Below are 140246 nucleotides of genomic sequence, written 5' to 3'. Positions count from 1 at the left end.
CGTCCCAGCATCACGTAGTGCAGGTAATCCTCTCTCCATAAATGGATGCATTACATTTATTCTGGTTATTTTATGTGTGGCACATACTAGGTAGCTGCATTTAACTCATTAAGCACTTGAAAAGCTTTTCTGTTACCTTTCAATTCCAAATTAATAAAAACTCAGTGTGAATTTATAAGTAGAGACAGATACATAGTGCAGGGCAGTGATGTTTCTCTTACAAGTATGAAGCTTGGGAATCTGAAAAAAAAAAAAAAGCTAAGTTAAGTAATTGCCTACTTAACCATCTAAAAAAGGTGTAAAAAATATAATTGCACATCTTGCACTCCTAAGTTTTTAATTTTCCACTTTGTCATTACTTCGGTTGCTCTTTTAGTTTCTATGTACTTTCAGTGCTAGTTATGTCATTCTAGATAGTCTAATCAGCCTCGTGAGTTGATTCCTGAAAACCCAACTTGGTGCTGAGTGAGCCCAGTGCAGAATAAAGATGATGTAAGACTGCAGTAATTTAATATTTAATCAGTCTGTACCCAAAAAGTGAGCAGTGTAAGCAAGAGAGAGAGGAATGCAATTTTCTCCAGGGCTGGCAGGGTCAGTTTTAGGTCCGTCTTGCATCCCAGGTGGGATGCTGTGTCTGTAACACACCTGGTACCTAGACTGAGGGAGACAGCTGCCTTCTGTAAGGAAGGGGAGGCACAAAATGGTGGGGTATGCCTCCTGTGAGGGAGGGGAGGCACAAAATGGCAGGGTGCACCTCCTGTGAGGGAGGGAAGACACAAAATGGCGGGGTGCACCTCCTGTGAGGGAGGGGAGACAAAATGGTGGCATATGTGTCTTGTGAGGGAGGGGAGGCACCAAATGGCGGGGTGCACCTCATTTGAGGAAGGGGAGGCACAAAATGGCGGGGTGCACCTCATTTGAGGAAGGGGAGGCACAAAATGGCGGGGTGCACCTCCTGTGAGGGAGGGGAGACACAAAATGGTGGCATATGTGTCTTGTGAGGGAGGGGAGGCACCAAATGGCGGGGTGCACCTCATTTGAGGAAGGGGAGGCACAAAATGGCGGGGTGCACCTCATTTGAGGAAGGGGAGGCACAAAATGGCGGGGTGCACCTCCTGTGAGGGAGGGGAGACACAAAATGGCGGTCCTGGGCTGGCTGTGAGGTATGATGTGCCAGGCAAGCTGCTGGAATGAGGCCTGTAAGCCTGGCTTAAGGCAGTGTGAGCATGTGAATTCACGTGAAAGTAGTATGTGTGTGCAGGTTTATTTTCCATGGGTGCGGAGCTCAACACTGCCTTGGGTGTGACCTCTCGTGCCTGTGCTCATGGTGTTTAACCCAAACCTCTTAAGAGCCAAGAAGCTCATGGTGTTGCGTGAACTGCAGTGGTTGGAGGGACACCATACTGTGCTTCTAGTCACTGTCAGCCAGGTCTTTAACAGCTGTAGGAAGTGTTTCCAAAGCTGCCAAGAGATTCTGATCTGTAACTTAACTTCATTTTTTTCAGAGAGACTGTAGGTTAAAGTGACTTCTGCCCCTGGCCAGCACAAAAAGCAGGAAAAGGAAGGTGCTGGTGCCATGAGGCCTACAGGGTTGCCCTGAGTTCATGTTGAGTAAGTATCAGGCCATCTGCCTCAGGATTAGGCATCTAAAAATGGTAATTCTAGCTTCCTACCCTACAGCTGTGAGCTAAATTGCAGTGCTTTGCTCAGATGTTGGAGTTATGGCCTGTCAGTTTAAAGGTTGTTGCACAGGTGAGACAATTTCTGGGAACATGCAGTCAGTGCTGAATATATCAGTTAAAAAAAGCAAAGGTTCCCCCCTGTTCATGGTGGTGGTGATTAGGATGGCAGGCCAGAAAAGTTAAATTTCTTTGTATCGCTCACTTTAAGCAAAACATGGAAAACCTTGAAATTGGTGGTGTAAATAACAGGTTTATTTATTTATTACCAAAGAAACTATAAAACCATAGTGACTGGATTTTGGTTTGGGTTGGGATAATCTTTTAGATGTGTGTTTGTTCAGGATTTAACTAAGATCCTGGTCTATGACTAGGATGCCTGTTTACTGGTGTAATACAAATACTGTTGCAAGGGATGAACTGTGGAGGCATATGGTTGGACAGTGGATACTTACTGTGACTGGTGATTGATAAGGAAGGAATTTCCGTGCCAAACTCCCTTTAGAAAGGGCATTAACATATGTGTAGTGATTGCTAAAATACAGTTCTGCTCAATGGAATCTCACATGTAATTTTATATCGTTCTTGGTGGAAGTATTTATGAGAATCTACAAAGAGGAAGTGATAATAGATTCAATTAATTTAAATTATTACATCTCTGATATACAAATTAACAGGGTGGGAAGAAACTTCAATTGTGGTTCCAATTTCATCCCATCTTCTTAATTGTATGTGCAGTAACACCACACCTTGGCATTTGCAAAGTGGCATCAGATCTCCCTGAGTTTGAAATGTGATTCCTAGCCCATGATTACGTAAAATTAAACTGCTGCATAAGTACTTTTGGAAATTTGACAGGACAACCCCAGCATCAAGAGACAAATAATTAAGAACTTTATTAGTGCTTTCCAATTTATATTAAAAAACAAAAACAAAAAACAACACACCAACAACAAACAAGTTGGAATAAGGAATAGTAATATCTTCAGCATCGTACAGTCATACTTTTTGGTTTGCTGAGCCTGTTTCTAGGTACTATTTTGAGCATTTCCATCAGCTGCATAGTAACAGACTTAACAAAAAGGTATGCTATCAATCACTCCGGGTGTTGGAGCTGACAGCTGTAAGTAAATACAGCTGACAGCTCAAATAGCTGTTCCATTGACAGTATGTGGTCAAAATGTGTTAACAAATGTGTGGACTCAGCAGTTTGGGATTAGTTTCACAAATAAATTACAAAATAGTGCTGTGATCCAGCAAAAAGCACAATGGCTGTGTATCCCTACTCTGCACGCTTTGTTAATTCTGTACCAAGCCTTTGTAGCTCTGTGTGAAAATGTAACACTCCAGCGAGACGCAAGGGTCCTGCCCCTGCTCTGAAGAGCGTTGTTCATCTCCCCCAGATTTGCTCTTACTGTGGTGTCAAGGAATGCGAGAAGCTATTTGAGTGTCACGGTGAGTAGAGATGGTTTAATAACAGTTGTGTACGCTTTGCAGAATCCAAGATTCCATAGTGGAAGGTAGTAAATTTATACTAGTTTTGGTTATGGTTAAGCATGCAGAGTCACTGAATAGCATAAATAAAAAAATAAAATAAAAATCCTACTTTCATGAAAAACTGGAGATATTTAAATGTTTTGATTTGTTTAATGTACTAGGAAAGCCTAGGCATTGTCAGTAGACTGAATCTGTAGTACCCATGAAAGAAGAGCTGGGAAGAGTGGATGAGGAAGGGGCTAGGCAGGTAAAAGGATTTCAGCACTGAAGACGATTAACAGTAATATGTTAGCTGTTTCCCTGCTGATCACAGCAAGGCTTAAAAGAGAGAGAATTACATGAGGAATTATGTCATAGGTTGATGCATTTAAAGCATGGTATTGTGTTTTTTTTTTCCATGCTGAGATGTTGAATAGGCCACTGTTTATTCTTTTACATTTTATATTTAATTTTAACTGTTCACAGACAGGATATTTTTAGCGTATTGTGGTGTAAATAATGTAAACATGCAAAGGAACTAAAGAGACTTGTATTCTTGCTGGAATCATAGGTATTCTGGTATTTCCAAGTATGTTCTAAAAATGTATTTTTATAGTTGTACTTAGTAAAAAGTTTTAGAATATAATTTACAAGTGGCAGTTCTGGTAACTAGCTGCAAATTTTATTGCAGTCTGTAAACATGATTGTTAGTTGTAGCTGATTTCTGAATGCTGTCTCTGGGCAAATCTTTGTACTGAGTATGCTTGATAAAGGCAGCCCTTATTTCCATTTCATTTATTACAACAATTGTAGAAATTAGCTGCTCATGTTCTTCGGTGTGTACCAATAGTGTGATAAATAATGCAACTTACTGTGTCCTTACAATATGGTAAGATATTTTTCCTTCTTTGTCAGTCAGTAGGCCCCTGTGCGGGAGCTTTCTAAGTTACAACTCCCTCCCTGCTTGAAAGCAATCAGAATTCAATGTACCATGTCTGTAGAATGAGGCTTAGCCATGACACTTTGTTTTAGGCCATGGAGCAGAATGGTATCTCTGTCAGTGAGAAAATCCAATTTGAGATATCACTTTCATGTGTTTTACAGACAAGGCCAACAGCATTTGAAAGTATGATTTAGCACCTGAGGGATCCCAGGGAAGTGATAAGTTGATTTTACTTTAAAAGTTTCTTGTATTTCAGAAATCCCACGTCAGAGAATTTCCCTTTAATTAAAATGCAAATTCCCACAGAAACCAGTAATCTGCTGCAGTAGCTGCTGTACTTTGGTACTTTTTTTTTTCAAGGTACTTTTTATGTGTGTGTGATGGAAATGTGTGGAAGGATTCCTTTAACTGCGGTACTTGGGGTGCTAGATATATTTCAAAATAGCTCAGAGTAAGTGACTTGCATCTTTCTTGTTTGGTACTGACTTGTATTGAATAATAAGCTATATACAAAGAACTGAGGCATGTTTCAAGCTAGTAATGATGCACAAGTTTCTAATAAAGACTTTACATATAAATTGGGTAAAAGAAGATACATATCAGGCTAGTGGCTAAAAGATGCTTCCCTAGTCTTTTTGTTGGCATCTTGATTGGTCTTAAGTTTTGTAGCTCAGATGTTTTACAGGAACTTCTAATGCAGACGACTGTAATATATTCCGTTTTCTGGAAAATGAAGAAAGTTCTAATTTCACTGAAAAACTTGTTTTGGGTCAGGGCAGTGCATAAATCTTCTGTCCACCTCCTGTCCAGCGACTGGCTCCAGCAGCGTGTTGCATCTTAGTGGAGAATAACAGAATTTGTACTTTGCCTCTGGGTTTCTTTGTGTAGGAACATGGTGAGGAGGCTGAGATGTTGAGAGGAGATACAGAGTGCAATGGCTTTTTTGTTTTTACATGCATTTTCCTGCTTAATGTAATATGGTTAGTCAAGGTCAGGAAAGTTAATTGTCAGTGAAATGGAGAATGCTTTGTAACTTACATGTGATCTAGTCCAAGACCCTTCTGTCATCAGGCTGGTTTTGTTGCCAAGAAGAAATTTTATTTCTTGTGAATATCCTGTGATCTTATGCTATGAGAATCTCTCCATGGGTCTGATCCTTACCTCACGTAAATCTGAGTAGCTTTGTTTAAGTCCTTGATGCTCCAGGGAATTTTGGCAGGTGAGAACATTTCTTCATGTTGAGAAAGATTATTTAAATTCAGTGTTATTTTTTTTTATCAGTTTGTTGTTATTATTTTGCACAATAAAAGGAAAAATCTCACAATCATTTTAAATTCTCACATATCCTGAGTATCCCAGTGTATGAATAACTAAACTAAGGTGATTTAAAACATTTTGAAATGGGACAAAAATTCTATTTTTAACCATCAGCTGTTAAGAGGTGTAGGGTAATGTACACATGTTTAAAGCAGTAAATTTTTCTGGCTGGTTCTTCAGTGCTTGGCTCCCAGAAGATTCATTGGCTGTAGAGAAGGCATTAGAGGTGAGTACTCAAGGATGAATCATGATTGCGTTTGTGCTGCTGTCTAGTGAGAAAAATTTAGTGTATTTAAATGTTTTTGCTTCAGTGATGAACGTGTTTGAGGCTAAGAGGAATTTCTCAATTACTATTATGTTAGGCGACATAGCCCAGAAATACCAGCTGGAATACGTTGGAGCTTTCTCAACATGCATTTCTACAAGTCTTTCCTCCACACTTTTAGTCCTCCCTTTGAGAAAGCTTAAAAAAAAAAAAAATACCACAAAGAAGGACATCTTTTGCTTCCCCTCTATTTTTTAAAGCCTTACAGTTTATATGAAGCCTCAAGTCCACAGAGGCTTTTTTCCTTTTTTTAAATTCTTTCCGCATGAAAACATACAATTTTTAACTTCTCTTGGTTGGTTGATGTAAAAAAATACAGCTTGAAACTGCAACACTCTCATGTAGAAACCATTTCCTAGGCAAAAAAAATAAAATACAATAAAAAAACTGCTTTTCATTTTGAAGTCAACAAGAGATGACTCTTCACCTACCTCCTAGTTATATCTGAGCCCCTAGTCTTGGCCTAAGAACTGAGGGTTTTGAGGACTTCAAGCTTAATACAGAAAGTCTATTGTAGAGAGAACTCCCACAGAGTTCAATCAGATCTATATATGAGGCTCTGATAAGATTAAGATCTTTGAGAGATTAACACTTTCTGTTTAAGAATTCATATGTTTCCATTTATTGTTCAAAAAAAAGCAGACAAGTTGCAGTAAGTAAGTATTTTTATTGGATATTTTTAAGGGAAGTGTCTGGTAGAGTTTAGAACACGGTAAATGGTCCACACAATGAAAAAAAAAATCATGAATTAGTGTTTCATTATATTATTAAGTCAGTGAACAAATAACAGACACTGTCAAGATAAATACATAAGGGACTGCTGATTTTCAAGGTTTCGGAGTTTTTCTTGCAGGTTCATCCCGATTCTATCCTGTTTGGTCTTTTTGAACCTCTAAGATTGCACCATTTCCTGGAATTCTGTGAAAAATAAGACAATATTTACAGTAGAAATAGTAAAATAAAAGGATTAGGAGGAAAAGATTAATGGCTTATCAAGAGATTTAGAATCGAAATAGACAGAAAGCAATTACCTGATAAATGATCAGAATGGAAGAAACTTGCATGCAAGAGAGACATTGCCTAAATTTCCTGTTTAGGCAGACAAATTTAATTAATCAAACAACAGATGGAAAGGCAGTGATTTGCTGACATTTATAAGGAATAATAAGTGCCCAGGGTAGTTGTAGCCTTCTCTGCCTAATAGTTATTTTTGGCAAATTTAATGGAATGGCCAATGTAGAATCAGAATAAACAGACCTTAGGCAGGATTAAACATGAATCCTTGTGTCTTACTAGCTGTTTGTAGTGCTTCAGCAGTTGAGAACTGTTGATTTAGATGAGAGGATAAAGCTAAAAATGTGTGAAGCTTCATGTGGTATTGTGGTGTTCAACAAGATACCAGCATTAGAAAGGTTTTTTTAAGTTGTCTTCTGTGAGTTAAGAGCATCTGATCAATCCTGTCCCAGAAAGACTCTATTAAATATATAGATGGCTTCATAAATCATGTGTGGTTGTTCTGGCATGTTTCCTAAGGAACTGGATTTAATTCCTTCCAAAGAAGGAACAGAAGAGTCCTGTGCCCCTGGCGCAGTGAGCTGGGCAATCTGCACGGCAGCACATTCCCTGCGTGCCCTTCCCTAAACTCCTTTCACGCCTGCTGGGCAGCTTGCTTCTCGCGTGGGACAAGCTGCCGTTGGCTCCAAGCCTTTTTTGTGAGCATGTGCTTCCTATCCAAAATGAGACCCAGAAGGACAGTGTTAGGAGATGGTGAGGTTTTTGTGCTGAGCAGCCATTAAACCACAGCAGTGTTTCCAGGGGGTGGATGCAATCTGCTGCTTCCTAAAACAGCCGCTCCTTATCTGATGCGTAGCCCGGCACCGGAGGTAAATAACCTCCATCTGCACGCACAGCCTTCTGTGGTATCTCGTGTCGGGGCGGTGACACTCGATCATGCTGTTCTCCTTATTATGCAAAACTAATAGTCAACTGCATGCTGCTAGCTCCTGCACATTACGAGTGATTTCACTGAAACTAGTAGAATTCCTTTAGGGAGATACTGCTGTACATGAGCCTTTGTACGTGCTGGTGATTCTGCTCTGCAGGGCTGGCTCTTTTGTCCTCGTTTCACATGCGTGTAGCACGAGTGAACTGGTGATGCTTTACATCAGAGTAGGTAGGAGGAGAAAAAGGGAGCTGTTCCTTGCAAAGCAACTGGAAATCTATCAGTGGCGGTGAGGAAGCTGGGTAGGGTTTTTTTCTTTTCTTTTTGACTTACTCATGCATGAGGAGTTGAGATGAAGCTGTAAGGTCAGGTACCAGTTCTGCACTCACACAGGTCAGTACTGAGAGGGTTTCAGCAAATTAACTGGAGGTACATTAACGTGCCATCAATATAAAAGAGAATCACGCATCACTTACAACACACCTTGAGGATCTTAGTTATATATGGAAATAAATACCTTCGGCCCCGATTTTACCATCCCCATCGTGGTCTGCAGCTGCCAAGAAAGTCTTGGTTTCTGAGGCAGTTAACACTCGGGCTCCACACTCAAACCTCTGAAGGAAATACCTAGGTGGGAAGCACCTTTGATTATGATTTTTCAGGGCATACAATTTTTTGTTGGCTGTATCATCACACTGATAGCTATCTGTAAATAGATTATCTACTACAAACACTGGAGGGTAAATTTTCTTCATGTACAGTTTTGCTTTGTAAGTCCAGCCCAGATACATTGAATTCTGCCCGCTACCAAAATCCAGCCCCAAGGAGGTGTTGTTTTTTTTCTATACTACGCAGTAATGGCAGGTATTTACTAATCTATCTTTGACTGTCAGGATTGTCTGCTCAAATGCACCATCCACAATCTGGTGAAGGGTTTATCAATATTAAGCATAACCTGAGGCACCCCTTTATGGAACAGTTCTGGAAAGAAAAAAGTGGTAATTTGTGGATAGGCTCTTACTAGGCAAAGTAACCCAGAAAATCCTTACTTGAGCTCATCTTCCTCGATAAAGCCACTTTGGTCATTGTCAAGAATCCGGAAGATCTCCTTGAGCTGGCTGCTGGTCTTTTTAGACATCCCACTGATCTGAAAGAATTTTTTGGGACTAAAGGAATCTGGAGCTGAAAATAAATTAATAAATAAATTAACCCCAGACCACTATGTTTACTGCTCCTAAATGGTCTGAGGATGCAGCTTTGTTACTTTTTAATTGTTCTAAACATGAACAGTAGGTGAAGGCTGACAAAGAATACATTTTGCTATACTGCATAATGCCCAGGTAAACATCAAGAAATCAGGGCGATAGGTTACAAACAATCTCAAACCACCCACAAATTGAAATCTCATGAACAAATGCACTGTGACAGCTGCTACGGAAAGAGACTACAGAAGTCTGTTGAGTATGTGCTTGTTCAGTATGCATTTGGGACTGAATTAGACTTGCCATGTGTTACAGAAAATAATAGATTTTTAGAGTTTTAATTGTTTTCTCACCTTGGCAGTCCCGCAGAGCAGCAGCAATGTCAGAAGGGCTTAGAATGTCTGTGAGGCTCATGTTAAACCTGTTCAAAATAATATATTGCAAACAGATTTATGAAATGCAACTGCATCTTACAACAAATTGTTTTTTCTATGTTTTGAGGAATACTGGCTAATGATTTTTAAAGTTAGATGAACCTATTTGATCAGACTGAAATTGCTGCTGTTCCTAAGTAAATTAGAAGATCTAGTACGCTACTTCTGTAAAAATAGTACTGCTGAAATAATACTTCTAAATGAGATGGATCGCGTAAACAGTATTGTGAGTTGATCTACAATTTTAAAATCTTTTTTAAGCTATTACCTGCATCCTGGTTAAGTACATCATATTAAACTCAATATTGCCATCAATCTATCAATGACTCTTACTGAAGTACATGGCAGTTGGCAATACAAATAACAGTATAGACAGTGGGAAAAAATAAAGTCAAGAATGTTTGCTTCTGTTTTCTCCCCCAACAGTTCTGAAGAATAAAAAGAAAACATACTTATCTACAGATGGTCCATCCACATGTAATTCCAGCAATCAAAATTTTAGAGCAATGGGTATTGTACTTACTACTGGTGCAGCTCTACACAGTAACATCATTTAACCAATCTCAAGTCAGCTGCTCACCTTTATAGTTTGCTCAGCTAGGTAAAGGAAATAGAGCTGAGGAGATACCAGGCAAAATAGTATTGTTGGCTCTGGCTTGCCACTCTGACTTATAAAGGATTCAAAAGGTGACAATAACCGCTACTTAGGTTACTGTTTCATGGATCAAATGTTAGATTTGAGACCTAGCTCAAATTTCTTCCTTAACTAATTAAACTTTTCTTTCTATTTATATCCTAAGATAATATGGACAAGAAGTGCAATGTTTTTAATAAATCCACTTGGGATTAATTAAGTATGACTCTGCAATCAAAATATAGCCTTTCCAACTCCAAGTGTGCTAAAGATTTTCAGTTAACCTCTGGACCTTCCAGTTGCTTGCTGGAAGTTGACTCCAGCAGTCAAAACCTTATGAAATGGAACTAGGTTGGTTTCCTGAAGTCAGTCTGTCCTTTGGAGCACATAAAGGAAGTTGGAGATGAAAGATTTGAGGTGACAGTTCATCCTGACAAAGATAACTTGTCACTGGGGTGGAGGGAAGTGTGGCATAATTTAGGGGAATCTTTCTACAGTAGGCTTCATTTCATGTGTCCTGACTGTTTTCTAAATTACAGAGCTGTCCCTAGTCAGGGCTAGAACGGAAACCAGTGCATTCCTTGATGGCACAACCAAGTAACTAAGCAAAGATGAATAAACTAATGTTCTTAATCTTAATCTGTATCCTTGGAAGATTATGTATAATCAGTTGTTCTTAATAATTTCAATTATTTTAAATTATACAAAATCAATAATAGATTTACTTGAAATCATAGGAATCAGACTTTGCTATTGTGGTGCTTTATGGAATGTGGTGCTTTTACTCATGTATTTAATGTCAGTGAGAGAAGTCAGGCATAGCATCTGTTTATGTGAAGTTGGATAGAGAAATATAAATCACAAATAACATGAGAAAGCAAATATCAGTTAATTACAGTTTTACCGTTTTTTGATATCTCTTTTGTACAAAAAAAAAAAAAAAAGAGGTATAAATCACAAATAATCAGACATAATGATAAAACATCCCAAATACCAGCTGCATAGAAGAATGCTTTCTTCTATTTCTTTCAGTATGAAAACTGTTTATAGTGACCTGGAAGGACTCCTTCCTATTAGATATAAGAGGCTGAAGCCAATTAGAATTGTCTGAAGAAAACCAATTGAACAATGCTAATTTGTATATATTGAAGATCTGATCTCAGGTCTCTTAATGTTCTTTCCATTTAATGTTCTTTCTTTAATGTTTCCATTTAATGTTCTTTCCTCTTTGCTTAGTACAGTATGTTCATATTGCTTCCTACCTAAGATTTGCATGCTGTTATAATCTGCAGTAGGAATGAAGTGCATACCTGCTTTCTGCAGAACTACTTGGAAATAATTCCCATCCTTCTATGTACATTTTTACACTCCATTGTGAATTTTCTCCTTTATGTCCATCTCATGTTAATAAGAGATTTCACAAGTCTTCATACTGCTTCCCTTTGACGTATTTTATAACCAAAATGTTTTTACAGGAAATGATGTTTTGCCCTCTGTAATAATGCTATTGATTCTACTGAGAACAGAATTTCACTGCTGGACTTTATAGTAGCCTTCCTTTATTTTTACTTGCTCCTACACGCTGCTTGCTGAGCTGCTAACTTTGTATAAATCTTTGACTTGTCATACTTCACTAATTATTAAAAGCCAATGTTATAGAGGAAAATGAGATTAAGGTGAGTAAATAATACTCAAGTTCAAAATATGTCTGCAACTTATTCAGGCATTGTATTAAAGTGTAAGCAGCAAATGCTCAAAGAATGGCCTTGGGTTAGCTTATATTCTGTGTTGTGGCACATAGGGTTCTGAATTGTTTTTACATGTGGCATAGAGTATTCAACAACAGTAAAGTAATCAGAATGAGTGTTGTATTAAAATATGATGTCAGATAGAAGTGAGCTAATTGCTACAACAGGGTCATTATTATTGCTTATTCTGGGATATTGTAACGTTTGAAATTCAATGCTGAGAATGGAAGCAATGCTAATCCTGCCTGAAAGATGATTTACAAAAGCCTAAAACAGCTGAATTTCAGAATCAAGTTGATGTCACTGAATATTGATACAGGTGAGAATCTAGGGTTACTGGTATTTATTTATTCATTAATGAGACTGCATCTGAAGTACAGGTTTCCCTCTACTACAATTAGAATGAAATAATCAGGGATGACTATATTATATAAAGGGATATCTTAACTAGATAATCTGTAGTACAGCAAAACTATCTGCCTGCTTTCCTTACTTCTGGGATATGTGTTAAATTAGTTGATTGTAATCACTGTAGAGGCTCAAAAACTAAGAACTGTAAACAAAAATTTATATAAGATAATATGCAGGAAATGTAATGCTATAGAAAAAAATACTTATTCCACAAGAAGAGCAGTTGCTAGGTAATGAGCAGTTTACAGTAGTGCAAAATCTGATACAGAATCTGAGTATTGCAGTTTCCAGGAATGGTTGCACTTGTTCCTGCAAAGTACAAGAAAAAATATTTATTTTGTTTTGTTTGTTTGTTTGTTTTTGCTCTACTAGGGAGTTTTGGAAGTGCTGTTGAGTTTTTCTTCCTAAGATTTATGTACTTCCATAACTTACTTCTGTTGTTTTCCTCCTGAGATGTCTCTGCATGCATTATGCATTACAGGAATATTAGTGCCTTTTTTTTTTTTGTTCGTTTCAAACCTCTAGAACTGAACTTGAAGATGTAGTTCTGAAAAATACGGAAAGTTCATATTGTTAAGTTATTGGTAGGAATCTTCTACTTTTCACCTTGAAATAAATTCATTTTCAATGAAATCTGACAAAAACAAACAAACAAAAAAAAATCAAGTACCATTAACTAATTCACAGAGGAAAGTTGTATTTCAGTAAATAATTAACAGATTGTGGACTAGTTTTGTACTCTTTCTGTTCTGTTTGGTATAAAGTACAGTTAATTGGTAAATCAACCCAAGACATGACTTGAAGCAGATGCAAAGTAATGTCAGGAGTTGTCTCAGATGAGATCAGAGGAGAGGTGTTAACCTGAGACCTGCTACGGTAGTGTAAAGAGATGCTGTAGCAGCTGTTCTAAACCCCAAACAATTCCATCTTTCAGCCCTGGTAGCGTTAGGGCTAGAACAGTTGTATCATGATCCTGGATAACAGAGTCTGCCTTTGTAATGAGCTTGGAAGTAACTAAAACAGATACTTGTCGACCTATGTGGTTGGTCATGAATGCTGATGTCTCAGTGGTGATGGCAGAGAATCTCAGTGTGAATATAGCTGCTCTCACTGGAAAGGGTCTCTGCAATGACATGTGTTACATCTTGCTGCTTCAAGATGTCTCTCAAAGTACATGCTTTAATTGTGTAGAAAAAAAAAACACAGAATCTTATCTGAGTGGTCTGCTGGGTCATAGCTTTTACCACATTTAGCAAAGAGGTTTAAGAACATGGTTTATTATCTGAGTTTTATTCTATACTTCACATTATTACAATGAACGATGTAATCCAGGCCTCAGAAGCCTCAGTGACAAAGCTTTTTTTTTCCCTTTGCAGCAAGCAGAGGATATTACCCTGAAGGCTGAGCAGAGATCTGGACTGTTGAATCCAAGACACAGGACACATCCCACAGCACTGTGGGTCTGGAGCTAAACAGAGACAGGTATTCCTTGTTTGTTAAGAGCAGTATTGTGTGCACTTTCCCCAGTTCAAGTTATGTCCTTATCATTGTATGTAAATGAGAAAATTTCAGAATGATAACATGCTAATATTAATAACATAGCTAGTTCATAGAGAAGGTTCTGAACATAATACTTTTCCACTTAAAAAGCTGTCGTGGAAGATCTCTGCTAGCATTATATATGCTATGTGCTTGTCTTCAAATGCACTTGCAAGTGCTTCTGTGACTCAATAACACTATTTTCTCATTGTGACCCTAAACATAATCATCTAAGATGTTTTTGACTGCTGTCAGCATTATAGGTAGTATGAGATGGACTGATCTTTGAAAATCTAAGTTGTTCAGATTTTCTGTGTGTTTTAAAAGTAACTGTGCCCTAAGGTTAAAGACTGTCAAAGAATCTGGATGCTGCCTTTTGTGGCCTGTAACAGATCTGTACAGCAGTACTATACTGTTACCAAAGGCTTTTTACACATGGATGTATTTCACTATGACCCACGGAATACAAAGCCACAGTAAAATAAAGCAAATAACACTGAAGTGTTTCCAACTATTTCTGTGTTTCCTGCCTCTCCACATTGGTAACAGTGGGATTTCTACAACTGACTTCAGCAGTAGTCAATGATACATGGATGTTGTATGTGAGGATGTACCCTTAATAATGTATAAAGTAAAAACTACCCTATAAATCAGTTAACCTTATCATAAGCAATCACTGAATGTCATTTGTGGAACAGAAATGCCCTTCTAAGTAGAGGGGAAGCAGAAAAAATTCCATTGACAAAAGTCGACTGCATATTTAGACTGGTGGAAAAAGTTGCATAGAAATACCTGCTGAATATGGGTCCATAGTCCAGACCTAAGAATTTATCACTCCACTTCACTTAAGGGAGCTGACTGGGAATGCATGTTTGTAGTCACGCAGTGTTCTTTCCAGTTGTGGCCTTATAGGTGCAATTTGAAGAACTTTCTTAAAGCACAAGATAAACAGATAAAGGCTTTCCACAGTACCTGACAGCCTGTGTGAGTGAGAGACAGGGAGTGAAAGAAAGAAATTAAAAGAAAAAGTGAGTATTCTGGTAGACAGAAACAGCATTTTCTCTGCTGATCTGTTTCGTGGTAATGCTGAAAGCAGGGAAGTTCTAAAACCCTAACATTCTGGAGCAATCACTGAAGCTGTTATCAGATCTACCTCATCATTATTTTTTTTAGTGTCCCTAATGGAATGGTGAGTGGTGAAGTTATTGTAGATTTGTATAGACCTGGCAGAATAGTCAGCATGGAAGTAAGCGTGCTTAAATAAAGGAGGTGCCTGAGCTGTCTGCATTTCTATTAGCAGTTAAATTGGTACAATGCTTGAAGAAACTCAGGTGACCCGTGTTACATGCTGAAAACATAAAACATAGTATTAGATGAGATGCATAGCATTTTCTGACAATGACAACTTCTAGCCTTGCAATCAGATTGCAGTTACTAATTCCTCAGAATTTCATTAGTTTATTACTCTCCTGAGATGCCACTAAAATAATAAATGTGAATTTGTTGGATGGGTAATTCTTTTTTCACTGTTCAGGAAATTTCTATAAAATTAGGGCCTTGATTAAATTCATTAAAGTTAATGGAGAGATATCTGTTGGCTAATCAATAAGGCATGAACAAATTACTGAGTATTCATTAAAGTCATGTAGCATGCTTTAATTTTTGGTACTGTTGTAATTTCCCCAGCATTGTATTGATCCCCAACATCGTATTAATATTTTCCTGCTTCTCTGTAATGTCTTGCCATAAGCAGGTTATGCATCAGTACCATTATAGCATTAGCACATAATTTTGAAATTATGATTTTGGTCCACAAGTACTAAAACAACTTCTTAAATAGCTCCAAGAAATGCCATCTGAGACAGTCAGACAGGTTTTGGCAAGATTAATGCCCAAAGAAGGACCTTTCAAAGAGTTCCAAATCTTTTCCTTTCCAAATGGTAAAAGACAGGTTTATTTTGTCTGTTTGTGTGTTTGTGTGTTTTTTAGAGGGGTGTTTGTATTCAAATTATTTTTATCATATACGTAAGTCTAAAAAGAACATAAAGACTGTAATGCCTAGGTAAGTACTGATAGCAATTAGATAACTTCTGTAACCTAATTTGACAGCTGTGTGTATATTATGGCAAAATTGTGATAACATCATCACACTCCTACATTTTAACCGGAACCCTAATGTAGACAGTGCTCAAACTGGATGAAGTTCAGTTAATGTGAACTGACTGGAATTTTGCATTTTTCTCATTCCTTATTTACTTCTTGCTATTTCAATCTGTCTGTAAAGAAAAAAAAATCTTAATTTCATAGTAAGCTTTTTCTATGGTGCCCTTCATTTTACGACACCTTTTTCACAAATATTTATGCATTTACTTATCTTATGAGGTGTGGACATTGTGTTATGCTCAGTTATGAGATGGAGAAAAGCATTGATTACTCTGGGACAACATGCCCCAATGTGTCAATATGGAGGCTGGGACTTGAGTTTTCAAAGTGCTTTTTAGCTACTGTATCCAAAATGCAGCTCCCTTTGCCTGCAGTTACACTTCTGAGGGCTGGAAAACACTTCTCCTTCAAGAAGATTTCTGGGGAAAAATTAGCAATTTAGAATCGTGGTAGCAATTAATACTCTTTACCTTGATCATACAAGAACTGATTGTGGTATAAATTCTGTTGATATGATTAAAAGATGCAGAATCTCTGTTCTGGCTGTCTGTGTGCAGACTTTTGAGTCTCATGCTGAAAGAGAGAGGAACTCTGGGCTCCTGGCTCTGTGCAGGCGGACCCAGGCCATGGTCTTTTGTTTCTTGGTGCAATGATGTGTCTTCAAAAGACGTTTAGATGTAGAGCTTAGGGATATGGTTTAGTGGGGACTGCTAGCATTAGGTCAGAGGTTGGACTCGATGATCTTGAGGTCTCTTCCAACCTAGAAATTCTGTGATTCTGTGAAGTACAGCTGGTATGCTTCATATGTGATCTGCTGACTAACTTGTCTAGCACAGGGGATAAGAAAGGGCCTTGCACATAGGATTTGCCACAAAAGGGGATTCAGTGTCCTCAGTGGACCCACCAAAAAATATTCTCCTGATGCAAACCAGCACCACAGACCTTACTTCTGACTTTCATCCAGGTCCCAGATTCTGAGGGACAGGGTCCACTCCTTTGTAAAACAAAAATTTTATCGTTCTGTGTTCAGAGATAATTTAATCTGGCAAAACTGAGTCATAAACATAAGCGGACAGACGGGATACTAGTAATGTTCTGGCTTGAATTAATTCGAACAGAATACTGATTTAACTTCTTTCAAGTGGAGCAATAGTGCCATCAGGTGGACGTGAAGATGAGTTATTCCTGGCAGAACTGTAAATGTATTTCTGCTTCAGTAATCTGGATTCATCTTGATCCACTTGATCTTTTATTAAAATTAACAGCTTAATTAACACTAAGTCCTGTCATTTAATTAGTTTATGAAGCATAATCAGTTGCATAAAGAATGACGTAAAAACATATGGTTTATAAATACATCTCTTGAATATGCAAGTATAATATCACCAGTTAGCATAATCAATTTTTATACCCAGAAATTTTATTAATTCAAGTTTTTTACAGCATATGCTAGCTATTATGCAAATGTTGAAAATTAAATGGCCCACAGGGATGCTTTTGATTTCTCCTGCTCTTAACATTTTTACTAGGGTCTGTAAAGACCAAAATTCAGATGAACAGAGTGGACTCCCATTCAGTCTCCCAGTGGTATAACGAGCTTCTGCTTAAAACATTGGGGAACATTGTTTAAGTAGTACTTACGCTCTTATGCTACTTCATATGTTTTTTAGCAATACGCAGTCACGCGCTAATAATTGCTCGTGACCTTTCAAGGTACAAAATGTATAAATAAATAATGTGCTTCCAATGGGAAAGATTGTTCTTGGCACAGATATTAGTCTTTTTTTTTTGAGTGTATGTTAAGATTTGATGAGGGCTTGAAACTCTGAAAAAGAAAGAAAAGAACAGTAAAATGACACCATATGTTATAACTGCATCTTCAGAAAAGTATTTTCTGTATCTCTTATCTGATAATCATTCCTTAAATGTACCATATTGTGTACTCATAATAGATATTTAAAACATAAAAAATGTTGCATTTAAGTGTCATATCAATAGTTCAATAACAAAGCAATGAAATTATATACTAAGTTTTTATAAATATAAGCTTGTATTCCAGTTCTGAAATCTCTGCAGGTGAAAAAAGGGACTGACTACGTAGAGCTGTGGGCAAAATACAAACACAGTCCTGTGTTAAATCCTTTTTACGATGGAGCAGAGCTGAGCACCTCAGAATCAGATCTGTAACAGCCAGCGTAGGGAGCATGGCAGCTGCCTAGAGCTAGTCACTAGGAAGTCTCAACAGCAGGTATTACTCCATTCCATAAAGGGAGTCTTACCATCCTCTCCGATTTTACCATCTCCATCCCTGTCACCTGCTGCCAGGAATGCCGTGGGCTCAGCATCAGTCAAAGCTCTGGCACTGACTGAGAAGTTCTGCAGGAAAAGTCTTAAAGATGAGAGGAAAAAGATGTGAGACATACTTCAGTCATGAAAGCGTTTGGAGTTAGTTGTTGGTAATAGCTGTAAAAATTTAAGCCTGATTCAATCCTTCCAACTATTTCAGAATTTCTTTATGAAATCCTTTTGAACTCAGTGGAAAATCTTCCTTCTTTGGTGAGACTAAGGGTAGGAAAAGAAGAGGGTCTTGAATCATAACACATAAAGACGAATTTGATATATAAACCGGAAAAAAATAAAATTAAAAGTAAAAGTTTACCTTGGCAACTCTGTAGGCCAGCAGCAATTTCAGCTTCTGTCAGCAAGAGCCATGCTACTGTAAAATGATAAATAACATTAGGTAGAGTTCACAATTATCTTGTTCACATTGATCTTGCTCTATCAGCCTTTGACGCTGCCTCATGGGCAGCCAGGTTTGATTAGTGGGACACTTGGAATGTAGGTCCCAGCGCAAGCCAAGGGAGCTGCCCTGCAGGAGCAGGCTATTCCATCCGCAGTGCATCTGCTTTGGTGTTATCTCTAGTTATGGCTTCAGGTGCACAAGCTGAGGATGAAACCAAATGTATTTATAGAACCGCATGACATTGTGGAATCTTTGGTTATTTCCATGCTTTTTTTGCATGGATTGTTGGGATGACTTGAAAAGCTCCCAGAGGAAAGATTCAGTTCACCTTGCTGCTTAGTTTTTCGCACACCAAGAACAGAAAAATCTTTAAGGTCTGCAGAGTCCTCTTGACTTGATTATTTTTCAGATGACAGAGATAATGACTTATACAGATCTCAGTTAAGCTCTCTTGACCTTTTACAGAAGTCCTGGAGCCACGTGATGGCTCACATACCCTAGGGGATAAGTTACTGTGGCTAACAAGACCTGCTAGCTAATCAGATTGATATTTATATCCCAAAGGAATGTGCATGGTGTTTTACACAATATATGAGGTGGTGACATCAAAGTAAATCGTCTCACTTGCACTTATTTATAGTCTAGTGAGTGATTTTTGAGCTGTGAATGAACTTTTTTTTCTACTGAAATGATAGCTGCAAATGGACATCTTCATTGTAGATCTTGACTTCCAAGCGTCCAATCCTGACACTAATTGCCCATGAAGCATTACTCCTGTAATTGCCTTAATAATCTTCAAATAATGCTACGATGATACAAATGTAGTAAGAATAACTGACATGCAAGTAGAATCTCATGTAGATAAAACTTGTCATTGTAAATCAGCCCGAGGTATTTTTAATAAGCTCATACATAAAGGTTGGTTACCCAATTACTGCAATATGTACGTCAGACTATAAAAGTTTAATACTGAAGACGTTTTGCTCAGTATTAATTCACTACATGGTACACATTTTAAATCATAATAGTAAATGTGTCCATTTATAGTATGATGGTTGTCAGTCATTCAGCAGCACAAAGCACTACGCACCAGTTAAAGGTAAGAAGTGAAGATGTGAGCAATGGAATCAGTAATATTTGGTTCTTCTTTTCTGTATTGAGAAGATATATTTTCATAAGGATTTGACCACTGGCCAAGCACAAGCTGTAACTTTTTTCTTGCTGGGTCCTCCATTTGGCAATCTAATGAAATCTGTTCGAACTCAGTGGCCTTGAGAAAAGGCTGAAATTAAAATGGTGTAAAAAGCTGTGGGTGAACATTATACACCCACATATTTATAGATATGCATAGAGTACTGTTGTAGGTTTAGATAGTCTTTGAGTAATGCCATTACATATAACATAAATCCTAACACCTGGTCAATGTAACATAAAGCTGCTGTCTTTTCTCTCAGCAGTCATATACGTGGAAATACAGACAAAGCTTCATCTTGCACTTCTTAGTTTTTCTTGGATTGTTTCTTCAAAAGATGAAGTCAGGCAAGGAGTGTTATTCTAAACCTATGCTATATGGTAAATTTAACATTGTGAAAGCAAAGCTTTCTGGACTGTATAAAAGTAACTGAGCAAGTTATTTTTAAAGACTTTTTATCCTGAACTGGAGAATATATAAATTTAATGATCCAGTCTTTCTGTCTGGGAATCTAGTTTTGCCTTTGGGTCAAATTCCTAGGAAATAATTGAGAATATGGCATGGGATCAGAGATTCCATATAATTCTCTAATAATTGTGCTGGAATTTCTGAGCATTCAAGAAGCAGTTCTTGTCAGAAGACCATGCTGAGATTACAAAGCATTTATTGATACAACTTTTTGAGTGTTTATGTAGTTGATTAGAGTTTGCCTGTAGATGGCACCAAAGACAGTTGTGTGCAGCCATGAAATCTCCAGGATTATTTTGGATGAGAGGGAACCAAAAAACAATGAGAATGGGTTCACAGGTGGGCATTCATAGGGAAGGAATAGAAGGGGAAAGAACTGATATTTAAAATAAAAAAATCTAATTTACCAAACCACAACTGAAAGACTGCAAAATATAAATCTATATAGTTACCAATGTGGTAATTTGATTTTCTTTTCTGCAGCTTGATACACAGAAGCTCTGATTTTCTTGTTTTCATGAGTATAAGACCTGTTGATAAGCAAATCAAAAGTTATTGAGCAACCATATCCCATCTCTTCGACAGTGTGCTCCTTAGGCCTTCTGTGCAGAAAGTTTTCCTGAAAGTCCATACCAGCCTAATGTTTTCTGTGTGTGCTTGCAAGCAAAAGTAACGTGGAAATTCAGTTTCATAAAATACGAACACTGAATAAGTTCAGATTCCACTGCACCCACTTATTATAATGTTGTAAAAATACAAGCAACTAAGCATAAAAATGTTATGTACGTGTCTGTTCAGGGATTTAATCAAGATGTATCTATTTCGGTAACCCATTCCAGGAAATGAATCCAGCCTTGGCCCCCTCTGCCCACACTGGGTGAAGGGCTCCAGGCGCCTCTGATGATGCTGCATCAAAGATTTTCCACATGGGCTGGCTGCTAATTCAAAGAAGAAACTTTACCAGTCTGTGCATGTAACAAATGTTCTGACATCCCCTTGCCCTTTCTGTGCTCTCTCATTCCTCTTGTTAGAAAATGAACGCCAGATTTTGAACAGTTGGAGAACTGAAACTGAATCTGTAGTTTACAAATGGCCCTAGGTCGTGATTTCCAAATGAATAGTGTGGTGGTAAAATTACTTGGAGTATTCCCTAGCAACATAAGAGTTACTAGGCAGCCAGCTTCCATATATCAGGAGATTTTATCTTTGCAAGCATGGTTCTGCTCCTTTATCCCTTCTTTATCAGGACAAACCAAATTTTAGTTTGAGAGATGGTACATTCAGTGTCTGGAGCAATAGCCTGGGTTTTGAGAATAGGTTTCCAAACCCTGACCCGCCACATCCTTCTTGTAAGAGCTTGTGTAGGATGATCAAAATTCTTTGATTCAAAATGTATTGATTTCCCACTTTAAGAGAGCATAGTAAGTCTTTATTTCGCAAGAGGTATTGGGAGGATTAGAGATTAAACTGTTCCTAATGGTAACGAGGGGACTATGTATGCAGCTGAGGTGTGTTTGAAAACTCAGTCATTGGGCTCAGTGGGACCCAGATCTGCTGCTTGTGTTTTGGGTCAATAATGAATTGTCTTAAGTGGAGGTAAAACATATAAACAAAATTTCCTTCATGCTGGGAATTAAGAAGCAGTATTACACTGAGTAGGATGGAATTACTCTAGAAACCGAGAACAGATTATCGGTGTGTTATGCGGGGTGTTGTTAGATCCTTTCTGATTTGATGTAGCATAAACAATGTATAATAGAATATGGGTTTTAACTGTGTGCTCATCAGTGTTTTATTTGTGTACTTTATTCATAAAAGCTTGATGCAGAGGATTTAATCCTTACTTAGCAGGTTGATCAGAGAGGTTATAGAGCCTCCATGTTTGAAGATACTCAAACTCATCTTAGCGCAGTATGATCTAAGTTGGCCCTGTGGTCAGGGGATTGCACTAGTGACCACCAGAACTCTCTTGTGGCATAGGTTACTCTGTGATCCTGTGCCTTGGTTGTGGTAACATTGTGAAATCACCATTCGTCTCTTTGCTACTTAAGATGGCATCCATATAGACATCCTGCAAACAAAGGTTTTCTCTAGCACTATGGCAGTGTGAAGTCCAGAGACCACTCCTTGCTATTCCCTAAAAAAAAAATTGAAGGCCGCCACCGGCTGAACTTAAACTAATTTAAATGAACCTTCCGAGAAAATTTTACTTTACAGATGTTTTTATAAATTTCTGTAGTTTGGTGAATGAATGATGTGATCTTTCCTTTTACATCTGCTGTTTGGTTTATTCTGTGACAATATGCTACAAAGCAACGGGCATTAAGTGACAATTGGTACGTTCCTTGGGTGCATCATCTGGGATATAGAATAAAGGTTAAGGATGATTTTTCAGTTTTCTGTGTAGTCGATTGCTGTTGGCACTTACATGTCTGTGTAGTGCCATACTTGGTAAAAGTATGTCTTTAAATGGAAGATGAGCGGTATTGTTTTCATTTGTTAATGTCTGTCACACAAAAGAAGTTGTTTCCTCTTTTTGGAATTTATTCTCTTCTAATTTAGTTCAGCTCTAAAAATGTGCTTCCTAGGGCCAGCAGAAGATTTAACAGGGACCCAAGCATTGTTTTTGATGAACAGGCTATGAGCTTTTTTAAAAATTGAGGACTTAGAGTTTTACTGTAATTTCTTAATGAAATGGCTGGATGGCTTCAGTAAAATTTAAAACTCATCTTGTTACTGGGAGTTACTGTTTTAAGAAGGATGGATTTTCTGATGAAGAAAGTTCTCTAAGTTTTACTTAAAGTTGCAATATGTGTGAAAATTGCCTAATTCATAGAAGTACTTAATTCCCCTCTTGTGGCAACAGAAGGGACTGATGTACAGTTGTTTAACATCTCTGAAATGCAGGATAGTCTTGCATTTCTTGCATTCCACGTGAGACTTTCAGGTGTGCAACGAATAAAATGTCAGGCTTGTCACTTAGTGTATTGTGTGTGCCATCTGCTTGTGAATTAATGACATGATATTTTAATGATTAGCAGTGTGAAGAGCTAATGTGTGTGTTATATCTGTATGCTGCTGCAGGTCTGGATTGCTCTGGCTTGTTTCTTCAGCAGATAGGAAAATGAATAAGGTAAAAGGAACCACTAGTCTCATCATTATGCAAAATATTTCAGTGCTCTATTTAACAGCAGCTATAATTTAAGCCCAGATTTAACATCAAAGGCACTGGGGATAGAATTAAGATTTATATTCATTATAATTCTGCCAAGGCTTCAGTGAATCTGATTGCTAGAATTCCTCTTTTGCATTAACAGTCTTAAATCTGCCGAAGAGCTCTCTTACATGCCTGGGTATGAGTGAGCTGCACTTGCCTCACATAATCATCTCGCAATTCATAGAAATGCCAGCACTGAATGTTACATAAAAGTTCCAGCAGGCTTTGTTTCTGCTCTTCTTCAAAACAGCTGCCAAATTATGTTATAATTATCACCCAGTTTCAGCAGGGAGGATTAAAATGACAGTCTACTTCTGAGCTGGAACCAAGTCATGGTAGATGGGAGAGGTCTCAACTAAATGTTGATGGGGAAATTTCCAACCCACTCATCCAGAAATGCACAGCATCTACTCAGTCTACTGAACTCTGCATTTAGCCATGAATAATATTTACTTTGTTCGTTAATGAAAACAATGCTCTAACTAGCTCTAAACCATGTAAGACACTTACCAAAGGAAAGACTAGTTCTTTGTAATTTTCATACTTACGTAAATTGCTAATATAATGGGTTATATAGATGATTATTCATTATAATAAACGAAATAATTGAGTAATGGCTGTTACTTAGCTGCATAAGACAGATAGTATTTGTACTCTGCTTCACTTTAAGATAATCAAATAGCAAGGCTGGCTGTTTTTCATCTGTAGTGAACACAGACATTCACAAATGTGACAAAGTATTATTGTTCAGTAGGTATGAAGAGGTAACAAGCAACATGCTCATGATTAACAAAAAAAACCTCCAGGCCTGGCCCATGTCATCAAGGCAGTGTGACTTGTGACAGTGTCAGATGTGGGATTAGAACCTTCTCCTCTGTCTCACAGCTGCCTTAGGTTTCATGAAAGATAAATCTTCTTGAGGGAGAGTTACGTTTTAGGTTATAAACACTTTCTGACGATGTATGCTGTAGCCTAGTACTTCATTTTGTAAAATTACCCACAAATTTATTCCATGCTTTGAGCTATGTGTCAGCTCCTCTTAAATTTTTTCTCAGAGTCTCAGGTCTGGAACTGAATATAAATTATTTTTGGCTATCTTGTTAGCATTGCTTTTCCTAAAGGATCAGAGAACTAAGTAGAAATAAAACTCAACAAAATCAGGACAATTAAGCTTTCAAAGATGTCATATTGTTTAAGAACATCAAAACTGTGTCTGGCAAGTCAGCATGGTAAAGTACAGAGATGGAAAACCTAAACAAAACCAAAATAAATTAAAAAAAAAAAAAAAAAAAAAGCTTTTCCCCAGATTTTTTAAATGTTTCTTTTTGTCCCATCTTCCAGCCATGATTTCAACACTAGGAGTAGTTGAAAATGACAAAGTGCCTTCTTTACAATGGAAACGTAACAATGCCGTGTCACCAAAACATCTGTACGTTGCAAGATTTCTCAGCAATCCTGTGTGTGAACTTGGTGTACGGGGAATTGCTAATGCCTGAAACAATATAAAAATGTACAAACACATGCTGAGTGCGAAGTGCTTGTTGGACGAGGTAATTGGAAGAGTCAGTCCAAGGCTGCCTTTGGTCTAATGCTGCTTATGCCTGCACCAGAGATTGGAATTCTGTCAGGAAAAAAAAAAAAAGAGAAAGGCAGGGAATAAAACTAGATGAAAGTGCTTATTAACATCCTTAAAAAAGGTAGATAAAAATGTCCTAAACTCCTAGCCATGGAGGGCTCCCAAAGTTATTATAACACTGCACAAGCTACTGCTAAACTGGGATTCTGGGGGCGTGACAGATTTTTCACTCCTTAAAAAGAATATGTGCAGAGAGGAGTGTAAATTCATATTTGTAGGAAATCCTGAGTTAAAAGTAAACTATCTTTAACCCATTTACAAAATCTGATAATAGCTAAGGCTGCAGAGAATGAATTAATTAGGTCAAGCCTGTAGCTTTCAATGTGAGGGTTTTTTTTTTTTTTTTATTGTATTACTCAAAAGAAAAAATATTAGTAGTGACGTAACTTCAGAATGGGAAATTTGATGGTTAATATCTAAGCGTAATATAATGCTCTATTTGGGACTCATAAACAGAAGCAGCAAAAGCTGCTGCTGAAGCAAATTCCTCCAACAGTGTCTCTCTCTCCTCCCAAACTCTGGCTAAGATTAGCACGTGTGTCTGTTGGAGTTATTGCCACCTGTCCTAGTTCAGCTAAGACAGCCCTGTTTTCAGTGACTTCATCTCTAATACATGATGTCTAATGCCCTATTTTCCTCTGCTGCAATTTCTAAAAGAAATATCCTGGCTGGTTCACATCATCTCTGTGAGGTTTCGTGAGGAATTTGATTTGGTTTCTCACAGGACTGCCCAGTGAAATTTGCAAATATCAGATAGTTCTCCAGCAGAAAATTATGTGCCACCTTGTAGCAGTTCTAGATTAAAAAAAATAATAATAAAAAAATACCAGTGTTACTTTACTGAATTATCCACTTGGTAACACTGGCCAGCCTTGGAAAGTGGTAGATGAATAAATTTATGTAGTTGGAAGTTGTTTAAAAGTGAACGTGGCATATGACCAGAAGTGCAAAGCATCCACTGCTGAAATGAAAATGCAGAGAATGAACAGATGTTCAGAATGTTTTAAAAATCCCTCACAATGAGTCTATGGATCAGATGCACTGTAGAAATTAACCCCAAAACTGTTGTTATGGGTTGAAAGAACAGGTTCTACAATGGGCTTAAATGTGCTTTTACTGCAATAGAGACCAAACAGAAATAAGGCTATGAAAACAAAGGATTATTTGCTAGTATAAAAATTGTGTCAGAAAGTAGCAGGCCAAATTGCTGTAATGCATTCTTCATTCTACCATTTAAACACAGCTAAATGCATGCATTTTAAAACATCAATTCAACGAAATTGCCAAAAGTCTGACCTTCTACTCCAATTTTGCCATCGCCATCAATGTCACCTGCAGCCAGAAAAGCCTTGGTCTCTGAAGCAGTGAGGACTCTGGCACTTGAAGAGAACATCTTCAGAAACAGCCTGGAATTGAACAGGGTAGAGTGCTGTGCTTGAGTTTTGTTCTATTAAATGACCTTGGCATGTTGGTATTTCTGATTTTCTAACTTAAATTCATGCCAAAAACAAACAAACAAACAAAAACGTAATGCTTGCTCTTAATTTCTGATGAAGTCCACCCAGATTCAAGGAAAGGCGAAGTACTGCATTTTGTTTTAAAAATAACAGCAAGGTTCTTCTAGGGCACCTAGAATGTTCAAAGGTTTACACTGTTCAAAGAAATATATCAGCTGAGCAGTACTTACTGAAGCTCTTCTTCCTCAATGAAACCACTATTGTCTTGATCAAGGATTCCAAAAACCTTCTTTATCTGATCAGGGGTTTTGCTGGATAAACCAACCGTGGAGAAGAATGACTTGTAATTGAAGGAATCCGCAGCTGGAAGAAACAAAAACCTCTTAAACGCTTTCCCCTGAAGTTGCTCCCACTGGATGTATTCCTGGGGAATATGTATGTCTTTTCTTAAAAATCAGCCTGCTCCTGTTCCTCTTGTTCCCCAGTGTAGCAAGGAAGATGATGTAGTGAATAGTTTCCCTTTTTAATCACTCTGTGCCTGTGGCCACATATCCTTTCAACTAGTTTGACATTTTCTGCTACAATGCACATCCTGCTAAATCAGGATCTTTGCGATCTGTGTCATGCAATTAATAATAAATATTTAGAGGGTGCTGCTGTGGCTTGCAGACCAACTCCTAACATTGCATGTTCACTTTTGCTTTGGTGAAGAATTTGATAGAAAGTTAAGTAAGCTGCCGTCTCGAACTAGCTCGCTGAGCATTTGGAAATTAGGCTTGATCCTGCCAGGGAAGAACTCTAAGAGAACTGAGACTAGTCATTGATTCACAGCTGGTGATTGGATTCTGCAAGCTGTGGCTTTTTCTTTACATTTTGAAGGACGAGGATAGCCAGTTACATCTTCGACAGGTTTAGAAATTGAGAGGCAGCTTGGTACTAACTGAAGCTGTGGCCCTTTAATTGCTTCTCTGTGTTTCGGGGAATGTTACCCACCAAATGTGCACTTGTAAGACTTTCTGAATTCAAGGGGCTATACTTTAATGTAGCCACAATGAGATCTCACAGGGAAGGAATCTAAGGGGAAAATGACAGGCATGCCATCTTAAGACATAAAAATGATATGCATCTTCTGGCTGAAGAGAGACCATTCCTTACCCTGGCAGCTGGAGAGAGCAGATTCAATATCTTTAGTAGAAAGAATGTCAGTGATGGCCATTGTTGAACTGTAAAATAAATTAAATGTGAGCTACTTAGTCATTAAAATGACTTCTCTACCACTTTCATGGCTCTATTTGAAGTTGCTGCTGTGACAGTATGTGATAGGGGAGACATTATTCATCTAATTGTAAGGGGAGCGTTCTGTAACAGATGTCTGCAGCAGGTGCTTCCACTTAAGGCTGGGAAATGAGGGAGGAATTCTGCATGCGGGAGTGGGGGGCTTCTGGAAGATCTGATGCCTCTATTGCACTGGGAGAGCAAATCAAAGGTGGCTAGCACCACAAAACTTCATGAATTCTTTGTGGGTTTTCTTGGAGCTGGATTATTACTCAATTAAATTCAGCATATATTTACAGTATAAGTAAAAGATAGGGCCAAGTATGTCCCCTAGAACTACATCTGGAATAAATTTAATTGAAATTAAAAACATAAATCTGACATTATTGTCTATAAATGCAGTGATCTTTACAAGAATAAAAATAATAGTGTAGAATGAACAATAATCAATTCTTTTCAAGGAAATCTAAAATCAGAGGGTAATCTTCTGTTCAGCTGCACGCAATAAATATATTGACATTCTAAATTTGGTCTGCTGGGCTGCTGCATCATTAAAAGACTACATTTCATAATAGCTTTTAAAAAAGAGTCTTAATTATGTTTTGTTGTTTGTTTGTTTTGGTGTAGATGGTAATAAACCAGATTTTTATCCACACTTTGGCATTTCAGTATATTGAACAGTTACTGAGAGTTAAATATGAATCGTAATAGAATGGTGGAGGCATTTTCTTATGATACAGCAGCATTTGACAGAACATACTCTTTGTTTCAGTCAACCACCAACAGCTGCAACAGTCTGTTTGCCAAAGTAGTAGAAAATGCTACAAGGCCTGAATTTCTCAGTTATTGTAGTGTGAGTACAGCATCAATGCGTCTGCAGTTTTGTAGCATACTCCAGTGCAGACTGGGTGCAACTTAAAACTTGCAATGTTACTGTGAGGTAGCTTCATGTTAAGTAAGGAAGAGGGACTGAGACATAGAAAAGTTATTTCTGCAAACCACAAGAGAACAGAAATCTCTTATCCTGAATTCCTAACTGATCTTCAACAGCATCATCCATCCTGTCTAAGTTTGGAAAGCAGTATTGGTTAGAAGGAAATCAATGCTGGTAACTATTTATAGTCTGTACGTTGATTTGAGATCTACACATTGGTTGAAACTTTGCCCAGAATATTAAAGAGATGCCTCCGTACCTGTTTGATTGCAGCAGAAGAAATTGTCAGTCTTTGCAGTTTCTTTCTGAATGTCTCAGGAGATCTAAGGAGACAATGGGACAAATCCGTGTTGATGGCAAGGAGCACTTCTCCAGCTAAGGCAGATAAGTTACTTCTGTTTTGCTAGCAATTATTTGGTCCCAGTGGCTTCTTGTGCAAAGTATTTCCCCCTCTCAGTTCTAGGCAAGGTAATCTGGAGCTCTGCCATTCACCTAATTCTCACTGCTGACAGGATAAAAAATGGGGAAGCGTTGAAGGAAAAACTAAAAACTGCAGCATGGTCTCAGCTTTTGTGAAGGGCACCGGTCTGTCTTTTTGCGTCCTGCAGTCTGAATGCTGATTCTGTTCTATGATACCTTGTAAAGTTATGGCACACTGGAAGCTGGTATAAGAACGCATATTTCAATTGCATAGGTGCTTTCCATTTAGGGAGCATTTTGCTTCTGCGTTTCTGAAAGCAGAGGGTCTAATCAGCTTACCTTTGTGGTCGTCTTGATGGGATAAGGAAGCCGTCTGGTTGGGAGGAAAGTACTTGCTGTGTGGCTCTCCCAGAGCTGAGCTTGCATATATATACTTTAAGTTGTATACCATATACAGATTTTAGATTTCAGCGTCACGAAGGGGGAATGGTGTCAAATGAACTTGCCTAACTAATCATCTTGCACTATTTTTGTCTCAAGAGAATACATACGATATTTGCAAACGAAACAAGATAAGCGGCTACATACACGAAACAGACTGAGTCATATTAAATTTCTTCTGATTTAAGCAGAAAATACCAACTTCTCCACATGATGTAGGGCAAAGAGGAAAAAAACACCCTATCTGATATGCTTGATCTGAGGAGTCAGATCAAATGAAGCGGTACTAGCTTCTGAAGATATGCCTTTAATGTTTAAATGTAATGACTTGCTATCTTATCTGTAGACGCTGCATGTCATAGCGTTTAATCATTAGAGAACTAAACAGAAAAAAATTAAAAATATCCTGTTCAAATACTGTTTGTGTAGCAAGCCATTTAGGGAAAATAGTAGTCAGATTGTCTCAGAATGTCTGGTTTGCTGTCATTAAAAAAAAAAAAAAAAAAAAAGAAAAAACCAACAGTGAATATGTTGCTACAGGAGGTAAAATAATATTATGTCAATCCATGGGAACAGTTGGTTGGGGGAGGGTATTTAGTCTGGTATGTTTCCAGAGAAAATCTTAAAATTCTGTAAGGTTCTGACATCCTGTTTAGTCGCGTATGTATGAAGCAAAGGGGTTGTGATCCACCCAGCTGTCTCAGACAAAAGCTCCTGAGCCCTACATGAAAGATCTTTGCTTTTAGAATAGAGAGAAAAATTTTGATAGCAGCATCACTGCAGGGAACAATGTGTGAGGAGTGTCTGTGCAATTTGGTAACCTACCTTCTGATCTCTTTTAAGTAACTCATTTTTAGGATTTTTTTTTTTCTGTTGTGCTGTTTACAAGTGTTCCCTTGTGCTTTTAATATTTTTTTAAATAGTGGAAACAACTTGGTATCTCAGTTTTCTTTCATGAACTGTGTAGCCTAACTGGGTGAGGACCCAGTCAGCTTGGATCTCATTTGTGGTTTCAGGCAGCAAAATACTAGAAAACAAGTCGTGGATGAGAGTACAAGATGGCATTATGGCCAGGGGTGAGGGATGGCAAGGGATGACAGTGCAGTTGGCATCACAGCCTGAGGTGGTGGCACAGTGAGATGTGACAGTGCAGAGACTGTCGTAATGTCGGAGGGAGTATCAAAGCCTCTTCTGTTTCAGAAACATTTCCCTCTAAGATGAAGGGCAATCCTAACCAAGCACTGAGGACAAACACTGACAAATTGCTGTGTTATGCAGGAAAAGGGGCAAATGGGGTGTCTGTGAGACCTTAGTCCATCTGACATTGACAGCAGCTGATGAAAAATAGACAAAAGACTATTGTAAAAGTATGTAAGGAGGGGACATTGCTTCGCTTACTGCATATAAACACTCAAATGTATTGCTACAAGATTTTTTCCTGTTTAGTTTTCTTTTAACAGATTCTGTATGTTTGTCCTCCATCAAAAAGTTTCAGAGTCAGAGATAATTGTCATTAGGTGAGGAACTGTTGGTTAAGAATGGCTGTGGAAGATAGCCAGTTTTCCCAGTTTTTGAATGGGTTGCTGACCAACTGGTGCTTAAAAATTTCAGGAAGAATTTGATAGATAGATATTTAATCCTGGCTCTTGTTGCCACTAGTGACATCTGGCAGAAGGGATACAAATATCACTATCCCCCCTCAAACCGTTCTAAGAAATGACTTATTCTACATAGGAAAAAATTCCTCACCCTTGTGCACACACCACCCTTTTCTCCCCCTCCAATTCAGAAAATTGCCTACATAGTGCCAACAACTGATGCGAAGTAAGTAGGGCATCCAACATAAAAATCGATGGCATGATATGACCTAATGAAGCTAAGTTAAGAGGAAGGCCAAATTCTGCTGAAACTCTTGGACTGCAGGAGTCTACATGGGAATTTGGGCTCTGGTGTCTATTTCAGAGAATGTATTTGATTTTAGATGCAATGGCTTCTCATTTTGCCTAGAGCTAATTCCACATATGTTAACCCCTCGCCCCCACTCTTCCCTTTAAAAATAGCATTGATTGCTGTTATTTCCCTTAATGCCTGTGGACTCCTGCCATTAATTTGAACTTTTGTACGTGCATCACATAAGGATGCAATCTTTAAAAGTGTGCTTTGTTTTCTAAGAGGCTGTAAGAACGTGATTCCTTTTGCTCTCTGAAATTTTAAAGATAAATCATGAACATCAAATGATTTATGGCTCTAGTATGCTTAGCTGCACTCAGACTCCAACGAATTTTGGAGTCTCTTCTGCAGTGAGATTGGGGGCACTAGAGATCCAGAACATGTGCGCTGGCTGGCGGGCTGAAATGCACAAGGATCATGTAACTCTATTTACAACCAGCCTCCAACAAACATTTTAGTTGCAAGCCCTACATTAGAGATTGCAAAAACATCTGTCTGGTCATTTTTGCCTTCTTACATCAAATACAGCTACCATCCAATTTGGCAGGGAGAGGAACTAGGGAAGTATTAAAGAATAAGGAGAAGATACCCCTTCAGGTGGTCAGGTCACCACTAAAGGCAATTTTAAACCCTGTGACTTGGGCATTTCATTCTCCTCAAGTCTTATTGACTTCTGGAGGATTCTGTAATGGAATGCTCTTCTCCTTTTATTTTTCCCATTTTTTATCTTAACCTCTCTGGCACCTGTTCCCAGGTTGAGCAGCTGTATTTTAGGTCTTCTCTAATTGTTCTGTAATATTCCTGTCATTATTCTTTGAGTGCTGATGTGAGTCGTGTGCAGCAGAATAACAAAAATACACTAAACAGTTGTGAATGCCCATTTTGATTCAAATAAATCTGATTTAGTGCCTCTGTATATGCTTGTGATCATTTTCCCTGGCTGCCTATGATATGGATATCCATAGTTACCAGTCAAGGAATAGAAATCACCTCATATAATGTGTATAACCTATTGCATGTGAAGAATGACATTGCATAGTGCAAGGGAGATATCCAGTCAGCTTGTCATTTGCTTTAGGAATATGTGAGATGAAAGAAATTGTATGAATGTAATTTAGTGTAATTGCATTAATGCATCATGCTGCTGTCATTCTAGGAACTTGAACATTCTAGCTCTTGGAGAGATTTGGAAATAGTTGTAAATGACTTTAGGTATGTATTACTTAAACTAACATCTATGGACAACTTCTGACTACTTTTCAGTAAAATGCTGAAAAAGAAGAATGCCAAAACTGCTGCTATGGGGTAGGGAGGCTGTACCTGGGTAACATACCAAATAACATTTGTTGTATTTTTACACAGTTAAATGAATTACAAAAAAGTAGTTTCCATTTCTGTTTCTTTCTGAAAATGCCCATGTGGTGATGCAAAAACAATTTTATTTTTTTTTCTGAAGAAGGAAGTCACATAGAATGACTCCTGAACTGCTAGATTCCTGGATCTATTAAACCTGATGGAATCATTCATAAATGGAAAGAGTACTTGAACCATCAGATGATTCTTTCAATAGTTTAAAATTACATGCAGCAACATCAGAAAGCATGTAAAATAAGTAATTTTTCTATGTAAGTTCTAAAGCAAAAAGGTTACCTATTTTTGGAATTATCCTCATAAAATCGCCAATAAAAATGTATGTGTAGGGTAATCATGCTTTTTGAGTAGAAAGTAAAATCAGTTCTGTCAAAGCAATCTTTTCTAGCTAAGTTGGAAGAGAAGATATATGCAAAAAACAGAAGTTGTGTTCAATATTTCGTCTGCTGTATTGTTTTCTTGTGCAATGTTCTGCAACTGTCAACCATGAACAACCCTAGAGAGGTGTTTGTTACAGGAGTTATCACTGGGCTGTGTTTTTACACTGTGTAGCCTGGTGCAGTTGTGCTTAACTACGGTTTATATGCACTATAAATAATCATCAGTTGCAGCAGGCTTTCAGATGTTTGAAATTAACTCAGATGTTTTGGAGCCTGTCTGTATATTCTTGTTTATTCCTTCTCACGCAGTGTAAACAGCGTATACCACTGGAAAGAGAAACAGCCCCTTGCAGTTACGTAATTACAGGAGTACGAAATAAGAATTGGGTCATTATTCACGCATATACTAATCTAGTACGGATGTTGCTGAACAATGCAGTGCCTTTGATTTTTCTGGCAGAGTTGCTTGCCAAGGATATATATATATATTTCAAGGATATATAGGTTTCAAAAAACTTAAGTGCTAACTGACATAAAATTGACTCTCAGAGATGTTTTTCCTGTGTGCAAAGCCCATACCCAGTCTGATTTATAGGTGCCTGGTGAGGAGTGATAACCTGTGCTCCTTTGTTTGCAGAGATCAAGAACTGCTCACAGCTTGCCACTGCTCCAGGCCAGGCTGTGTGCTCAGGCTTCTGTTCTATGGAAACTAGAGCATGATAAAGGGGCTGATGTGTGTTTGGGTATTGTCCAAATGCAGAGTTCGTGTCTCCAGGCCATGCACTCAGACTCAGGAGCTCAGAAGGATCCCTTCTTCCCTTGTTAGACAGTGGACGTTGCCAACAGCAAAGCACTGGCAATAATGAGAACTGTAGAAAAGTAAGCTGAATTAATACGGTAGTTGGTACTAGAGACGTAATGGCATCAGATATGAAAGCATTAGGTCTTTACAAACAAGAATTCATTTACGTTTGAGAGGTAAGCCTGGCTTAATCAAGTGGTGCATCAATAAAGCCATCCCACTGTTCAAATATTTAGGGGATCGGTGGGATGAAAAGATGGAAAAGGGCATCGTTCTTCCTATGCAGGGCTGCATTTGTCCTGTAGTTCCTGAGTAATACCAGTGTCCAGATATTCCAGCAATTTCAAGCTTTATTGTATCCTACAGAATAACACAAACAGAAATTGTGAGTTCTTATTATTCATTTTTTACAAACTACAGTATATTCACTATGGATCCTATTAACAAATTGCTGTAGTCAGTAGGTGTAAATTTAATCACTTCAAATCTGTTGCTCTGAACAGAGAATACATTTATTGTATTCCAGCAATAAATGCACATAACATTTTTTCTTAGAATTTAATGTCCTCCAGCTGAGCTGGATTATAGCACCAATTGCACTTTACTAAAAGCATACATTTAGAAAGGAATTGTACTAACCTGGAAACTTAGGAGCAAAATGCTAAGTAAAGCTCTAGAGCAGGAGACCTGTCTCCTAAGCAGAAACTCAGGGATGGCTGTAAGTGAGTAGCTCTTACAGCAGAAAACGTCCTTGAAATGTGCAGAAACTGATCATGAGCTCACAGAGGACACCGCCTGCCCGCTGCAGGTGGGGAGATGCCTGTCTGCATCTATTATTCTCTGAGACAACTCGCAGAGTGGTATTGTAATGCATAGACAACAAATAGATGAACAAGACTCTTGAGATTCTTTTATGAATCTTACGATTTTTGAAGGATTTTGGCACATTAGTTTTTAACTTCTGTGTTTGGATATACTGAATAGTAACCTCCAGATTTGAAAATCCAGAAGGTGAGAACAGAAGGCATTTTGCTGATTCTTGAATTCTCCATGTTGGCTTGTCCTTCTCCAAGTAGAGGTGGATGGAAGCAGGTGCTAAGTAGAATGCGTGCTTAAATGCTGTGTTGAATTTGAGAAGTAATACCAAATTTTTGCAAATGTATTGTGTGTCGCATGCAATGCTGAGGTGGGCTATACAAACTGTAGTTCTCGGCAAAATTCAGCACCTAAATTTTTTTGCTAGAATGTCAAATATTCCTGTGCAAAATGTGATGTTCCTAAAGTTTGATTATCATAAGAAATGTGAAGCCCTTACTAAGCTGTGTTTCAAAGCTGATATCCTAGAATACCATGATAAGGTAATTTCAGATTGCCAAATCCTTACTGTTTCCCAGAAGATACAACTATATAAAACTTTACTTAACAGTGATGTTAAAAAATGTGTGCTAATCAGTGCAGAAGATTTTCCCCATCGTGTAACTTTATAATTGATGGTGTCATCAACAGCAGAGACAGTCATTTAAATTATGAATGCTTCTGGTTATAAATGATGGAATTTTTTTGGCATAGGAATTAAAGTGTATGCATTATTAGAACTAGTAGAAGAACTCAAGTCATGCTTTGGAGAAAAGTACAAAATTAAACATGGTTTTAAAGTTCATGAATATTTGGGTAACCAAGCGTATTTTTCTCTTAAATATGTAGCTATTACAAAACAGATGAGCATCCACTGAATAATGTTTGAAAGTTTTTCTAAGCCTTGTTGAAGTTGGTATATAAACCAACCTTAAATTATAATACCTACAAGCAATTATGTGAGTGCCTTTATGGAAGCAGGCAGCTGAGATGATCAGCTTAATCTTTGTCAGCCAGTTCTGTTTTGATGGAGATGCTCTAGAGAGCTTTCTGATGAGCAGTGTCTCTGACGGGTCTGAGGGGGAGTAACTTCCCTGTAGAGGTGACCAGCCAAGCATTGCCTGAACATTTTCTGTAATTGCATTTATTTGCAGAATACACTTCTATTTAGATCTTAGGTTTATGGACAGCATTTAGCTAAGTGATATAAATGGATCAAAGAAAAACATGGGAGCTCATCTTCTGCTGACATGGCCAGCGGGTTGCCTTCTGAAAGGAGGATTTCTTTTGGTGAGTGGGATTGGATTTCACCCAGTTTTAAAACTACAAGTATGGAAATCATGGTCTGATAATCAGGCATCGCTTTCATTGTATCTTGGTATCCTAATTCTGCCAGTTCTTCAGCAACCCCCTAGAGTTTTCCAAAGAAAGCTGTGTAAACAACGTCAATTGCAAAATATCAAGACAGCTATTAGAGAAAGAAAACCAGACAGTAAAATGCAAAATACAAATCCCATCTTTAGAAGTAGAAAAGTTTTAACTCCCTTTCCACATTTGCTTTTATTGGGGGTAATATCCATAAACTTCCTGAAGACAGCACCCTGGAGTGTCGCCTGTGCTGACTCTGGGATGAGGCTGCAGCACTTTGGAAATCCTTTGGGGTCTCAGCGACGACAGTAACCCCAGTCAGAGGCCACGGCAGCTTGCGGAGGTGGCAGCTGGCTCTGTGCAGCTCGGGAGCCAACATCACACAGCCACGTTCAGCTGCGCAGGGTGCCTCCGGAAAGAAATGTATACCCAAAATTCAGCTTGCTCAAAAGAGCAGTCTCTTTTGAGATATTGTCTCATGACATATAACTGAAGAGAGTTTGAGTATTTTCTTGTTTCTATAAAAGAATCTGCGTAAGACCCATCAAAATAGAGCAGCAGTTAGTTTCCCCAAAGCGAGCTCCCCTTGCCTACTTCCCAGTGTGGGCAGTGGGCTGTAGGTCGGTTGCTACAACAATTTTGCAGTTCCGCTCTATGCAGTAGGATTAAGACTAAATACCCCAATGTACTTGCCTGTAATGACATGTGCTTGGTGTCAGAAATTCGGAACTGAGCAAAGTTAGTTATTAAACTGTCTGTGTCCTTGAAATGCTGAACACATGTGGAGCAGATGCAAGAGATTAGAAAAACACAGAATTATAGATGAGAAATGTTCACAATTACAGTGGCAAATGTGCAGTTTGTACATATGTATGTATGTCTCTTTCCTGACTATTTTGAAAAGCGTTATGGTGAAAAAGGCTGAACATGAAAATTTTTGTTAACTCCATTTGGAATTGAATTAATTCTGATTCAAACCATGTTTTCAAAATGGTCTTTCTTTCCCTGTATTCCAGCTTAGTAAAAGCAAATCAATATGTTTAACTCCACCACGTAATTTCGGACCATTTTAAGTTGTCTGATGAATTTGATAATTCAGCTTGTCCTCTACTGTTTCAGCTACGAAGGAAATTCCAGTTAGGACCTGCAGGATCAGATATCCTGTGTCTCAGCTGACCCAAAATCCCCATGGTGGTTTTAGCACCATTCTTAAGAGAACCATGCAGACTTGGTGACTAACAACAGACTTGTTTACCTGATCATGGAAGAGGATTTAATTGAAAAGATAGTGGCATCAGTATTAGAAACCTCAGGATTAAGTGACAGTGTCTTGAATGTTCTTACTTTTTGCTGTTACTTGAAGTAATTCATTATTAGTATGCAATTCGGTAGAAAATAAAAGAAGCTTAACAGATCCCTTTTGCTTTGGGGAAATCCTCCAAAACAAAATTGTAAGTGAAAATGTGAAATTTTTCTAGGACTCTTTAAGTGGCTTTTTCAAAACTCAAGTCTCTGAGGATCATGTGCCTTACGCCCACTATGCCTATACAGAGTAAAGCTGGATAAGCTGTAGTAAAGAACTCCCCTTGCTTGTGCTGCTGCTCACAACGCACGCAGCACTGTCTTGATGCAGTAAAATGTGCAAAACTTTAAAAAGACCAGCACTATTACTCCAGCCCCAGGGTTTTCTAAAAGGGCAGACTCTGGAGGAAGCTAAACAGACCTAGTTCATGTTAAGACTGTTTTTACAGATCCCTGACAGGGTGTAAAATTACAGTGGTCAATGCAGATAAAGCTGACGCACACTTGCAAGCATAGCAAGAGTTTTGGGCTATATTTAACAAAAACACTAGTTCTGTGTTTGGGTAATACACTCTGCCTCCATACCCCAAAGTATCATGGGAATGCCAGGTCTCTCCAGCTTCTCCTGTTAATTATGTCCCACGTACTGGTTTCCAATTTTATCATTTGTGCTTGTTGGTGGAAAGAGGTATGGTTTTGAGGTAAAGAAACCAAAGATACTTTCTTAAAATGCATCCAGTTTTTAAGTCTCCAAGACCTGGTCTCTTTTCTGCATTGGTAGGCAAGAATGCAGCGTTGGATTTTCTTTCTCTTCGTACAGGTGAAAATGTGCGAGTTTGGCAAGCTGAGAAGAGGTGACATTTTCTGATGGTGACTAGAGCACATCTTTGCTATATGCGTTGCATGGGCAACATGGCCAAAACAGCTGTTTTTGCCTTTATCTTAGAGCTGTTAATAAGAGACTCCTGGAGTTAAGTTTGCAAAAGAGCTGCGTATTGAATGCTGCTTTAAAAATCTGTCTGTAAATACCATTGTAGAAGCTGCTGCTACACTGGCAGTCCCAGAAAAAGTGACTCTTCTGAACACCGAAAATCAGGTCCACTCCCCAAGCTAATGTGAGGCATTGTCTGTATTTAGCCTGCTTGTAAATGCATGCAATTAATAGTCTAAAGGCCGTTTCTTTGAATCATATGTGACAGGAATTTTTCCCCGGTGGTAGCAGCTATTTCTGTTCAGAGGAACACTGACCACTTTCTAGATCTTTCTGAGACGTTTTGCATCATCTGACATTTCTGCGGGCAATGTTTGCTCAGTGGTGAATTTGATTGTAAATTCTGCAGCTGTGAAGTTAAAAGAAACAGGAGTCTTGGCAAATTTCTAAACTGATCTCTGGTAAGGAGTGGGAATTTAATGAATAAGAATTGTGGAATCAGTCTCTTAATTTGTTCTGATAAGGGTAAAGTGCCTGATAGTATTTTTTGTATTGATTTAGTAAGCATGGCAACGCTGAAATTTATTATCTGCACCTATTCGGAGTTTTTTTCTTCTCATGTTAATGAATCTTTTGAGTTTCTTGACATTGGGAATGTGGCCTTTTAAGTTGGCATCTGAATGTGAATCCTCCCATCTGAGCAACATAAAATAAATATCTTTTAATTCAGTAACACTTGGAAAGGATTTTCTCCTGTTCATGCGAAGACAGGCAGGTTTGTGGTAGCTGTGTCACACCTTTATAACTGTATAGAAGGGGATGCTCAGAGAATTACACTTTATAGCAACTGATAGTAGTCAGGTATTTTTAACCTACATCAATGAATCCCTTTTATCTTGAATAATTGTTGTGGACAAATGAATCTAGTTAAAGTCTCAGTGCATCCCTCCCAGGGTATTTCCATAGTCTGTCAGAGAGTGGCAATATCCCTGTGTGCAGCCTCAGTGACAGACACTTTGGCTGATGAGAGCTGGGCATAGCTCTTGCAAAGGATGCCACTATCATTTCTGTATTGGCTAGAGAACAGATGAGATTGCAGAATGAAATTATCTTTCTCTTACGGGAAATACAATACAAAGCTTACACGCTATTCCTAGGTCTAAGACAAGGAAATCCCATTGCTTTTTAAAGGGACTGGAGTAAGATTCAGTCTTCCAAGCAGAGCAATCATTTATAAATTATAGGGACAAACATATGATATCTATAACTGCTTACTATACGGAGACTTCCTGTTTCCATTAAAGTCAATGGCAGAGTTCCCGTTGACTTCAGTGCCAACAGAATCCGGACTGCAGGCCTTAAAACAAATGTTTCCCATTAAAATTGTGATATAATTAGCATCAGGAAGCTGCTTAATGAGCTGGATCTGATAGCTATAGAAGCTGTGGATTGTTTATATGAACTTAATCTTTCTTTGTTTCTCTTCTTGATTTTAAAATTAAGTAGTGTTCTTGTTTTTACCAAACTCTATAAATATTTAGTCCTGTACCACATTGTGGTTAAAGCCATCATATTATTATTACTAGTGGAAACTACTTTGTGGGCTATGTCAAGACAAATGGATGCTTCTGTTAAGGCAATGTGGTTATTATCAGCCACGTTCTTCAGAATATCAGCTGTATTCTTAAGTTTGCTTTTCATTCAAAAGAGGAACATTCCAACATAAGGTCAAAAAAGAGCGATTTTTGGTGTAAGGAGGAAACAGATGCTCTTGAGAAAGTAACGGTTGCAGGCTCTCCAGGAATGGCAGCAGGTTAGTGTTTGAGTAATTCATGTGAGCTCACTTCAGGGGTAAGGATCTGCTCTGTTAGGGACCAGCAACAAATCCAGGACTACAGCAGATTCTGCCACCAGGTAACTTCTGTGTATGTAAATCATTTATGCTTCTCAGAGAGACATGCACACAACTCAGGATGGGGCACCTGAGTTCTAATTCTGATTTGGATGTTGAGTCTCCGTGGCCCTGGACAGTTACTATTTGTTGTGTGCCTTATGTCACTGCTTCCCAGCATGGTCTGCCACACATGCATTTAAGTGACGGGTTTTGTCCCAGGGAGGTTAAAGCCAACAGGGCAAGTTGTTGATAGGGCTTCAATGGATGTTGAGTAGATTCTTGTGCTATGAACTGCTTTGTTACCGTAGAGGTGAATCTAAGAATGAGATTTTACTCAGTGTAAGTGTACCACAAATTTCTTCATATATGTCATTTAAGATGACATACTGATGACAGATGACAGATTTTATAAGTATGGCTTATCTCTTTAACGACTTAAAGAGGTTTTGTATGAGTTTGCTAATCATTAATCAATTCTGGGGATAAAAAAATGAACTTAAGTACCAGCCAGTTCATTTATTTTCATTTTTTTTCTGTAAGTTCTTCATGCTGGTAAGTGCAGAATTTGGCTCACATTAGTTCTGAATCCTTCCTTATCCCTATATTGACAAAGTCTCTACTGGAAGCCAGTTGAACTTTTGCCTGAATTAGGGCTGATTTATGATAGATTTGGTCCACGGATTAATTTTCCCAGTGATGAGGATGATAGGTGTTTTATTTTAAGCTGAAATAGTCCCATCTGATCTGATAAGCAAGACAATAACAAAATGCAAAAATAGTCAATTTAGAAAAATAAAATTATTGGTATATTTTTCTAAACTTCCTTTTGTGCTGTACAGGTTCATCTTGGGTTGGGGAGTGAAATAAATATTGTTATGGAGACAAAAGAAACTGTGCAAATATATTTATGCATTTCTAATTTTGTCTTTGGGTGTTGAGTTGCCCTGGGTTAAGTTGCATAATGATAAGTAAAGCAACTGGACACAATCCAGTGCAAAGTGATGCATGAAACCAGCACTTTTCCCCCCCAGTGTGTGAAAATTTGTATCAGCAAGAAACAGATAGTCTAACTTGTATGTAGTTGGAGATCTGCCTGCATTTTGATACCTACATTCTTTTAAACTGAATCATTCTTCAGTACAGACACAAGATCCCTGGCTTAGGGAAGCTAAGAAGTGACATGCTGACACTGGGCTACGTTAACCCTCCATCTTCACCAGCTTCTGTGTACTCATGCGACCCTTAGAAGTGGTGAGCAGAGAGGAGCTGTGGTCAAGGCTGTGGTTAAAGCTGTAGTTAAAGGAGTTGTTGTGTGGTGTGACAGCACAGTTCTGTACTTTGTAAAGCCGTACTGGAGCCAGGGCTAGACTTGAAACATGCTAGCATCTTGTCACAGACCAGTATGCTCAGCTCATCAATGGTGCTTGAGCGTGTGGTTGCATGGACTGGCCTGGCTGCAACACTCACCGTCCTGTTCAGCCACTTTTTGTCCAGAAGATGGGGCAAGGTGCTTCATTTTAAGGAAAGGGCCTCTCATTGCTTTTCACCTGGTTGTTAGCTAAGTCAGTCATTACAGGCTCAACATCGATCATAAATGTAAATGCTTATGATAATGGTTTTGCTCTTTAAGCACCTTTCACTCTGAAAACCTAGTGTGACTTTCTATCAACTACATACCAGGGATCCCTCATGTATTAAAAAAAATGTCTCTGGTATTAAAAGGAAATTACAGTTTTTAATAAATAACTTATTGCTTAAAATGACCCCCCAGCATCAGGTACAGAGTAATCAGAGAATAGTTTCTCTGTTTTTCTTTTATTTCTAAAGGAAAAAAAAATAAGGCTTTCAATTTTTAGGTAGCTGCCAACCAACAGCTTTTATAAAGCATAGGGTAACCATATATGTGTGTGAAAGAAAGGAAGGTTCACTTCTACAGCAAAGCTCCTGTTTGGATCTGTTCTTTTCAAAAGTGACACTCGCTGGGAGGTAGCCATTCTTCTGGGATTTGAAGCAGAGCAAGAATAAATATGTAAATAAGTCAGATCACTTTCAGGACTAGAGAACGTTTTAAGTGATATTAAAGATTAAGCCAATGTAAACACGTGGCTAAAATTGTGCAGATTTTGACTGCTGCTCAATCAGAATTTGCATTTGCTTTTATTCTCAGTGTGTCTCCTTTAAAATAAGGCACAAATGTATAAATAAATTGCAGCTGATCTATCTTACTCTGGTATGTGAAGATTTGGTGTCTAATTGTAATTTAAACTGTTTATGGCTAGCTTATAGACCTCCCCAAAGTGAAACTAGCAATAGGAAAGCAAGCACATCTTTCTCTACTGTGATAGATCTTGCTGTCCATTGAATTCACAGCAAGCCTTTATGAAACTGCTGAGATTTGTTAATCACTTTGGTTTATTTAATTGACAGTGGAACAACTGACCAAGTGGCAAATTATCATGAGTATGGAAATGCACCTCTGAGCTCTCTGAATGCCATTTAAAGATTCAGGACTTGTTCCCAATTGACTGAAGCATCGAGTGAGGTCTGCCAGCGTTCAGTACTTCTCTTTTGGGTGGGTTACAATTTAAAGTATGCTGTTGGAGCAGTGAACTGTAGAGTATTCTGCTTTTCAAGTGCTCCAAGGAATGCTGTACGTTAGATAATGATTGCTGTAGCAGGAGAGGGTTCGAGCTGGGCAATTAACTGGTCTGACTAAAACTGACGAGAAAAGATAAATGGTTTCCTCTAGCTTAGCTGAAGCATTCAGCAATGGCTCAAAGCTGTCTCACCAGGGCCAATGGGCACGGTGCCAGCGGAGGTTTTTTAGTGGCTTTGATGTTGCTGTGATGCTCCTGGAGGGTGCTGTGGAGCAATGGCAGTGGATTTTTATATTATCCCAAGCATGCACCTTGCACTCACTTACACTTCCTAGGTATGTAAACAGCGTACGCCCATGGAACTAGGCTTTGCAAGGGATGTGGCCACCACGTGCGGACTCATTAAATTCTACACCCACTTGGCAGTCAATCTTTGCAGATTAGATTATTTTTGGAGTCCTCTGTGATCATGGAGTGGGCAGGATTTGCCCTAAGAGAAAATGTCATAAGAACAGGATGAAAAAGAAGAGTGAATTCTGTTGCTTAAAGGCTGGTCCTAGAAGAATATAAAGGGTAATGAACAAATCAAATTCTGACAAGGTATTAATGAGAAAAGAAGGGAGTTTTTTTTTTTTTTTTTTTTTTTTTGAGCTGTCTGCACTAAAGCTGGATGCATGAAATATAAAGCAGTTCTTATGCATAAACACACTTATGATTTAGTTGGCATTACCCGGGCATAAGTCATACAACATAGCAGACATTTACATCCGTGCGTGCAAAAATGGCCCCACACATGGTGGTGATGCCAAGAAACCAGGGAGACCACCTGTTCTGAGATAGGGTGCAATATAAACAAACACAAAGACCTAATCTTGCCCAGCTAGTGTTAACACAAGTAGCACACCTTACGTGTGATGTACATTGACATGCTTATACGAATGAAACATATGGCTTGACCTGCTTTTGCAGGAGAAATATACGCAACAAAGTGTGTGATTGTAATCGAGAACTGTTTAGGGAGAGCTCTTCATTGTGATCGGTGAGGTCTAGTTGTCTTTCCTTTGCTGTGATATTTATATCAATGTCAGTTCTTCAAACAGAAGATGCCTTTCAGATTAAAGTGGAAGGCCGATAATCCATCTCTGAATTGTACACTGCAGTACGGCTCTGCTGCAGCCACGGTGACAGCGATGGGGAGATCAAAGCTTTGTTCCTGCCCACGTGGGGGGGGGTGGCTTGCTGAATCCTCTTCCATTATATTTTCTAATAGGCTACACAGTAAAAGCAGAGAATGGGAGAAACTGGAGATTGAACAGTCAGGTGGAAGGGTATGGCCAAGCGACCAGAAAAAAACAAGACTGAGAATTTGAACAAGATCTTGTCTGTCATGCAGTACCTATCTTGGGCTGTTTTGCCTTTCTCCTTTATGCTGCCATTGGCTGAGTCTGGCAGGAAGAATAGGACAAGGGTGGTAAGCCTGCAAATAGTGAGCTATAAACTGGTAGGATTGACATCAGTATTTTAGGATATCTCTTGGCTTCCCCTGTTTTCTTTCCTTGTATCTTGCCTTTATATGATTTTTACACTTCATAAGACCTCTCAAAATGTCTTAAAACATTTAAATGTAGAGAATTTGTAAACACTGGTGTAGAAAACACTTGTTCAACGGATGGCCAAGTGTGTGAAGTATTCATCCAGCCTGTCTCCCAGCCACTACATTGACTCTAGCCCAGCTCAGCGTCTCGCCGTCTGAAATATCCAGCCTCAGTGCATCCACAGAGGTTAAGGAGCACCACCTTGTGGCTACTTGGCTGCGGACAAATCCTCTGGGGCTGCTGGGAAAGGATGATGCGTGGTTCTTGGAGGCAGCAGGATCAGGTTGTGAGTTAAGTGCATTCCTGCAGAGCACAACGGCCTAATGGGACGCTGTTGGGTTCTACAGCGTGCAGGCAAGCTCTACAGGCAATTCAAGGACTTGAATACATAAAATTTCAAGCCTCTAAAAACACTTGTAATCACATTGTATGAAAACGGCTCTTCTTACACCCGTCTTACACTGCTGAGCTAGCTGGGAGGATGAATACGAGGATTTATTGATAGGTCATTAAATGCTGCCCTGCAAGACAAAAATCCGTGCAGCAGTGAAGTCGAGGAAGCTTCCAGTTCTGCCCCTTCCAGCTGCTCCATTGCCTTGTGTGCCTGCTGTTTGAGTCCTGTTTCCCACAGGTGAGCACTGACCTGCTCTGAGATGACCCAAGCCCCTTCCATCCTGCTGGTGTATCTTGTATATGAGCCTTCATCCCAGCGCCTTCCTTGCCCGTGCTCTTCCCCACAGTAGAGGATCAGTTCTCCAGAAAAAGACCTTTCCCTATATCTCAATTGTCTCATCAAGCTATGAATAGCTCCCATTGGCATCGCTACCCGAATCATATCCACCCCTGCTAAACCTTATGTAGATCTCTTCGGCTATGTAGAAACCTCAGAAAGTGGATCCTTGAATGAATAAAGGACCCAATTTTGAACAAAGCAGTCCTTTGGGATTTGAAATATCCTGCAGTGCAACACCTACTGGGACACAGGAGAGTCTGAGTGCTCAACTGGAACCTGCTGGAATTCTGCTTATTGCCAGAGAATAAACCAGCTTATTCTGACAGGCTAGAAGTTACAGAGGGCTTAGTGATTAAATCCAAATTATTTGTATAAATTTCACATATTCAAAAATCCAGAAAAATATCAAAAGATTCCATGTGGTGGGCAACCTGAGTAGGCTTTGTGAGAGCTTGTACAGACAGATTATGATACATTCTTTTTAAGCTCTTTCCTGATGGTAACAGAACGGGTTCAAACCATGGTAAACATGCTGTTGTTGTTGCTGTTATTAATACTATTCCCACCAAGTGTTTGAGATGTCCTATGTACTTCTCAGACATAAAAGAGAGGATTATATTTGACCAAGCAGTTTACAGTAGGGTAAGAGCTTTCTTTTCCAGTTTGATATGGAAACAAAACAAACAATTACTTGCTTCCTGTTAAGAACCTGTTATGTATCTCTTCTGGCTTTCTTTCCTCTTAAAATGGAGAGAGAAAAAAAATGTAAATACATTAATCTGTCCTGCAGGAGTTCAGAGAATCACTTTTGGCAGGTACAGAAGTTGTGTCCTTGAACTTAGCGTCACAGCAAAAGTTCTTTATCACATACCGTTCCTTGATAAAACAAGAATCAATAAAGCTTAGATTGCAGACTGAAGATCTGATGCTAAATGGAATTCTTAGAGGGCGAAACGTATTTAATAAGCAATCCAAGTTCACCAAGTCTTCTGTTACAACCTATGTCTAATTTTAATTACCAAGGGAGGCCTACAGGAGGGCTATGCCTGACTTACACTAAGTGAGAAAAGGAAAAACAATCACAGGAGGAATGAGGAAGCCTGAAATTCAGTTGCAAGGTTGCAGAAGATAAAATATCAACCCATAAGATGTGAAAGTGAACAGTTGGCAAAGCTCCAGTGTTTCAGAGGAAGGTGAAAAAACCTCAGAACGTAACTTGTTCAGCAGTGGGGATGTGTTGGGAGAAACCCACTGGTTCTCTGTTGGTGGAATCTTTTTGCAATCAGAAAACACAATGAGGCATGGGATCTGTACAAAATAAATACAGAACAAGAGAGATCTAGTCTTGCTTCAAACCTCTTTAGGTATGCACCAAACATTTATTGGCCACAGACTCATTTTCTCACTAAGGTATGTAACTCTTATGTGGGTATATCAAGTTCCTTTTTAAGCCTATTTAGGTTCCTTGCCCTTACTGCTCTCTTTGAAGGATAATGCCAAAACATGAACTCCTTGAATAGTTAGAAAATTTTGCCTTGGTTTTCGGTCTAAACATACATGTAATGCTGATCAGATTGGAGCAATTTGAACTCATGGTAGTGTAAACCGTTAATTCCATTCTTTTGTCTTGCTGTTTATCTCAAAATCTATTTATAAAGGACTGGCATATTGTTTCTCTGCTGTCACGCTGAACAAACCATGCTCTTTTATCTCTCCCTAAGACTGATGTTCCATTTCTGTACTTGTTCTCATAGCCAGTCTGCACTGATTCCATTTCAAATTAATCTTTTTTCAACACTGTTGACTGGAATTGTATAAATATTTCACACAAAATCTTACCAGTGCTTTATGTAAAAGTACAAATATTTCCATCTCTACTAAAAATCTAACCTAACCCATCTTAGCATTATATTATCTGTTTCCAACATTGTGTTATATTGGCAGCTCTGGTACACTGACAGTCTATCAGTGCACTCAGATCTTTTTCCTTCTCTGTTGCTTCCAGCTGATGAATCCCAGGAACACGACTTTGCAGTTCACATTATTGAATTTCTATTACTACAGACAAGAAGGTCATCTAATTCCAATGTGGTGATCAGGTCCTCCTCGGTACTGGCAGTATCTTTCAGCTTTGCATCATGTGCTTGCTTTTTGATGCTGGGCCTGGTCATTATTCCTAGGTGACAGCCATGCACATTAAATAGCATTGCTCCACAGACTAATCCCTGAGGAATGCCATCAGGAAATTTGCTCTGTTCTTGTAACTACTTTTTTATTATAACTTGTTGCTCCTTGTTCACATTGCTTTTTTATTAATCCCTATAAATTCCACTTTCAGTAATGATTTTTTGTGGAACGCTGTATCAAGTGAACTGTTTCAAACTCAATAGACCAACTTTAGTGCATCATTCACTTCTAAAAAGACAATTGTCTTACTCAAAATACACCAGCTGAGTCTGACATTCTCTGCTTTGGTAAACTATGTATTTTTTCTCACATTCTGTTTGCCTCACTACAGTTAATCATGCTTTGTTTCAGCATTTGCTCTAAGACATAGCATTATACTGAATTTTAAAAATAGTTTCTGGAATACATATACATTATATTTGCTCTACTTGAGCCTTAGGTAAATTTTCATTCAAATTTATTTAAAACCTGCTGCTTTACTTATAATTTCATATACCAATTCTTTTGGTATACTAGGGAAGCAATTACATGGATCCCTTGATATTTTTCACATTAAGAAATAGCTTTGTTTCTCCTAAGATGCTGTTATTTCTGTTATCCTGCTGCTGTTTCCTTTGTGTATCGTTCTCATCTGTCATCAGCCTTAAGCAAATCAAAGCAAAGGTCTTCTTTGCTCACTCTGAAATAACACCAGCTCCCCTTAGTTAATTGATTATTAAAGAAATTCCTTGTTTACCGTGCTTATGTCTTTGATGGAGCTCTGCCATCAATAGTGGCATTTATTTTCTGCTTTATGCCCAGGAAGCTAAAGTCTTCCATAAATGTGAAATTGCATTTATTATTTTCCTATATTTTTACATCCTTTGTGCTTTATATCAGCTGGTAGCTGACTTTTCACAAGCAAGATGGTCTGTAATGGACATTTGATACTTTAGCTGCTTGTGTACACACCAAGACTTCATTGGTCCTTAGGCCCTGACAATCCACTTGGGGTTATCAGAGAGAAGTATTAACATGAAGTTAAAGAACAGAAACACTGTTTTCCATGCTTATTGAACTGGCAGGGTTTATGTTTGTTTGTATGTTTGTCCTGGCATCCAGAGCTGATGAGAATAGTCAGGGCACTTCCTACAGAGAGAACTATTTGAGCTAACAAGCCATCTCCAAGAGTTATTTGTTCTTTGATACTTCAGAGAAATGATTTTAGCCACATCATGAAGGCATTCACTGAGATTAAAAAAATCAGCATGGGCAGGAGAGAAGTGTGCTCCCATACACTTGATCCTCTGAATCCACACAAGATTTGCTTCTTGGCAGGGAGCGCAACATTGAACACAACCCAGAGGACTTGCTGGGAAATGGCATTGCTGAACTTCTTGTCACCCCAGTCACTGGTGGCTGCACACACCCAGCTGCTGCTGCTGGGAGCGGCTCCAGACACAGAGCTGGGCGATGCAAAGCATTTTTCAGATGTTTACACCCTGAAGAACTCCCATCACAGGGTCAAGAACAACTGTTTTCACAAAGTAAATACTGTGCATTTCTGAATTCGATAATAGCTAAGGGCAGCAAGCACTGTAGCTGGAGCCTGAAATGAAACTATGGTGGTGAGTGGAAAGAGACATTCTTGTCTCCTGAATTAGGATGAGGCTTCTGTGCAGTCCAAGCAATGCTTCCCCTTTCAACGGCTACTACTGGCTGTGATGCATCATGTTAAATTTTTCAGAGATGTAAAATTAAATTAGAAAGGGGGAGAGCAGCAAAAAGTTTAGTGAATTGAAGAAAGAGTAATAATTTTGTATCTGACTCATCTTCAAACTATTCTATCAGATCAAAAATAGCTCACCCCCTCTACAAAGATGTTTGCCAACAACAGCAGCCCAGCAGTTTCACAATGTCTACAGTTTAGGAGCTCTGGTCAGGAATTTTACATTTCTTAATGTAGCAAGACTTTTCTTTAGCTGCAATGTTATTCATTCAGACACAGTGACTCTCCTTCCTGTTAGCTGATAACACTTTCTGTGTTTCACTACTACTGTTCTTCTACCTTTTCCTTGTAGTATGTTACAGAAGGATTGGCACTTGTTTAGCAAACTGTACCTGAAAAGATTTTCTTAACTAGTAGGTCTCAGAGCATATTAGACGTTCATTTCTCAATAGAAGGGTTAGAAAGAGCAAGTTTAGTTTTGAAGTGTCTCACTGATATTTTTGTGGGCTCTGTTTGATGCTTGGAATATTTTTGGAGCAGATGTTTGGTCAATCATCTTTTGAGGAGCTTGGGAACTGACTACTGCAAAAGGACAATATGGTCTGAAACCATGTCAGAAGTGCACTGGCATTTCGAAGATGATATAATTGTTTGTAAAGAACTTACGGCCTGCTGGAAACAGATTTCATGTGCCTTCCTCCTTCTAGTTGAAAGGCAGGAAACTTATCTACATTTTTTTGCCTTCTTGGCAAAGTACCATGTAATCTGCATGAGGCTCTAAGAATTAAAGCATCTAGAACAGGAGAACAGGAAACACAGGCACAAGGGCATGGACTGAGCTGAGGCGAGCTGAACACAGAGCTCACTTGGTAGTACTTGGTTACATTGCACAGTGTTATCTTCAGATTGCTTCTTCCTGAAAGGGACAGCCAAAGGGGAATTTATACTTCCATTGAATGAGATTGGAGATGATGTAGATATGAAAGGTTAACTTGAAGAAGTGAAGGATCACATCCAGCATGAAACAAAACCAGCAATCATCCTGATCCCTTAGAAGTATCTTCACTGCTAACAGAGTTACAGTACCAGTCCTTGTTCTACCTGGATAACTAACTTCACTTGGAACAGAAACATTTTTTGCCTGTTGCAACTCCATTGAAGTCAACAGATTTGCATGTAAGAGTTTGGAGCCGAGGCTGGTATGCTGCCTGTTGTCAGTTCTTTTTGGATGGCTTCTACTGATAGGTGGGTGAGACAGGAGGTTGTTTCACGTGGGGGAAGAATTACAGATGGGAAGTGGCAGCTGAAATAAACACTTGATCTTGTGCCTACAGTTTTAGGATGGAAAGTGAACATGACTCTTACCTAAGGTTGGTGAGCCAGCTCCAGTTTGCGTGATTCATATGAATACTTCCATGCTACTTGGGTTGTAAGCTCCATTGGCTAGATATGATTTTGTCCATGACTTCTGTTCTTAGGCACTGTGCCACTGCAAATAGTACCATAATTAAATGCTGACAAAGAAAATTGGGCAAATATATGCTCTGTTTCTGAATATTATCTTTCAGCTGCAACCCAGCTGCAGTTTCGTACATGCAGCAGTTTATGTGATTGCTTAACAGAGAAGACAAAACAAATCTGAAACATTTTTTTATGCTATGGGTACAAGTCCATGTCATGTATCATGTTTCTTAGTGATACTGGTACAAGTATGTGACAGTATTAATGGCATTATTGTTAATATGATCTGTATTTTAATAGTACATAATCCCCAGCATAAGCCCAAGGCCCAATTAGGGATGAATGAATGGTTTGGAGAAACAAGTAGTTTTGGTACCTTCACAGTCACAGCTATTATCAGTACAGCTGTTTTTAGTCTACAGCATCAGTCCAGTTCTTTCCAAAGCATTATATTCACATTATGTTTTTGACAAAAAGATTTGTAATTGGAACTTTCATCCTGATTTTAACTTTTTCAGGTAAAATTGCCAAATCAGAAATGTGATCCTGTAAGATGTGCACGAGTCACCACGGTTGTAGTTCTTTTGACTGCAGAATCAAAGCACAAAGACTCCCAATTGACCTCAAAGATAGGGAAACCTTGTTCGATATCTCTTGTCTTGATCTGTAATATGAAGATAAACAAAGTTTATAGGGGATTTTTGCTTGGGGGTTGAGCAGAAGGAAAGATCTCAGGATCCAAACCTGTCATTTTGTTTCACCATAGATTCATTAGCAGTTAGAAAATAATGTTTTCTAAGTGATTGCATATTTGTTTGCTCAAAATTGTATTGTAATGTGAATCATATGCCAATGAAAATACAGAATAATGTTTCTTGGTTTCAGAACCAAAGCTGCATAGTCTAGACCTCAATTTCCCCAAAGTACTCAGATTTTGGTATTTTTTTATTTAACATGTCAGTTTTGATGTAAATCCAATTCTCATTACTGAAAGCTACATAAAGTTATGTCTTGCAGCAATTTTCTTTTTAAGATCTTCAATGTATGTGTATGTAAAACTAAGAATTCCAGCCTCTTTCTACATAAAATATACCATATTTTCAAGGAGAGTCATTGTATCTACATAAAGATATGCACAAGATATTTCAGGCAGGGAAAAAAAACAAAAAACTGGTCCATATATATTTCTTATTAACTGCTTTAAGTTGACTTATCTTGTTTTACAAGTACTATTGTCAAGGGAATTCATTGCACCAGAGTCAATGGAGAGAAAAATCAAGGAGTATTCTACTCACAACAAATTAAGCTTTAATACTGCAGAGTTGTCATTTTCTGTATCAAAGGCTGCTGAGAGTCATGTTGCTGACATTAACTAGGGGGCTTGTTAATGTAGTCATGATGATCTTTCTGACAGAAACGCAACTTTTGCAAATTCAGTATGAACTTTTCCTTAGGTTCTTGTTTCATTCCCACGTTATCCTTTTTTTTCTTCATAGTGTGCTTCTTGTTTAATTTCTTAGTTAGGAACTCATTTTTCAGCATCTACAAAACTATATAATGAATGAAGAACAAGTCCGAAAGAAGTCTTAAGTGAATGCAAGTTACATGTTCTTTTCCCATTCTTCATCTGAATAGTTTTGGGAATGTAGGTCTCCTCAACTAATTCGAGTCAAGGCCTTTGCATAAATAGGGTCATACTGTGCATTTAGACTTAGCTATGAGACAGATTCCTAATTTGTACCTTGTTATAGGTCCATTTTAGAAGACGCTATTTTTTTCCTAGCATGACCTTTTGTAGGAGAGTAAGCCCTACATGGGTGTAGTTCTTCCTGTCTAGTAATCTCTGTAATATCTTATCAGTCCCTTAGGGGCTCACCCTGCATTCTGTGAATGGCCGGAACTGCTACTGAAGTCAGTGGTGGTTAAAGAAACTGCAGAATCAAAGAGGTATGCTGCTGGCAGCTTAAAGGCTTTACAGAATTCAAAGTACTAGACATTGTTTCTTCAGGATTTTATACCCATTCTTAGGTATGCCTACCACATGCAAACCTATCTGTGGAATTTCTTTTCTGCCCTTGCTCGGTTTTTGTTTTTTGGTCTGTTTTTTTTTTTTTTTTTTTTTTTAAGGCTGGGCAGGAGTCTGAGTTCTTCTGCCACGTGTAGTAAATCTTCTTGTGACAGAAGAAGCAAAAAGCGAAGGGATATCACTAATAATGCAGTGGGCATCATAGGACAGCTGAATGCCTGAACTACTTCAAATCCATTTGACTGTGTTTTATTTGCTGACTGCTACACGCTGATCAGGCAGTAAACAATTACACCCAGTGTAAGAGTCTATTTCATTTCCAGACTGCTGTAAATAAACGTGACTATAAATGATAGCTGTTCCCAGTATTTCCCGGGCCAGATGATGTATTGGGCTCAAAATTACATACACAACATGCTTGAGCAATTGCATATGTCAACTTGTAATATTCACAAGTGCATTGTTGTGCAGTAGCAGTAAGTTCAAAAAAGTTTCCTTTTTTTTTTCTTCTCTTTTTTGTCCATGCATTTGCTTTGTGCAACAACTAATTTATTGGTCCCTCTGAACTTAATGAATATTCTCTCTCTATGTGAATGATGGCTCTCTCTATTAAATGCAACCTCCATTTTTGTCTTAGTTTTTAGGCTCTTTGAAGACAGGCTCTTTTAGGCTCTTTCGTCTTAGTTTTTAGGCTGAGCATTTTTGCAGCACCAAGCATGCTTTCTCTGATTCTCTGTGATGGCTTGCAATTCTGTGCAGCAGTCCAAATCTCTGCTTAAAGAAAGCAAATAAATATCCAGATCCGTCTGGAGATGTACGTAAATTTCTCAGTGGTGGACAAAATGGTATTTCAGACAAGGACCAGAATGACAGAGCATTCGTGGGCTCTGCCTTTGGCTGGTCCTGTTCATATCTCCGTGGGAATCACTGGCCAGTGATGGTAGCGTACAGGCGAGATCTCCTGCCTTTCAGTGTTCGTCTTGATGTTGTAGGGACCTTCCTTCTCCACTTTCACTACTACTAGCACTTCTTTTACACATTAGGGCTCCCAGTAGATGAGACCAGGGATCCTCCTGGGGATATTTCCTCTCCAGTGGGTCTGCACAGGCTGGGAATGTAGGTCAGCGTGGAGAACGGTAATGGACTGTTGCCAGGTCTGCATTTGCCAGCTGGAGCAAAGCACATTGCAGCAAGGGCATGTGTACAAACCCATTCTCAGTGCTGGGACTAGCTAATTCTTTAACACTGCCAGTGAGGAGGGAAGCTCTTGGAACTATTCTGATCTCCAACAACTGTAATCAAATTCAGGCAGAGGGAAAATCGGACCTGTTTCACCTTATGTACAAAAAGCAGTGGAATATGTTGATATAAGAAAGGAGAATTTGCAATGTGTAGGAATGTAATGAGTTGCGTTAATGTGTTTGATAAAAATAACATTTTCCGTTACCTACGTTGAGTGATTCTGCATTTTTGAGACAAGTCTTTAACTAAAATAAATGTGTCTAGAGATTTGTGTGGGATAAAGATCATATTTGGGTCAAATTAAAGAGTGGTCCATGCTGCACTGGATGGGTAAGCTGTAAAATGTAACCAATGAAAGGGTCTAAGTGGTAATCCTGCTTCTAAAATGCCAGCTCAGCGGTAAACAGAGCAGGTGCAAGCCATGTTTAATCCATGACCCCTGGGAAATGGTAATGTTAATTTCTGTTGTCTTCCTGTGCCAGATGCCAGGCTCTTTGAATTTCTAATTGAGAGCACTAGCTAAAAAGACTGAGAAGGCACAACTGAACACCTGGGTTGCATCAAAATGAGCATAGCTTTGTTATCTGCTGCTTATTGTAATATCCCACTGTAGGCAACACCTGTGGTATGACTTTATAAATAGATAACCTGAGCTGTGATCACACAAGGTTAATTCAGAAGTTGTCAGCTTGTTGGGCAGCTTTCCAGCCATGTGCTGATGATACATGCTCATAACATGGGATCAAATCATGTTTTGTATGCTTATGTGTTTCATGGTGACAGAAAGATTTTTTTTCTTAGGTAGAAAATTCCTGGTTTGCTCTTGTGTTAAGAGGAAGCTCCAAATAGATGTGATTTACATTCTCTGATATCTTAGAGCAAGTACTTCATCTGCCGTGTATAAAAACATTTAGATGATCAGAATTACTTAGATCTGGTAGTGTGTGCTCGTAGAGGGATGAAAATTTTGGCAAAGGTGCTGTTAACAGTTTTCTCATATAGTTTAATCTCTTAAATGCATTTCCGCAGTTGACAGTGATAGTCAGTGTACCCCAGGGAGTTTACACACTGGAACAGCACATCCTCTTGGTTAAAAGAAAAAAAACAACAACTCCCCTTGCTGAATATCCAAACAGCCCTTAAATGTTGGTTGTCTTTGCACCTTTACATTGAATTTACTTCATGTTCAAGTAATTTATATTTGAGAATTATGTAGAAAAAAATGCAACTTGTCAGCCATGAGTTGTTCCTAATTATTCAGTGTATATAGAGTTTGATTCACAAGATTCATAAATAGCTAGCAATTTATCATCAAGCCCCTTCATACTGCTCAGAAGTCATTTGGATTCTGTGATGTTGGATATATCACCAACATCCTGCTCAGGATATTTACTGGATGTTAGGTTGCTTTAACAGCAAAAGAAAGCACCAGTTCTCTGGATGGATTAATGCATTTTTGATTTGGATATTTTTTTCCTTTCCTGGATTGGAGGGGCAATTGGTAACTGCTAACATTTATTGAAGAATATTAGACCTTTCCAGTTTAGTCAAAGCTTTGTAAAGTAGCAGAAGGGTGAGCATTTTGAAAACTGCTGTATTTCCTGCTTGAGTAGCTGTGCTTGTACAATATGGGATTATTCTCTGGATTTTCCTGGAGTTCGTTAGTTAAAAAATCATGCAAATTCCTGCATATACTGGCAGATATGAGTAATATCAATCACATGAGCAGCCCCACTGCACATGCTCACCTATGGCCAGAACAACATAGTGCAGAATTTAAGGTACATGTAATACTGCTGTGATGCTGTAATGGGGAGGAAAAAGAATGCCCCCTTACTGAATGACTTGAGTTCATTCAATTGTTAATATTGGAGATGAAAAAACAGTCATGCAAATATTATCCTCACTTACATTTTTGCTCTCTTTTTATCTGTATTTCATAATTCTACTGCCAAAGCAACTCCTGCTGTAAGACTTTGAACTTTTAAATAATTTTATAATAAATCCAAATTAAGTAATTTGGATTAGTCTTATTAAACAGATGAGGAAGAGATTGTGGAAGACAGGAGTCCTTGGTTCTTGGATGATCTTTAGACTTTCAGACTGCAGTAGTAAGGGAAATAAACTACAGATTTCAGGTCTGTTTGTTTTTTTTTTTTTGTAAGTAACCAGTTAAAATTAATGAGTAAACTTCTAAAATAAGAAGTCCTTTAATAGTGCCAAAGTTTTCTCTTAAAATGTGCCTGCAATTTGTTTTTAGTGAGTTGTTTCTTTTGTTTCTTGTCTGGGGCATTAAGCTTTTTTTTTTTTCTTTTTCTCACTGGTTTTGATTGGCTTCTCTGTAACAAATTTTCATTGAAGGGTTTTATACACTTTCTGTTTTGATTAGCAAATGCTACAGAAACTTACATCTAATTCTTACCTTCACTAAGCCATTCTTATTCCAAACTCTGTCTTTTGAACCCGTAACTATTAAAAAAACAAGAAGGTATCAAAAGTTATGTTTCCAGTATACATGTACTGGATATATTGCTTGCTCAGCTGGCAGGATTCATCCTGATCCTGCTTGATTTGTCTTGATTCATCTCGATTCTTCTCTGCGTAATGCTTCCAGCTAGTAGGTCATGTTGAATGTCAGAGCTCTGGGAGGCAATGTTCATTAACACAGGAATAAATAAGATCGCAAAGCATCCGCATTCCAGTACAAGGTAGATCCTTTCTTCCCCTACATGGCTTCAACAAACTGCACCTTCTGTTAAATCTTGAATCCTTATCGATTTCCTTCCAAATGTGAATTTTATCTGAAAGCATCAAGAACACCAGATGTCTGTATATTAGAGCGTACTTATTCCATTTTATTTATCCCTTTTTGGATGTGGCCTCTAGGTTCAAATACTCCTTTTTAAAATTCATTCCGACAGTATTGACAATTATTTCCAAATTGGGATGAGTTTTCCCCCAGTACATATACTGACCCTTAGCAGGAAGACTTTGCTTGTGCTTTCACTAGAACTAAGTCTGAAAGCCAACTGCAGTCCACTGAAGAGCAATGCAAGTGGTCTAAGACCAATTTCTGGTTTAACTGTGGACCAGTTATTTAGGATCAGGTTATTAAAGATACTTAAAATGAGAGATGTGTACCTACATATGTAAAAAAACCTGTCCTTTCATCTTCTCTGAGATTCAGCTTGCTCAATTTTAATGAGAAATAGTACTTGTATGAGTTGTTTTTTTTTTTTTTTTAAATATTTTTATGAAGTCAAGTATAAGGTATCTTGGAAGTGGAAAGTTTTACTTTAATAGGCAGGTTGACCAAGTACACCCAGTTTGATAGGATTCCAAACACAACTCTGAAAAACTCATTTGGTTTTTCTCTTTCAACAGGTGACACATTTAAGTGGCAATGTATAATATTTTCAAAATTTAGTATTAGCATTACTTTTAATGGAGACATGCAAATCGTGTTGTATCTATTTTATTTTTATTTTATTTTATTTTATTTTATTTTATTTTATTTTATTTTATTTTATTTTATTTTATTTTATTTTATTTTATTTTATTTTATTTTTAATGCTTATTTTCCTTTATTGAAAGGATTTGTGATGGAGAAGTTCCTTCTGATTTAGACATCAAGAAACAAACACTGCTTTTTGGGCAAGCTTTTGTGAATAGAGTATACACCAGCAAGATACTAATTACAGGACCATTCATTGCAGCCTGTGGGTAATGAATTAGTTTGTTTTCAGAAGCAGTGGTTCTACAGTTTGTAGGTTTTTTACTAAACCCATGCCCTTTGGCTAACGCATTGCCAAATTATTTCATTGCAGGAGTGCTGTTCTTGTCATATGACACCTACAGTGTAAAAACACATGAAACCTTAAGCAGCAGTGCTTGCTTATTTCAGTCATCTCAGATAGGGCAAGTTTTTGAGAGCTACCGAACAGCTTCCACAACTATTACTGTAATGAAGTACCACGTGAGGAAAGACTGAATTTGCGACTTTATTATTTGATCTGTTGCAGTTGCATCTTACCTGGTCTATTTATGAGAATATTCTTTCTGCCTTGCTTTTTTACTTTGACACATATAATGTATATTTAGATCAGTACTGCATTAGACACTGCTTTGACTAAATAGTTTCTCATTCTATTTAGTATTGCTTTCCTGCATCTGGAACAAAATTTAATAGAGCACACAGCTCAGCATTTGCTAAAAATAAATAGGGAAGAATAACATGTAGGAGAGGGTCGCAAGGAGTATCTAATACAGCTATGGAAGGTCATCTTTTGTATTTCCTGTCTTATTAATGGAAATTACTTAGCTAAATCTCCTTGTTTTCTCTGAAACGGTGCAGAGTTCTAGAGAAAGCCTTAAAACACAGATGTGACTTAGTTCAGCACTAGACATCTAAATAAAGAAAAGAGCATCTTCATAAAGCAAAGAGTTCCAAAATCAGCAGAATTGGTATTTTGGCTGGCAGCATCAGCAGAGAGCAATACCTGGGTAAAGAAATTTGCCCACTCGTGACTATTTCTTTTAAGTCAGGATGAAATCCTGTTGATAAGAAATTTATACTGATAAAAAGGCACTTCTTATGCCTTCTTGAGGGAGTACTTAAACACTCTTTTACAAAAAATCACTCATTAGATTAATTTGAGTCCTTAGGATGGTTTAGTGGACAAAAGGGAAATTGATTTAATAAAAAACATAAATTGAATAAGGTATATTTAAAATTATGATCCACCTTCATGTCTTCATGTTAAGACCTCGTCAAAGCCCACCTGTCTGAAGCCAAAGTAGGTAATGCCATTCCAGATCAGGGCCATCAAAATACAACTGGTATTCCTGAGACGACAAATATGAAATTTTTACTAAGTTTGCAAGGACATCAGTGGCAAATGCAAATCTAATTCCGAAATATTTCCCAAGAAGAATGTAGTTCCTCTGTGGTGATGACAAGAGCTGCTGGTCCATCGTTTAACACATTTTTAAATTCATATAAACGGAACTTTCTGCCAGCAGTTCACAATATGCCCTGCCATGTTTTTCAGGAGTTTGTCTCTCCATGTGCAAGCTTAAGCATTTGTGGGAAGAAATCGGGGAGTTCTGTTCTAAACTCATTTTAGAGTGACAGATTCAGAATGAGGGGAAAACATTTGACTTAAATAAGCAAATTACTCATTGTTTTAAACCCGCTTTTCTTTTGCCAATTTTCCTTGGGAGCTATATAAAATCCTTTTGTAGGCTGTAGTATTGGAACAGCAGTGAACTGAGAAAGATATCTCTAGTTATATAAAAACACTATTTGGTCACTATGACTGAAAGTGGAGGTTAAAATTTGTTCCTATTTATCAGGTAGAGGAGCAAATTACTGCTTAATATAAAAAGGGAATAGTGACAGTGAAGGAAAACATTATGCATAAAGGGATGAGACATTTTTCTTTTTGGGAGCGGAGGTGTTGGGCATGTGCCTCAACATTCATATATACAGAAACTAATCTTTATTCTTAAAACAGTGGCCTGGAATAAAGACCTGGGTTCTGTTTTCAGTTGCATTCCTGATGCTCAGCGGTACTGTTTTGTAGTAAGCAAATTGTGAGTATTTTGGGGCGTTATTCACAGTTACACTGAGGACCTTTAACACCCCTCTGGCAACTCGCTCAGTCTGCTAGACAATATTCCTTCCGCACCAATAATGTTATCAAAAATATTTAAGAAAATCAACTGAAAATAAAACTATCAACATCCTTTGGTTGATCCAATTATCCCTCTCTAAAAAAAGGTTTTAACACCTCCCACACGGAACAGCAGCTTCAGTAATTTGGCAGTGATAGCAGCGCATAATCAAGAAACATGAGGCTGCGATGTGGTAATACATCCCATTTTGTGTACAGGAAGATTTTTGTTTTATTTAAGTAAATATATTTTCTGTATAAGTACCTTTTGGATTTCTTGGCATTAGGTTGCTCATCCCATTACTCTCATACAGTTGCTACAAATGTTCAGCTGCAGAAACGGGAAATGAGTGAATTGTAGCATTCCTGGTGATGGCAGATACGAGATTAGGATTTGTGTCTCTGTTTTTGGTATGCTTGTGGTATATTTGTAGATAGGGAGTAACTGTGACTAACACATAGAACAAAGGATAGGAAGGGTTGGTTTTGTAGCTTCAACTTCATATTCTACCAATGACTAATTCACAGCTAACCTTAAGTGTACTGTCATTATAGAATAGTGCTCTGACAAGTCCTTTTAATGATAGGTTACCATCACTTCCCAGATAATATTACAACATGATGCTTTATCAGCAAATAACATCAAAGGTCTAGCATTCAATTAGGATGGAGTGGGCTGTGAAGTGAAGCAGTCTGCTGTGGTTAAAATGCACTGAATTGTTTTTACTGTTTAAGTGAGAACACCCTTACATTGTAAACCTGCTGCTAGGCTACAAGAGAAGTTTTAAACTTAAGGTCTGTAGCTGCTATGAACCTCAAAACTATTTGCTTATGAAATTTGCAGGAAGCCAGTGACAGATGTCAGAAATACCACAGACCCTAGATACCAGAGTGATAGGTAGGAATCAGATTTGCCCATGTAGTTATACCATAATAGCACAGTGCGGTTTGAATAACCATCATTAAATGGATAAAGTGTCAACTAGAAGGAAAACACATCCAGAGGCCCCAGCCCTGATGTCCATATTCAGAAGGGAGATTTGGTAGAGTGAAGAATCAAGGAATATTTTTGAAGCTTCCAGTCGATATTATATATGTGTAGACAAAGACCAGACTAGAGGCTTGTCACCAGCACCAGTTTTTAATCCATACAGAACTATTTAAATTAACATAGTAGTTGTTTGTACATGAAAAAAATAATGTTGTGTAACCTACTGCTTATTGCATATCAGTGATTTTAAAGGGAAGAAGCCCTATTTTGCCTTCCCAGTACTAAAATCTATGGACAGCCAGGCAAGGAATAATTTGGAATAATCTCTTGCTTTAAAACATTCACAAGAAGCAGCATAATGCATTAACAATAGTTTACTAAAATGACAAAAGATTGTCTGCCGCATTGCTGTTCAAGTACAATACTTCCTGTGGAAGAAAAAGTAATTAGGGCATTTCAAAAAATATGGGACATTTGGTAATGCAATTAATGTCTTCGAGCCAGAGAGAACTTATCAGGGGGTAGACACAGATTGGTAGCAGGAGGGTAGTTAGACTTTCAGTAGACGTCTATGGCAGGAGCAAAATTACGCTAGAAAAAATTGCTAGACATACGGATTTTGGTTTCTGTTTGTGTCTGCCTGAACATAGTGTCCTCGGTGCTGCTTGGGGCACGAAGCTTTCCTTTCCTGAGCTCCCAGGGGCGTGCTCGTAGGACATTGCTTGGGACAAGTTGTGCTCCCAGATCCATTATATAACCCTGACATAATTAGCCCATTCTGCTAAATTATTGGGAAAATGGAAATGGAGCGAGCCGTACGGTCTTTCTCCATTTCCTCACTCTATGCAGCGTCTGGTTGCTTGGGATTACCGCTGGTGTTTACGTTGCTTAATGCCGTCACCTCGTCTCCGTGCTCTGTAAAACCTGAATATTTACAAACGGGACCGAGGTGGGACCGCGTGTGTGCGCCGTGCCCAAGCCCCGCTGTAACAACAAGGCCCCCGCCCGCCGCCCCTCAGCCCTTCCTGCAGGGGGCAGCGCTCTGAGGGGCTCCCCCCGCCCTGCGCGGGCTCGGCCGGGCTGCTCCTCCCGCCCCCGGGCTCCGCGCTGCCCGCCGATTGGCGGAGGGAGCCTTCAATGCCGAAGAAGCCCCGCCCCCCTCCGCGGCCCGTACTGCGGGCCGATCGCCGAGCGCGTCCCGCCCTCCTCCAGCCGCAGCCTTCGCTCGGCCCAGCCCGCAGCGATTGGCTGACGCGGCTGCCGATCACCGCTCGGCCCTGTGCCGCCCAGCGCTCCCGCCTCACTATAGCGAGACGCGGGCTGATTGGCCCGCCGGGCTGCCAGTCAGCAGCGCGCCCCTCCCTCCCCGTCAGGTAGCCCGGAAGATGGCGGCGGCGGCGGCCGGCGGGGCTCCGTGAGGGGAGCGGGGCTGCGGGGCCGATGCCGCGGGCGGCGGCGCCGCCGAGGCGGGGGGCAGCGACCGCCGGGGGGGCCGCGGGGAGCCGCTGAGAGCCTCTGGGATCCGCCGGGAACCGCTGGGAACCGAGAGCCCCGGCTCGGGCGCCGGGCGGCAGCGCGGGGAGGGGATGCGGCAGCGCGGCGGGGCCGGGCGGCGGGAGGCCGGTCCGCCGCCCCTCAGCCCGCAGCCCCTCGGGCCCGGCCTGCCCGCCGCCCTCCTGCTCCCGCTGCTCCTGGGCGCCGCCGGGGCGGCTCCGCTTCCGTCAGCAGCGGCAGGTGAGGCGGGGGGGGGCCGCGAGGGGGTCGCGCATCGCTGCGGGGTGTCCGGCCACACGCGGCCGTTCTGCGGCGGGCGCCGTTCAGGGCTCCGCGGGATTCCCCTGCTCCGTGGGGACCGCCCGGCCCGGCTCCCGGTGCGGGGTGGAGGCTCCGAGGGCAGACGGCGCTTCCCTCGTTTCCGGCCCGGATAGCCGGGTCCCCCCCGCGCCCTCGTCTCCCTGAGCAGGCACGGAGTCCGTGCTTGTTTGTCATGCATTAGGTAACGTTGCCTGCCTCCGCTTCCCTGCCTCGTTTTCCTGTTTATCCTAGAGACATAGAATGAAAAATGTGCTCTCTCAACGTTAGGAATTACTGCTGGGAGGTTTATTAGTACGCATAGGTAACAACCACTTTTTTTGTGCGTATGTGTTTTATCGCAGCTTGCAAGCATAAAATTGTATTAGGACAGAATTTGGTTAGGCTTGGCTTGAATGCACGCTGAGATTCAGTCCCCAAGAGTTTAGCAGCTGAAATAGACTCCACATTTGGAGTGGAGAAGCAGCAGCAGTGGGGAGGGAGACAGATCTGAAGCACAGAGATTAGGTAATTTGGCTGCTGGTCCACGGAAAGTATCAAAACTGGCAGTGGAACACATGCTGCCTTTAGCAGGATCCATGCATTTTTTTCCCACTTATTTTCTTCCCAAGAAAAATTAAGAATTGTTCATGAATTACTCCTTCTGTCAGCCTTCCTTGAGGTCAGTCTTCCTATAAAAGTAAGCCTCCAAAAAAAACAAGAACTGTCAGTCACATTTGTATTTCCTTTGAGACTAAATGATAATTTTCTCACTTATGAAATGCTTGAAGATTTTGCAAATAACGTTGGCTTGTCATCAGGCCCCAAGGTAAGACAGTGTAGTCAGGTCTGTGTGGCGGTTTTTTCCTTTTCTGTCTGTCTTTTCCTGACATGTTATTAGTTTTTCTATTTAAAGCTAGGTGTCAATGTCTGCATTAAGTATTCTCGAAGTAGCCTAGTTTTTTTTTTTATTTTAATAAAAATTGCTCTGCTATCAGGACTATCACGTATCTTACAAAGCTTGGAGCTGAAGATGTAATTTCTACGACACTGGCAAAAAGCTTAGCTGTCAGAATGAAAAGTTGATTGGACCTATTGCAGGAAATTTCATTACAGTTACCTTTTTTAAAAAGAGGCTAAATTAGATATGTTAAGTATAGTACAGCTAGGGGAAGTACTCGCAATGCTGTAATGTTGCACTAATACAAAGTGAATGTCATACCCGAACTTCATAGGGTGTCTTCGGTTATAATCTTAGCCCAAGGTACATGTATGTGGGGTATTACCTGAAATTCAGCAAACTGCCACATCCTGCATGGGAAACCCAGTGGACTTGGGGGAAATGGAACTCCTGGTTTCTCCTGTATCTTTGCCCATATAGTAAGAAGCAGTGTATTTGGATTATTTGATTGAAAGATATTTAGTATTTAGACCCTTAAAGCCTCAAGAGGAACCTTTTCCAGTTTCGGTGACATCACTTTTGCTGAGAAGACTTTCAACGAACTTCTTTTCTGAATGAGATAATGTGTACAAATGGTTTTGTGTGCAGCAGGTTCTGCAGCACATCCCATATCATCAGGACAGCAGTAAGCAGCTGGAAAGCTACAAGGACCTCTTTTCCCTTCCCTTGAATAGCTCACCCATGGTTGACAGACAGTTTTGTCTTGAACCCTCTCTGTCATACTAAGCACATTTTATAAACTGTCCAGAAAACAAGCCTGTAACTTTTATTCTGCTGGGGTAGGAGGCATGAATTGTGTTTGAGAACAGCTTCAGCCATATTATGACTTTCTCATGTATCCTGTGATAAGCTGCTTTGATTTCCTTTATTGAGACTGGTGTTCATTGATGATTTTGGAAATTATGGTCTCTGTTGTAGGCCTTAACAGTTCTTGCAGTTGACCATAATGCGCAATCTGATATTAAAGAGTTGTGAACTTGTGAAGAATTTAATGGGCTTTTCATAAAATAATTAGTAAGGCATTTCAGAGTTACTTCAAGATCCCACAATTCTGCACCTAGCAAGAAGGGCTACTTCTCTGACAGGGGAGAAACATTTTGATGTGTGTTGTCCCAAGCACTTTACTGGAAGGATGGCAATCCACAGAAAAGGAGAAAAGGATCTGTGTTATCTGAAGTAGTTGTAGTGAACTTTGTGGAATAGTTCATGGAATATACCCATAATAAATAGATTTCCCTTTCAGGAAGGAAGGAAGAAAGCAAGAAGTGAGAATGGGCAGGTTCTAGCAGGAAAAGATTGGAGTCCGTGTTCAAAAATGTTCCATTTTGTGGAAATAGTGTGGAAGTATCCCAGACCACAGCTGGGGAATTGTCAGGTTCCTGGGGTCTTGATCAAGGTGAATGATGCAGCTCGTTCCTTAAGTCTGGCTTCACAGTGTTTGCAGGTGAAGGTGTGCATTGATGTGTTCTGTGTTTGTCTCCTGTTTTTGAGGTTGTATTTCTGAACTTGTTGGGAAAAAAAAAAAAGGACGTGGTAAAGGAAACTTTGCTTTAACTGTTCCCCTAGTATGCTTCATAGCAATTATTGTAACAGATAGGAAAAGCAAGATGTCAAAGATGTTACTAGCTAGAAATACTTAGACCAACTTAAATTTAATTTATTCTGTGAATGGAAAAGAAGGATACTGATATGTACGGTGATAGTTCTGAATTAATGGTTTCACCTTATCCTGGAGGTAAGAGCTCGGGACAGGTCCAGTTGATACCAGCTTTTGAAGAATGTATTACCTAATCTGTTAAAAGTAGAAGAGTTCAAAAAATGAAATACTGCAGTTTTTCTGAGGCTGTGGAGCATCAGTGATTTTACCTGAATGCATCAAGCTAGGACAATTTTCATCTTTAGTGCTGTGTGACTAAAGTAAGGGTATTTGGAAAATTGGGAGCAGCACTGTTTTGCAGACAAGCATACTGAATTATAATCTGACACTTCTGCTTTACTGTGCTAAAGCTTTCTATTTAAATTCATGCTTGCTTTGTTTTCGACTGGGATTTTCATACATGGCCTTAATTCAGCTGCCTCCCCAGAAAGCTTGGAATGTGAATCAAGGGTATGTACGTTAATGTCAGACAAAGCATTTCTATCATCTCTCTGCTTTATGAAGTCCTTGCAAGTGCAAAGGAACAGGGACTCAAAAGAACTCTTATTTTCTTGCAAAACTTGAATAGGTGGTAGCGTTTTAACGAGTGTGTTTGGTCTTACATCTGTGCTGAATTACATGGTCTGCTCAGTTGAACTGAGGCTGCTGCACTGGCACCTACACGAGTCCTTGGTTTTTGCCAGGACCTTCCTTGTGGACTGCCCTCCTGGACCAGCTGCATGGCATGGCCGTGGAGCCTTGTTGAAGAGCCTGGTAATGCACAGCTCCAGAAAAGAGACAGAAATTTGTGTCTAGTGGCCAGAGATAGCTAAATGTTGTTTGTGCAGCTCTACCTAGTATAGTCAGCTGGCCACAGGTGACAGTGTGAGATTTTCTTCTCTTTTTATTTGCTAAGATGAGTTCTGTAGTTCACGTGTACTCTTGGGAAAGCTGTTGGTTTTGAGTTGCTTTGGCTTGATATTTTGCTTGGTGTTGTGTCGGCCAGGGGCCTGCTTGTGGTTGTAGCCTGTGGTTTGGATCTCTGTACAGTATATCTGACAGTTGCACATTATGAGAAAAGCAATTTTCTAAGCAAATGCAAGGTAGAGACCCAGATCATTTGAAGTTAAGAAAAATCTCCCTTGTAAAGGGGTTTTAATCAATGGTATAGTTTTCTTGGGAGTGGTCTGTTCACCTAACCTTTCTTCTCTCTTTCAAGCACTACATTTGTTTACTTCTCCCTGTATTTCTTTTTCTAACTTCTGACCCAGATGCCTAATAATTGTAGAGCTAGAGCTGCTGGGTTGTCTTTCATCTTTTGTTTCTCTCTGTGACTTTGTGACTTTGAGGTAAGAAGGCAACCCCAGCTCTTGGCCTGCAGGAATGTTCCCTGCAAGGCTTTGTTCACAGGCTTGGTCTGCTTTCTCTGCCTCTGGCTGTAAGGTGTCTAGAGTTTGCTAGAACCGAAGCAGTCCTTAGAGGAGGCAGCGCCTTTCTGAGGTGTTTTCTCACATCTTGAATGCTGTGGTATGTTTAATAATTCCTCAGGTATTGTAGCATGTTAAGATAGCACTGATCAGAGGCAGTCTCAAAGCTGTGGTTGTGGCATTAGACCTGGGTTTGAAAGGAAAGCCCCATTGGTGAGTGCTGGTTTTACCACGGGTCCTGGATGAAAAAGGAGTTTGTGTTATATAGTCAGAGCCAACATTTGGAAAGCACAAAAGGCCAGGTTATATTCTGGGGGGGGGCTACTGACCAACTGTCAGGCAAATCTGAATAGAAGTCATTTGCTGAATGTTTGCTGTAGTCTGGTTTCAGTCCCTGTACGTGTAGTTTGCCTGTGCAGGACATGGGGATCCTCAGCATAATGCCAGAGGCTGGTTCTCTGTCCTGCTCCTTATGTGCTATTTCAGCAGCAGAAGTACAATGCACGGAGTACTGGATTTCTTTAAACTTCGTTTTGGGCCTGCCATTCCGTTGAGTGTATCTAGTACATGGAGCCTGGTGGAGTTCTGCAATAGCTTTGGCACTTTGATTGCTCTGTATAAACTGTTCTCATTGTACTACTTGAAAGGCCTTGAACAACTTCAGTGGTACTAGAAACGTCTCATAGACGTAATTGGAGATGTTCAAAGTGTGTCAGTTGTTTAAGACTGAGAGGTTCATTAAGCATAACTTGGAGCAGGAAGGTGTTGTGCCAGATGCAGCTTAGGCAGGGTGATGGAGTGAAGCAAGCTGTGTCAGGGAATTGTCTGCTGAGGGGATTCAGTATGAAAAGCTGGTCTGAAGTACCACTAAGTGTCATCCAGTGCTACACGGAGAGTTTCCTTAATGGAAACGTCACTTCAGTGATTCAACAGGGATGTGAATTGTTCTAGAGCTACCTTTGTACCCTGAGATTTCTCTGTTACGAAAGAGGTGTGGGGAAGTTGGGCAGTACTCAGACAGGCTTCTGAGTACTGCCTTTAAGTTTTCAGCTTGTAGGCTAGATCCAGTTCTCTGAAATCAGGCATGTGGCCCGTTCTCTCTCATAGAGATTCTTCATCTGTGGATGGGGATGAGAAATAAAGGTGAACAAGCTCTTCTGGCAAAATGATTGCATTGTTTTCCATGTACCTTATCGCAGTCTTACATGGAAATTGGAAATGTTTTGGTAACATCAGGATTCTAGAAAATACCATCAGTGAATGTTGCAAGTGTGGATTCCTTTTGCATGAACCAGAAGTAATTTGTCTCTTCAAAACAATCTCTCTTCACAAGGGCTGTGGAGGGCAGATACTGAGCACTGCTCTCTGGGGACAGCGACAGGACCTGGGGGAACGGCATGGAGCTGGGACAGGGGAGGGTCAGGCTGGGTATCAGGGAGAGGTTTTTCACCAGGAGGGTGGTCGGGCACTGGGACAGGCTGCCCAGGGCAGTGGTCATGGCATTGAGCCTGCTGGTGTTCCCGAAGCATTTGGACAATGCTCTCAGATGCATGGACTTTCAGGTGGTGGGAGGAAGAGGTATGGAAATTGTGGTTTCCATGCTGCAGATAACTCTGATGGTTTGAGATACCACGATATGTAATCTTCTCATACTTTAGATGACTGTGGTCTACCCTGTTTTTTTGTTTTGTTTTAAAAAACCTACCAGCTCATGTGCCTCACAATTGGAGAGATATTAAAGTGCATGGAATCATACTGTCCTTGGGTAGGAATATATTGTTAAAACTAACATCTAGCAGCATGTTACAAAGTGTGCTCTGCAGAATTCTTTTTTTTTTTTTTTTTTTAAAGTGTGTATATAGTGTGTGTGTGTACACACACACACTCAAGAATCAGCTGCAGCCTTTGCAAGATTTTAATTAACCTAGATTCTCCAGAAACATTACCATGAAAGCATAGGAAATATTATTATTGAAGACTTACATTTTTTTCCTTAAGATCTTGCTTTGTGCAAATACAACATTTTAACACTTCAACTTCAAACAGACCTTGCTCTATAAACACTGGAAGTGCTAGCCTATACTTATTCCTTATTAAAATTGAGCCCTATGCTGTTTTACGAGCTATTCTTTGACATCACTTTGAAGTTTTGTGGAGTAACAGAATAAGGACAAATACAGAACTAACCCCAACTCATAGTTGTGCTACTTGCTAATTGTTGTGCCAACACTGAGGTGGGCCAGGATAAGTGTTCAGAAGAAAATGCGGATTGGAGCAGGGTTGTTTTGGGATGCTGTATGGCTTGGGGATCCAACGTTGTCACAGCTATTCGTGACCCAGGATACGTAACCTCTGCCAGCCTCGAGTACAAAGTGGATTTCAGCAGCTGCAGAAGCTCACTTGAAGCACACTGTAGAAGTATTTGGGGGGGAGCATGGGATAAAACAGTTTGAAAAAGCATTGGATGACAGGAGAGGTTTGTATTCTTTTTAAGGACAAATGGGAAGACTGAGCCGATTTGCCAAGAATTGCTGACACAGTTACTCATCTGGTTGTGATATGAAGGAGCTACTATTTCTTCTTCAATGTGTTGTTTGTTGCATGGGACAGTAATGATTTCAGGGTCATGTCCACAAAACACCTTTAATTATGAATTTGACTTTTCTTTGAGTAGAACTGTGTTGAGCACAAGGGGGGCAAAGGTGCTTTTTTACGGCTTCATGGGAGAAGTTCAGTAGGAAATTGCCACTTGCTGTCTTCACTACCCTTATTTCTGATGATTAGCTGTTAGGAAGAAGAAGAAAAGCTGGTGTTTTTTCAAAAGAAATGTCTGTGCACCTGTTTTAGTCTTTTATCCTGTCCACATCTCACCACGAAGGACTTTAATAATAATCTAGGATAAAGCAAGGATGGTAAAGGCCAAGTTGAGTAGAGAGGGGTAAAATGTTTCAATTTCTGTCTAGAATAATACAGTAAGCGAGTAACTTGCTTGTGATTTCTTTTCCACTACTATTGAAAACGTTTTCTTAAGCGTAATATTTTGATTTAGGCTGTGTAAGGGAATTCAGATTTAGGCAGTCAATTTCTTATTGATAAAATGTTAATTGCTGCCTCTTGTATTCAGAAAGACTAAGTACAAGTGTGCCCAAGTAACTCAGCTGTTAAGTTCTTAGAGCTCTTTTTCTTGAGAGTGTAGCTATTGTTTTTTTTGGATAGTTGTAAGGAAGAAGAGAAAATAAGATGTGTCATCCATATCAAAGGTTATTTGTGTTAGGTATGCAAACATTGCCTGATCCAGTACAAGGGTAGTAATAACATAATGAGAGGGAAGGCTTTTGAAATAACTCTTCAGTTAATAAACTTTTCAGTAGTTTGTTCCAGATGATTTTTATTGCTTTAAAATGTTTGGGTTTTTCTTTGAATGGCAACAAGTATTAAAAATGTGAAAGCTGAAGAGTTCAGACATAAGCTGGGAACCTGATTAAAGTCCCTTGAGGGATATTATGTATGACTGCTCTTAGGGACTTGCTTGTTGAAGGAACCACTTGACATAACTTGGGCATTTGGAAGCAGTTTGAGATTTCATTAAGATGCTGGCATTATGCTGAGGACATCAAGTCAATGAAAGTCATCTGAGATCTTGGGAGCATTTCCTCTTGCTGTATTGGTAATGGTCATTCAAATCAAATGGCCGATTGGCATATGGAGTTCTGTTACGTGCCTCTTGTGCTAAAGCTCTCCTCATTTCCTTTGGAAAGAATGGCTGAAGTGTAAATAACACTCCTTCCAAACTTACGCTAGGTTCGTCTGCTTGTGCTGTGTCTTAATTGAAGGTTAACAGTGACTTGATGCAATTCTAATATAATATTGTAAAACCTATTGTAACGTAACATTGTGCTGCATGATGGTGCTGCACAAATACCAGCTGAAGCTTACTCTCGAAGATGATGCTGGTTTTTGGTTCCGCTGTTAAATGGAGCATAGGAAAAAAAAAAAAAAAAAAAAAGAGATGATAGGAATGCAGTAACTAACAGAATTGGCTCATGAGATTTTTTTATGAAACAAAGGAATTGCAAGGCACATTGTGCTTTGCCTTGCCATACTAATCAAGCATTACACAAAAGATACATATAAGGTTGTTTTAAAGAGTCTTTTGTGTTAGTATTCTGCCTGTTACCTCTAGGCCTTCTTACACAGATAGCACCGAGTCTTGGTTTTGTCTGTATTAGCAGCAAGGCTCTGAAGATTTCATGGAGTAAACAAATGCAGGAGAAACCCTTTGTGAGAACAGATAGCGATGTAAATCTGACATGTGAAGAACTAGGTAGGAGTTGAGAACAAGTTAATTTTCAAGTTAATTGCTAGCACAGAAGAAAATGACAGCATTACTTAGGAAAGTCAGAGTAGCTTTTAAATGCGTATTTATGAAAAACAGTATAAATTAGCATTATTACATATTTAATCTGGTTACGTTAATATCTATGAATAGCACAGTAAGTAAACTGGTCAGGTTTATGACAGATATCATGGATGTAGCTGGAGAGAAACATCGGATTTGGCCATTCAATAGTATTTGAAATGATGCTGTGTTCTGACTTGATGTCATAAGGTAACATCTCAGTTCCTGATCGTATAATTTCAGGGTGTTCAAAAGGCAGTTTAAGTGACTGCTGTCATGCTAGATTTCTGCTGGAATAGTTATAGCTATTAGTGTGGAGCTGCCATTTAGATAGCTGCTCTTGAAAGAAAAGAGGCACTTTCTTATGCCGTGGGACTGTTGTCGCATAGCAACTACTGTGCTGAAAGCTTAAAATCAGATGCTCCCTTGAAGTTCCCTGTGCTGCTCTAATAATGCTTACTTTATCTGGGCCTTGCACTGTCTTTATCACAGCAGTGTCTTTTGTTAGCGTACTAAGTCATGTCTGTCATGTACATTGATTTTTTTTCCTGAGCTTAGAAATGTGCAGTGTTGTGCTGCTTTATTTTTTTTTTTTAGCCTAATTTCCTGAAGATTTAAGACCTTAACAATATGATAAATCACTTTGAACCAAATTTTAGAGAGGTGGTGTTCATGCTCCATGGCTTTTGATCTCTGGTAAGGGAAGGGAGAGGCAGGTCTGCTGTCCCTCATACAGGGCTGGCAGTTACATCTAATCCTGTGCCCGTTTTGAGTGGTGGCTGCTGGCTGGCAAGTGAACGTGGATTTACTGCTTGGCAGCCCGGTGTGCGTGTCATTCCTATGTGATGGTACCACAGGATGCCACAGATGACATGAGTGAGTGTTCAAGGTGATTGTGGGCAAAACTGGAAAATTGGACAGAGAGGGAAACCAGTTCCAGATGAGTTTCTCTTTCAACTTTTGTTTGCTTAGTTGGTACATTTGATGTGTCTACTGTCTTTTGAAGAAAGTAGACTTAAAATACAGAAACCTTAATACAGAATCCTGAGCTATATACTTTTTTTGAAATATACTTTGTCTGGAAGTAGCCTTTTTCTACCCCTTGAGACATGCTAGTACTTATTGAAGTTTGTTCTCATGTCTATACTTGGTCCTGAGAATGCCAGCATAATTTATCATTATTGGTTTTTGTGTGTTCCTGTACTTGCACGTATGCAGGGCTTGACTTCAGATGTGCTGTGTTCAAATTTACACTTCAGTGTAAATTTTGCTTTTGCAATGGCAGTCTTCAGAGGTGCTGAAAAACCTGCTTCCAATAGCTGTTAATTAAATACCTACCACTTATGATAACATATGCTTTTAAAAATGTGTAACAGCATCAAGTTGGAATTTAACATGGTAAAGCTTTGAGGAAAAAAAGCATGAAGCTTTATGTTGTTCACATTTTTCATGTAGTATTTTTTGGATCTGTTTTGCAGTTCATATCCTAAAGAATGTAGTAGGTTGTTGCTGTGTAGTTACAGTAGATGATAGTTTCTTAACTGAGATGATATGCTGAAAGTAAATTTAATAAATACTTTACTTTCAGCATCTATTATGCGAAGAATTTAAACTTAGATACAAAATTGTAAGTGATATTGGATACATTTTTATCTTGGTTTAGATTAAAATTAATTTAGAATATATTTTAGCAGATTTTTATTAGAGAAACTCTTGCAACCAAATGGTCCTTTATATTCAGTTGAACTGATTTCTCTCTTTGCATTAAGGTCAGGATCTTGTAAATATACACGTGCACCTTTATAATAGGTGCAAATACTTTCACAATTTACAAACAAAAGAAAGGAATTAAACACCTCCTACCTTTTCAGTTTGCAGTCATTTTATGAAGTTCCAGTGAATTAATAATTAGATGGAAGTAGTTGGAAAAATGCAAAAGAGGTTATACTGCAGCAATTTGTCAAACACTACTTCCAATATTTAATCAGTGACTTCCATCACTGAATATGTATTTATGCAAGATATTAAAATAACTTCACTGATATTTTTAGCTCAATTATAGGTTGTCATTTTATATTTAATTCTACATTAATCTTTTTTAAAAGTGCAAATTAAAGATACCACTTATTAATGACTGTGTGAGACTTCAAAGTTTATCCAAATAGATCTGGATTCTGTAATTCTCAGTAAGTAGCACTTGTGTGAGTCATCTGAAATGCTATTCTGTAAGTGTTGCAGAAACTTGCTCATGATAATTGGCATTTTTCTTACATTAAAGCATCTTTTTATAACTTTGTATATGAACGTTTTCCTTGTGTTTTTGGCAGATTAGGTGTCTTCCATCTTAATGAACCACTAATGGTTAGTTGCCTTTTCAAAGATGATCTTTTTTTTTTGTGGGGAAAAAAAAAAAAAAAAAAAAAAAACGCAAAAAAACCCCACCTTCATTGCCTTCTCCAGTTATGTGCTGTTATTACACACAATTTCTTGGGAATTCTCTAAGGTTAAGAAGTAACACAATGAGCAGCAGCAGATTTTTTTCTGAATTCCTTCCAAGACATTTAATGGTGGTGGTTACATTATGGAGAAGAGTATAACTTGCACAAAACACTCTAGACTTCAGGCTTGGTAAATTTACAGTTTTCTTTACAGAAGAAACTGTAAACACAATGTGTTGTTTATTTTTTCATATAAATAGCTGAGGGCATATACGGTGGAATTAACTTGTACAGTTAACGTAGCTTATGATCATTAATGCCTCAGAGTTGAATAAGCCAGAAGACTGGTGTAAGTCCTCCGAGACCGAGAGAATCCTCCTAGTGCAATAAACTGCACTCTATGCTGTGCTAGAGTGGGGCTTAGGAACTTTGGTTTTCTACTGGGAAGAATATATATTGTAATTGTGGTGATGTGTTCCCAGGTGCGTGTTAATAAGGGAGAATCTGCATCTGGTTGGTAGACGCTCTGTGGTGAGTTTGCTTCTCATTTCAGGGCTGTTGATTGTGAAGGTGAGGAAGCTGTTTGGAAATTGGGTGGGATGGTTTTGGGAAAACATTTAAAATAATTAGTAATACCTGGTACCATAAATCCATTTACATTTTTCTGTACTAAAGCTACCTTTTATTATTTGGCTTCAGTTAAAAGTTCAAGGGAATCTTTTAAGCTTCCTCTGAAGCCCTTTTACCTGTGTGTGTTTATTTCAGTAATGCAGCTATCTAATGACTTATTCCACAATGTATTTGCTTATATTTGTGGTTTAGGTAATTTTCAGTCTGCTTAGCAATGTTACTAACCATCTGAGGGAAGCAAACATAAATTAGTGTTTACTTTTCCATTTCCTTGTTGATGCTTATAAATGAGATATACAAAGGCGTAATGTGGGAGCCTTGATTTAAATGAATGTAAATCATTCTATTGAGAACCCTCAGCAGAGACTTTTCAGAATTATGACTAAAAGGTGGTTAAATAGCATCATGTCGTGGTTGATGTGCATTCAAACAGCATGTAATAGTTAGAAATGCAGTATTTGGGTCCTCTAATGAGTCTGGAACGCCAGAGCTGCTGTTGAGACTAGAAATAGCATTGCTTGCTTGAAAACCTTTTTAAATTTTTGCATTGTTGTATGGATGGCTAATGTTCCTAATCTGTTGTGCAGAAAACTTATAAGTTCCAAAAGTACGATGAAGCAGTAGTTTGTCAATTTATCTTTTACATGAAATGAAAATAAGTAAATATTCTGTAGGTGTTCTGCAGAAAGTGGTGAACAGCTGTAGCTTTTTCTTGGAATCCTTGTAGTTTTTTAAAGATTAAGAGCTAGTTGGGCAGGTTTGTATGTCCTTAGTTATGGTGATCAACTTCTTGTTTTCTTTATTTTTAAGGCTTTATTGTGTTCCATTGCAAGAGGTTCCCATTGATCCTTAGAGGTTCCCTAAAAATCCAGTCAGACTAGGTCACCTGACATTGTGTAACTTTTGCAATGCTGATGTAATATCTAAATATATCTTAATCAGTTATGGTCCTACTATTCTTCAAGCCATATACCAGTGCCTGTTTAAGAACCAAAAACAAACAGCAAAAACAAAAAAATAACCCAACCCTCAAGATATGAGCTGTGGTTTCCTAGGGAACTACCCAAATACATTTTTTTTTTTTTTTTTTTCCCTTCAACTTAAAATCAAAAACAGGCATGAAAATTAGTTTAATTCATCTAGCAATGCCTTAAGATTCTGTTAAAATGCTGTGTGAGGTTTTTGGTTCTGTGCAAGGAATGATTACCTGACTCATTCATATAAAATGTGTTGTAGAACGTCTTTATCAGCTAATATGGAAGTATGCTATTGGGAAATGCATTTACAGAATGGTGAGAGAGCATGTCTAAACTTGAAATGGAGACAAATCACCCGAAGAATCACAAGGAAACAGGAATTGAGGGTGGAGTTGGTTAGATCCATTGCACTTGTGAAAACAACTTGTGTGTTTGGCAGACTGTCATGATTGCATTTATTGAAAGAGACAGCAATGCCATATAGTAGTATGTTAGAAATCTGTACACAATTCACGCGAGGAGTTCTTCTAGCTAAAGTCCAAAGTGTGCAAGCAGCTTATAGAACATACAAATATTTTGCAAGTTTTGTCCTTTTTGGTCAGTTTCTTTTTACTTTAATCACATCTTCAGAGTTAAATGTTCAAACTTATCTTTTAAATAAATTCTGAAGGAATTCTGAGGGAGAAATAAATTCTGAAGGAACTTCTTAAATTGCTAAATATATTTATATAATACTACATTTATATAATAATTTATATAATACTACATACATGTATATAATTTATATAATATTACATACATGTTTTCTTCTAGGACAAGGAGCTACAGCTGAAGTTTCCTCATCTTTTGTGATTCTGTGTGTATGTACTCTAGTAGTACTGGTAATACTGCTTGTAAACTGTGTCTCCTGCTGCAAAGACCCTGAGATAGATTTCAAGGTAAGCATTTGAACTTACAGATGCTATATACAAGTGGTATTTGCAGATGCAGTCCGATTTCCAGGATACTTATTACTTGTGCTAATACTTTGTGGTTAGTGACACTTTTATTGCCGTACATTTCCTCTTCTGAAATAGCTGGCAAATGTATTTCTACATGCTGTAAAATACTGTTGCAGCTGGTTAAGTACTTGATCCATGCTGCAGTAAGGATCTTTAATGTCTTTTCAAAATCATTACTATTTATTAGGATCAGTAGCGAAAGTATAGCCCGAGACAATTTTACTGTACAGATTTTTTTTTGCTGTTTGTTTTCATTTGCTGGGTTTAGTCTGCTTACAGTTTTTAAGATGTTTTAAGATGTTCCTGGCAAATATTATTGAAGATGCATATCCAGTGTCACAAATCTATTGAGGTGTTATCAGAGAACAGTTACTTTTGAAACATCAGTCATTGGTGTTTCTAAATTTGAGTTTTGCTTTCATTTCTGAGGAAAGTCCCTGAAAAACCCTACGTATTTTTGATGAAGTTAGTACTCATTGCTTTAATTCCCTTATTCAGCAATAATTTGAAAATAAGGAATAGAAGTATAAAAAATCTGTCACTGTCTAGAAAAAATGAGCCTCCTTATCATTGCTCATTCAGATGAAATGCTTTAAAAACTACAATTATTTTTTTTTTCAGCTTTTCAGATGGTTTCTTTTAATATTAGCAGGTTATCTCACTTAAAAACGAAGCCCTTTGTAATGGGTCATATTTTACCTTCAGGTGGTTATTTCATTGTAGTCAAGTTTATGTATTCAGATAAGAAACTAAAAGAAATGTATTAGTGCTATTTTTAAGACACTAGTTTGAGTACTAATTTTTTATTTCAGGAATTTGAAGATAACTTTGATGATGAAATAGATTTTACACCTCCAGCAGAAGATACTCCATCAGTTCAGTCTCCAGCAGAAGTTTTTACTCTTTCAGTTCCCAGTATTGCTTTACCGACTCCCTCCCAGTTTCCATCTCGCGCAGGTAAAATAGACTTTTTAAGTTTAACTGTTACAGATTGAATTAAACTGAGTTAATTAACCCTACATTTTTGTAGGGTATAGTGTGAAATTCCTTAAAATATAACTTCCAGCAGGTGCTGTATATACTAGCTTAAAAGACTGAAACTGGCTTAAATCTGTTTAGACTGCTTCCTTTATATATGTACATGCATAAAGGGTTTGAAATGCTCTAGGGATGTCAGTGGCTTCCATGCTTTAGTAGTTGTCATCGTGGCTGAGTTGTCAATGGACTTTAGACATTAGTCTTAAATGGAAGCAAGAGTGAATCTCTTACTTGACAGCAGTGCTACTGTTTCAGCTGTATCCCTTTCTTAATACCACTGTAAGAGAGAGAATGCTGCTCAATCTCTTCCATAGTATAGAGTCTATCCTTGTTTCTGTTGATCCTCTGCCAAGGTCTTTGTCTTGCTTTCTTTCCTTTGCCTCTCTATACTCTTTATGCAAAGTATTTTTAGTCAGAAAATGTCCTCCTTCCAGATGGTAGCTGTAAGTAGGGCAGTTGGACTGAAGAGTAAAGCAGTCAACCCTTTTCTCTTAAAATGGTAACTCTATAACTATAAATGTTAAGATATAGAAGCAGTGAGTGTTTTGTTTTTTCTTCTGTTTACGCAGAAATTTGTGTAAGTGTGTAATTTGCTATGCCCCAGTACAGTGTATGATACACTTGTATTGGAATTAGAACTCATTCTTTTTGCTGTCTTACTGAACTTTTTTTTTAAAAAGAGGTTTATGTGTCATAGAGACACATCTTTTGGGTGGGGTGGGTATTCTGGTACAAATGGTTTAGAAGCTGAGAAGTTTTTCTTGAATACTATTGTCACATTACCTTCATACTTCATTTTGTTTATACTACATTTTGTTGTTTAGCATGAATATATATACATGTAAGTGGGAATAAATATTCTAGGAGCATGCATTTTTTCCTCAGCGGTTGCTTAACTTTGTCAATCTGAGTGGTTAGCTGCATGTACCATTTGTTTTGTTGTGTATAACAGATGGATCAAAGTCTCAAGTTGCACGTCAGAGTCTAAACTACATCCAGGAAATTGGAAATGGCTGGTTTGGAAAGGTGAGGAGTTCTTTAACGTTGTACTTCAGGTTGAGTTTTCCTCCTAACTAACCAGACTACTCTATTTCCTTTAATATGATGCTCTTTATTTAAAAGAGTTATAATAGCATAAGCCATAGTTGAAATTGTTTACTTGCATGCACTATTTTTAGCTATGATTAGTGCTTCTTTAACTTAAATGCAATTTCTTACCAAAGCCACTATCTAGACATTTCACTTCCATGGGATTAAATTAATATGTTTCTGTTACTACCAATGTTTTCTAGAAAAAAACAACCACTTAAGTAAATAAATGGTCTTCACAAAAAGAGATTTTCTGAAAGCTGATGTGTTGATCAATTGTCAAGATTTATTAAGTATGTGTGTTTAATTATCAGAGCTCTACATGTGTTGACAAGCCAGAAAATCTTCCATGCACCATGTTTTTAGCTCTTTTTTCTTTCGTAGAGAAACTCAATTTTTTACTGATTTAAAGACAACGGTTATCATTTTTCAGGTTCTGCTTGGAGAGATCTATACAGGCACTAGTGTGGCAAGAGTGATAGTGAAAGAATTGAAGGCAAGTGCAGGTCTCAAGGAGCAAGAACAGTTTTTAAGAAATGGAGAACCATACTAGTAAGTAAACTGTAACTAGGTTATCTTAAATACTTTCATACTATTGCTTATGACTTGCAAAAATATTTGTTCAGTGTTACTGTCTCTGTTTGCCCTGCCTTACAAATTAAAGTCTTGTCGTATGAAAATATAGTTGATTCAAAGTGACAAAATACAGGTTTGCTTAGATGTAAGCTCTTTGTATAAATGTGTTTGGTAATTATTTGTTCATGATTGGGAAACGTACTTGGTTCGGTTTATCAGATTTTATTCAGCTATTTGGAGAAATCCTGATGTTGCAAACTATCATTGTCTAATTACTTGAGTTTAAGAAGTGAGGTTTAAATCTTGTAATTGAATTTTGTATTGGAAGTAAGAGAACTGGCAACACTCTGTTATCAGATGCACTTAAATTTCTTTAAAATTCCCCTATTCAAAAAAATGAACACAGCATAGTGCTAAAAACTAAATTTTTACAGGTAGCTTGCAATTGGGCTTGTGCAAAAAAAAAAAAATCAGAATTTGTTTGGAACTACTTGCTTGTAGAAATTGAGTCTTTGCCTACTAGAAAGGTACTTGATACATTAAAGGTATTCTAATTTCTCTTCTCATATTTTGATTGGAATAGAGAGTACTGTAGTTTACCAGGTATACTTTTGTGTGGCTTACCTTGCCTGAATATGCTACAGATGCTTTCTAATGTTCTAGTTACCTTTGCAAATAGCCTTAAATTGTTGGCGGTTGTCAGAGGAATTCTCATACCTTCTGCTGCATTGGCACGAGTATTTTTGAAGCAATTTAGAAAAAGAAACTCATCTGGCAGGGAGCTAGCCTGGCTAAAAAAAGGGTTTAGCTTTTAGCCAGATCAGTTCCTCAAGTGTAGTTCACGAACCAGTTGCATGCATGAACACTTATTTTTGGTATAAGGGAGTGGTGGGGGTGGTTGGATAGGTGCGACTTTTTTTTGTGGCTGTGCTGTTTTAGTGGTTTTGAGAGCCTCTGAGTTTCAGCTGCTCTTGATGATATGCTGCAGCAATACAAAGTAAAGGTGCAAAGAGAATCTGTGGCTGGATACTCACACCTTCTGTTCATTCTGCCCCCGATTATGTTTTTAAATTTACAGTTGAGATTTCAGTGTGTTATGTTATACTGCGAATAATGTATACTGTAATCTTTCTGACTTAACTGTATTATCACTCCCAGCATTCTTCAGCATCCAAATGTTCTCCAGTGCATTGGGCAGTGTGTGGAAGCCATTCCTTACCTACTAGTTTTTGAGTTCTGTGACTTGGTAAGTGCATTTGTACAAAAGGCTGTGGTTATTTTTCTGTTCTGTAAATTTTATGTAGTATATTTATTGCCCTTCAGGCATGAAACTATTCTTACTTTTCTTTTGGGGGATTTCTTTTTTTTTTTGAATAACAGAATTTCAGAAAGGATACTTTTTTTAGTTTAGAGACAGACTGCAGAAGTGTTTTTTTTATTTTTAGAATTTCTATGATGAATAAAGGATTTATGTTCTTGTAGAATGTTCTGAGGAAAAAACTACTTGTTCTTTCTTTGATATGATTTGTTAGTGTCTTTCAGTCTAACTACATCATGTAACAAGGAGGCTGGAAGGAAAAATGATGCTTTTTATTGCAGTCAAGTATCATGCATGTGCTCGGTCTCATCCTAAATTTTACTTGCTGTCTGTGGAACCTTAATTTGTTTTTAATATGACTTCTGTGAAAATAACTTAGGAAACTGAAAGAACTTCCTCCCTCTTGCCTCTTCCCCTCCAGTGTACCCAAATTTTACCTGTGCTGTGCAGCTAAAATGCAGTGGTGGGCTAATCTCCAGAACCTGTAATGGGTGTGCTCCAACAGTTGGAGTTTTAAGTATCATCCTGTGCTCTTCCTGATCCTTTCTGTTACTGTACTTCTATTATTCCTACTTTCTTATTCTTTTATCTCCCTACTTCCATCTCTTCCCGCCCCAGGCATCTACCTGTTGTGCTTCCTGAACACCTAAATAAATGCTAAGGGCACAGTGAACGGTGTTCTTATTGCTTTCTGTTCTGTTGTTAGTGCCACAAAGGCCACAGGAGATAGGAAGGGTAGTTGCAAAAAAACAGTGCTCAGCCACTGCATTCTTGAGCATGTGTTGGCCTTTACATAACCTTTGTGAGGAAGGAGGTGGTATGCATGTATGGAAACTGCGCTGTGCCCAGTACACACAGAATCTTAAGAAACTAAGATTTGGGTATGGCAATGGTTCCATGGTCTGGAAAGACTTGAATTGCTTTATTGTAGTGTAATACAACATTAAAAAAAAAAAATACAAACCCAGAACTCCAGGTGGTTATCAAAATGTAGGCTTAATTACTGCTTTTAAATCTGTGGCCTAGGTATTAGTGAAAACAATTTGTTGAGAAATGTCAAGGCAGAAGTGAACTCAGGAGTGTTTTTTTTTTTAACCCTGGCAGGCAGCTCAGTACCACGCAGCTGCTTGCTCGCTCTCCCCAGGTAGGAAGGGAAGAGAATCAGAAAGGTAAAAGTGTGAGAACATGTGGGGTAAGATAGAAACAGTTTACTAGGCAAAGCAAAAGCTGTGTGCACAAGCAAAGCAAAACAAAGAATTTGTTTGCTACTTCCCATCAACAGGCAGGTGTTCAGCTGCTTCCAGGACAGGAGGGCTCATCACCTGTAACAGTTTCTTGGGATGACCAACACCATTCCTTAGAACATCCCTCCCCTTCTTCTCTTTACCCCATCTTTCATTTCTGCGCATGACACAACGTGGTATGGAATATCCCTTTGGTCAGGCTGGGTCACCTGTCCTGGCTGTGTCCCCTTGTGAACTTCTTGTGGACCCCCAGGCTCCTCGCTGGCAGGGCAGCATGAGAAGTGAAAATAGCCTTAGCTCTGTGTAAACACTGCTCTGCCACAGCTGAAACCATGGGTGTGTTATCACCACTATTTTCATCAGAAAACCAAAATGCAGCCTTGTGTGAGCCTCTGTGCAGAAAATTATTTGTCCCAGCTGAAATCATGACTTTGCTACTAAGAAATCTTGAAGAAGTAGAAATAGTTTGTACTTATAGAATTCAATATAGTCCTTCTTAACCTGCTTCACTACTACAGTATTTTCTTTTAACCTCAGGTACACAAATACAGTTCTAGTTCCACCAGTTGCCTCAGGCGATTAAATAAAAGTGAATGTGAAGAACTTTGAGGTTTTTTGAGAATCATCAGTTAATCTGTGATGTTAAATAATCATATTTTTCATTACTGCTCTTTTGCTCAAATTTACTATCTGTGGTAAATTAATGAGGTGAAAATGCTGATAAAATCATTCTTTTTCTATATGGGAGAAAGGCCTGAACTTTTAAAATGATTGATCAAAGTGAAATGTTCAATTTTTGGTTAAGAATGGAAAAGTGGTTCCCTAAAGTTAAGTAGATTTTTTTTTCAATGTGCAGAAATGGAATACTTCTTACGGATTTTAAACCAACTATTCAAGTTGTAGTTTCTTTTAAAAGGACCCTTGAAAAAGAACTGTATTTTATAGGCTTTGTTAGTAGATATACATAAAAATATTTAATCAGATTTAACTGCTGCCATGTTTTTAAATAGTTACATTTTTTAATCTCTCTTTGAATTTGGAGTAACTTTTAAAGATTGCCCTACTTTAAGTATATATTAAAAAAAAATCCTTGTTTGCCTGATGATTAGTGCCAAAAGTCGTCATGGAAAGGATTTTATTTAAGCAGATAAAATCGATTTTTGCTTTAACTGGGGGCAGTAAGCTTGACAGCCAAAATGGTATTTTTACAAATTTGAATGTAGTCAGATATTCATTGGAATGGAAAATAAATGTATATACTGACTTCTATTCCAAGTGAACTAAAGCTTGTTTTTTAGAAAATTACATATTGTAGGGAGTTAAGCATGACTTTCATACTGAAAGCCCCGGCTCACTTAAGGACTTTTTATTTCGTAGACCTGAGTATGTCACAGAGATCATAGTATTTTATTCATTGTGCACACAGATATACAGGGGCTCGGCAGACAAAACAGTATTCACTTTAAATAGTTTCATGCAACGACTGAGATGAGCACGCTGTTAGCTCAGTTATTGCTGTGTCACCAACTTCTGCTGTAGTCCTAGGGCCTAGTGTGGGAGGGAGCAATATTGAAGAGGGGGGAGTGGAGCGACACGGCGAGGGGGGAAATGTCAAGGAAGCCAGACAGCACCATTTGGAATAGAAGGTATGACCAGATAGCTTCCTTTAGTACTTCTGCTGTTTTAGTAGACTTTCAGCAGGCTAATACTCTAGAAGTTGCTCTTAATATGGTGGCTGGAATTGCAGCTACTTGGGTTTCTCAGGGTTTTAGCACGTGACACCAAAGGGTGGTAGGCTCTTTTGTACCTCTTTTCTGAAACTGGGTAATAGCGAGTTTCAGTTTCCAGGTTCCTTGGCACTGAAAGGTCTTGGTCAGAGGCACTGGAAACTAGCGCAGAGATACCAGAGCCAACTGTCACTGGAGTGGTACTGAATGTCATGTGGGCTAAATTACTTGTTTGCCTGGCCATATAAACGCATTTTTGTTACACAGTGTTGTATGCACAGTAACTATATTTGCTAGCATTTAGCCTATTTTGTAGTGTAATCCAACTTGCTGTGTGTCCCTTGCTTTAAAGAACTGGGCAAGAAGCAAGGGAGGTCAATTGAATTTAAGTTGTTCAAGCACTTACGTGTTAATTGTCCTTTGCTTCTGTTACAATTGTTTAAATTCTTTAACTGGTAAATACAAAATGAAATGGTCAATAAGTCCTTAAAAGATTCTGTGTTAGTTTTAGTATGTTAGAGGTCTTCTATGAATAGCTAACTAGCCACTGTTAAAAGCTGTAGAATGGTGCCAGGTTAAAAATAGTGGTAGCTGGCTTATTAACTTCAACGGATCACTCAGTCATGTGTGGCCAGCGTTTTGTCAGCACAGCAACTCTTCTAGTAGTTTGACATAATTTATGAGTAAAGGAAAGTTATTCAAATGTGGATGTAGCATCTATATGGTGAGCGTGATTTGCCTATCAAATAGTTGTTGCAGAAGTTTCTTATATCTTGCAATTCCCTGAGCAGATGAGATCAGCAGGATGCAGTATTCACCCAGAATGCCCTGTAGCTTGCTGCAGGGATGTGGTTGTTAGTGAAAGGTGTCTGCCTGCAGTGGTTGGTTCTTTCTTATTTGGCCTGTTTCTGATTACTGCCACTTGAAAACATTATCTTCAAATAAAATAAAAATCTTAGCAATGAAAACTTCTTAACCAAAGTTTTCAACAAACCAGTTTAACAATCGTAGTTAATAGCAATGAAAGAGGCAAATACTGCATATATTAATATTATGTAGTTTTAAAGAGGAAAAAATGGGCAGTTGACAGTACATGGCAGCTCCAGAAATCATGTCTGTTGGGTTCAAAGACTTCTTATTCCCAGAAATGTTTAGGCATATGTACATAAGAAATATTAAACAACTTTCTAGTGGTATAAGCTTGGCCTATACATACCATACACCACTTTCAGGTATTTGAAAAGCAGTGATGTTGGGTACGTATATGGTGAAGCAATGCTGAAGCAGGGAGGCAGGGGTAGTATTTTTAGTTTTCTTAATTATGTGGTATTATGTGACTTGGCAGGTAGCTTTCCAACTTGGTAAAAAGTGTTGAGTGGACATAATTTGGTAACCTCTTCACGCTTCTCAAACCCTGTCAGTACCTACTTGTTTAAAAAGTCACCTCAGCAGTTTGGGTGTTCTTATGGACCAAATGTGGAATTTCTGCAAAGCAGAAAGCTGCAGAAAAATTCTGCAGATAAATATGGCCCTGGCTACTGGTTGTTAGAGGAGAAAATAAAATAAAGACTTGTTTACAAAGAAGGCTGAACTGATCCTGACTAGAACTGAGAGAGGTGGGAGGGAAGGTAAAAATCTAGTTCTTCACAAATTCCCAGGAGAAAAGGGATGATGTAGTGGCAGAACAAGTGGAGCCTTCTTTAAGAATGATTACTGAGCTTTTTATTTTCAGGTGTCCGAGCAGTGAATTTTGCAGAACTGTGTTTCCGCTGACATGTATAAGCTTTGATACTTAAAAAGCTCTGCATTAAAAAACTCTGTCCAATAAAGAGCCATTGTGTGGCTCAAAATCGGGAATACTACTGATGTGTCACTACTGTCAGTTTGTAGACAGGGAGGCATCACAGAATAATTCAAGCTGGAAGGGACATCAGTAGGTCTTCAGTTCAACCTCCTGCTCAAAGCAGCATCAGCCTTGGGGGCAGACTGGGTTGCTCAGGGCTTTGGCCAGGTAGGTTTTCGAAAACATCCAAGAGTGGAAACTGCATGGTTTCTCTGGGCAACCTGCTCTGCTGCTCAGGTGTCCTTACCAGGAAAACAATTTTCCTTATGCTTAGTCTGAACTTCTGTGTTGACGCCTGTCATCTCATCCTTCTGCTGTGTTCCGCATGGCTTCATAAGCACTGGGCAGCTGCTAGCAGGTGCCCCTGTGGTTTCTCCTTCTCCAGGCTGAATTAGCCAGGGTAAAATGATCTGATCCCGACAGTCCTGGTGACCCTCTGCTGAGCTTGTTGCAGTCTTTCTCTCTGGTTCTTGGGCAGCCACTGCTGGATACAGGACCTAAATGTGGTATAACAAACATGGGGGAGAAGGGAGTAATTCTTTCCTTGGTCTCCTGGATACAGACCTATTGATGTAGCCCAGAATGCTGCTTGCAGTCTTTGCTTCCAGGGAGTACAGGTGTTTGATGTTCAGCTTGCTGTCTACCAAGAGCCCTGGTCCCCTTTGGCAGAGCTGCTGTCCAGCTGGTTGGTCCTCAGTCTGCATTGTTGCAAGGGCTTTTTACTTTCCAGGTGTAAGGCTTCGCGTTTGTCATTCTAGAATTTCATAAGGTTTCATTTGCCCCTTCTTCCAGCCTGTCCAGGTCCATCTTGGTGTCAGTCCAGCACTGGAGTGCATTCATTGATATGAAGGAATGTCCTCTTAAACCAGTACCAAAAAAAAAAAAAAAAAGCTATATTTTAACTTTGATTGTTGCTCTTAATAGGATGAGGAAAACAGAACCTGTGTGGCTCAAGATGCTGGATTTAATACAACTTGCATTTCCTATAAATACATGTCTACATGAATTATTTACTAAATAAGGGAATTATTTACTAAATAAAGGATGCCACATAGCACTGCTGTTACTAAGTCTTTTAAAAATTAAAAAGTAATTCCTTGGCACATTTCAGGCATCTTAAGAACTTAATCCACCTGGGACAAACTGTGAGTAACCAGTTGCTGTTTCAAGGGATGACGGCAGTTTCACAGGATCGTTTGACTTTGTACAGCAGCGTGCTGCCATCTAGAGTCAGTTAAACTGGATTTTTGTACTTCATTAGGCTATGCAATTGAGAATCTATGATACGAACGCTGTTCATCTTATTCTTCGGAATTCTGTTCTCGTTAATCTGCACTAGCAAGGCAGAAAGGGAAGTGTGTGTTTGTGTATTTATACACATGTATGAGTCAGTGTGGTATTAAAGCTGTAATTGCAAGACGTAATAACATTTATGGAGACTTTTTTTAAAAAACACAATTCTGTAGGATGCAAATACTTAAATGTTGCCTAATTAGTAGCTGAAAACAGGATAAAGAGAATGTGATGAAGGTTTCTACAACATCAAACAGTCTTAGAGCTTATACATTTTTTGCCACAAAGTGGTATTAGCTCTACCTACTAGCTCTGTAGTGTAAGTAGCGTGTATAAAGCAGATGAAGACTGAATAGTTGCTTACAAGTACTGTTGGATCTGTTCTTGTTTTAAAACAAATTAAAATTGTTTTATGTAGGAGTAGTGTCTGCTTTTTAGCAGACCCTTCATCCCATTTCTTATTTTATTAAATACTGTAACTCGGATTTGTGACTCTCCAGTCAACTAGTTCTTAGGTATCACTGCACTATGAGATGTCTGTGTGGTGCATTGCAATCTACTGCTTGAATTAAGAGAACTGTAAATTGTCACTTTTAATTAGCCATATTAAGGAGAAATTGGATGCTTTAGTTACAGCTTTGTAATGTACAGGAACATCAGAAGAACAGAAATTTAGCGATCTTTCATTCTTTTCCGAAGATGACGCTTCTTAGCCAGTGCAAAGACTGCTGCCTTGTGTATTTGATCTCAGACTTTTCAGTCTTCTTCCTAGTCCAAAGTTTAGGCACGGTTGGTGTGTACAGTTATAGCCCAGTATGTTATGCTGGTGAAATAAGTTGTGATGTATTTTGTAGTCCTGATACAATAAATTTTCTTCAAAAACAAAAACAATTTTTGAAATCTTCTGGTAAACTTGCAGGAAGGCTGCAATTTAAATAATAATAAAAATATAGAAGCGGTAGGTTAAAAGTTGTGTACAAATGAAAGTAAGAACAGTGGCATAAGAAACTTGTTCTCTTACCTTTCTTGGATTTTCCTACACAGGAAAAGCAAGACTGGAAGATGCTTGACAACTCCCAGTTATTTTTCCATCTGTTTCAAAGCTTTTTTTTTTTTTTTTTTTTTTTTGTAATTTATGGAGTGCTTCTGTAGGATTGTAAGTTGTATGGATGCTGATCAGCAGTGCCTAGGTTCAACAAAACTACAGCCATCTTCTGGTGCCTGAATGATGGGAGTGGGCTGTGTCATGGTCTTTTAATATCTAAAGCTCTCGTGAGCTGGCAATGTCTAAAACAGTTTTCTGTGCTCTCTTCCTTCCATCCCCTTGCATATGCCAAACAGACAACTGCTGATGGGGAGCAATTGAAATTGATCACATCTAAAAACAAACAAACAAACAAACAAAAAAACCACCACAGAAGCTCATCACATTTTTAATGGAAAGTATTATTGTATGACAGTTATGTTTTATGTGGCAGTGTGATTTAGATTATTAACTCCTAAATGATGTGATTAAAAACCCTTAAAAGGACAGTACCATATGCCTTACATGACTTCTTATACAAGTGATGGCTGAAACTTAAGGAGATTCTTTATTAAGCACAAATCTATTTATAACTAGTACTAACCTTGTTCACTGGTAAATAAGTAACATAGTTAGTTAGCTGGCTCTTCATAAAGTATTTTTTAGATTCACCTAATACACAAGGCTAAGTATTTACAACTTCTTTTACAGGGTGACCTAAAAACTTATATTTGCAACGAGCAGGACCACATTAAAGGAGATTCACAAATAATGCTGCTACAGAGAATGGCATGTGAGATTGCTGCTGGACTTGCTGTAATGCATAAGCATAATTTTGTGCATAGGTACGTTTTCCAGAAAAGTTACTCTTTGTTATGGTGCACTCCAAAAATCATGTAGGTGTTTTCATTCAGATCGGCACATTTTAAAGACACTAGTTTAATAGATTTTCATCTAATTTACATATCCTATGTCAGGAAGGTGTGATGCTTTTGAAGATGCTAATTTAACTGCAGTGATAAGGTCTTACAGTCCTTGTGCAACTGTAAGCTGATCACCTTCTTTTTACGTGATCTGCAGACTGCAGAACACAGCCTACTGCTAGGCCAATCCAGAAGATGTAGTTGTTTGATTAATTCTTGCACAAGTTAAGTTTGTTTTGTTGGGGGTATGTGTGTTAGGGGTTGGGGGGATAAAACTAAAATGTTGTTAGAATCAATCTTTTGGACTGTGTTTTTGTAGATTATAGCAATTTAGAATTTTTGTAATCCATTACCTTTGTTACTAAAAATGGAAAAAAAAAGTTGCTACTCTTTTAATATGGTAAGGGAGAAGCTGACTTAAATTGAAAAATCTGACTGAAGTAGGTGATCTCTTGCTAAAGCACTGTTTATCTTCAGTGTCTCTTAATCTAAAGTAATGGAGCTAGTCAGATCAAAATGGGAGAACAATTTCATTTTAGTGGTGGGGGAAGGCCTGGATTTCTTTATTTTATTAAAAGATGATGCAGTTACTACTGAAACAATGGCAGTAGTTTTGACAGGTAAGAAAAATGCAGTCATGAAACTCAGTGCTCTGAACTATGACAAAAAAAATTTTTTTGCTTTAATTGTAAAGTTGTTAAGGAGCTGGAGACATCAAGTTTGACTTGTAATGTTATATTAGAGTACTTGCTCTCCGGACATGGCTTACCTGATGAAACCTGATATATCTCAGGATAGTTTATTCTGTGTGGGTATTGGGTCAGCCTGTTCTTTGCTGTAGAAACAGCACCTGTATCATCCCTTTCAGCATGTTAGGAATTTGCTGGTCAATGCGTTGTACTACTTTGAGAAAGCGGAGACCTTGCGTTCAGGGAGAAGCTGAACTTCAGTCTTAAAAAGTGCATGTGTAACACAACAAAACCCTAAGAAATCCCCCAATCCTAGACTCAGCTGGTGCCAGATAAGCAGAGCTTTTAACCTGTTTAACAATTTCAAGTTACTTGAAGGTAGTTCCAGTTGTACCTTCTAAACTGAGTGATCACTGTTCCTTGTATTGCAGCAACGTAGCTTTGTAGGTATTAAATTTAACAGCGTGTTTTCAGTGAAGTACAGTTAAAACTTGATAAATAGTTATTCTTTGGATCTCCAAATTATCACTGTAAATGTTTACTTCTAGCAGCACTATCCTGATGCTGTCAGAGTAAGTGGTAAAGCTCCAGCATCAGTGATTTTGTTGTTAGTGGTAAATTCTAGCAGCTAAACTTTATCTTCTCTTCTGGGATATTTATTTAAATAGTATAATACAAGTTGGAAAGCTTTGGAGCGTACTTGAAGGTTACAAATGTTTCTGACCCATGAGGTTCAACGGTTCTCAAAGTGGAAAAAAAACTTACTCTTTTGAAGTAGGGAAATTGTATGGTTTTCAGACCATCTACACTTCAGAGACTACTTTTTTTAAATCTACACAGAAGCAATGGTAGAATTCTTCCAGTGCACTTAATTGCCTAGTACCCTTCTGTGGAACTGAGAAGCAAAATATTTGAGCAGTTAGCATGTGGAACTCTTTGCTGTCATGGCTATAGTTTCATAGTAAGCATGCAGTTTCATTAAACTTGCATAGATTTGAGTTTGCACGATGGGATTTCTAAAAAAGATTCTTGCTATTATTACAGCAACACTGCTGGCTATGAGTACTTGTCTGGTTTATAGTGGAAACTGGAAATGTATATTCAAGAGCTTTTTTGTTCCTTTATTAAAGGAACTTTTGTGAAACATGATTTCTTCTGATGGTCTTTCTCAAAGACTATGTATAGTTCTAGTTCAAATGTAACATGTGGCTCTGTTATTTAGAGGAACTTATATGTGTGTTTAATATATTACTGGTTGCTTACTGTGAGTGAAGAGTGACAGAACTACGGTGTCTGCAGTTTTCTAGTGAAATTGGGAATCAATTGTTGCTTTATATATATTCTTAAAACTTGATGAAAATACAAGCAACAGAAGAACTATCTTCACGTTTAGTTTGAATCAAAATTGTGCTTTTCAAATGAATCTCCCTACTGTTGCCAGTTACTGTGCCTGGGCTTGTATTGAGTTGATCTTCTGGAGTGCATGGACTGGTTTAACTATTCAAAGAGAATCAGAGAGGTAGCTTCAGGTGCATGCTTAACTTGCTTCAGCTTTTATGAGCCTTTTGGTCTATGGGACCAGGCTACAGCTCATCTGAATAAAATAACTGAAGTGTATATAGTGTGGATATTGAATGCTTAGCACTAGTTATTTCGTATTACTAATCTGCACCTGCCACTTGGCTACTGTAACCTGTAAATGTGTGTATTTTTGATTATTTTTGTAAAATTTGGTGGCTTTTTTTATTTGATACTTCAAGCTGTGGTCTGAGTCTTCTGAATAGTGTTACTTCTTTTAACCCACTTGTCTTATTTTTAATTGAAGACTTCTTGGTTTGTTCTTACTATTTATTTGTTTGCCTTTGCAGTGACTTGGCCTTACGAAATTGCTTTCTTACATCAGATTTAAATGTCAAAGTAGGAGATTATGGTATAGGATTCAGTAGATATAAGGTAAGTTAATTGGTAATGTACGTTAAATTTAATGTACGTTACATTTTTTTTTTTCTTGAAGGATTTGAAAGCCTGAGATTATAACAAGCATATTATAAGGTCGCGAACTGATCCCAGATAGTCCTTTTTATCTTTCTGAATAGTGAACTTCTCAGAGTAACAGGCAAAGAACTGTAGCAAGGTCATGTAATGGAATAAACGATCTTTCCAGAAATGGAGTTCTTGCTTATAGAAGTTTCTGGTTAAATTTATGTTGTATGTCATGTTGTGCAGTAGCCCTAAAATAATAATTTTGGCAGGTGCTATGCCAAAAAATTTGAATATCCTAAGAAAGGAAAAATGCTATCAAATTGCTTAATGAAAATGTTCAAAATACTTAAATATACCAAGAAAGTGAAAAATGCAAAGTGTTCAAAGTTTTGAGTGCCAAACATTAAACAAAAATTGATATTCAATTTTATTGTATACAAGAAATGGATTTCTTGGATGCCTTTTTTCTCTAGCTTTATTCTCTTCTACTTTAGTAAAATTAGATTACTTTTTTAGTTCTCATTTTACACATAGTGATCACATAAAAACAGATTAGGGAAAAAGGATAGTCAACTTCTGGAAGTTGTCCCGATGTTTGTTCAGTCTTTCTGTTTGTTTGTCGATAATATAGGAAGATTATATTGAGACAGATGAGAAGAAACTCGTTCCTCTCCGATGGACTGCACCTGAGTTAATAACAAGTTTTCAAGACAGACTGTTATCAGCAGAGCAAAATAAATACAGTAACATATGGTATGTAGTAAATAATAGTTTGAGAGAGATTTTGGAATACATTTTCAAATGTTATATAAAGGAGTAAATATTTATGATTGGCCTGATGCAGTGCTTTTTTTTTTATTTTATCAGATGTACAGTAGGTTAATCTCTACAAATCTGAAACTATCTTGCTTTGGAAAGTTGCCTAAAAAATTGTTGCGAGAACAATTAGATTAAGAGAAATGTATAGCAGAAGAATAGACGTTTATACTAATAAAATATTTACTTAATTTGCCAAATTCCTTCAAATGTTTATAAAGGAAGGTATTTTTTTCATTAGTAGCTGTGGATGATGTAACAGAAAATCTTGAGGTAGATGCTACTAGAATCCCATTAAGGTTTGTCTCTGCTACCACAGAGCTTATAGAGAGAGACTAGAGAAAATCCTGAACATTTTTTGAAGTTGCCAAGTTCCACCTCAGTTCTCAAGTCCAGGAAAATTTGGATAATAGAAATCGAGGCTTAGGTTACCATTTCTGAAAACATTGTAGCTAAATTCCTGCTTTTATATTTTAAAGGTATTGAATGATATACTAGATTTTATTTGCTAATGTAAAACAAGATTCACAGAAAGCGAGATAGATAGAAATGATTTCAATACTTTCTTCCTTGTATCCTTCAAGCAGAGTTCCTCAAATCATACTGTTTATCTAAACTACCAGCAGCCAGAGTCTTAAGCATTCCAAATTGAACCTCAGTGCATTTTATACAAAGCTGCTTTGACTAGGTTTGGACTGGATGATTCCAGAGACCCATTCTGATCTAAATTATTCTATGGTAGTAGAATTTACTGTGTATTTTAGGCAAGAAAAGGTTGCCCAAAGATCTGGATCAGCTCTAAGCACTGAAAATGTGATTAATGTTGTATGTCATATGCATACAGCACTGAGCGAAAACAAGGCTTCTGAGTAGTTCAGATACTGATTTAAAGAAGTCCCAAACAGGTGAGTTTTCTAGTGGTTTGACTCAAAGTGCGGTTTTGTCCAACAGTAGTAGTCTTCAGTGAAGCCATAGGTTTTTTTTTGTTCTTGTTTCTCTGTTTTAAATAGGTGTTTCCTACTTTTCTTTAATATGCAGGAGTTTCTTCCATAGATAAGTCACTTGAGTCCTCATTTTGTTATCTTTCTTGGAACTGGCCTTCAAATAACTTTGTTTTTGAGGCTTTTAGCGTTCTGTGAAGCACACTTGAAATGGGTTAACCAATCCTGAAATTATTATGGAGCCACGAGATATTTGGTGGTTCTTGCCTGTTCTTGCATGATCCTTATTTTCTTGAGATCAACTTAGTTCTTAGAACGTACAGTCACTTTGCTGGTCTTTTTTAGGTCCCTGGGTGTAACGTTGTGGGAGCTGTTTGAGAATGCTGCTCAGCCTTACTCAGAATTCTCTGACAGGGAAGTCCTAACCCATGTCATCAAGGAGAAGCAGATTAAACTTTTTAAGCCACATCTGGAACAGCCGTACTCTGATAGATGGTAAACTTTATTTTTTTAATTATTTTTAAAGTTTCTGAGTATGTTTTTCATATTACCTATTTCTCTTAAAAGTATATTGAAATTAAATGTTCCTGGCAAAGGCACCCTATGGAAAATGAAGAGTTGCTATAGATGGAAATTCCTGCCAGTAATACTGCTGTTGCTTTTTAGTATTTAGGTACTTGATTTGTTTATAAAATCCTTTTCCTTGTGGAACCTATTGAAAGGTGTTTCTTACTTCTATAGGTATGAAGTTCTGCAGTTCTGCTGGCTACCTCCAGAAAAAAGACCAACAGCAGAAGAAGTGCATAGACTTTTAACTTACCTTCGCATGCAAAGCCAAAGGGACTCAGAGATTGATTTTGAACAGCAGTGGAATGCTCTTAAACCAAACACCTCAAATAGAGAAACAAATAATTCTGCTTTTCCAATTTTAGATCACTTTACAGGAGATAGACTTGGCCATGAAATGGAGGAAGTTCTTACTGTAACTGAAACAAGCCAGGGTCTCAGCTTTGAATATATCTGGGAGGCAGCTAAACATGATCATTTTGATGAATGTGGTCGTGTGAATCCCGATGAAGCAATGGCATACACAAGTATTTTCTTTCCTGTGGAGGTTTTTGAGAGATCACTTTCAGAGCAAGGGCCAGGAGCACAGGATGGAAGCGGTCAGGAAGCATCTCTTGCCGTTCCTGGGGTGTTACCTGTGTTTGATGCACACAAACTTTCTGTTGGAAACGACTACTATATCCAGTTAGAGGAAAAGGGTAGTGGCTGCAGCATGAATTTTGATAACCAATCAGTTGTACTAACTACGGAAGTTGATCAAGAAGCTGTTCAAGAAAAAAGTTCTCATTTCATGGTTCTCAGGGATCTTGATGTTGAAGAATCTAGCACTGATGGGGACTTCTTCCACTACAATACAGATCCTAAAGAGGAATTCTTGCCTGCTAATAGTAGTCCAGAAAGTCCTTTCCAGAATATATTTAATGACATTAACAGATCAGAAGAATTCACGAACAGAAAAGTACTTGGTTTTGCTGAAACAAATAATATTCCTAAAGACTTTAAACTGACTGTTTTAAACTCAAACACAGATGTTACAAATGTCACAGGCTTTGCTGAGAAAGAGCATTCTAGTCATGTTTCTGAAAACAAAGTAGTTTCCCTAGGTGAAAATATTTCTAACCAGTCTGACTTAGTAACTTTAGAAGAACTTTCTGATAACTTCTTATTTCTTCAAGAGAAAAACTTATTAACAGGGATATTGTCTAACAAAACCAGCAGTGATTTCGGGCAAAAACCAGAAACTGTTCTAAAAAGTATGTTGGAAACCTCACATAGAAACTCTGTAGAGTCTGAGCCTGTGTTGGCTGAAAATGCACAGGTCTCTTCTTTAGTATGTGAAAATTTTGGAACCATGAAAGATGAAAATTGTAATCCACTAACAACAGATAAAGATATGAATTCTCAGTCTCAGACGACTGTAGAGATGCAGGCATCCTCTAGTCCGTCTGCAGCCTGTAAGTTGCATGATAAATGTACAAATCTTCCTTATTTGAAGGATGAGGGAAAACTTTCAAATGTGGAAGTCAGCCAAGTCTTGTCCTGTAACACTGATACTCTTTGTCAAGAAGAGCTGTCCAGTAATACAAAAAACAATAATGTTGGAAATGATCCATATTATGGTGCTGCTGTTAAAACAGACGGGAGTGATGTACAAATGAAACAGGGAATGCTTCCCAAGTCTGAAGTAGTTTTTAATAGGGAAAAATCCAATCAGGAAGATACAGAAAGAGACTTGCAAAGTAATTCTCCCATATTAAAAAAAGGTGATTTGTCAGAGGAAAGACAAGAAACGTTAAATCATTTTGAGAATTGTAAGGATGTTTCAGAAGAGGTGACCTTAATTTCTGTTGCTACTTCAGATTGCACAAGTCAGGATAGTCTTTTGGAAGACAGCCCATCTCCTGTACAGCCTGTAGAACAAGCCTTAGAGACACCTGACTCTTTGGATTCTTTAGATGTAAATGAGGTTTTAGAATCTTTACAGGCTCAAAGTCCTCAGAAACTTTTACCACCTGATAAGCCTGCTGACAGTGGCTATGAAACAGAGAATCTGGAGTCTCCAGAATGGACTTCCCATATTGCTGTTGAGGATGCTTCTAATGCAGATACTGATAACTGTGGTGTCAGTGAGAGCAATGCGAATGATTTACCTTCTAATCCAGTCATAATTGTTTCAGAAGCAGCAGCTTGTTTAGATGCAGTAAACAATTTTGAAATAACCCCGGAGGTTTTTGTGGGTGGGAATCAAAACTCGTATAGAGACTCTGCCTATTTCTCTGATAATGATTCTGAGCCAGATAAAAAAACAGAAGAGACTGTAAATCTATCAAGAGAGGCTATGTGTATCACTTCTGCAAATAAAGGAGAAAATAATACTAAAAAGGATTATTGTTTTGAAGAGAGAGAGCAAAAGCATGACCTAAGAAATAACCAGGATACCAGTAATCAAAGTACAAAACCAGAACTGAATCACAAGACAGAGATGCAAGAGATGGATGTAAGGATACAGAGGAGTCCTGACGAGTGGACTGAGGCAACTCTGAATTCCCTGGAAATATCAATGGAAAATAACCTAAGGGATGAAATAAAGCTGTCAGAGTCTTCCCATAAAAGTGTCTCTTGTGTTGGCACTAATACTTCAGAACTTTTTTCACACAGAGACTTGAAGTCTGTGCATAACATACACAATCCTTTAGATTCAAGTAACAGTGAGAAGTCCTTCTATCACGTTGAAGGACAGAAGTTGAAAGAGCCAGATATTGAAGGAAAATACCTTGGCAAACTTGATGTTACTGGAATGCTTGATTTAGAAGATGGCGATGATGCGGATGAGGAAGATGAAAACAGTGATTCTGAGGATGACATGAGGACTTTTCATATGCATAGTCTGAGTTCTGACAGTGAAGATGAAACTGTTCATCAAGTACCTGAGATACTTACTGACAAGGATGATGGAAAGCATCTGAGAAGCTTGTTGAAACTTCCAAAGCCTCTTAATGAAAGGCAACATGAGCACTGGAAAAATGAGAAAAAGGCTGTAACTTTCTTTGATGATGTCACGGTCTATTTGTTTGATCAGGTATCATTTTTTTAATTACTAAGTAAAGTTGTTTTTTTTTTTTTTTTTTTTTTAAACAAGACACGGTAAATAACTTACTGGTATATATGGGCACATTGTTACAAGATCACTTTCTTGTCTTGGCATCTTGTTTGTGATGTATTTGTATTCTGTATGTAAAGAAACTTTTTTTCTTGGTTAGGTGCAGTTTTGTGATGATAGAATAGCAGCAGGGACTTGAAGTGTAGTTTTGCTTTGGACAGGTTTGCTTGCCAAGTCCTAAATTTCCACTGCCTTTGGAACCTTGCCTGTGTATGCACTGGATGAAACCTGTTTTTTAGCGATGTTTTACTGATGCATGTAAGCTGTGCTGAATTTGAATGAGAGACAGCATTATGCACTAGATTTTATTAATAATTTTATTTATCAGAATGTTGTTGTAACTTTATAGAAGTGGTTTATCTATCTGTTTAATGAATTTGTGGACTTACGGTTTAAGTTCAAATGTCTTTATAATAAAAATAAAAACTGAGTCCTGCATTATTTAGCATTAATTTACCTTAAGGTATAATCAAAGATGAGAGCAGTAGTTAGATAACAGTGCTGCTTTTTATTAATACAATGTTATTCAAGTTCAGTAAAACGATACTGATCTGCTTATAAAATTCAAGGTTAGTTTTGTTTCCCTATTTGCTTTATCAATTTTTAAGCTTCTTTAACTTGATACAAAGGGGATTGTATTTTAACGTTACAGAAACTGAACTAGTACAGTCAGTTTAAAAGAACAGTGACATTGTCAGGCACACTAGGGCTCATTGTCTTTTGGAATAGAAAACACAGGTATGTATTTGTTTTTCTGTCCTCTGTAGAATAGTAATCCTGTTGTTGGAGGGAAAAGAAAAAATAAGCTGTGTTAAACTACTTAGTTGTCAAACTCATTTATTATAGTAACTGATAAAATGTTGGCTGCTTCAAATACCAGTCCTACAGTGTGTCTCTTTATCCTGAAGCATAAAGGGTTAAAAAAAAAAAAAAAAAAAAAAGTAAAATGTTGGGAGATGGGGACTATATAAGACTTTTACAGAGTAGAAAAAAATCCCTGCCTGTGTATTGCGATAAGTGGACTGTTTTCTGTGCAAATGGAAGATACTTTAGTGTTGTTCTTAGGGCATATGAGACCTTTTTATATGATAAATGACATAAATAGTCACTTCTGCATTTGATTTGATGCAACTTTTTTTGAAAATGGAGGTGTATTTATATGCTTGATGTACATCTCAAAGTTCTGTTGTGTGGTAATAACTGAGAGCTTGCAGACCATTTATTTTCATAGTAGATTTGATGAGGAAAGCAAAGTATTTTTGGAAAGCTAGCATCCAACTGCATGTATGCATGGTGTATATGAAAGAGTTAACCAAACTGTTTTGTTTGCATTAGGAAACACCAACTAAGGAGCTGGGAAACCGTGTAGCAGACTTGAATGGTGAAGGCTCTCACAGAACTCCTGCTCCACCTTCGGGTTTTAGCTACTTAAACAGATTCACAAATTCAGAAAGCTCAACAGATGAAGAAGGTACTTAAATATATTTATATGCAGCAGGGGTTGAGAATATTTTATGCATAGTTTTTAATGAAGTGTCACTTAAAATACATGTTTTGTATGTTCAGTGTACCGTACTGGCTTCAGTTTTATATCCAAAGCAAATACTTCAGCTAGGCTTGGATGCTAGTGTTACTGTTTATCAAAGCTTGAGAGAAAATGCTGTTTGACATGTAGTGGCTATCTTGAGAGGCAAACAAAGTACAGGCAACAAATCTTTGTGGCCTCCTGGACTAGAACACACTTGGCTCAAGATGATTTTTTTTGAGTTGGAGAGGAGGTCTGGATGCTATGGCATTCCAGCACTTCTAGACCTCTGTGCTCTTGTGACTTGATAAAGACTTTGTACTGTTCAAAGCTGCATTCAATAAAACAAAGGAAAGCAAATAATTTTCTTTAGCAGATTTTTTTTTTCAGAATTGCAAGCATGTATGAGCTCGGCATTCTCTAAGCTGAGTTTTGCATCTGGGGAGGTGCTGCGCACCTCTTTTCCAAATGCAGTCTTGTAATGGCTGTCAGTTCGCTTGCTGTTCCAGACCATTTTTTTTTTTTCTGTCCAGTCTCTACCCTCTTTGTGTATGCTTGTTGTGGATTAACAGATGGGAAGGCAGCTAAATGCCACACAGCCTCTTGCTCACATCTCTCCCACCCTTAAGGGGATAGTGAAAGATGAAGGAAAAGTAAAAGCAAGTGAAAAGTGACAGCAACCTGTACGACAAGGCAAAAATTGTTTACTAAGTGAAGAAGAGGAGGAACAAAGAAAGAAAACAAATAGTGCAAAATCAATCACTTACCACCTCACCAAGGTAGACAGATGCCTAGCCAGTTCCTGAGCAAAAAAGGGCCAACTTCCCAATCTCTTATCCTCTCTATTTTATTGCTGAGCATGCTGTCATGTGGCACGGAATATCTTTTTTGTTTGTCTCATCTGCCTGATTCTGTCCTCTCCCAACTTTTTGTGCACGCCCAATATATCCAGTGGTGGTAGGGTGAGGAGAGGGCAGAGTGAGGAAAAATAGAAGGCCTTGATACTGTGCAAACACTGGCCAGTAGTTTAAAATATGTTACCGGCATTGTTGTGTTCACAAATCTAAAGCACAGAGGCAAATGAAGAAAATGAACTCCACTGCAGCCAGACTCAGTTCAATATGTAAACTACCAACCAGGGTTCTCCTTCCTTGCTCCCCCATTACTACATACGAGATGCAAGGATTTAGTCTCCTCCCTGTCCCCACAGCCAGTCACTCCCAAAGGAGTCAGTGTTATTTCAACATTTCTGTTTTAGGATGCTGTAAATAATATTTCCTTAAACTGCATTGGATTATGTTAGGTCTATACAATGCTTCTGAGAAAAATTGTCTATATTCTTAGCCTGGGAATCTATAGGTTTCCATCAGGAGGTCCTCAGGACGTGCATTTAAATCTTTTTGTGTATAATGTGTTTTATACTGGTATCCATAAACACAATCTAAATCCTAGCACTGTGAAGTGCTTTAAAAATACTTCTTTATTCATTTTATATTAATTTCTGCAATAGACTTTGCCTGTGTTAACTATTTCTGTTCTGTGCTTTGAAAGCTGGCATTCTCCAGCTCCTCTCAGACTGAAGGTTGTAATTTCTAATTCTGGTGAGTGTCAATAACAGCAAGTACAAAAATAAAATTTTCTATACAGCAGAGGACAGGGTCAAGGTTAATGTTTTTAAGGCTGTGTTATGCTTTTGAGTGCTGTGTATCAAAAGCCTCAAGTTTAGATTTTGCTTCCAAAATTCATTGGTAACCTCTGTAACTCTGTGATAAATGTTATTCCTTTTGACTCTTAAGAGATCTTGTATGAAAAGTTACTACAGGTTCCTTTTGGGTTAATGTAGTCTTGCAGGACTTGCTTTTAAAATTATATATGGCTTTATATTACTCTAAATAGCTTTTTTGTTTTTTTTGTTTTTTTTTCCTTCTTCCTCCAAGGTGGCGGTTTTGAATGGGATGATGACTTCTCTTCTCCAGAACCATCCTTTATATCAAAGGCAGCTAATAGCCTTATTAGCTCTAAACCACCTCTTCAGTCAAAATACTTCTCTCCACCTCCACCCACCCGGACTTCTGAACAGAACTGGTCACATTCATCCCCATATTCTAGATTCTCTATCTCTCCTGCAAACATGGCAAGCTTTTCCCTTACACATCTTACAGATTCAGATATAGAGCAAGGAGGTAGGTGATTTAGTTAATTATTTTGAAACTAAATATTGAAAGCTTCATGCAAAGATGTGAGTAATGTAGATGACAAATCTTTTTCTTTGATAAATACTTAGTTTATAAATACATTGTTAATGCTGTAGAAGTTATGTCTGGTCTTATATTTCAGTAAGACAGACCTTTCCATTTAGGTTGAGATTAATTGCATCCACATTGCTACAAACGTACGGCTATACATTTTCTGGAATGTTTATGGGACAAGCTCACAAGTCCTGTTTCCTAAATAAGTACGATAGTTATATAAATGAAATATAAGCAGTCCTTAAGCGCTTATGTATAGCTGTAACACTGTGGCAGTTTAATTTTCATTATTGCCCTGTCATAGGATGCAATTTATTTCACAGGGTGAGGAATATGTCTGCAATTGTTGTCTAAGCTCGTTTTACAGTTCAGTTTGCGTTGCTTTTTAGAAAGTACATTTTTTATGTTCTCAAGAGTTGCAGCAGCATGTTTTCTAAAGTGGAGTTACAATAGTTAGTCAAACAAATCAGTTCATAGAAATATTTAGTAGCAGTATTTGTTAACAGAAGCTTTCTTGTCTCTAACAAAAAGCTTTAATGCATTTTTTGAGAGTTAAGAAGGGAGAGAAAATGGATTTGAAGCAGTTTAGCATATTAACCTTGGTAAAATACTGCATCATAAAAATAAATGCTACTGATTGCTGAACCTTGCTGATGGTCAATATCTGTAAAAACGTAATCACTGTTACATAGATTTGTATTGTTCCTGTATCATGCATATTGATTAGATAATGCTTGCTGCTTAGTAACTTATAGATAAAAGATTTTGGAGATCCTACACTGCCTTACGTGTCCTAGGAAGTGACATTGAACTGTGTGACTTAAGCAGATGTCTGTGTACAAAGGTACCAAATGTTTATAGTAGATGAAAGCTCTAGGGAAAGATTAACCAATACTTGGAAGCGTGAAACAGAAGAATGCCAAGTTCTAGGAAAAGTCTTACAAAGAAATGATGGTTGTGCTGAAGAATCTCACTGTCAATTATTACCTTTCCTCTGCTAACAGGAAGCAGTGAAGATGGAGAAAAAGATTAAACGGATTTAAAACTTCCTGGGACTACAAAAACAGAACACACAGACTCTGTGTCTGAAACTTCTTTATCTGAACTCTGGATCTCCTGGAGTAATACAGGTAATCAAGAAGTCCTAAGAAATGAAAGTAAACACTGAAAGCAATGTTAAATCAGGACATTAATTTGAATGTGTATTTAACTTTGTAATGTATTTTTAAATCAGTGCAATTTTGCTTTTCATTGAAAGATGATTCTGCCGCTGTTTTCAAGTACTTGAAGTATTTTTCAGATAACTTAAGAAACAAGTAAAGCAATTACACTAGTCTGGTTTATGTATGAGATTGTATAATACTCTTTTTTATATTTTTCCATGTAGTTCATTATCTATTTGAACATACACCTGTTGTAGAATTGTGTATAACTGTCCTGTGCAACAGGTGTCTGTGTTGCTGAAACTGTATGAATGATAGTTGATCAGTAGTGAGCCATATTTATTCAAAAAGATATCACTACATGTTACTTTGCTTATTACAATTGCACTATGGATTATTCTTCCTCTATTTCCTGATGATGTACAGAATCAAAATCATAAATCTTTCAAGGAAAATAAGACAAGTTGAATTGGCCCAGTTACCCAGTTTAATTTGTCCTCTTTTGTAGCCTTTGCTATGCACGGTACTTGTAAAACATACATAACTTCTGGGTGTTATGTTAGACTTGCTGAAATCTTCTATTCAGTACCATTTCTAAATGATAACGATTATAGATTGTTAGTGTTCATGTTTTATAGGAAACTGGAATAGAATATATGATATACTCTGGAATTTGTAGATGAAAGAGATAATGTCTCAATTCCTGAATATGATCCTACTGACTGCTTAAACTGTAATACCATCTGACTTTATCATACTTAAGGGCCTTCCAGTTGTTGCTACAACTTCTGCCTTGGAAAGAGAAAAAATAAAATTGACTGTACAAAACTGGAAACTATGAATATTCTAAAACAAGACTAATTTCAGTAGACTGGATTTAGGCGTGTTTGGCCCTGTAATTGTACATTCTGTGAATTTTGAAGCTCTCTTCTGCTGACTGCAGACTGGGGCTGCCATTCAGAGGCCTGTGGTAGATCTACCTCTCAGTGATGTTCCGACAATTAAGAATTAGATTAATGGTTAATAACCAATTTTGCACCCTTTATAAGGCCACACATTTTAAGATACCTTCAAGGCTCCGTGCTACACCTTGAAATGCATACTGACCCAAAGATGCTGTATAGTAACGTTTAACGTTTACTCTGAAGCAAACTGTGTCTAGGGAAGGGAATACAATGTGGTTTTTTAGCCTTCATGCTCTGCTGTGTGTTCAGCTAATTTAATCCTTTCAATTGCTTGGAAAAAAAATCTTTAATCACTACTCTAAAGTGAGTTAATTTAAGAAACAAATCCCTGGCCTTTTGGAATGCCTTATCCAGCTGTGGATCTGTAGGAAACGCTGACAAGAACAGTTTACCTGGCTTTAAAGTACTTTGTATTTTAGTGGCTTTTTTTGGCAGGGCTTCAGTGTATTGGTGGTCCGAGTGCTCTGTGTTCAGATCCGCTCACCAGAGAATTAGCATCCCATGAAGTGTAGGAGGACTAAATATTTTAAGCTGTGTGAACTATGTGTTATATACTTCTATATGCATTTTGATTTTTAAAGTATGTTTTAAATGCCAGGAATATGTTAACTGCTTTTGTCCAGCATTATTCAGCCCTTAGCCAGAATGGCTTCCATACCAATCAAAAGGGAATGATTTAGTTCTGTAAAGTTATTTGAACTTGCCGATGTATTGTTGAGAACTTCTGATGTGGCACTTAGGTTCAGAGTTGGTCAGAACTGTACTTCATTGTGAAGCGAGGAACAGGATTTTTCATGGACTTTTCCCAAAACATGATTTAAGAGAAAAAGCCAAGTAGTTCTTAATACATGCTTACAGTATGTACTGTAGGGCACTTAAGGAAGCTGTGCGCTGTTTGTAATATTTTTAAAATATAGGTAATAGACTTTGTGCACACATTATTGCTTAGAAATTCCATAATTCCAACATTAAACTCCTTGATATGGCTAGATTAATTAGATCTCATCTGTGTTGTGTAATTCTCACACTACATTGAGTATGGAAATTCAAAACTAAGAATGAAACTCCCGAAGTGGCCTGCAAATAATGTGTGGGTTTATCTGCCTCATGCTGAGAAATCTACTGGATCAGACCTGGAGTTCAGCCTTAATTTTGAATTGCTTAACTTAGAATAGAGTCCAAAGTTTAATAAAAGCTTTTATTCCAAAATGTTAAAATTTAGTAGTGCATTTTGGTTCTTGTAATTCTGGAAACTCAGATATTTCTCAAACGTGCAGTATTTCATCCTGCACATCGGGAATTTCCTTTGCTTGATGGAAATGTTTTTCTTTTTTTTTTAATTCTTTACCGGGGTTTAAAGAAAATCTTGCATAGGAAATGAGAGTTTACTCCTTTGTCCAAATGGACTCATTGCTAATGAATTGCCAAAGGAGCATTTTTTTCCAAAATGGGCTGGGATGTGTATGATAATAAGCAAGGTAATGTCCTTTCTAGCTGTACAATGAAGAGAAAGAAGTATTTGAAGTTGACTCACCTCAGTTAAACTAAGAATTTAATTTTAGTAATCCAGTAGGCTGGATTGCAATAATCTAAAGTTTTTTTGGAAAAAAAATATAGTTAAAATCTGATCAACTACTAGCAATATTGAGATACCCACCTAGCAGTCAGTGACACAATGAAGATGAATCTATATTTCCAACAAGTTACCTTTTAGTGAGGGGGTTTGTTATGAGTCATTCTTAAAACTGTGTATGTAATTTCTTGCACTAGCTACAAAGCATGGTTTCAGTTTTAGAAGTACATGTATCTATTTTCAATGGTTTATTATGAGGACTGGTTACATTTTAATTCCTTCTCTAGTACAATACCTTGATTATTTGAATAATGAAGGCATTGTCTCAATTTGGCTACTAAAGTTATTTAAAAGATCTGATTTTTCCCACCTAAGGAAGTTTGTTTAAAAACAGAGGATCCGTAGTGAGAAGCTAACCAAGTGAGAAGTGTCCTGATCTAACGGAAACACCTGTACTCTCCCAAATCCCCTAGCTGCAGACATGTTGTGTGTGCAACTGCGTTCATGGAAACTGCCATTTTCATGGAAGTGAACGAGTTAAGCATTTTTTTCATATCCTTGTTGATGCACTAATGAAAGCCATTTAAGCCTCATTCTTTTTATCAGTATTTTTAGCAGATTTTTATGTAGTACTCAAATCTTTTTTCATGAGGAGGCTGGTTGGTAGAAAGACTTTTTTTTTCTGATTAAGCACTATGCTAAAATGTCAGCATTGTCAGGTGTTAGTGACATGGCTATTTTTGTTGGTGTTGGTGAAAGGTGGAATCCAAGTTCATTAGCCTTATAAGAAATAGCCTTAAACAAGAATGGAGTGTACAAAATTACTTCAGCTTTAAGTCATACAGAAATATCCTTGTATGTTAATGGTTTTGGTACAAGACTGGAAAAAATCTAGAGGGGAGTCGAACATCATATAAACTTATTGAAAATAAGTATTTGTAATACCAGCAGCCTGTTTTTCAGAAACTTGAATATGACTTACAGTTAGTTTTGTTTATGAAATTGTTTGAACTTGCACAGTTGTAGGTGTAACTTAAATGATAAATGGTACTGATGTGTGTATATATAATGTTTAATTCTATTTGTAAATGAGAAACTATGTAACAAAATCATAGGTATGAGGTTTTCCTATTGTAATTTAATACAGGTATGAGGTTTATGGCAATATATCATAGTTAATGAAATTTCAGGTCAAAATGTCTTTAAATTGTGTACATTTTTAAATTGTAATTTCTACTGTATATTGATTATCATGCATAGTGTGATTCGATAAATTGCTTGTAATTTAAAAATATTTAATATTAAAAATAAAATACAGTTATATATTTATAATCTCTTTGTATATTTGTTCATTCTTAAACAGATGCCAGTAACGAGTCAGGTCCACAGTATAGCATAGCTGGCTACTCTGAGTTAAACTTGCTAGCATCCAGATGCAGAGAAGGTAAAGGCTCAAAGCCCCAGTCACAGCAGATGAGTCTACACTAAATAATGTCATCACCTTTAATATCTTCAGTTATCACCCTTGTTTCAACTTCAGGTAACACAGGTAACATATATATGTTGTCAGTAGAGAAGCAATACTTGAAATACAAATGGGGGGTAACTTCAAAAATTGAATATTGCTTTTAATCCTAGAACTAAGTGTTTGTAGGAAGAATGCAGATTTCAGAGTACATAACTGCCCTTCAGGAAACAGGTTAACTGTATGTTTTCTTAATATTTATTGAAGTTATTTAGAGAAGATCATGGTTTTTAAGTGCATATGTGGAACTGATGTAAGATCTCCAGGTTAATGTAGTACTTACCTGTACGGGTAGCTTCTTTCACTTGAGATTCAGACTATGTCAGCCATGACACTGCCAGAGGCATGAGAGAGCTGTTTTTCCTCGTTACCTGTTGAGATACGATGGCACAGCAATGTAAGTAGATAATGGAGGCTGGTGTGGAAGCCCCCACATCTGTCTGACAGCTGTTCATGGCTCCTGGAAACTGTTTAAACCTGAAACTGTTCAAACCTGGGAACAAGAAACTGATATCAAGATGACGACTTTATTAGCTAAAGTATAACTAGTGGGCTGAAATTTGACCAAGATACTGGTTGTTATTGAGAACAGATGTAAAAGATCCCATCCACGGCACTAACTGGCTGTCCAATACAGAGCTTTGATCTATCAAAGAATCTGAGCTCTCGCAATCTGTCAGCAGCAGCCTTCTTGCAGGGGATGGAAGTGCTTTGGCTCTGTGCCCTTGTCGTGCAGGGGATACGGTAACTTGTATTGCCCAGGGCAGAACAGAGAACTGGGATAGCCTTTCTTCTCTGCCACCTGAGGACACTCCACTTGCTGAAGGAAGTCTGAGACTCACCCCTCCTGCAGTGACAAGTGTGTATCGATCTGTGTGGCTTAGCTTCTATCAGTCTGGCAGCACCACCTCCATATGCTGCCCCAGTTCTGCCTCCCCTGGGAGCGTTGTAATTGTCTGGTTTCACTCAGAGCCCTGTGACCCTCCAAACCACAGGAGCCTTGTGCTCCTGGCTACCTCCGCATGAGAGAGGGCTGCGGCAATGCTGCGCGTGCACAACTCCTCTGCTGGAACCCAGCTCTGAACCGTGCTGCTTGGCCTCAGTGCGGCAGGGTGCTGGTAGGGACCGCTTGTGTTGTTTTTGCACGCCTGCTGGCAGCTGCAAGGCCCGCCCCTGCTGGTAATGCAACGTGTCGTGTCGCAGACACCTCCGGCGTGGCGTGGCGAGCAGCGGGCCCGTCTGTCACAGACTGCCGCACAGCCCTAGGGCTGCTGCCTCACCACACTGCAGGCAGAGCTCCAGAGCACAGCAGCAGCACCAGCCTCGGGGGCTCCTGGCAGCACTTCCCCACACTGTCCCTTCAGCTCCCCTCTCAGCGTGAGGGAGCCTCATGGGCTCCTCTTTCCAAGGTCCCTCACAGGCTCTTTACAGGGCCCCAAGGGCAAGCAGTGCCCACACGGACCCTGCCGCTGCTCCTGATTCCTCAGAAGCCTCTGTCATGTCCTTTGGGCTCTAGGTGCCTTCTCCACGGCTGGTGACAGCGGTAAGTCACAGAGGATGAATGCTAGCCCTGATGGATGGACATAGCGGCTTGCTGGTATTTGGCTGTTCTTTTTCTTTTTGGTTTCTCTTGACAACCCAAGTCTTTGTCTCCTGAATCCCCTCTACCTCCCACTTCTTTCTCTGCACCCATGCCATCTCTCTGGTTGTGCCAAGGATTCTGGTTGTGGCTTCATGAGGTAGTTTCTCAGGGGGTTACAGCAGTGTGTGGCAGTCTGAAAGTAAACTTCAGCCAGCTGAATACTCTCTTATCCCATGTCATCCCATCTGCTCACCCTCACCTGCAGTTTAACACTTATTCTTTGCTCCTGTGGTTTGCTGAAGTGTCCTGAGCTGTCCTTAAAGCTTTCTCTGCTGGCTGCTTCCATGAACCTCCTGTTACCTTATGGGCAAGGAACTGAGTTCTGTAAATGCCCAACAGCTGAAAATACCCCTAAAGAGTGAGAAGGGGAAGTGGCTGTTACTGCAACACAGCTGGGAACTCTACAGCCTGCTGCAGCTAATTGTGATGACCTGTACTGGGTTGGCACCTGTGGCAAGTTTCTTTTATTGGCTCAACAACTTCTAAAACCACTCGTATATTAGCATCAGCATACAAATGCATTGTTTAAGACCAAACCTTTCTGTGACTACATGGACTGGTTGAAGGTGGAGGGAAGAATTTTTGGAAATAGTCACAGTAACGTTGATTCTTGCTTTTAGAGGAAGGGTTGCTGTGAGACTGCTGTCTTCAAGCGTGGCAAAATCTGAGCTAGGGGAGGGGAAAACTTCACTGTCATCACCTTCCCTGCTAACACAAGAGGAAGGAACATTGCTGTGGCTTTTTGGACAAATTGGACGATAAATAGCACTCTATTACACTCATACTGGGACAGTAACTGCAGTTACGCCCCATAATTATTTGTTGTTAAAAAGGGAAATGCTCTTTCCCAGCAGCTGTCAGTCACACAAGTATAGTGTGTTACTTTGGGTGTATAGTAGGAATCCTGCTAATGCTACATCGAACTGCTCTAGCCCTCATTATATCTAGGGTCCACCCTTGCTTCATAATTTACTATTTTGTTCTGTGTTATTAATACCCAGAAATTTTCTGACCTGTATAATAGCATCAAAAAGCAGAACTGAGAGCTGGGAAGACCACCAGCAAGGAATTGCTGCTTGCACTGTTGTAGCAGCTACAGCTGGCACCTCAAGGATGAGACTGAGAGTAAACAAGGAGTGAAAGACACCTGTGAAGGGGCTTGGACAAACAAGAAACAAACAAATCTCTAGCTGAGAAATGCTCACCTCCTTTAGTTAGTACCTGGCCTGCCTGCTTTCTCCTCCTCTTTGCTTGTCTGAAAGAGAAATAGGCTGTGTGTGTGAAGAAACTGTGGGCATTGTGCTTGTGGGTGTTGTGGACTGGCCCAGAATGCAGAGGAGCTGTGGGTGAAAATGTTACTGCTAGGAGTTTGAGCTACAGGAGTTAGTGGGTCATGTTTCCCTCTAGTGGACTGCTCATAAACACAGTAGAAACCTATTCCTACTAAAAGCAATTGCCGGGAGTTTGAGAAGTTACTTTAAATAAGAGCCTGAGGGTTCTGTCTAATGCTCCACACAGAAATCTGCATACGTATGATGAGGCACTGTGTGGTTTTATTACTTTTGATAGCTGAAGCTAGGAAAAAATAGAAGGACGTGAGATAGAGGCAATATGTTATCAAACCTAATTGATCGTTGTGCTCCTGGCATGGTTTGATTTGTGGCTCCCTCTTCCCACAGGCTTTTTTTCTGGTTGAGATCTTTAGATCTGAAAAGTAGAATCTCAACTTGTTTACATTTCTGTTCTGTTTTCTCTTAAGGGAGACCCTGCTTTGACATGCTATACTTACACAGTTATCACCGGTGTTTTCTGTTCAAGTGTCATGACTGCCTAAACTCTCTTTTCATATAAAGAGATATGATAACACTGATAACACCATAGCTGAAAGGAGACTGAGGCCAGCACTTCTACCATCCAAAGATGATTCCAGCACAATGATTACTAATGATTTCAGCGCTATTTGAATGTGCTGTCAGTTCAATAGAGGAGCAGGGTTAAAATCCATTTTTACGCTGGAAAAAAACAATTTGGCTTCAGTTTAAGCATGCCAGTAGACATCTACAAATGAATGGCCGATGACTGGCTGAGCCTGGAGACCATTTGCTTATGTTGCATGCAGTGAGAGGACAGATCACTCCACTTTGAGGCCTATATACAAGAAAGTAGAAAGGTGTCTGTTTTTCACTTGCCTTTCCATCCGTGAGGGCACCAGGTGGTGTTCGCTTCATCTTTGTTTTAGTGGTTCCATTCACTTGGCCTCTGCTCCCTCTGTAACCCCTTCCAGCTGAAGGGGGAATCTGTTCTCTGAAAAAGGATTTTCTCCTTGATTCATTGGCATAGCTCATCTTGGCTAGTACCATCCACAACTTCTAAAATGCACATTGCTAAATTGAGTCAGTGCTGGTCTTCCAGTACAGAACTTCTCAAACCTGCATCAGATCACTTGTTTGGTGTTGAACTGTTCAACAATTAAAGATATTGGTGTCATGTTTTTGCAGCACATTGATGCTTAATACCAGTACATCTACTGAAACATGAAGACTAAAGCCAAAGGGAAGAAGCAAAAGAATACTGTTGATAAAGAAGCATTTTCAGAGGAGTCAGCAATGAAAAAGAAAGAACTGGTGAAATGCTTGAGACACAAAGAAAGGAGGAATGGGAGAAGTAAGGAGAGCAGCAAGATTACTGCGGCCAGAGCCAAGCATCCTTGGAGCAGTAAAGACAGACATTTGAGGAGACTGGAAAGCAACGAGCGGGAGAGGCAGAGAATGCACAAGCTCAACAACGCATTCCAGGCCTTGCGGGAGGTAATCCCTCATGTGAGAGCTGAGAATAAACTTTCCAAAATAGAGACTCTCACACTGGCTAAAAATTACATTAAATCATTGACCTCCATTATACTCAATATGTCCAACGGACACTTCCCAGCTGCAGAAGGGATGGGGGGAGCCTGGGGCTCTAAACTGTGCCAGCATTATCAACAGCAGTATGTAGATGATGATCATGAGGAACATCCGCAAAAACATACCACATAGACTTATAGCTTCAACAAAAATACCTACAGTTAGCTTACTACCTTCATTCCTCTTCCTCCTTGCATGATAATACATATAAGTACATAGCTGGAGGTAAAAAAAATCTTTCAAATTCTCTCTATCCTCCTTTTTTCCATTAAAAGACAAACAGGTAACATTAACAGCTATAGCTGCATATAAAGTTATCCTAAACTATAAGGAATTTTTGGAGCTTATACTCCTGGGAAAGGTTGTGAGTTCATTTTTAAGGCCTGAGTCACCTGAGTTCACTCATATTTATTGAGAATCTTGGCTGTAACACTGATCACCAACCATTCAGTGAATTGGTTCTTGTCTATCTTGCTACTGAAGAAAATCAACATTGATGGCAAACTTGACAAAATCGGCGAGCAAAGTAGCACATACGTGAAATTGGCCACCAAATCTGAGTATTTATCTTGAGTGCTTTGGATCAGCTCTGACAATGACTGAAGATGATGGAAGACTCTCTTGCTTTATTTGGGTCCAAAACACAGATGAGTTACTGTATTTAAAATGCACAGTATAATTTCAAACCTTGCAAAGCATAGACTTTTGAAATACTCCTAAGCAACTACAAAGCTATCTTAGATCATAAACTGTTTAGACACTTTATGGCTTATGTTTCTGAAGCATACAGAAGACGCTTCTGGATGTGGAGATTTTCTTAAGTGGGTCCTTTGGCTGCCGTTGTAATACAAATATTAAATAATGGACAAATCAGTCATCTTTGCAGAAAGTATAAAAATGTTTTAGTATAGTCTTAAGCTAGGCAATGATCTTTCCAGTTACCAATTATTAGCTGATGAAGATTGTAATGTGATTGGGATTCTTTCTGGACTAGTGCTAGATTCTGGTGTTATGAAACAAAATAAATGAAGCAGGAGCTCTTCAAACAGGAAAATTATTTTTTTAATCTGTTTCCCATCTCATTGAAAAATGTTTTGTCACTGAAAAATTCTCATTTTCAAACTTTTCTTTGAAAGGTTTCACAGACAGGCTTGTAAGGGATGTGAATTACCCTTCACTACGGACATCTACAGCTATATGATGTGGAACAACTTAATGTTGTCTCTGTGTGGTTGTCTTACTTAGCGGCAGTGAAATGATTTGGATCCTGCTTTCTTGCCTTTGATTTCCATAGGTTCCAACCTGTTTTCATGCATGTTTAGGATGTCTGTGGTTACCCGTCCTACTACTTAAGTGTTAGTGAAAGTATTACCTTGTCTCTTACAGATTTGACTTGCAGTAATGGTGCTGCTGTATTGTACTTCATAGAACAGGTGCTCCTTATCTGTAATTCACTTAACATATGTTGTCTGATTGTAATGGGAGCTATGAGTAACGCTAAGACATTTTCTTTCAGTTCTTACACCCTTTCTTTTACAGCAAGGGATGCTTCATTAGGCTTTAATTGGTGATTTCTCACCATAAATTTTTCATTTAACAAAATCTTCTCTACTAGGGAAGCATACTGCTAGTGCTCAGCTGTCACAGTGCTTCTCTACTCTTCTACAGAAAGGGAAGCAAACTATCAGGCAGTATGTAAACATATTGAAATACACGTAGCATCCTTCTGGTGAATTAACTTATAAAATCCGCTGTCCTTCTGGGATGGGGGCACTGGATGTTATAGCCTGTGTTGAAAATGAAACGTTACCCCATCCCTGCCCTGGCGACTCGCAGTTCTAGTCTGCTCGTGCAATGACCGCAACCCAGTGGAGGTTCTGTGAAACCCTCCTGTGGCCGTGAGAGCATCGTTCTGACTGGGGTGTATGAGCTGTGGTGGCAGAGAGGGCCAGTGATGGCAGGGTGCCCGGGGCAGCAGGGATTTGTGCCAGGCAGCAGCGGCCATGAGGTGCTTTGGCAGGAGTGCCCCAGGCCCTGTCCGGCCTCAGTCGTGTGTGGTGTGAGGGGAGCAACGGCTGCGTGCTGCTAATTGGAGCTACGTCTGCGGGATTCTTTCAAAGTCATTAGGTCCACCGGAGCTGTGCATTACACAGGAGATGTGAGCGTTTTCCAGGTCCTCAGTGCCTTCTCAGATGTTTCTGTGGGAGAGCAGGTGGCTGAGGTGCTCTTTGGTTACTTTGGCAGAGGAAGCAACAAGTGAGTTGGAAAACCAGTATTTTAACAGTGCTGTGGATGGAAGAAATGCCTATCACTCCACGCGCCGCTTCCTGGTGCTGTTACAAGTACAGAGTTCAAATGCTTGCGGCAGCGTGTTTCTGATAGGACTTACTGCAAACAAAGAGTCATTATTTCAAATATCAGTCCCCAAGTGGCACGCAGTACCTGGCTGCAGCTGCAGTACCAAAGACCAGAGGCTAGTAGTCCTCTCAGTGCTGCCACCCTGATGAACCACCAGGCGTGGCACCAGCACACTTCAACGCAGCAGCAGCAGGTGCCCGAAGGGTTCTTTGCTGCAAAGTGCTACTCCTAAGGATGTGTTAAAAGGGATTTCATAAGAGGCATATTTTTCTGATAAATTACTTTTATTTTTCAAAATTGTTTTAAAGTCACTTTTCCTGATTTTAGTTAGCCATAACAATGGTATTATCTTTTAAAATTAATCCATTTTCTAATTAACAGTTTCAAAAAGCAAATACTTAATATTCAAACATAAGTTACCTGTGTTCACTTAAAGCCAGTGTTTTACAGTAAAGTAGGTGAAACTTGGAAGTGCAGGGAAAGATGCAAAGGAACATTATAGAGCTTATTGTATGGAATCAATTAGCTAGTTGGCCATGTAGACACTGACTATTAATGAAAAAAAAACTTTTCTGATATGCTGCAGAGAAAATACAATCCTAATAATTCTCTAAAAATACATGATAAAGTTATTTATTTGGACAAGATACTGTGCAAGTTACGCAAAACCTGTTTATGGTAATTAACACAAAATGTTATTTTTGATATTTCCACAATGTATGTATAAAACAGAAATCTGTAATCACATATTGGAAAGATCAACAGATTTTTTTTAAACAGTAAAGCATCTTCAATCTTCATTCACATTTGGGTTTCGAAACAGTGCTTTCCTTGGCATTAGAATATCAAATATATTCTTTAAATACGTGCAAACGTAAGCTTTACTTCTACAAATACAGTACTGAGACCACACCACACTGCTTTTCATATAAAAATAACTTCATATATAGTCACACACAGAGGGAAAATGATTGTAAACTGCTGCCAGAGGAGAAAAGGTGGTGCCTTCCTGAAGCTACTGGGAGAGAATGCTTTCTCAGCACTTCCCACAGACTGGATTTCAAATAATGATTTCAAACAATAATTTCACATCACAGTCTAACTAAGATAAGTAAAAGACAGGAAAAATGCTTTTCTGGGGAAAAAAACATGGTTTCTTGCTGGAAGAAGGAATGAATCAATAGCTTACTAAAAGCAAAATGTAGAGCCTCCTCCTAAACCTGCCTAAGTATATGGTGACAGATTCCACTGGTACCAGCACAGTTGTTTTGAATTCCTACCTGTGAAGCCAGAATCTTATTTAAGATCCCCTCTTCTCTTTTATGCTACAAACGTATAATTTGCAATTATCTGGTGCACAGTCTAACTCTTCAAGTGTCTGGTCCCTTCCAACATCATTAGGTAGGTATCTATCTGTATACCTTAGTGATTAGGGTTCCAGTTAAGGTGGAGACTACACATGATCTATTGCAGTTTGTCCCGACAATCTAGCGTGAGACTTAGCCTCTGTAACCAAGACTGAATGAGAGACCATGCTCTCTACATAGTCTTGCTGAAACCAGTGATTCTTTTTGTTAAGATATTATTTGTTGAGTGCCAATGTAGAAAAATTGGCCCTTACTGGTAACTGCATCCTAAGCTGAGTTGTACAGAATTTAATTTTACTGATGTGAGCAAGAGTAGCGTGACCAAACCTACAGGCTTATGTAAACAGGGCTCACATGCACAAAGTTAGGTGCATGTATGGATGTTTGCAGTGCAAATCATGGAAATGCTTGTAATTTGGTTATATTGATATCTCTACTCAAATATGAATCCGAAATGTAGCATGGAAGACGTGAATATGAGAAATGTAGGGATGAGAACTGTAATACAAAAATTAAATATATGTAATGGTCATATGCAAAGATTCACATTTGTATAGTTCTGTAGCAGCTATGGTAAAGGGTCAGAAATACATTGTGGCTATAATGCTTGCCTGTTTTAACAAAACTGTTAGTTCTAGTACGTCACATTTTACACATGACACAGTTGAAGAAATCAGTATTAAAATTACCCCACTGTAAATTCCAGTTCAGTAAAACATAAGTAGCACAAAACGATCATGTTTTTCTCTTGGGTCATGGACATTCACATGGACATTCAGTTTCTTTTTAAATTACTGCTGCTTCTTTGCAAAACATAGACAGTGGCAACTTAACAATTAACTGCACTTCTGTCCAAGTCTTGGCTTTCACTGACCATCAGAGGGGTTTTGGAGTGTACCGCTCTCCCTTTACTTTCATTCTCTTCCAAGTCCTTTGATACTGCAGAGTTTTCCTCAGAAGTGTCTTGCATAGCGACCCTGGATGCTTCAGTTGCATTTCCTCTGACTGTAATGTGTTCCCATCCACCCTACAGAAGATTGATAAAGAAACATAAAAGGAGAAACATCACCCTGTAATTACAATATTTGATGTGATGCTTTATGTACATTACTACTTTTATATGGCTTATTCATATGGAAAATAATCCTGCTCTGGGCTCAGTCAGAAAAAAGGCTCCTTATAAAACAAATCAAAATCTGATTGCATATGTAACTACCCAAAAAGGAATGTGCATATTCACCTCATCGTTTAAAATTCACATGCAGCACCCACCATTCACATTGCTGTTTCTTTTGCGCAGAGCACCTAGAATGGATGAGTGTAAGGAAGGGCTCTCAGAGTATTCCCCCTGCCTCTGGGTTGGGCTGGGGGGCTCTGAGCCTGCGCAGAGGTGGTGCTGGTGAGGGTTACCCCTTCCCTTTGGAGGCCCTGGGAAGAGGCTCCCATACAGCTGGGCTGGGAGACCTCAGCCAGGGTCCCCCCACATCCCCTGGGGTGCTGAGGTGCTAGTGGTTGCTGCCTCATGAGCTCCAGCTCTAAGGAAGCCGTCCTTCTGCCTGGCCACAGGCCCCACTGATCTGGCCTGGGGGACTGCCCAGCCTCCTATAGAACCACTGCAGGTTTTCCACCCATCTGCAGTGGGCCAAAACATTGAAATAGCCTTTCTGAGAACACTGAGAGTAATAAAGGGAGCAACCAGGAGAAATAATCATGTGCAGAGGAGGAAGGAATCTACTTTTAAAAAATGCTACTTACTTTTATTAATTTTTCCATTATAGCTTTTAAATGACCTATTTAAAATGAATACTTATCAAACGCAAATAAATGACTTCCCAGCAATAATTGTACAAGCCATTATATTTAACTTCAAAAAGGAATTAAAACTGGAGAACAAACGTCAGTTTCCTGCAGGTGTGTGCAAGCTTTAGAAAGCTTGCCAGCTCAGCAGGCTAGTGCTTTGCTTTCCGCTCAGTGCCTATGGGCATTTGGTACCGGCCTTAAAGCAGCATGGTGTCCCCCAGCACTTACCCCAATTCCGTAGTCCCATGAGAGGCCTTTGGGCTCCATTGGCTGAACACCAGTGCGGTGGCACACTGTCCCACAGCTCAAACTGTGACTTCCTTGCACTTTGTCAGCTATCACCCAGACCTCAAAGAAAGCAAAAAGTGGCAGTAAAATGTATTCCTTGTGCTGCTCTTCCCAGACATGAAAATCCTGATTTTGCATTAATAGGCTAGTCTTGACTCTGGAGTAGGCCAAAACTGCTCTGATTTATTCAGATAGCAACCAAACAGTTAACTAGATACCAGAGTTGTAGTGAAAACATTGCCAGATAGTAAGACTTGGCAGGAAAGAGATTATATATATATAACTTTTTAAAAAAAATATATTAATAAGGCTTTTTAAGTCAAAGGACTGTCTGTATCACTATTGCATTGGTCTCATTTTTTGTCCTGCTGGTGGGATTGCAGCACTTAGATCATCATCTTGTGGAATAAATAAAGCTAAACAAAAAAAACATCCTGAAAAAAAATAATTACAAAAAAATGTTAAGTGTAATTTTTAGTAAACTAATAAGATACCAGGAAACTTAATACACACCTGGTCCAGGGGCCCTACAGACATTTTGCGGATATTATTTGATACATAATCCCAAGTAGATCCTTGAGGGTAGCTTGGTGTGATACCTTGCCGGTACCAAAGGTTGCCTATAAAATAAATAGTCCTGGTTACAGCTCTGCATAAAGTACTAGTAAACAACGTAAGAACTCAGTAGTTAATACTTTCTATGTTTTGTGGGCACGCATCACTGGGGGCATCAACTAATGTTTTACAACAAGGGAAGATGAAGTTCATACTTTGGAATTTGTATTTCTGCAGTTACAGAATCACAGAATCACAGAATTTTCTAGGTTGGAAGAGACCTCAAGGTCATCGAGTCCAACCTCCAACCTAACGCTAACAGCCCTCCACTAAACCATATCCCTAAGCTCTACAACTCATTATATCTTTCTTTTCTTTTTTCTTTTTCTTACTCATTATAACTTTCTGGAAAACAGCAGCTACACTGTTTTGAAAAATTTCTTGAGGAAAAAATATTTATATAAAGAACTATGCATTAGAGAAGTAAAACGTAAGGTCAAGATAGCTGAAGGAGACTGGTGTTAAAGGTTTGTTTCTTTCACAAAACAATACTTCACAATTTTTATTGCAATGGTGGTGCTATTTCTAGCTTTCTTAACAGGAAGATATTCTTCAGTTTTGTACATTCTAGGGTTTCAGACACAAAATCCTTCCACGGAATTCTCTTTGAGATTCACCTGGTACTTTTTTTTTTTTCTTGCAAAAACAGTATAGGCGATGCATTGTTGTTACCTATGGCACTGCATGTCTCTTTGAATACAAAAGAGTATTCTCTAAGAGCAGCAGTGCAAGCAGAAGGTTTGACTTGGACTCTCCTTTTTAAATCAATCTAATACCGATGTAGTTTTTCTACCAATGATAAATAATTTCTAAAAAATCCTTACCGTTCTTATCCAACACAAACACAGATGTTCGTCCTACTGAGACTTGTTTTAATTTTTGTTTTTGAGGCGAAGGAATATGGTACCAACAGTCACCTAAAAGTCAGAAATACTTGAGTAAAACACTGAGAAAACAGGACTATGTGTGAGAATTCTGGGAAGTATCTACAGTGGAAATGCATACCTGTGCAGGGAAACTGCGAATTACATTACACTTGATGGATTTTTGCTAGCTTGTTTTTAGAGATGAACACTTCTTCTAAATCACCCAAGTGAAAAGCAAATTAACTGCTCTAATTAACATGATGCTGATTATTCATATCCCTTATTTTGTATAGCCTATTGGAAAGACCTCTACTAAAAATTGTCTTCTCTAGACATGGCACTGTAGTAGAGCTTACATCCTGTATAAAAGGAAGATTGTAACCAAAAATCGTAGAAGTACTCACCTGCAGGTTTCTTTGGAGACACTGAGCCCCGGTAGAAGGCAGAACCATCTCTAGCAACAGCCCACACCTGGTAAAATGCTCCAATGGAGATGGAAATGAAGGGCTGATCTGTTCCCACATGAAGCCAGGATGTTCCCTGACAAATTGTGGAAAAAATTGTGAAGCAAAGTTTAAAAACTCCATGGGAAACCATGATAAAATTATTTTGATTGCTACCAAATGGGGAAAATCCTAGGTAGTAAAAAAGACTCTGAGTAATAATTCTTTTATGAAAAATAAAAAATTAGGATGACTGAACAGAAACAAGGTGTCTGATCCTCAAAAATACTTGGATATTTAACTCTTTGAAATTAATAGCAATGTTGGACTACACCAGAGCTTTTTCAGTTGAAATCACTGAAATTTAGGGACCTGCCTGTCTCTGAATGGTTGGGATAGAGATCTGTTCTCTTTCTTTCTCTTTCTTCTCTCCTCCTTTTTTCAAATAATACCTTTTTTGATTATATAGAGCAATAATCTCACAAAAATCAACAGACTGAAGTCTGTCTGGCTTCAGATTCCAGACACAGAATTCAATTTCTTGCTGTTGCACTGCCATACGGACCTGTGCTATTGTAGCAGACTGAGTAGGAAGAAGAAAAAAATCATCCCTATAAATTTTCATCTTGCAGTTTTTCTCCAAATTCCACTGAAAGTATATTTTCTTTCCAATTGTAAATATGGCTTAAAATTAGTGAATATCAACCCTAATTTGTTGTTTTAGCACATGTATTTTATTAGGAAAGATTGCTAATGAAGCTACTCAAACTATTTGTTCCTTTCTGTGTACCTTACTGGACATGTACTCATTATTTCTGTTCCAGTTCAAGGAAAAGTCAGTAGGTACATCCAGGCCCACCTGCCTTTGAAATAAGCAAAGTCAGTTCCAGGCTCTGAAAAGTCCATGGACAAACTCCTATTGCTATCAGAGGGCATTAGGTTTGGGACATAGGTTAGAAAACTTCTATCTCTGGGCAGTTAAATGAATAGGATATACACATTATTGATGATGGGGGGAAAAAAAATAGAACTAAGCTATCAGTGCAGAAAGTGGAAGTAAAGTACTTCATGAGGAGATACACAGGAGATAATTAGAATAGAGTCGTTCAATTAGAAGGGACCTTCAAAGATCACACAGGGATGAGAGGCTACTGCAAATAATGTAACACAAGCTAAAGCAGATTATGCAAGAGAAAGAATATTTTAAAAAAATGTGGGCAGAAAACTGTCACAGTTGATGGACAAAGACTTTAAAATCTGGGACACGAAAAGGAAAAAAAATAAGGTACTTTGACAGAAGGCACTGCATGACTCTGTGTATGTACTTGCATAATTACATTAAATACATTAATAAGGTGGTAAAAATAAACAAGGAGCCTTACAGCTGGGTTTTGCTGTGTCACTCCAAGTCTGCAGAGCACGTCTCCTTTGTCACTGATTGCCCACAGTGCTACTGATTCTTCATCAACCGCATCTGAACTGGGAATTATGGAGATGTCCCACAGGGTAACAGGAGGCACTTCCAGCCATGGCCCGCTGGTGACTATCTTACATTTTCTGAGGCAAAAAAAACCCAGACCCATCAGAAGTATGTACCTTCTATAACTGAACTTGTTCCCTGATCTGATCCATTGGTGACTTTAGTTTGAACAATCCTGAATTCTTCATTAAATAGGTACAGTAAGAATTAGCTTTTATTTATTTATTTTTTAATTTAAAAGGGTTTTCAACAATCATATTTTGCATCAGGTTTTGAATTCTGACAGTTTACATCTGTTCTGATTTCACAAGTTGTTTTTTGTTGTTGTTTAGAAAAAAAAATATAAAATCAAGGCCACCAAAGAAGGTTTTGCAGCTTCTAACTCTCTTCCTAAGCTCTGCTTCCTAACTCTCTAAAACTCAGTGGGCAATAGCTGAATCATGGTTGTTTGACCCCAGCTAGGAATCCCATTGTACTTCACACCCAATTCATTCCTTCCTCTGCCTTGGGTAAGGGAATCACTTTACAATTTGTTTTTTGGTGGCAACTGTTAAAAAGCAAATGTAGTATCCTGAAGTAAGCAGAGAAAAGGCAGTTTTGAGTTAAGAGCTGTCTTGGGGAAACTACGTTAGATTTTATCATCACAGCAGCTATTTCTGTTTATAAAGAATGTCCTAAAAAACTTGGGGCATTCCTCTGTTCCCAATTCTGAAAAATAAGATCCAGCCCTGAGCTGTTCCTTACCTGTTTGCAATTTTAAATTGATAGTTAAAGTAGGAGGAAATGTTTAGGTTTAAGGGTATTTCTCAAGTTGTTTATTTTGATCAAATGGATGTTATTTGGTTGGTTGAACATCGTGGAACAACAACAGTTTGCTTCAGGACCTTAGTTAGAAGATACTATACAAAGGCCAAAATACTAGCTTTGCAGCCTCAGTATCAAATAGAAGAATGCATAACTGTAAATTCACAGCAATTTCTTAGCATATTAGTTAGATAGCCTAGTACAGAGAGCATAGAAAAGCTGGAAAAACCGTAAATATAGATTTCCACTGCTTAATGGAATATAATGGCAGTTTGCTATTTTCCTGGACCCGTCTGAATACAGTGTACTTTGATTTAAATGGGGCTGGGATTATCTGTGGCCTGGTGCATGATATGTGGAATTCATATGTTAAAGTAACTAATAGAGATGACATAGTTCAGCTGTTACAAGTGAACTAGTATGTACTAATATACCTAGACTTTATTGTTCCTTGATTATTTACCGTAAGGAAAAACAGATACAGAGAATCACCAGCTGATTTTGTCTACAGGTCCCACAAAATCAATTAAGTTATCTACTGTAAAGGCTTCATATAGAGCCAGAGTGCTAAAGATCCTGAGCTTATCCTGGATGTGAGTTAGTTATTGCATGTTTCTTTATCACTTCTTTTGTTGATTGTGTGACAACCCTTCCCCTCAAGTAAAGGAGATGATAAGGGAGCAGCTATCATCAAAACTTGTGTTTCTATCTTAGTTCCTCACCTTGCCCAGCGCCTCCGTCGGACGAAGTCTTTCATTGTCTTGTGGCCATGGTAGGACCTACCAAAACAAAACGTGTTCACGAGGATGTCAGAGCATCTCCAATTTCAGTGACAGCCTGAGAGCATCGTCTATGTATCTGCCCACCAGACGCATCTGCTAACTTTAAAACACTTGGAACTTCTGTTTGCTAAGGTAACTTTCACCTTGCTGCCCTACCTCCCCAGCACATTTCAGTGTTAGTGTCTCCGTACCATGAGAGAAATCAAGGCACGCTTGCCCCTGTCAAAGTATGGTTTATGTGCAAAACAGCAAATGAGGAAACAAGAACTTAAAAATGCCTGCTAGGATTTTAGGCAGAAAAAGGTATCTCCTTACGCTGGAAAGTCTGCTGCATACTGCCAGCCTTCCCGATCTGTTCCACCTGAAGTACTAAAATCAATATACCAGTCGGATACCTATTGTCAGAAGGAGACAACAAGAAGCACAATCAATACCTACTGTATCATAAAAATAATCTCTTTCAGTATTTCCCTTTCTACTTTTTGGAGTGCAATGACTTGCTAAAAACCTTCTAATACGTGCAATATAAACTCATACAGAGGTTCCCAAGTCTTTTTAATTCAGCTGAAGACAAAGCAATCTGAAGAGAAGTCTAAGTCCCACTAAACAACAAAACCCCCTCAATGCTTAATGTTCTTTTGACTATGGAAGATTATTATTATTATTATAAATAGGCAAACAAAAGTTAAATGTAATGACAAACTCACAAAAAAAAAAAAAGTCACTTGATTGCAAGTTTTGTATCCTATTTAGCCTTACTTTAGTAGTAAAAAGACTTTTAAAACAAACTTTACCCAAGTCCACTGTGGTGAAGGAGGCTTGGTATTGACTTTTGTACATTCCTGCAGGCCAGAGGCATCGCTCCACATGTATCTGTCCGTGGGCAGGCCTCTGCAGTGAGACAGTGCACAAGGAATGCAAGGTCATTTACAATAACATCATTCAAAAGGGGAGAGAGAAAAAAAATATCTCTAGCAGTTCCTGTTTTCATAAATGAAACAGTTTTCTGTCATTAAACTCTGTATATAGAAATATTATGTAAGTGAGGAGCACAGTGGGAAAGAATCTTTTTTTGCTTCCAGTCACACCAAACCTGACAACCATAAAAATATTTTTCTCTAGACTGATATTCCTCACTACTAAAAATTCGAAGGTGAATCCTGAGTGTCCATGGCATAGACACCCATATATGTAAATGCTTTTCAGTACTTCCATTTAAATATATTATTCAAGTATTGAAATATACAATGTATTTAGACCAAAATATACATGAACATATATGTAACCTAATAAGAACTTTCACTCTGTGGCCTTAATAATTAAAGGTATTGCAAGCAGGCACTCTTTGTGCACTCACAAAGCACAAATCTGTAGTGTTTTCCTACAAATGGATTTTGAATGGATATTTATAAATCTAGGAAATTCAAAAATTCTGTACCTTCCACCTCAGGTTAACCATAAATGTTGGAGGAGACTGAAGACAGAATATCTGTAGTAATTATTTCGAAAAGCTAGAACAACCCCCTTGATGCTTCATTTGAAATCAGTAAAAAAAGTACGCTCAATGAACACAAATCAAGTAAATAACCTGCTGCTGTATCCAGTGACTGGGTTCCACCGTTGGTTCTCATAGATGTAAACACATTTCACATCTGACTGCGTATAGATGTTATCAGCACTACTGGCCAGTCCTGGGAGAAATAAATCTTTTGGATTACACTGAAGCTAAACGTTCCAGATACTACATTTTAAATTCTATTAGCCACAATAATATTGTAAGATATTATATTACAAGATATTACAATATTTTTATAGCCATAACAATATTGTGTAAGACTGCAATACCAAGTCCTTCCTGATGTGTGGCCTGTTCTCTGTACACCCCTGCATATGACAAAGGCTAAAGGAAGGACAGCTGAAATCACTTGAAGAGCTGACCCAGTTGTGAAGATGAGGAAGAAACGTACACCACAGAACGGTCATCCCTACCTTGGATGAAGCCACCTCCATATCCACCAGTATAAACCCAAGCTGTGTGATCATATCCTATGCCCCACACTATGCCTTGGTTATTGCACTCTATCAGTCGAAGATGCCCTCCAACTTGACGCCAAAACCTGCCAGAAAAGGGACAGAATTTTACATTTACCCCATCCTACATACTACATCTGTCAGGAATCTATGCTTCCCCTGCCCCCTACAACTCTGTCATCCTAAGGAAAGGCAACTTTACTTGTTTGCTCAACCTCTGTTCATTCAGTTAATGAAGGCAGCTGCCAGTTGAAAGCATTCCCTCTGAACTGGAAAGGTTGCTGGAAGGAACCTGCCTGCCTTCACTGGGAATTTTCAGGCTTTGAAGTATTCTGCTTTCCTTTTATTTTATGGCTTATGTTTTGATTTCTTTTTTGAACTAGTTAGGATGATCTTGTTAGAATCTGTATGTCTTAGCAGCCATCAGCTGCCTCAGCTTTAACTTGGTCCTCATTTTTCTTAAAGGCAGGAATCACCTTTATCTGACAAAAAAACAAATCTCATATATATCTGCTATGGAGATTGGGAAAAAAGAGAAGGGATGTAATTCTCCCAATACTTCTAATCTTGGAAGGTTAATCCTTTTCTGGGGCTTTATGTAGCCAGTTGGCCATGGAACTTTTCTGGGGAAGAATGGGGAAAGTAAAGAAATTGCAGAGAAGTGTTTTAGTTATGCGAATGGTAGGAGATGGCTTCAATCACAGATCCCCTAAACTAAGATGTAAGAGAACATCAGTTTGTGATTTTCCAGATGCTGAAGGTGCTCTACCCTGAAGAAAAAGGACCAAAGTATTTCTGAAGTGTTATTATTCAAAGAAACTGGAGGCAGTTTTAAAAATTGAAGATTGGCCTCTGACCCCCCAGTTCTGAGCTTGTGCTTGGAGAACTTGCAGTACTACATTGTCACAGTTGTAATAGAAACTCTAAAGGAGTTTCAGTCCATTCCTGGACTGAAATGACAGTAGAGAAATGAGACTGTCAGATTTCCTGACTCAGATAAAACTGAAAACTCAAATTACATTACAATTACGGTGACTAGGTTTACTTTTAGTGTAGGCCATCTCTTGATTTAGATCATTACTACATTAAGGATGCAATCCTTAAGATGCAAAATTTTCAAGTCATTTGTGATGGGATCTCAACCCAAATTTTTGAAATCACAAGAATAGCTCCATCATCTGAGAACTAAAATACAATTTGGTGAATTTCTTCAAATGCACTCATAAGCATGAAGGCAGCCATTAACCTTGTGATTGGCAGACATCTGCAGTGTGGTACACATTCCAACAGCCCATCAACGTCACCAACTTGACATGAAAGACAATCTCTGCTGGAAGGCACCCAATGCAGAAAGAACAGCTTCTGAAACCCCTTACATTTGATCACATGGCATCAGGTGTGGTCCTGCCTCCAGTTCAGGACTTGGCTCGCTAACGAAGATGTCTCCTTTACAAGTAACTGACCAAATGGCATGGTGAGAAGGGGGGCCTTGAATCCGTCTGCTTTCACAACAGGACATGTTCAGCAAAGACAGCTAAAAAACAAGAAGCAGAGAGCCAGAAGGTTACTTTTACAGCAAGAACAAAAACTTCCATATCGATGGTCCAGTACTACAAAATGAAATTTTAGCTTTGCAGGTTCTTACAAGTCAGCAAAGTGAACTAGCATTTTTTTCTCAAAGGCACTGGAATTCAGTGTTTTAGAAGTTCTTAACAGAATAACAGGAATTAACGTGGTTTGTAGCATTTGACCTTTATGAGGTGTCTTTCAGGTTTTCCTTTGCTTTGGTGTGTGTACACAGGCCTGCCTATAAGTAAGATTCTCTACAACAGTGACAACAGTTTTACCAATGCAGAGGAATAGACTCATTGAATTCAATTCCTAACTCATTCGTAGCCCAATCTATATCCAGAGGTAGGAAGGGAAGGAAAAGCAATGTTGGTTTTACTCTGGATAACTGTGGCTTCAGAACCAGTGCAAACTCTAGAGGAGACAGTAAGCCTTGGGTGCCCCTGACGGAGCTTGAAGAGGACTTCTAAAATGCTTAATTAGTGAAGATAGCTAAGAAGCCTAGATACTGTAAATGTAATGCTCAGATTTCAGAGACTAGCTTTTATGTTTTATTTCAAAAATAGCCAGGTTGAAATGAAAATTTCACTGAATTACCCAGTCATTCATTTCTTGTTCTGTTGTGGCTGCTAGGCGGATTGGCCATCGCTGCTTCGTCCTTTCAGGTGTATACAGGGCAAAGGAGTGTTTGGCTTCGTTCAGAACATCGACTATAATGGTGACTTCATTCAGGAACACATGAATATACTAAGACAAGAGAAAAAAAAATGAGACTAAGGTGAACTCAAGATATACCTTCCTCAGTGCTAGCATTTTTGCACTTCAAGACTATGAACAAGGCATTGCTGCCAAGGGTAGCAAAGAATAAATTCTTGGTGCAGAAGGAATGTTGTTCCTTATATGGGGCCCAGTATCCAGGCCTGCACAACCTCTGGTTCATGTTGCCGGTATGCATCAACCCTATTTGTGCAGACCCTAGCCAGCTAAGCTTGGTTCTTTCTTCATAGCCAGGAATGTTTTGAACTTCCAAAGGCAATCCTAATTAGTGCAAAGGTGATGGTTTAAGCAATGTGGATGCTTGCTGAGTGGGCATTTCTGACAGAGCATTAACAAAGCTTAGAAAAGCTTGCAATTCACTATTACCCTGGGCTACATTTGAATTGGTTCCCAAAACAACAGCTTATCATAATTTGCCTTCCCTAAAAAACTTTTTCTCATTCATAGGTTGTCTTTTGCCATACACAACACTGTTGGGGGTCTTGAGCTGGACACACCTTTTTCTCCTCATGATACATGTAATAGACGAACAGGATGCTGTCGCGCATTCCGTCACTCCCAGTGAACTGCTCAAGTGCCACTCGCACATCCATCCATTTATGAGGCTTCCAATTTCTCCACCATTGCAACATCCCAGTTTTAACCCAAACTGACTGTAATGCAAACACAAATTTTCAAAAGTAAGGAAACCACATGACTCTTCTTTCTTCCAAACGTTATTTCTTGTGACCACAAGAAATCTCTGCTATAGGTCTGTAAGGTCTGTATCGTATCAGTTACTTCTGACACAGTATTCAGAGTACACCAGTATTCAGAAAGCTGAAGACAAAATGAAAACTGACAAAACTGGATAGAAAGGCACTGGAATGCCATGTGTACATCAGTGTTAACATTTGACTTCTGCAAAGAATGCAATAGCACACAGATACTAATTCTTTACTCTAACACAATTTCTGTTCCAATTTTGAAAGATTTTGACATAATCCTTAAACCAAACTCCCTCCACATAAACTGAACTAAAGCCCCGGACTCCAAGTGTTTTTAATTAAATGAATTGCAGACTTGGCAATTGGCATTTGGTAATTAGCCATGAAGGGACCAAAACCATGAATGAATCTGAAAAGAGACCAGGAGCTGATATTTAAGTGCTGTTACTGATATTATCATCACTGATTAATTTATGCAAGTTATGTTGATCACCTAAGGCTCACAGAGAAGAAAAGTTCACCTATGTGAGTCACTGTTTCAATTAAGGAGCCTCATCCTGTAGTGGAGTAATTCTTACAATATTCCACTGTTGCAAATGTTTCTCTGAATTTAAGGTTTCAATATATGAAATAATGGCTGACCAATGCTTCAGTTGCTCCTACACAAAACTATCAGCTAACATTTTTAGATGAAGATTGCTAGTCCATGTTTAATAAGCCACCAGTTTCCCACAGGGGACCCAGACAGTGATACTCCAAGAAAGCTGTCACAGACAGAAATCAGGAAGAGATTAAAAAGCTAACAGCTAAGTTCAGATGAGTACATCAGAATTGTACCACTGATGCCTAGTACTGACAGATCTAAGTGCTCACAAGACAGAGGTAGATATCCTCGTTGCTTACCTGCTCAACAGCCTGTTCGTAGTGCCTGAAATTCTCCAGCTCCCGCTTTGTCCTTTCACTGAGCTGCTGAAAAATTTGCTTTCGCCATGCTGCTGTCTGTGCTGGAGTGATAGACAGAGAAAGAGACTGCACGGAGGACGACAAACCTACAACAGAAGCAAAACCAACACCTATCAGTGAGCTCTGAATACAGTCCTGTGAAAAAGTATCATGATACTGCTTTAAACGCTGGACCAAATCAACCCAGTCTAACAAAATTTGCTAATTAACGCTTTGAAATCAGTGTATTAAAGCCAAGCTTTGTAAATAATGCATCAGAATGGAACTGCTATATGATTATATTGAATCTTTCAATGCTGTAACTTTATACAAATGGGACTTACCACTGAACTGCAAGATAATTAGATAATACAATGCATTAAGAGTTATGCTGTTAGTAAGTACCAGGACGCCACAGCTCATGGTCTATTTTTAAAATATGGTTATACTCCACTGTCTTTCAAAAATGTAAATTCCAGCCTCATCCAGGTATCATTGGGGCTCACATCCACAATGCCCCTCAGTAACTTCAGTCTTACCCTTACCTCAGCAGGAATGGTAGTGGCAAGGTGGTATTTGTGGCATCGGCATCTCTTAAGAGAGCCTTTTTCACTGCTTCTAGTTACTGTTCAGTGGTATTAGGGGTTTAGCCTGAAGTTGCAGTTTCAGTGCCATTAAAAAAAAAGATGCAGTTCCAGCACACTGATTATTTTATAAAATTCTTACAGAAACTCCTTTATCACCTTTACACTTACATATCTCAGTCCCAAAGTGCTTTACAGTTAAATACATGCAGCACTATGCTCAGACACGGAGCGTAACAACAAACTGCAGGAAGAGCAGTAATCATAAGTTTTGTGCCAAGGTTTTGTTTAAAACAAAAACCAAACACATTATTATTTTTTTTTAAGAATACTGACTAATTGAAATTGGAAATTGAAGTCTGCTGTGGTGCCTGGACTGTACCTGAGGAGACAGTGAACCATTTCAGTGGGCTGTGCAAATCCACAAGGCAGCCTCCCCCAGACACCCAGGCCCACAGCGGGTGCTCATCGGCTCCGTACTGCTCCTCAGCTCCCACCGAGAACATGCCAAGGGAAGACAGGCTGGACGTTTCTGCAAAGGTGCTGACAGAGAGGACTGGATGCTTCTGAGCCTCCTTTAAGTCAATGTTTGTCCACTGCAGTTCTGCAGAAGGATTTGGGTTTGTAGACTTAAGGCTTTCAAGATTAGATTTCTTATTACCAGTTGAAGCAACATTGGCTTCTCCTTGATCAGAGTCCAGAGGATCCACAGTCAAATTTGCACATATTTCTGCTGTCTGGTTGCCTGCGCTGCTACCACTGCCACTGGCTGCAGCTCCCATCGGGGGAGTGTTGGCAAGGTACGTGGGGATGCTTGGAAGATCTGTGTCAGAGGAAGTGTCTGCATCACCAGGAATGACCGCATTTGTTTGGTTCTGAATATCATCAGTAAAGAAACAGCCAGCACTGAAGGACAAATAGATAATTCATTAACTATAATTCAAAACATTATAAATTAACACAGGCCTGAGACAACAGACAGACAGAAATTGACAGAGTGTTGCAGCTTTAGGAGAGAAACAGCACACTTCCTTTTAAAGGTCAAAATCTATCATTAAGAAAAAAAGAGTCTAACACGGATCTAAGAGGAGATCTCATTGATCTTCGTAAAAAATCAGGGGTGTTGGCTATCAGCAACTCCAAGAAAAACACTGAAGCAACATCCCATTTTCAGGATATGAAATAATAAATAGATTTATTTTTTTTTAAGCCCATTATTAACTTTGTGCTTTTTGTCTTAGCTAGAGAGGTCTTCTACTCAGAGCACTCTGACTTAAGTAGCTTCTGTAGCATGCCGGCTGCATTGTCATGTCTTGCACAGCCAACAGCAAGCAGTCAGCAGGGAGTTACTGGTCTAATCTCTCAGGAAAGAAACGTACAGTGATGCTCTGGAGAAGGATAATCACTAAGTGAAGCTGACACTCCTTCACGTTACTTCACATGTAACATTTTATCTTTTTAGAGACCAGCTCCAGATAGGGATAATAAAGGCCAGAAGAACACACTGTGCTGGAAGCATGCAGTGAATTCCAAAGTAGGAGCATCAGCTTCTGACTGCAGCAACTGCTGCTTATTGTTAATTTTAATGGCAAAAAAGCAAATGCTTTTTCGGCATGCCTAATGGTTAGAGATGCCTTCCCTGCTCTTCCCTGTCTGTACCACTTGAACGTACAGAATGTACAGAAGTATGTCCTAGCACTGAAACTCCTGGCATATAGAGTCTCAAGCAGGTATTTTACTGCGCACCTGAGCAGACTTGTTGAGCTCCCAGTCTGAGATCTGTCACTGTCTCGGCCGCATACAATTGCTTTCCACGTCTTCCCACTGAGCTCACTTGGTGTGACACCTTGGCGAAAATAGATTGCCCTGTCATCACAGCCAATCCCCCAGACCTAGGGAAGGAAAGGGCTTGGTGAAGGAAATGGCACGGAATGCAGGAAAAGAGCATGTACAAAAAGGTGCAGTGGTGGAAAATTCAGTGCAAAAACCCGACAGACTCAGCATTTTCCCTTTCTGTTTTTCTTTACTGCTGATACTGTAGATGCAATATGAAATTCAGTACCATCAAAAGAAGACTGAACCTGAATGTCTGACAAGAGAGACAGGCTGACTGTTGTATTCTGGTGAGGAATGCAGCCATGCCTTCCTTCCTAGCAGTTCAAGCACATGGACCTCTTGCTCAGCTGTCCATATTGGCACTGCTGACAGTTCACATGTGAATACTATCTGCACAAACAGGAACACAAATAACCTCACAACTGGTATACAGGTGTCTTACCTGATTATTTAAGCCTACGTTTACCATCATCATGTCTCCAACCATTTCAATCCAGCTTGTTCCACAAGGATTATGTGAATTCACACCTCTTCTAAACCATACCTACAACGACAAAAGTCTGTAGTTTGCATTTTCTGTACAAGCAGGTAGACAGCTGGAATTTAATTTCTTTAGTGGATTAGTCTTAATCTCCAATACTGACTACGGCATTGCCTTGAGAAGTCACTTACCTCCATGTTCGTTTGTTTTAATCAGGTGAGGATAAAATAATTCTAATAGTAACCAGACAATGTCTTTATGACCAACTAAAGCCTGAAGAGCCCACAAGGACACATCATGCTATGACTTTCTGTGACAGAGTTAGTTTCTCAGCCATTGGGAAAATATTTGCTATTACATGTCAATTGTAGGCTATTTTTGGTGACTCTAAATCAACTTCCAAACAGTGTTGCTGTGAAGCTGAGCTGACAGAGGGAACTGACAAAGGGTTTTTTTTTAACTGGTACTGCTCTTTAAATTGTCTTAGATTAGTTTTTACCAATGAGAAAGTGTCTGTGGGCTGGGTACCTGGAAAATCTTCCAGTTATGCATCTATATTTAGGATATAGTCTTATAATGACAAGTAGCTACTTTAGAACTTGTTGGTTGAAACATGTTACAGACTGTGTACTTGACTACCTTTGGCAAACCTGAAGGAAAACCTACTAGCTTATTTACATTTCTTATAGTGGTTTTAGGGGCAGATGGAGCAGGCTGGACAGTCAGTTGCCATGGCTCAGCTGACAAGCAGTAACTCATTAAACCAGTGTAACTCAATTACTTAAAACAGCTTAAAATGTTTGAATTACTTAAAACACATACGCTTATCCCACAATAAATGCCCAAAGGGAGAGAGTTACACCAATGATGTAAATACCTTGATTTGAATCACTTCCTCATGTAAAGAAGCCCATAAGCCACACAGCCTATGAGGAATCTCATTCATATTATCCATCTTATTCTTAAATTGTCTGTGATGTCAAAGTAAGAATCTTGAACTGTTACAATGTCTTAGTGTTTGAAATCAAACACATTTTCTTCCCAAACAGAATTAAACCCTGTTTTTGGATTCAATATGAAGGGATTCATTGAAGGGAATATTGAAGTTGCACGCAAGTACGTACATGTGTATCATAAACCACAGCATATTCCTGTAACAGCATGGGGACTGGAATTACCCAAACCATGCGTATAGGGAGTCCAAATCATCGACATTTCCTATGAAAGTTACATGCCCATTTCAGAAAAGCAGATAAAAAAAGGGAGAAAAAAACAGAACCAGAGCATAACACCTCTTACCTTCCGATCTTTTGTAACGCACCACACCACATCAACTCCCACAGAGACGTGCATAATCCCATTTTCAGAGCTTGGGGACTCCACAATACTCCAGGAAATTCCTGCAAGAAACAAAGCCCGGAAGCCATTGTAGGTTATTTCCTTATGCAACATTACAAAAATCAAAGAGGTTTCATGCTAAATGTAACAACACTTCACCTTGAGGGTTATTCCTATCAATTCCTTCTCTCACAATAGCTTGCCCTTCCCAAAGAGTTGCCCAGAGGAGGTCATACGGTCCACAGCTGATCTGTACAACTTCACCAGGAGTGGTGATTAAGGACCACATGGAACCTTCTGGATTGTGATGGCAAACGTTTTCTCTGTACCACACCTAGACAAATTTAAAAAAAAAAAAAAAAAACACACACAAAAAAACTTACAAAATACTACTACAACAATGAAGCTATTCAGAGAAGCACGATGACATCCTGATGAAAGAACAGTCCTCCTTTAACAACAGTTGTTCGTTTTTTTTTAATGCAGTGTTTGCACTGGCTGTTAGAAGTATTTTTTGATGTCAATTATGCTGTTGAAGACTATTTCCTTATGTACTAAGGGAGGAGGTGTTTTTACAGATTAGCTTTTATCATGGACTTGAATCTGGATTGGGCACGTGACCTGTTGCTACAAGTTCTGTGTATATTTCAACATTAAAAGCAAAACAAAACACTTTGTTATATCTCAAGGCATGTTAAAAACAAACAAACAAACAAAAATACAAAACAAGAATGAACAAATAAACAACACGAAAATGTTCCTGTTAGATGAGAGCCCAACCTCGCTTTCACTGAACAGAGCTTGCCACAACATAGGTAAAAATTCCATTCTCTGCGCAGCCTGCAGTGACATCCCGGCCATCTGCCAGTCATGCTCTGACTGCCTGCATGATTTTTTTCACTCCAGTCAAAACAGGAATGTCAAAGAAAGCATCCTGTGGTGGTCATACAAGTGCTCCAAAAGACGACTGCGGCATGCTAAATCACCAGTTTTAGAAATACATTCTTCCTCTAGAGACTTTTACTTTGAGAAATGAAAGCATTTTATAATGTCAGTCAAGGTAAGCCTGCAGAGTGGGATGCGAGTCACTTATTACGGGGAAGCCTGAGGCACAGGGAATTTCATTTTAAACAATTTAACCAAGATTGCTTGCCTCCCCAGGCAGTGTCAAGTGCAAGTGCAGTCTCAGGCTACCTGTTACAATTACTACATTCTTCCTTGTGAGACCGCAAGTTAGAAATTGTCTAGAGACAAAGGAAGGCTACTCAGATGCATGCTCTAACAATGAAGGAAGGAAAGCAAGAAGCTATCTCTACAGTACTGAGCAGAAGATGAGAAGCATTACAATGGGCCTAAAACCAGAAACAAAACAACAACAACAAAAGAAAGATGTATAGTTTTCAAAGGAGAATAAATTCAAAACATTCCACAGTTGGATTGCGTATTGCCAAGTCTGGAGACTCAATCAGTAACCTCAAATCTCTCGATCCTAGAGAATTTTAGTAAGGAGCAGGCCTGCTTGCACAAGCAGTGTAGTTCCTTACCATAACAAACATGCCTTGCTTTAAAAGCACTTAACTCCTTTTCAGTAGTAATTTATATTAGAAAACGTATGGAATGTGCACGTACCCTTCCTTGCAAAGAAACCGCCCACACTGATAAACGGCCAAGAGGCTCATCAGTGATTTCCCATCCTCCAATTGAGATATCATTGAAAGGGTCTGGCAACTGATCCGGATCATCCCGTGATACGATCTGGAGCGAACAGAGGGAAGACTGAGAACAGAAAAGATGCTGCAAATGGATAGGCCATTTTGCCAGTGGCTTAACTTGCTTTCTGCAGGTTAGTTTTAGTATCGCTTCTAAAGAGGCTAAGCATGGAGCTTCTTTCTCTCATTGAAGGCTGCTATATATAAAGGGCGGGGAAACACTGCTGAAGCAGCATGAAAAAGTCTTTGTTTCAGTCCCAAACTAAAGGAAAGTTTTGCTCACAGAACATTCCAAACAGATGTTCTTTGAGTTGGAAAGCTGGAACATCTCAATTTTTGCACATTCTCAAAATGAAGCAACATTTATTAAATAACAGTTATTTATACAGATAAAGGACACAGCTGGTTAAATGATGCTAAGCAGGTGCCATCTCAAAAGAGAATGCTTTGTCAATAACCAAAGGAACTTCAAAAGTTAGCAAGAAATTTGCAGAGGATTTGAACATCTATCTCCAACCAACTGCATTAACATGAGATTTGGTACCTTATTACCACAAGTTTCTAAGAAAAATCCCAGCTTTCCGTTTAAGCTTGCAAGAATTACAAGGTTGGAAGTCAAGGAATAGAAGTCTAACCTCCAGAGCAGCAATAATCAACTATAAGTGCAAGGGAATTAATTTTTATTTAAAAAACAAAACAAAAACAAAACAAAAAACAATGGTTTAGTTAATATTAAAAAGATATCCAGAACCTTTGCCCAAATATCCCGTGATTTGTATCTCCTGTATCTGATCCATCTCCTGCGTCTCACACAAGAATTCCATTTCTTATCCTTTGTGTAGGTGCTGGGGAAGTCTATGGCATAAGTCCAGCCCTGCAAACAGAGGTTTTCTTTTGTGAAAAACTGGACCAAGAAAAAGCTTGAAGTCTTAACTCAGAACGATTCTGCACAAGAGTCATTCCTAACAGTACAGGCTACTGTGCATGTCTTAACAGCCTGATTAACAGACGAGCTAATTCTGTGAATGATTTATGAATCATGTCCTAATTCCTCTGCATGACATATACAGAACAAACAAGATACAGTAAAGCACTTTGCTTTCTTCATAGTACGTTTTTAAATAGCAATACGAAGTTGGCAGCATTTCTTGGCCTGATCCAAAGAGAAAAAACAACTCCTATGGACTTCAAAAGCCTTCAGACAAGATCCTTGCTTGTTTTGTATTATAGCTGAGCTATTTCCCAGAAAGAAGTAGCTATGGGAAGTTAAGAGGTACCTTTTATTTTTACAGACCTTTTGCCATTTTATAAAAGTGCCTTTTATTTTACAGACTAAGGATTCCCAGAATAGATCTCTTTTTGGTATTGTTCACCTACCCCTTTCTCTGTTGGTTCCCCTCCAATATTTTCATCCACATACCAGTCAGACTCCCACTCCCAGTGTGGTGAAGGCAGTGTGAAACTATCAAGCTGCTGATGTTTTAGCCCGCTCACATCACTCCACTGCCAGCGGTCACTGGGCAATAATTTCTCACAAAAGCCACCAACTGGATTCCAGCGCTGCCAGAAATAATAACAAAAATGTTGTATTTGAGATCACATCACCTCATTGGACATCTACAGAGCCCTAGTGAGTCATAAATTATACCTTTTTATTTTTTTTCTGCAGTAGAAGAGGAATAATTCTTGGGGTGAATGAGCAAGTGATCATGCTGTAGGTCCCCAGCTAATATGGTCTTTGGTAGAAGCTGTTTTAAAGTATCACAGAAGGACTGACTGCAGAGCTAGTCCCGACCAAGCAAATTTCAACTACATAAATAGGAATGATGGATGATATAGTTTACTACTTACAGTGCATTTTTCTTTGGTGATGTATGGCACCATGATATTGAAGCATTAGGATAACTCCTGTGTAGATAGCTTTGGGACTTTTAAGGTATCTCACGTGAGAAAGTTGACTAACACATGGCCTACACTAGGAAAACACCATAGTTTCACCACCAGAAACTATGTAAAGACAACTACATCAATGAATCTTCCTGTATCATATCTTACTGATTTTTTTTTTCCTAAATCAGTTATAGGACAAGTAACTTGCTAGGCTCTTCACCAATGCAGTTGCGGTTTTTCTTTTTTTCCGCCTCAGTTTTACCTGCTATAGAAACACTGGCAAGACTGGTTAGGTAATACTGTCCTGCATTTTAGGGCATATGGGAAATTAGTTGTTTAATTACATTGCTGTTATGCAAAATATTACTTTTTCTTACTAAGAATCTTACTAAACTGCTTTGCACATTGTCTGTAAACTACTTGAGTTTAATTCTGTTCTCTTGCACAGTATTTCCTTTTGTAGTTTCTAGTGTTTTGTTTTCCATTTTTTCATAGGCTAGAACAAACAAAACAAAAGTTTTAAAATAACAAACCAAATCGATTTTCAAGTTTTGCATTTTTTAAAGTACATGCATATTTACTTAGCAAAATGAATATTCTTAAATGGACAGAAACTTGTATCAATGTTAAATAATGTATTAAATTAGTTTGTTCTATCTTTACCCATGTAGATAGTTAATGTATTTTCTCAACTTACATTTATCCTGTTACCCCTTAGAAAGCAGGGAAATGTGTTGAAGAGAATTATTCTGTTTTATCTCACAAATAACTTTTGGTGAAGTTAAAAACAAAATAGATAAATTTACTTAAAAACATTGTTAAAAACATTCTTTTGATGTATCTTACATAGAAAAGATCATCTTAATAACACTTCTATACAAAAAAGAAAATTTGGAAATGTACTTTAATGAAGAGTTAATGCTTTTACTAGAGAATTCCTTGATACATTTAAAAATAGTATTTCAAAGAATTCTCGAGAATTCTTTGAAACATTACAAAAAGAGTATTTTGTAAGAATAGTGTATTTTTGTTGCCTGTTACACTGGACATTTTCTTAAGGAAACTGTTTTTCACCAAGGAAAGGAGCACATCAGGTGGAATGGGTGAAACAGCTTGCATGAAGGATGCTGCAGTGCACACTGTTCCTTTAGCAAGAGCCAGAAAGTATAACCTTCCTTTGGGAATTAAAATATTAAAATAATAACCTATTCAATGCATATATACTCTTCAGAAACATGAGGTAAAAAATGAAAAATAAAACCAAACAATCAGTCTGTGAGAAAAACCTACAGAGACAGCTAATCTAAGGATTTGCTTGCTGAAGAACATATAGCAGAGGCACGTGTAGTGTTCCATACCTGATTCTCATAGGTCTCTTCCTGGTATCTAATAGGAACATCACCCGAGAACACATAGGTGTATACTTGATGATCGCAGGCTATTCCCCAGCAGCACTGCTTGACAGCAGAGACCCGTTTGAATTCCAGCTGTGTATCCTTACAGAGCTCCCAGTGCTGGCCAACGGTGGACAGAGTGTAAACCCTCCCAAAAATGTCAACAGCCCACAGAAGGGAACTGGACATGGCCATGTCTGAAAGGCAAAAAGGAGGTATTAATGGAAATGACAGTTATAAAAAATGGATCTCAAACCTACAGTTCTGCTCAGAGCCAGCACCAGTCAAACTAAAGAGAAAATTAAAGAACGGTCTTTTATAAACAGCCCATGTGAAGCTGACAGCCTTTGAGTCAGAGCCACACATTTATACACCTTATAACAGTCTGAAAAGTCTTGTGAAAGACCTTGCTACTGCCGCTCTTGTCCATCCTACAGGACCTCGCAATGTTAATACGACAGTTTTGGCAGGCTGAGGACAGAAGCCAACAGCGAACTGAGACACACTGATGAAGCAGCACGGAGTGTTTCATAGCAGAAGGCTTCGCTCTCAAGAGCTGGTCATGCCGTACACACACTGCTCATCTCAGCTGCACAAAGCCACAGTGTCTCATGGTACCTCCTCCTCAGCCTCATCTTGCCATCTACCAACACAAGTGCAAGGGAAAGAATGTGAACTGAGAATTCTCCATAAACATGCATATAGTTTTAGTTCTTGGACATCTCATGCCTACAGACAGATATTTCAGGCGCTACTGCTACCAGGAAACCTCTTTCCAAAGCATGCTGGTGACCACTCTGGGATCTAATATTTATTTAATATACATAGGTGTGATATTTATTTAAGTATACACAGAGCACTGTTTGACAGCAGAGAATTGTTTGAGTTCCATTCCAGTTTTATCACTTAAGTAGCTGCTATTTTCTGGGCACTGAAGCTCTCCCCTAAATGGAGGGGTCAGCATTTTCTTTGAGGTAGGTGTAGGCCAGTCCTTTCAGAAATCAAGAAAAGATGGCTTATTTCTGCCAGTTGCTCTCTGGATGCCATTAAAACCAACATGTTTCAGTTGCTCTGTATGTGCAATAAAACTAGTGATGAGTATTTTGAACTTTGCCTCCAGTTCTATAAATATGTAGTGGAGGACCAGGAAGGTAAAGGTAAAATGGAGAACTCACAGCCAAACCAGTGAAACCTGGCTTAGTCACTGTGGAACGCCACTTCTCCATGGTCAAGCACCAACTTTGCTTTCAACAGATGAGCCTGAGGAGGCTCGCCTGCAAGCTTTCTGACAGGTAATTAGCAGAGACGTGGGGGGACTCATTTGTACCTTGTGCTTTAATGCAGGAAAGAATCAATGCACATCTGGAAACAGCTAAGCCATGACCTGCATTGTAAACGCACAGGTAATCCCTGGGAGGATGCTTCTGAAGGCAGGAGGAACACAAAGTCCCATCTTCTGCTGTGCTGGAATTCTTTTATTCCTAGTGCTGCTGCTGCTAAGTACCTACAAAACTGGGTCCATCAAGGAAAAAAATGGTAACAGTGGGAAGAAAATTTGCAGTAGTTGAGAATGAGTGAAAGCCAGGGGAGGTCACAGAGAAAAATTCTCCTGCTAGTTGTGGCAACATAACTATGATGAATCCTCTGGTTTGGGCTTCTTGGTTTTGTTGTTGTTGTTGCTGGGAGTATCAACACTCTGTGCTTTATCCCAGATCAGCAGTACAAACCTTGAGAAGTTAGCCTTGCGGGACAATCTTCCTGGGAATCTTCATTTCAGCTCTCACAGGAAAACAAAGATAATTTTGTGTTAGGAAATAGAGGTGAGAAATAGGGCATGTATAACTGGCTTCACTCTTGGATCAGCCATTTACCTTCTTTATCTGCATTTTACATTGGTAAAAAGAGGTTAATACAGAAAGGCAAAATGTGGAAATATGGAATGGAAAGAAGCGAGGATGAGATGAAAATTATGTATCACTGGGAAAACAAAGCCCACGAAAATAAGCCTGTTGGTGTAAGCATTGAAAATTCTGCAGAACAGTCTGTAATGGAGAAAAATATGCTTTTAATGCTGAGCAACCAGAATGCCAGCAAGTCTGGAGTAAAGGAAGCATTATGGACAATGCAATGAAGAGATCCACAGTCAGATAATAAAGAAAAGTGATGCCTGGCTGTATTAAAGATGGGCAGGTATACAAATGAAGTATACCTGAGGTGTACCTGAAGCATACCCAGGCCTGGGTCTGGAAAGACAGTCCAGGCAGACAGACAGGTGCCTGGAACAGTTCAGAAATAGGCAGTGGAATTTTCAGTTATCTCTAAAATGATGAAGATAGGAAGAATATAGACAAACATGGATGGGATGGAATTAAACTAATCTGAGAAGATGCAACCGAATTAAAATATTCAAGGCAGCTGAAATAAGCGAGTTTCCGGATATTCTTTCCTTTGATCTTATCAGACCGTTTAGAGAAACACAGGATGTGAGAATGCATTTGGGGTTATTGACTACCTTTAAGAATTACATTTAGGCCCCTTTGCGCTGGCAGTGCTGCAGAAGATTACAGCAAACGCTGCTGGGCTCTCAAGGCCGCTCCGTGCCGCTGCCTCACGCCTTGCCCGGCGGGCTCGGGGCGCAGCAGGGCCAGCAGGGCGCTGCGTTCCCCTCACCCCTCAGCCTCGCCAGGCCGCTTCTGGTACAAGCGGAGCTATCCCAGCGCAGAAGGCACGCTACTCCGATGGACAGGGCGTGCTGCGGGATGAAATTCCCCACTGCCTGCCCTAACACCCACTGCCAGCGAGCTCGAGAAGAAAAGCCCCGTTACCAAGCCGGGGGAGCTCCTCGAAGGACAGCGCTTCAGGGGTGGGCTCGGCGGCGGCTGGCAGCAGGGCTGCGCCCCCCGGCGAAGCACGCACTGGCACCCTGAGGCGACGGCAACCGGCCGGAGGGACACGGGCTGCCGGGGACCCGCACGGCTCCCCGGGGCACCGCTGCAGCTTCTCCACGGTTCCCCCCGCGGCCTCGGGGCCGGCGCCCGCCGCTCCCCGCCCGGCCCGGGGCGAGCCCCTCACCTGCCTCCCGCCGGCCTGCCCCGCTCCCCGCTCCCCGCCGCCTGCAGGAGCCGCCCGGCCCCGTCCGGCCCGGCCCCGCGGGGCGGTGACACCGCGCTCCCTCTGCCCGCGCCCCGCCGCCATTACGCGGCCCCGCGGGGCCCTCCGGGCCGGCCCAGGCGGCGCTTACCGGGAACGGCGGCCCGGGGGCAGGTGGCAGCGGCCCTCCCTGCTCAGCACTGCCCGCCCGCCGCGGCGCTGCCGCCTCCCTGCCCAGGCGCCTGCGTGCCCGGCCCCGCCGCTGCCATCCCGCCCGCTCGCCTACAGCGAGCCGAAAAATGCAGGGCGACAGACGACAGCTTCCATCGGCTGTCGGAGCTGCCAGGCAGGAAGGCTGCACGCAGAGATCATTTCCTGGCTTCGCCCAAAGATAGCAGCGAAGGAGGATGAAAAGGCAGGCATCTGCTTCAGGCCTTTCTCACGGGGAACCGGCAGATCCGCTGGGAGCCCACCCAAGGGGTTAGCTGCTGGCTGAGGGAACACATCTGCCTTTTAGAGGGAACAGGTGTGAGGTGCACGTCAAATTCTCTAGCAGGATGCCCGTGTGAGGCAAAACCAGCCCACCCGGGACATTTCCTGCGGGGCCATGGAGACTCGCCTCACACGGCTCTGGTTTGGTCCCTTTTGCAGATTGGTGCCTAACCTCGATGCGGGAATGCTGCTCCCTAGTAATGTTTTGATCATTTCAGTAAAACATTTTTGCTTAGGTCATAAGAATTTGATTTTGCAAGGCCTGTTGTCAGTCGTGTCTCCAATATGTTTGACATTTACTCAATCCAGCTGCCTTTTTAAGCAGGTGGAATTGAGACTTTTGTTTTCCATTGGCGTTGGATTATAGAATAGCTTAAGGCATAGTTTCTGTGATTTTCACTCAGTTTGGATTCTGACCTGCAGTCCTGTAGTCCTACATGGTGGCAGCAGGAATGACCATGCAGGGAGCTCACACAACAGGCCATTTACAACCTGTGGAGTTCTCCCAAACTGATTTTAAGGAGGAACTTTCATGTGAGGCCCAATGCGCGTTATCCACGACACTGGCAGTACACAACTTTGTGGCCAGCTAACAAGGACGATGGCTATGCTTCACCTGTGGTTAGATGTAAGTTAGGCAGGATGCTTCCCTTGTGGAAGTTCTTTCTGTGTGTCTGATGCTGAGCCCTGCTTTCTGCAGTTGATGCTGTTACAACAGTGACTGCTATTTGCAAAGGAGTAACAAGAAAAGTTTTGCAAAACCAAACAACAGGTACATGAAAACAGATTCTGGGCGAGATTTTTATTTTGCTGCCTGCTGAGGCAGTGGATTTGGTGTGTGACCTGGGGCATGGTGTGAACATGAGCCCTGTGCCATGTTGCCTGTGGATGGGGCTCTGAGGC

General features: G+C 39.0%; 5 protein-coding genes across 9 annotated transcripts; 2 read left to right on the top strand and 3 right to left on the bottom strand.

The window, feature by feature from the left end:
* Nucleotides 1–6608: 6608 nt before the first annotated feature.
* LOC116495434 (parvalbumin, thymic CPV3) lies at nucleotides 6609–9298 on the bottom strand. Its single transcript, XM_032197889.1, has 4 exons — nucleotides 9238–9298; nucleotides 8732–8864; nucleotides 8200–8309; nucleotides 6609–6658 (listed from the first exon to the last, which is right to left on the bottom strand). Exons 1-4 carry the CDS (start codon nucleotides 9296–9298, stop codon nucleotides 6633–6635), a joined length of 330 nt encoding a protein of 109 aa, XP_032053780.1. The 3' UTR covers nucleotides 6609–6632.
* A 15713-nt stretch (nucleotides 9299–25011) lies between these two features.
* LOC116495451 (parvalbumin, thymic) lies at nucleotides 25012–27742 on the bottom strand. Its single transcript, XM_032197914.1, has 4 exons — nucleotides 27682–27742; nucleotides 26757–26889; nucleotides 26366–26475; nucleotides 25012–25054 (listed from the first exon to the last, which is right to left on the bottom strand). The coding sequence occupies exons 1-4, from the start codon at nucleotides 27740–27742 to the stop codon at nucleotides 25029–25031; spliced, it is 330 nt and encodes a 109-aa protein (XP_032053805.1). The 3' UTR covers nucleotides 25012–25028.
* Nucleotides 27743–62185: 34443 nt separating this feature from the next.
* On the top strand, nucleotides 62186–104946 carry LMTK2 (lemur tyrosine kinase 2). Its single transcript, XM_032197432.1, has 14 exons — nucleotides 62186–62398; nucleotides 75737–75861; nucleotides 76737–76881; nucleotides 77915–77988; nucleotides 78485–78603; nucleotides 79786–79873; nucleotides 87788–87921; nucleotides 90557–90641; nucleotides 91303–91424; nucleotides 92774–92923; nucleotides 93170–96074; nucleotides 97491–97626; nucleotides 99618–99863; nucleotides 100934–104946. Exons 1-14 carry the CDS (start codon nucleotides 62251–62253, stop codon nucleotides 100960–100962), a joined length of 4506 nt encoding a protein of 1501 aa, XP_032053323.1. The 5' UTR covers nucleotides 62186–62250; the 3' UTR covers nucleotides 100963–104946.
* Nucleotides 104947–109331: 4385 nt separating this feature from the next.
* BHLHA15 (basic helix-loop-helix family member a15) lies at nucleotides 109332–109832 on the top strand. The gene has a single exon (XM_032197754.1). It carries the CDS (start codon nucleotides 109332–109334, stop codon nucleotides 109830–109832), a length of 501 nt encoding a protein of 166 aa, XP_032053645.1.
* Nucleotides 109833–112791: 2959 nt separating this feature from the next.
* On the bottom strand, nucleotides 112792–139037 carry TECPR1 (tectonin beta-propeller repeat containing 1). Of its 5 annotated transcripts, XM_032197573.1 has the most exons (26): nucleotides 139003–139036; nucleotides 137489–137540; nucleotides 135726–135958; nucleotides 133855–134037; nucleotides 133229–133351; nucleotides 132398–132523; nucleotides 130928–131102; nucleotides 130730–130830; nucleotides 129392–129493; nucleotides 128860–129005; nucleotides 127496–128019; nucleotides 126491–126636; nucleotides 125378–125533; nucleotides 124701–124850; nucleotides 123911–124068; nucleotides 122493–122620; nucleotides 122092–122194; nucleotides 121298–121394; nucleotides 120819–120898; nucleotides 120444–120500; nucleotides 118820–118994; nucleotides 117399–117534; nucleotides 116953–117045; nucleotides 116027–116133; nucleotides 115454–115573; nucleotides 112792–114452 (listed from the first exon to the last, which is right to left on the bottom strand). In XM_032197573.1, the coding sequence occupies exons 3-26, from the start codon at nucleotides 135954–135956 to the stop codon at nucleotides 114255–114257; spliced, it is 3615 nt and encodes a 1204-aa protein (XP_032053464.1). In that variant the 5' UTR covers nucleotides 135957–135958; nucleotides 137489–137540; nucleotides 139003–139036; the 3' UTR covers nucleotides 112792–114254. The 5 variants fall into 5 exon arrangements, with proteins under 5 accessions (XP_032053464.1, XP_032053465.1, XP_032053467.1 ...); XM_032197574.1 differs by lacking the exon at nucleotides 137489–137540 and having other exon boundaries at nucleotides 139003–139037; XM_032197576.1 differs by lacking the exons at nucleotides 137489–137540; nucleotides 139003–139036 and adding an exon at nucleotides 138834–138851.
* Between the last annotated feature and the right edge of the window lie 1209 nt (nucleotides 139038–140246).

This window comes from Aythya fuligula, chromosome 15 (assembly GCF_009819795.1).
Source record: "Aythya fuligula isolate bAytFul2 chromosome 15, bAytFul2.pri, whole genome shotgun sequence".
Taxonomy (NCBI): domain Eukaryota; kingdom Metazoa; phylum Chordata; class Aves; order Anseriformes; family Anatidae; genus Aythya; species Aythya fuligula.
The sequence above is the reverse complement of the archived record's forward strand: the minus strand, read 5'-3'. Positions and strand labels throughout refer to the sequence as shown.

Coding starts and splice junctions, on each gene's coding strand:
- LOC116495434 (XM_032197889.1), bottom strand. CDS start 9,298: ATGAGCCTCACAGACATTCTAAGCCCTTCTGACATTGCTGCTGCTCTG. Junction 8,865..9,237: donor TGCTCTGCGGGACTGCCAAG/GTGAGAAAACAA, acceptor ATTTATTTTCAG/CTCCAGATTCCTTTAGTCCC. Junction 8,310..8,731: donor ATCGAGGAAGATGAGCTCAA/GTAAGGATTTTC, acceptor CTTCCCACCTAG/GTATTTCCTTCAGAGGTTTG.
- LOC116495451 (XM_032197914.1), bottom strand. CDS start 27,742: ATGGCCATCACTGACATTCTTTCTACTAAAGATATTGAATCTGCTCTC. Junction 26,890..27,681: donor TGCTCTCTCCAGCTGCCAGG/GTAAGGAATGGT, acceptor TGTTTCTTCCAG/CTGCGGATTCCTTCAATTAC. Junction 25,055..26,365: donor TGGCAAAATTGGAGTAGAAG/GTCAGACTTTTG, acceptor TTTTCCTGACAG/AATTCCAATCTCTGGTGCAG.
- LMTK2 (XM_032197432.1), top strand. CDS start 62,251: ATGCGGCAGCGCGGCGGGGCCGGGCGGCGGGAGGCCGGTCCGCCGCCC. Junction 87,922..90,556: donor AAGCATAATTTTGTGCATAG/GTACGTTTTCCA, acceptor TTGCCTTTGCAG/TGACTTGGCCTTACGAAATT. Junction 96,075..97,490: donor CGGTCTATTTGTTTGATCAG/GTATCATTTTTT, acceptor TGTTTGCATTAG/GAAACACCAACTAAGGAGCT.
- BHLHA15 (XM_032197754.1), top strand. CDS start 109,332: ATGAAGACTAAAGCCAAAGGGAAGAAGCAAAAGAATACTGTTGATAAA.
- TECPR1 (XM_032197574.1), bottom strand. CDS start 135,956: ATGGCCATGTCCAGTTCCCTTCTGTGGGCTGTTGACATTTTTGGGAGG. Junction 122,195..122,492: donor TGGAGGTGGCTTCATCCAAG/GTAGGGATGACC, acceptor TATTTCTCCCAG/GACTGGCCAGTAGTGCTGAT. Junction 121,395..122,091: donor GTCACTGGATACAGCAGCAG/GTTATTTACTTG, acceptor GTCTCACTGCAG/AGGCCTGCCCACGGACAGAT.